Genomic DNA, 122,299 nt, shown 5'->3' with positions numbered 1-122,299 from the left:
CACTCTAGCAATCTGACATTAGACAAAATTAAACACAGGAACCGGTGCTTCAATAGGAGTACGCATGGGTACATGACAAACATATGCATAGTAATAGTGCACTTTAGAGTAATTTGACAAGGTATGCAACTTTCCCATTTTATACCTGCTTTTTGTTGTCCTAGTACCAGTTTAAGTCTGTCACTGGCAAATAACTGTGTAAGCAGCTTATTAAACTAAACTCATGCTTGTTGGGATTTGTTGGGATTTTCTGTATCTCATAAAACAAGACTGATAATGCAGGAAACATAAATCAAGGCAGTCCATTTTTCTGTTACATAAAATGTCTGAATGTTGATGGAAAACTTGTAAAAGTTTCTATTAAGAATGCACAAAGGCCTAATTCATACAAGTTCATTTTTAATGTTACACAGGCTGAGAGTGGGAGTGGTCTAACTGTAGTATAACAGACACAAAGAAGCGCTATCCGGTAGTTAGGTGATGACGTGACGAATACTACTTCCGGGCCTAAAGTAGTCTGTGTTTAATATGGCTTTTGTGTTGTTAACATGTTTAATGTTATGTATTTTCTTCTATTTAATCTCAAAAAGCTCCTAAAACAGTCAGTGATCACTGTTGACCTCCCTCGGCTTTTATTACCGCTAATCATTTATTTAAGCTCAGTTTTTAAAACCTTAGGATGTAACTACAGCCCAGCCCATGCAATGACTAACCTCGTATTGTGGATGGATTATCTCAGTTGTTCTCCTGGCTGAAGTTTGGTCCTTTTACAGCATCCTGCCATGTAATTACATTTGTTCCTGACCACCGAGAACACTCACGTTAACTTTTATCGAGTGGAAAAAAAGTTAGCTTGTTTATATTATGCTAACATAGCTGTGTCACTCACGTAGCACATCATTGTATACCAGCTAGCCAAACTTCAGTAACCCTACAAACGTCACTGCTGTTTAGTTTTCTGTCTTCATTTATGTTGGAAGTGATAACAGAGCTGTACGTTTTAATATTGTTTCCAAAACCCCGCAGTCAGGACATGCTATATTGTATTTAGATAGAAGCTAGCGAGCTAACTTCCTGCTAACTTCTAACTCCGTTAAATGTCATAAACTCCGTTTTCATGGATGCCTGGATGTTAAACTCAATTGTTACACCTGGTAGAGCAGAACACTGATCATTTTATTAAAGATGAAAGACTTTAGACAGTTTTTCAACTCTCAGTAATGCAATAGTGATTGTTTGATATATGGACCTGCAGCGTAGTTTAGGCCCAGACACGGCTAGTGACGTCAGACTTAACGACAGGATAGCCAATATACAGGCAGGATCTACACACTACTGTAAAAGTTAAACAGGCTAGTTTGAACTTCAGTGTTGTATAAATAGACGATCATGAGGTGTTTAAGGACAAAAAAAAAACATACATGAATATTTACTGAAAGGTTTCACTGGTACATACAGTTATTGCATTGGAATCAGTCTGGTAACAAAGACAAGTCATTCTTCTGTTTCCTGGATGAACCAGAGATGCCTCTCTTCAGCTTTTCTCTTCCTGTTATCCCTCTGCTCCCAGACCACCAAAAAAACAAACCAAAAATAAGCAAAAAAACAATTTAAACATATCAAAAAATATTCAAGAAAATACAAATCACAAAAACACAATGTAAATATACAATATAGCATCCTCAGGTTTCCCAAAGAATAAAATAACTAAATGTGTATTATTAAAAATGAGGTCTCTCTCCTCTAAGTCCCTGTTAATCCATTATTTATTATTCGGTTAAATGATTTATTCTGCTTCATAGAATAAATCAATTATTAGAATAAATAGAATAAATCAATTTATTCTTCATAGAATAAATCAATAAGTCAACACCCCCAAGTCATGCAAATTACCAGAATCCTTGAAGCACAGGCGGAGGAGTAACGCACACGAGATAAGGGACTATTAAAATAAAACAGAAAGTAACTAATAGATATAAATTTGACACAAATAACAGGGAAACCAGATAGCGACACTAACAGCAACACCAACAGGACACACAGACACCAGACCGATATTGGGACATGACAGGAGACAGAAATGGTGGAGATAGTGGAGGGAAGACAAGGAAAAACTGATACTCAAGAAAAAAAATTGAGCAATTACTACAACCTCTGAGCTCAAAGGTCTTGATGCACGCTCAATCATCCAGGTAAGAAATCCCAAAAAATTGATTCTGTTCATCTTGGATGTAACGTGGACACTCTTTCAATGATGAGGATGAAGACCCACAACCTCAACAATTAATCAACCATAGACTCAAACAGAGTTTTAATTGATTTGAAAGACTAACTCTTAGTCTTGTCCACCCTAATTGGAAAACTCAAAATCCATCTGATTTCTGATTTCAGATAAAATAATAATTGAAGATGATTTTAACCCATATAGATGCTGAAAGTAACATCCTCATAGCAGCATTTAATCTATTATTGGACTCAATTAACTTTTCTAAAAAAAAAACTCCACCTAAACTTTAATCACACTCTGGATCTTCTTCTGTTATATAGTACAGAAACTGAACATTTAATAGTCTTCCCTAAAAACCATCTGATCATGTCTTAATAACATTTACATTTACAATAATGGATTACAGCAGTGGGGGGATACATTTCAGTAAACTAGATGCCTTTATGAAAGTCCATCCTTGTCAGGGTTGTGGGGGCTAGGCTAGGTGGTGGGATCAACCACAAATTTGATATAGCTGAGTGGTGGGATCAACCTTCTTGCTGTGAGGCAACAGTGCTAATCACCACACAACCATGCTTTCTCAAAATTTTCTTAATGAAAGTGCTTTACATGAATAAAACTGAATTTAGTTGAATTGAAGACCATTTTCTCTAGTTTAGCTTCTTCAGTCTCAAAACATACAGCCCAGTATTAAAACACACCATAGCTCACTATCAGTAACAGCTTGCTAGGCCTTAATGCTCATTTTTCTTATCCTGTATTGCATCTGCTTGGTGGATATTGTTAAATAATACCCAAAATTTTGCCTTTTGAGCACAGAGAATCTGTGTGGGATTTCTGATAGCAGCATGACATTTCTGGACAGTTAGCAGTATCATTCAATGACAGAATAGTGATGGTTACAGTTAGAAATACTTTTTTTTCTTAAATGCGTTATTTAATTGCTTATAGAAGACTGAAGCAAGAAAAAAATTATGCCTATCGTTAAATAGTATACGTGTATGTGTTAGCAACAACTGTGCTTGAAAACAGTCAGCCTGATCATTCTGGCATAGTTAGGATTTCGATAACAAATAACACAGTTCTCAGGGTTACATAAATCTTCACATATGACTGAGTTTGAAAAAGTGAGAGGCAGTCGCTTAAGTCTCCCCAAATATAAAAAGCCAGAAAAAAGAAACACGTCTTCATCCACACCCCAGCAGGTTATAAAGTAATTTAATTTATTTTTCCAAATAATACTCAAACCACAGAAAGATATAGGTAGTCTGCTACTCTCTATTGTCAAGGAGTGTGGCTGTGATCTCAGATGACACAATACTTATGGAATATGAATAAAATTCAGACTGAGAGAGCTGTGTTTTGTTTTGGTGTATTTTGTCTTGTTTGTTTTTTTGTTTTTTGTTTTTTTGAGAATTATAATGTGCCTGAATGCTATTTTAACAAATGGAGAAATCACAGTGGGACTTGAAGTCAGGACTTGAAACTTTGTACAGCTATTGTGGAAGACTGAATTGGAAACTGTCATATACTCAAATTCTCCATCTCACTTCGAATTTCAATCTGAAAATCTCATGAGATGGCCTCTGAATGCCAAGAATATAAAGACCAACTATAAAAAGCTAATTTTTATGATTCCAACCACTGGATTACAAGCAGCTGACGCCATCTCCAAGGCTATAAACCAAAAGCTGATATGAAATTTTGTCCTATAATGTCTTAACAGCATCTTTAACTGCAATTTGGACAGAAAAAAAAACATTTGTATTACAGAATATCAAATCAACAAACTTAATCCATGCACCATTTGCAAAAACAGCAACAAAGAGATGCACTGTAATTAAACGTTTTACTGATCACGCCTTGCTGGTTTTCTAAGCAGCTTCAAACTTCCATCAGTATTAAAAAAAAAAGTTAACCTTGGTTGTGGAGTCCTACTGTCTCGATAAATGATCCATAACCCCGTTTTGCAGTCCATCCTAGAGTAGTTTATCCTCCCCCCTCCCTCCCTATGAACTACATGCAGTCATATATGTGTGTCTATTGATACAGTGCACAACTCCGCCAACTTTTCTGCGTACATCTCTGACGCTGCATCGCAACACTGAAGCGCAAAAACGGGGCGTTTCTCTCATTTGCTCCCTAGTACTAATGTGGCTTTCAGAATATAACGCTAGCGTATTCGAGTAAACTGACAACTTGACATTACCACGTAAAGTAACAACTTAGCTCAACCACTTATAAATAAAATCCACAAGCGACTGTGTCCATTTAGTGAAATAAAGCGCAGTCCGCCAAAAGACACAAGAAGCCTTGTTGTTGTTGTTTTTTTACTTCCTTTGAATAAACGCTTTATTTGTCTACAGCGACATCATGCGGGAATATGCGGAAGCCAACAATTTCCCTTCCATGTATATAATAAACACAAGTACCAAGAAAAGTCTGTAGTCTAAAAGAATCACAATAATAATGATAACTTAAATTAATTTATTAGAATAAAGTAAAACTAAAAGGATTTGAATACCTTAATATCACACTCATCCATGATGAGTATTCCCAAGAACAACAGTCGGCCACCTAGGTTGTGGCCACCATTAAAAATTCTCCCTTAAAGTTTTTTTTTCTTTTTATGACAAAAGTTTGAAAAAACTATATAACCTGATTTTTCACTAAAATGTAAATTCATGTTAATGGAGGGCCCTTCCTCTTCCACCCTACAGTCTGAAATATAAGGCAAAGCACCAATAACCTAGCAGCCAATAAACATATAACAGAAGTGAGGAAAGTGTGTCCGTATACATTAGGAAAACAAAAAAGTTGGGTTTTTTTAAGACATCTAAATATTTGACACATTATTTTCATACAGGTGGTACAGTGCTAGAGGCATTGGCATCTGCACAGTAGAACATCTCCACTCCATGTGAACAGCCTTGTGGGTAGATGCCAGACATGATCAAACCAGTGATCATGATGAACAAGCCGATTATTATTAACACCGCGGGTATCACGTTTTCACCATCGAACCAGCGGCCAGAGGAAAGCTTAAGGAAGCAGGCAGATGGGATGATGAAGATCAGAGGTGTGGCACTCAGAGCACCCTGGATGGAAGAAGATAATATCAGTAAGATAAAGAGAAGAATGAATTAGCATACCTAAATAAATAATTTTATGTCAGTGCAGACTTACATTCAGTTCCAAAACAACTCCTAGACAGTCATAGGCCAAAGATACTGATGTGCAGACTGCAACTATGAGCATGGTTATGGCTGCATGTTTAGTTTTTGAAAGATCTCGGCTGCAAATGACATTAGATACTACCTGAAAAAGACATTTGTGAGAAAATGAATATATTTAAATATATATGCATTTTCTACAGCTGTTAAAAGATTTTTAAAAACTAAAACAAAATTACACTCAGGAAGCTGCTGAAGTATTTAAAAGACGTTGCTGTAGTCTTTTTATTTGAGAAGTTTTGCTGGAGCATTTGAGTGCAAAGTCTAAAACCGTTAGAATATCACTCCCCCACATATGTAATCATTTAACAGTTATTTTTTTCTGATTGGCCTGTCAAATAGTATTACTTACTTCTCGTGTCACAAAGCACTCCAGTGGGAATGTTGTTATTATACTGATGCCAAAACAGAAGCGACCAAATGTTGCCAGGTTATCATTTCTACAGTAGTTCTCAAATATGTCTCCTAAAAAGCATAAATTCTGATATAATTAAACATGTTTTTGTGGCATTTAAATTGCACAGACACCTGCTATACATTATGTACTACATGGTACCTTGTGTGTAGCCAGTGAAAGTTGTGTAGCCAGCAACGGCAAATCCAGCACTGATTATTAGTGCTGAGCCTACGGAGATGTGAGTGACTTGAGACCAGTTAGCAAGAGTGGGCTGCTCCAGTGAGCCATAGATAAGAAAGCTGTTGTGGTGGCATATGAAGGCTAAGGACAAAAACAGAGCAGAATATTGAAGTTCAGCTGACAAAAAACCACGCTGAAGAACAGTTTGAGGTGTTTCACACATGTGGTATTAATGGTAAACTGAGCATATTATTTATGTTACACTTTTACTTGTCCTAGCTTTCCAGCATATTAAAAAAAAAACATCAAAAGAGGCTGACAAGAATGCAGCTTTCCAGTAACAGCATTTTTTTTTCTTTTGTGGCTGAGTGTCTCAAAATAATAGGCTTGATCTTCTTACAGTAAAGCTGGGTTGCAGGTCAGAGCTATGATGGATTTTGAAATTCTGAGCCTTAGCACTTGGATACTGATGAATAATGGCTTAGTTAATACATTTTGGTCCCTTTTGATCAGGAAAACATGGACATACATGAGGATCACTTAGTGTTATTGCCATGTAATGTAATGGTCTAATGACCAACAATTTTACAAAAGGAAAAAAAAATGTTGCAAGAAGATAGTCAGCAATAAGCCATCATGTTTCCGGTTTCATAATTAGTCCATTATCTATAAGCCTTAACTTGTTTGGTCTCTAACACTTCCTGAAAAAAGTCTCAACCACCAATCAAACTCATGTTGGTGTTAAGCAAATGACACACTCTTTCATGAAATTCCTGATGTCATAAGGCTGGTGTGCATGCTGTGCTTTTATTGTACTATTTTCTTTTCTTGTCTTGTGGTAACATACAGTACTACTAAAAGTGTTCTAGAGATGTACAATATCAGTAGAAGCTCAATGCACACAAACTCACCAAAAGACATTACACCTACTGCCTGAATCGCATTCCACTTTGCAAATGCCCATGCATCATCTGTGGGGAGGCTAGAGGGTACATTTATATATTCAGTCATCAAAGAACACAAACATACATCAGTTTGTCTGTAAAATTGATAAATAGGTGATTTTAAAAAGAACCCCATGTTTCACACACAAGTGCAATAAAGCAAAAATCTACGTGGATTAGCAAACTAGAGTATTCATTCATACATTTGGGGTCCAAAGGTAGCTGCTCTGATGATTACAATGATGAGGATGATAACTGTCAGCACCATTGACAGGAAGGACACCTGGTAACACATGTGAATATTTTATAAGCTGCTTTAACATCACCACAATGCGCTGGATGCTATAGAAAAACCAGACTTACCTTCCCAAGTCGCTCTATGTTTCGATAAAGCGAGAGGGGGAACGTGAAAACAACAGTTGATAATATGATCACAAAGTGACGCTCCGCGAGTATGTGATCTGGGCCAACTGTAACATAATAAATGTGAATACAATAAATGTCAGTGTTTATTTATTGCACGTTTTCTTATTTATAGGCAGAGATTTCACGTTTCACTACACCTCCAGGAATTCTTTGAAAGACTTTGGTCAGTGTGTCACCGATTGTGATGTTGTAGCTGATCATCGCTGAAGGAGAAAAGTTCATTTTATTATTGCAATTCATTTTTGTTAACCAAAAGTCAATAGATGAACAGTAACAGGAATACTGCACTAAACAAATACTTTTCAGAGCATTAGCCAGAACATGCTAAAAGGCTTGATTTAATACTGAACTTACCAATGAAAGGATAAAGAAACTGCAGTCCAGATAAAATTACAAATCCAGGGAAACCAAATGTGCTGTGTACAAGTGACTGATAACTGTTTGTCCCTGACAGGTTTCCTCCTTTTATAAGTAGAATGATTGAGTAATCTTCCATGAAAGACAAAGTAAAAAAATATGTTATTTGTATTGGTTGCTTTTGTTTTGACTCATGTTTCGTGTGTTTTTCCCCCATAAAGATAAAAAATAAAATACATCTTTAGTAGGCTTACCTGTGATGAATCCAACAACTATCAAAAGAAGAAGGCCAAAGGGAAGCCCTGCCTGGTTCAATGCGTATGGTAAACCTGGTTAAATAAATAAATAAATAGGAAAATGTACTGCTGCAGCTGATAATGTGTATAATTTAAATTTACAATCTCCAGAAAGCAAAAACTGCAGAGTACAGAAGCAGCACAACATCTGCACTAGTTCTTAACAAACACATTTCAGTCTTTTTATTACTTATTTTAATGGGGTAAGCATAACAAAGAGTTAAATTTATGAAAGAGGGCAACAGGCGCTTGTCATATGATACAGCTGTGGGGCTTGAACAGTATGAAAGCTTCTCCTTGTTACACTGAAATGAGCAAAACTAACTGATTATTCAACAATATTTTTACAGAAATAACAGTTTGAAGTCTTTCAAAGGTTATCATCCAAGTAACTGTTTGCATATAATTTAGTTAGTGTGATAAAAGCTAAAGGCAACCCAATTAAATATTTACCTATTATTCCAGATCCTATAATAGAATTGATAAAATTAAAAGATGCAGATATCATTGAACTTCGCGACTTTCTGGCATCTTTTTGTAGAGGAATTAATGTGGTCCCTTCTTCAGAGTTTAACTGAAATGAATTTTTAAATGAAGAAAAAGAAGAAGAAGAGAAAATCAGTTAATAAGAAAGACTTTAGTCTGCTATTAAAATCCTGCAAGCATCATTTTAGACATACCTGCTGAGCCATTTTTGAACACCTGTTGTTGTCAGTCGTCTCATTCTCGCTTCTGTCTGTTTAGATGTTAACTCTCACATATTTGTGGGTGAAGTTTGTAAAAACGCCCCTCTGTTTCAGTTACTCGATTCAAAGCAAAAACGAAAATAACTCAACAGCGCCCTGGGTCGGTCGTTGGAATACGCTGCAAATTAAGCGTAAATGCAGTGATGCAGAATAGGGGGGGATTCAGTTATATTAATTTTGTCAATGAGCCAAACCTACGGTAACTCAGTTCTTAGGGGAGGAGTAGTTTGCACTTTGACACTTGTGCCGAAATATGTTTGGACGCATGCAAGGAAATTGCGAATTAAAGGATTTATTAAAGGATTAAAGGCTCTGTTAAAGCTCCCGTTGTTGAGAAAAAAAAAAAGATATACTGTACAGTACGTGTTTGTCTCACGTTATGGGTTGTAAATATGAGATCAGGCGCTTTATTTCTCTTATATGCTAAACTACCCCCCCCTCCCCCAAACGATACTGAGGCTACCACAGCAGAATCAGACGTAAAGGAAAATGTGCTAGTAACGATAACTGGTACCCGTATTTATTTATTTATTTATTTAATTACTTATTTCCAAGATTAAACAGGAATAACGAGTTTAATATTGTTGAAAGTCTGATGAAAAAAGCAGGTGTCAAATTTCGAGTAACAATTTTTTGTATTTAAACATTTATTTCTCCTTTGTTTTGTGTAGGTCCACGTTTTAACCACAATTCAGCCATTAGAAACACCCCATACTATACCACTATATGTATCCAGCAGAGGGTATCAGACTGACATACTGACTCTTAAAACTCCTGACTCACTCATCCACCCAACTTTATACAATAGATTCTTACAAGGAAAACGACGATGGTGCATATATAGTCTCCTGCTGTGCTACCATGAAGCGATAAAAACAGCTTTTTTGTGTGTTTTTTCAGCGATTACAGCATTTCGGACAGAACAAACCTGCCACCAATGACATCACGCCTCTTGGGCACAAAGAGAGTTGTAGAACACAATCAGATCTATTACTGTGGCTTAAGTTGTTACTTTCTGACTGAACTCCAGAATCTTATTCTGGACAATTACACGCAGTGATTTTCACCATAATAATATCTGGTGGTCTGCCCTTACTCGGTATTATGGAAGCTCCCCGGAATCGCTTTACTACAGTACTCCCTCCTGCGCGGAGGGGCGGACACGGTCTCGCTCTCTCTCTCTCTCTCTCTCTCTCTCTCTCTCTCTCTCTCAGGGTTTTCCTACCGGAATCGTGGAAATGACCAGGTCTGCGTCGGGAGAAGCGTCAAACACCATAATCGGATTGACAGCCGTATTTTAAATCATTCTAAAAAGTTTCATTTTTTCAAAATATTCTCCAGAGAAATCTCCACCTGGCAAGGATGGAAAACTAATGGTGAGTGGTAAACACAGCAACTTTTTATCCTAAATTTCCTAAAAAAAAAAAAAAAGAAGAAGAAGAAGAAAAAGTGTTTGTTTTTTTTTTTTGTTATTGTTTTTCTTTAAGTGGTCCTAATTATGAGAATTGTTTTAAAAGTTATTTTATTTTGGTTAATCATATAGAGATGGTGGTGATTGAGAAGTCTTACAGTGTTACATTTAAGAGACTATCTATCTATCTATCTATCTATCTATCTATCTATCTATCTATCTATCTATCTATCTATCTATCTATCTATCTATCTATCTATCTATCTATCTATCTATCTATCTTGTTGCCTTTATCTAAATTGAAGGTTATCCATATATCTGCACAATATTTTTCAACCTTGGAAGTATGGCATAGTCTTTGTAGCTACATAAATGTTACTGATATCAGTTTTTATGGAAGCCCTGTGTAGGAAAAACATGATTGAGCTCTCAAGACAAGACAAGACAAGACAACAGATTGCGGTTTACAATATATTACAAACGTTAATGGCCATGGCAGCAATTATTAACCCACACTCCATTTTAGATGACTTCCTGTTTCCCCTACTGTAAACATCTTTATTAGATTGTTGTCAATTAGAGATGAGAGTGTTCTGTTCAGTCCTATCCGCACCGTATGGTAGTCTGACAGGTTGTTCATAAAAGCCTTTATTTCAGAGGTTGTTAACAGCTATTCTGCCAACGCCCTGGATATGCCAGACTGAATCTTGACTCCGTACCCCGTTGGAGACAGCAGCAGGCATTAGTTGTGAGCTAGAAATGTGAGTGTGTCACAAACCACCTCTTATCTCATCTAAGTACTAAGATGCACTTTGAGGTCATACAAATTAAGTTGCAGTAATGTACATAAAATATTAAAGCTTCTGTTTGACACTGTGTTTAATAGGCTAGGTCAGTCATCTATTGAAACTTATTACCACGAGTCAGTCTAATGTTTGGCGACTAATCAACTCCAAATACATTTTTTTGGCATTCTGTTCTGTTAGGGGAACAAATTTCTCTGTCTTAGGTCAGTACGCAAACGCCTGTAATGCAGACTGGTTACTGATAAACTTAAGTGGGCACACTGAAGCTTTGAAGTGGTAGTGGCTCATATCTCAAGTTATGTATAATGAGTTGGGAACAGACTGACACAATGATGCATGCCTCTTTAGAGGTTACTCACTGCAGGCTGAGGTACAGGAAATCAAGGTTTATTTTGTGTTTGCAGATAATCATGAGACTTTTGGAAAGTTTGTCTTACTGTTGCAGCTGTTTTTTAGTTTGTGTCAAATAACTAAAAAATGTATGGTACTGGTACTGAGTGATTTACTTTTATATTGTGAAAGAACATGTCTCAATGCTATAGTCTATGAGCTGTCAAAGGCTTAATAGCTTAATAATAACTTAGGGAGCTAGAATATGGTAGGGCTACATGGATACAATAAACAAAAAAATATCTTTATTTTCATCCCTTTCTTATGTATCTTACTAGTACAGGTTTGAAATCCACTTTGCATTCAGAACTGCCTTAATTTTACATGGCATATATATATATATGCCATGTAAAATTATGAGTTATCTTTCTCGAAATTTGACTTAGTTTTTTTAAATTTCGGCTTATTAACTTGAAATTTTGATTTATTAACTCGAAATTTTGAGAGAAGTAACTCGAAATTTCGATTTAGCTCTGCCAATCCGTAATCTACGTGGAATGCACACTCAAAACCAGATCACAAATTGGTGCTTTTGAGAGTACGTTTGCTGATAGTAACGCCATGTGATTCAGCTAATACCACAAGGATTTCATCATTCGTGAAGCCACGCTGAAAATAATCAGCAATTTGTGCATTCATGAGTGGCTGTAATACCAGTAGCTTAGCTGTAGCATTTGTAGCTGTGGGCTTCAGCTTCTGGGTAACAAGGAAATTATGTCATTCACGAAAGAAAGATGGAAACTTTTTTTCTGTTGTTTTTTAGTGGCGGAAATGGGCTTCCATAGTTTTGACATCATAGTGTCACACAGTTGTTGCAGATTTGTCAGCTGCTCATCCAGGATGCAAATCTCCCATTTCGCCACATCCTAAAGGTTCTCTGTTGGATTGAGAGGTGGTGACTGTGGAGGTCATTTGAGTGCAGTGAACTGATTGTCTTGTTCAAGTGACTAGTTTGAGGTTATTTGAGCTTTCTGACACTGCATTACCCTGCTGAAAGTAGGCAACAGAAGATGGGTCTACTGTGGTCACAAATGGATGGACATGGGTCATCATCAATGGTCAGGTAGCCCGTAGCCTATAAAACCATGCACATTTGGCCCAATATTAAGAAATACCATTGCATCACCATCTGCAGCCATAAACGTTAATACGAAGCAGGATGGATCAATGATTTTGTGTTGTTTATGCCAAAATCAAATGAGTGTCTAATGACTGTAGTTATTTAAGGAATAGTGAGGTTGTTGTTAGATTTCAGCATCACCTATACAGTATTTATAAATATTAGGAAGGTTTAGCTTAGTGTGATGGCCAGAACATAAGAGAAGTGCTCTTTGGGTCTTGTTTTGTGCTAAACATTTCCTCTTCAAGAAGGAACTTATCTTCACCATATAAAAGACAGTAGCAGAGAGTTGCCACTGGCCTGATGGTTTTATTTTGGAAACTCTGGCCTAAATTTCTTTTATGTTGAATTTGGATTTTGAGCTGACAGATGAAAACCACAGATGAACTTTAGTTCAACCTGAATTCTAATTCTGATGAACATCTGTTATTTAGTACAAGAGTAGAGAAAAACACATTTAAAATGTTGTATCTACTCTTGCCCACATACTGTATAGGCAGATGTTACATGAGTTATCTTCTACTCTATGACCTGTCTAGCTGATTTCCTTGAAAGTATAAAGCCAAGGTGGAATTCAGTGAGTGAATCTGATTAGCATCATCATCTTAAATTTAATTTGATGTCTGGTACCCTTGATGTGACCTAACACTGACCATGAACACTACAGCTGCTCTACACCAGTTCAACATAATGCATTACTGTAAAATTAACAACAGAGATGCAAACTAACCAGCATAGCCTGCATTAAATCCCATAGTATATTTTATTCAACCTTTGAATAACAGAAAGTTAATATACACTCAACAAAAATATAAACGCAACACCTTTGTTACTGCTCCCATTCCCCATGGGATGGACGTAGAGACCTAAAATTCAGTCCAGATACACAATATAACCATCCCTCCCAAACAGTGGTCACAAATCAGTCCAAATGTGTGGTAGTGGGCACATCTGCCATATTGAGATAATCCATCCCACCTCACAGGTGTGCCACATCAGGATGCTGATCTGACATCATGAGTAGTGCACAGGTGTACCTCAGACTGCCCACAACAAAAGGCCACCCTGGAATGTGCAGTTTTGTCTCACAGCAAAATGCCACAGATGCCACAAGCAATGAGGGAGCGTGCAATTGGCATGCTGACAGCAGGAATGTCAACCAGATCTGTCGCCCGTGCATTGAATGTTCATTTCTCAACCATAAGCCGTCTCCACAGGCGTTTCAGAGAATATGGCAGCACATCCAACCGGCCTCACAACCGCAGACCTCGTGTAACCACACCAGCCCAGGACCTCCACATCCAGCAGGTTCACCTCCAAGATCGTCTGAGACCAGCCACCCAGACAGCTGCTGGAACAATTGGTTTGCACAACCAAACAATTTCTGCAAAAACTGTCAGAAACCGTCTCAGGGACGCTCAACTGCATGCCCGTCGTCCTCATCGGGGTCTTGACCTGACTCCAGCTTGTCGCCGTAACAGATTTGTGTGGGCAAATGCTCACATTCGATGGCGTCTGGCACGTTGGAGAGGTGTGCGCTTCACGGATGAATCATGGTTCACATTGTTCAGGGCAGATGGCAGCTGAGAATGTCCCAGTTCTTGCATGGCCAGCATACTCACCGGACATGTCACCCATTGAGCATGTTCGGGATGTGCTTGACCGGCGTATACGACAGCGTGTACCAGTTCCCACGAATATCCAACAACCTCGCACAGCCATTGAAGTGGAGTGGACCAACATTCCACAGGCCACAATTGACAATCTGATAGACTCCATGCGACGATGTGTTGCACTGCATGAGGCAAATGGTGGTCACACCAGATACTGACCGGTTCTGGGTCCCCAGACCCCCAATAGCGCAAAAAACTGCACATTCCAGGGTGGCCTTTTGTTGTGGGCAGTCTGAGGTACACCTGTGCACTACTCATGATGTCAGATCAGCATCCTGATGTGGCACACCTGTGAGGTGGGATGGATTATCTCAATATGGCAGATGTGCCCACTACCACACATTTGGACTGATTTGTGACCACTGTTTGGGAGGGATGGTTATATTGTGTATCTGGAATGAATTTTAGGTCTCTACGTCCATCCCATGGGGAATGGGAGCAGTAACAAAGGTGTTGCGTTTATATTTTTGTTGAGTGTACTTTAGTTTCCTTTGCAGGAAGTTTCCCAATGTGGAGAAAACATACTGAAACTTCAGCAACACACTGTGTACAGATCGAGTATTTAAAATGATTGAGGAAATTACAAGTTTTACATTTCCAATTCATCAAATGTCACTGAGCAGTCCTTACCTTTAAAAATAATCACATTTCTTCCTCTCCTGGTCTAGTCATTTTTACAACTTCATTATATCAGACAAGCTACTGCCCCTTGTTCACAAGGGGTTTGCTTGTATGTTTGATTTAGAAGATTTTTACACCAACTTTCCTGTGTCTCCTTCCAGTAATGAAGCAGGAGTCTTTTGCTTGTTTCACAAAGATTTCCTGAGAAATAAAGCAGTGTATCTTTAGCTAGCAGACACACTCTATGACATGCTGCACAGAAACAGCTTGTGTGTTTGTTGATGTTTGCTGCGCTGTTTGAATGTTTCATTTGAAATTTCCTGCCACTTAAAGAAACATTACTCGGTTTTATCTTCTACTGTGACACTAGAGAGATGCTTAAGTAACATGACTGCAACTTATTGGCATTGGCCCCAAAACACTGTTCTGGATCATTCCAGCCAACTTTAACCCTGAACATACTGCAATTGTGATACATTAATTTTTTAACCTTTTTCTTTATGTGCAATAAGCACCGGGAATGGATATACTAATAGGGTTTTCATGTATATTTTACTTTTTCCTCCATTTAGGTTCAAATCAGTTTAATGTTTGAAAGTGTGCAGTGAAGGGAAATAATAATGTTCCTCAAATTTCTCATTTGATTATTTTACGAAGTAGAGACAAGAGACATTTAAAATGTAGGGAGTAAAAGTAAAAAGTTCTCTCTTGATTATTATAATTACATCACACATGTATAACTCGATGATAGGAACAGCTGATTGACCACTGATTTAGGGATTGATTTCTTGCATGTGTTTGATCACTGCACAACATGTCGAAGTTGTCTTTGACACTGTTGCATTTGGATCATTCTGAAACTCTCTGGCAGGGAACCCAGAGAGAGATATGGCACAGTCTATGAGGCATTCATATTTAATAGTGCATAGGTCTTTGTAACACATCACATTAGTCAGGCCTATTAGTAAGATGGATCTTTTCCTCTCACTGCTCTGTCTCAGTGAGGGAAAAGCAGACTTTTTCCATTTTGAGGGATGGAAGAGGAGTTGAGTCTCACCTGGAATTGATCATTGTCATGTAAAATCTTAATTTTATCTACTGACGAGCAGGTAATTAGATCTAATTTTACCATAGCTGAAAGGAATTTATATGTATGACAGCCAACTCTAGGCTCATTATAGCTTCCTTTTTCCTCTGACCTAAGAGCAGAAACAAACACACTGTTCTTTCTTCTCGATTAAAAGTTATTAATGAGAGGCAGGTCATAACAAAATGAATTTTAAGTTGCATTTTTTTAGCCAAATAATGTTGGATGTAAGAAAAATATAACTCTGCTATTTAAACTGCTCCCTATATTGTGTCTTTCTAATGCCAGAGGCCTTTCTGTTGCTCGAGGCTAGCTGCTCACTCTGAAGGTGCAGCATGAAAAGATGGAACAGCTGCTTGTACCACCAGGTCCAGACAGCTTCCGTCCCTTTACCCATGAGTCACTTAAAGCCATCGAAAAACGGATTACTGAAGAGAATGCCAAGAAACCCAAGGGAGAGAAGAAAAAGCGCAAAAATGAAATTAAGCTCAGACCAAACCGTGACCTGGAGGCAGGCAAACCACTCCCCCTTGTATATGGAGACATTCCTCAAGGACTGGTGTCGATACCACTGGAGGACCTGGATCCCACCTACAGTAATCAGAAGGTAGGTTTGCTTAAATTTAAACTTGAACACTAAGCTCCAAGTTTAGATCTTTTCTCTGTAGTGTTCGAGTTTACATTAATTCATTATTTATGAAATTGCACGCAGCTATTAAAATTCCACTGTTGGTTTTAAATCTTAAATGAGAAGTCAATAAAAATGATTCATATGAAATTTGTCAGCAGTATATAAAGTTGTTAGCAAAATTCTCGAACCACCCTTAATTTCTTTATGTTTAAAATGCTTTAAAAATAAAGAAATGAGGAGTTTTGCACAGTGTTGTATGATGTTGTATACTTTTGTAAACTATAATGCAAGACAGTCAAAGAGTATCCACATAAGAGTATAAAGATGTATAAATGTCTGTCTTTTCTCTCCCAGACTTTCATTGTATTAAACAAAGGAAAGGTCATTTTTCGCTTCAATGCCAGTCCAGCCTTGTACCTCCTGAGTGCCTTCAACCCTCTACGAAGGCTATCAATTCAGATTCTGGTACACTCATATCCTTTCATTAAGATATGAATCTGATATGCATGAATAATGTTGATGTTGAGCTGACCTAAGCCCAGGATTACATGTTCACTTTGTTCCTTTATTTACATGAAAAAATTATTTTACTTTCACAACAAAATCTGTTACTTCCTTGACAACTGTGTGTAAATTGTTCAACGTGGTGATCATGTGCACTATTCTCACTAACTGTGCATTTATGACACTGAACCAACCACCTGACTGGGCAAAGAACGTGGAGTAAGTGTTCTACAAACATACATAACATACACACAGTGTAGATACTGTGAAGAGTAACTGGTGTTCCTTTTTCTAACAGGTACACATTTACAGCGATTTACACCTTTGAATCCCTCGTTAAAATTTTAGCTCGGGGGTTCTGTATAGGAAAGTTCACATTTCTAAGAGATCCCTGGAATTGGCTGGATTTCTCTGTCATTGTCATGGCGTAAGTACAGGGCTTTTTCATTATTTTTGTAGTTTTTGTCACACATTTGGAAAAGACTCACCAAAGGAAAAAATAATCAGGCTTTCATAAACAGAGACGTTGCTTGTTGGCGTTAATTTTTTGGTACTGACTGTAGCTTCATTATTGCTGTTTTGCATGACTCTATGTTACACCTATTGTCATCTCTGTAAATAATAATAATAATGGATTGCATTTATATAGCGCTTTTCAAGACCCTCAAAGCGCTTTACAATTCCACTATTCATTCACTCTCACATTCACACACTGGTGGAGGCAAACTACAGTTGTAGCCACAGCTGCCCTGGGGCAGACTGACAGAGGCGAGGCTGCCATATCGTGCCGTCAGCCCCTCTGAATTCTAAAATAATTATAATTTTTCTTGCAGGTATGTAACAGAGTTTGTATCCCTGGGCAATGTTTCAGTCCTTCGGACATTCAGAGTATTAAGAGCTTTCAAAGCAATTTCTGTCATTCCAGGTAAGCAGTTACCATATTTGTTTTGTTCTTTCATAGTTTAACAGTACGCTCATCCAATTGCCCACCCTTGAGCAGCTATGGACCCACCAGTGCCAAATTTATATTATCACACCTATTTCCCAGAGTTGTTTCACCAGTATGAAAATGAACAATTCTTAACAATCCCAACCTATAAAATGTATGTCATCTTATAGGTGGTTCTGTAGATGGTACTGAAAAAAGAGAGAGAGAATCTGCTCTTATTCTAACTTATTTCCAAAAGATCAACAAGATGGATTAAATAGTGGTGGCACTGGGTTTAGACAAACAAACAAACAAAAAAATATACTAAAAAAAACATGGATGCGTTCTAAGTGGATTACCACTAAAGGAAAAGCTCACTGGTATCCCTTTGTATATTTACTGTCTCTCGACTGACTGCAAGTGACTTTGTGTTTACAGGCCTAAAGACCATTGTTGCTGCATTGTTCCAGTCAGTGAAGAAGCTTGCTGATGTGATGATTCTCACAGTTTTCTGCCTGAGTGTCTTTGCCCTAATAGGTTTACAACTGTTTATGGGCAATCTGAAAAATAAGTGCATACTAGAAGAATTTGTACAAAGCTATTGGAATAACACAAATGTGACTGTGGACTTTGAAAATAAAAGTAAGTATTTGATCCCAGAAAAAAAAAAGAAATTTAAAAATTAACACTCAAATCTCAAATTAACACATAACAATTAAAAATTTAAATGAAAAGTGTATATTGCAACACAGAAGTCACAGCTAGTCGAGATAATTTACTCAATCACTGCTGTACATTGCAGAGCTGTACCCCATTTCTACTGTTGATACTTACATCAGTATTTGTGATTGACCTCCAACAAACCACTGCTATTAAATACTACTATTTTCTCTCTGTTCCAAACAGGTCTTTATTATTACCTTCCTTCGAATAGCAAAGATCCACTGCTTTGTGGAAACAGCAGTGGAGCTGGGTAAGCAAGCTTCCTCTCCAGTTACCAGAGTACTGAATAAAGTCCATATTAAACACAACCCCAATGCCAAAAAAGTTGAGACCATGTGTAAAATATAACTAATAACAGAATGTAACAATTTCCTCATATAACCAAATTTTATCAACATGGTTAACAGAAAACACATCTCAGCTTTAAAATGAGAAAATGTGCCATTTTAAGAAAAATTCTGGCTCATTTTGAATATAATGCGTTGTGGTGCCAGTTCCTTTAGAGCTTAACAGAGTCGATTTCTTGCAGGCATTGTCCAGAGGGGTACATATGCTACAAAGCGGGAAAGAACCCAGACTATGGTTACACCAGTTTTGACTCATTTGGTTGGGCCTTCCTGTCACTGTTCAGACTGATGACCCAGGATTATTGGGAAAACCTTTACCAGCAGGTACATTAAAAATGTTATTGTTGTCGGTGATCCTTGTTCTTCTTCACTGGCCAACTAGTCTGATAGCATTTGTTGTAGACAGACTGTTCATACATCAAAAGACAAGCTTGATTGTGCTCTCGGTGCTTCTATTAAGATTTTTGAAATTTTAGACTATTTCAGAAATATTCCAACCTCTTTACTTTCAATTTTTTGGCTGCACCAGAAGCAAACTACAATCAACAATGCCACTGCAGTTTCTCCAGAAATTGCGTTTAGTTAACTTTGTTTCTATGAAAACATCTTTGGTTGTTTTTAAAAACACTTTTAACCTCACGTGGTTCAGATTGTTCCATATTTTCTTCTCTGAGGACATGAAATGGCAGTGCCTGCTGTTTATGGGAAAAGCATTCTCCTACCACAGTATTATAGAGAGTATTCAGAGCTTTCTGTTTAAACAAACATCTAAATGCCGTGCAGGTGCATCTTGGTCAAAGGAAAACAAGAGTCCTACTGAGGCAAACATAGGCAAACATAGTTTCAATGGCTGCAAAAAAACATGTGGGTCTACTGCAAATAGGCTACTGCCTACATTGTACTATCAAGAAAAGCAAACAGTAATACAATAAGACTCCCATAAGCAGGTCTTTTAAGCACTCTGCACTAACTTTGACTAATAATAAGCCATCAAATGATCGCATTTCTTGAATGTGAAATGGAACAGAAACGGTTTTCTTTGTTTGATAGTTATATGTAAAGTCATATTAACATTTATCCATATACACATACAGATTTGACAATCCATCAAATAAAAAAGTACTTAATATATATTACTGAAGAAAAAAAATGTAGGTAATATGCAACTCTATTAAACTTTTGTCATATTCCCCTTCTCTCCATGAGACATGTGACAATAGCATCATGGATGATTTATAACACTAAACACTAGAGTCCAGTGTGTCACTGTAACTAATTTTGCAGTGTATTTATGTCATAACTTTTGTATTTTTTTTTTTTTTTACATGTACTACCAGATAATTTGGCTGATATAGTTTTGGTCTCAGGCAAATGAATATAAGAGCAATTATGTTTTGTTGCTACAGCATAATTACATAGATGGTAGAGTGGCTATTTCAGTTTTAGAGCAAGAAATAACATAAATGCAAAATGTGGAATTCAAAGTTTAAGGTTTTTACACACGCTGAATATGAAAACATGGAGTTTAGAGGAGTTAAATGGACAGGCGGGATTTGTAGTAAATTAGCTGACAAGTTATTAATCTTCGTTTTGTTGTTACTATTACTCTATAACAATGATGAATGAAAGAAAATCAATGTGAAGATCAATGAAAGACATCGACTTTAGATTTTGAAATTTGAAACGGTAATGAAAGTGATTTGTTTGAGGTTTTACCAAGCTCTACTGTGATTTTCTTTCATACCTAGAAAATTCAATTTTATCATCTTTACTTCTGAGTTGAGAAATTCTAGAAATATAAGTTAACATGTGCAATCTTTAGATACACCTCTATTTGAAGGCCCTCTAACTTTTAAAATATCCACTGTATTAGGGTGGATTTTTGCATGTCTCCACACTTTAGCACAGTGTAGTCATGTCAGCCAAAGGCAGGTATATAAAAATATTGTGAAAAATTGTAAAAAGTTAGAATAAAAAAAGAAATACGGGAACCTAGTGTTTTATGTTAAGTATAAATACTTTATTTGAAAAAGTGCAAAATCTTGTTTGTTTTTTCGTTGCAGACTTTGCGTGTATCTGGGAAGCCCTACATGATTTTTTTTTTGCTCATCATATTCCTTGGTTCCTTCTACCTGATCAACCTGATTTTGGCGGTTGTAGCCATGGCCTATGAGGAGCAGAACCAGGCCGCTGCAAAGGAAGCTCAGGAGAAGGAAGAGGAGTTTAAGGCCATGGTTGAGCAGCTGAGACAACAACAAGAGGAAGCTCAGGTACATTGATTGAGTCCTTAAATTTCTCTCAAGATATAATTTTAGTTAAGTCAAAATGCATCTTCTTTGAAGTACTGTAAATTCAATCAGAATAGAATAGAATAGAATAGAATAGAATAGAATAGAATAGAATGGAATAATCATTTAACTGTCACACAAGGGGAAAGAAACATACACAATTTTTTTCATACATATTTATATCCAGGACAAATGTTACTATAAACAGAGTACTGTACAGTTATTAAATAAAATAAAATTAACTACAGATAAGAGGCAAAGCCAGGTTGTAGTGCAAATCGGTTGATTAAATTATTGCAGTTACAGAGCAGATGTAAACATCTATGATTGTTGGGAGCATTTTTGATTGTACAGTCTGACAGCTGCAGGGAGGAAGGACCTGCGGAAACGCTCCTTCTTGCATCTAGGATGTAGCAGTAGCAATCAGTTTTGCAATTTTGTATTTTATATAACTGTATATTGGTTGTGTAGTAATTTTATATAATATCTACACGTTTAAGTGGTAAGTGTGATTTATTACCTATATAGTCATTCGAGGGCTTTTCCCTTTTTTATTTAGGACACTTTTTTTCCTTTCTATGTTTATATTCAGCTAAGGTCTCTGGATTTGGGCTCCTGTTTTATTTAAGACTTGCCTCTCTCTTGGGAGGTCTATGGGGGTTGCAAATCTATCACTATCAACAACACAACTATTTACACCTACAGCACATTTTAAATCTCAACCAATAACATTTGGAGGCAATTGGATTACCTGGAGGAAGCTTGCACAGGCAGACTGGCAGAATGCACACATGCAGAATGGGCCTAACTCTCCAGGAGGTTCACATCAAGAATCAGACATTTATCAGCCTGTTTACCATCAGTGTCTTATCTTCCCTCTTCTAGGCAGCACTAGCTGCTGCAGCAGCAGTGGGTGGGGAGGCCGGTGATAAAGTTGGTGGCACAGAGAGTTCCTCTGATGCCTCTAAGCTGAGCTCCAAAAGTGCAAAGGAGAGACGCAACAGGCGAAAGAAAAAAAAGGAGGAAGAAGGAAAAGAGACCGAGGGAAAACTTCCCAAATCTGAGTCACAGGACAGTATACAGAGGGCTCGCAGTCGCTTCTCTGTGGATGCAAACCTGCTCAAATATGACATGAAATGCTCATCTGCACATCAGGTATTTTTCTATGCCATGAAAGCGATATTATCTTTTCGGTTCTAAAGCTCCTTTCACATCTTCATGGTGTATTATATTTTATTACTATACGGTACTTTATTACTGTAGCTTTACTACACTTATTGTAAATTACTCTAGAATGAAACAATCCTAAACAGTTGGGACCCTATACAAAATGCAAATAAATACAGAATGCAATTTTTACAAATCTCACATTTTATTCACAATAGAACACAGGAAACATATCATCTGTTTAAACTGAGGCATTTTACTATTTAATGAAAATTACTGTCTCATTTTGATGGCAGCAACATGTTTCAAAACTGGAGGCAACAAAAACTTAAACCTGAACCTGTCCTACTTGTTTTTCGATATATTGCTGGCATTGAATTTCCGATTTAGCCATTATATTTCTTAAATGGCGCTTTTCCAGATCAGACTTTTGTTATGTTTTCGATCTTCTACTGTGAATACAATTTGGGTTTATGTGCTTTGCAAATTAGTGTATTCTATTATAAGTTACATTTGTTCCAACTCGGCTTGTACAAATCCTTTTTTTTCATAATTTAAATTAATCTTTTTTTATTTATTTAAATTGCCAAATTATAGTGGCATTTAATGCAGTGTTCAATATGGTGAAATATTCATTGTTGACATTTTTCAATATAACTTTATTTCAAAATCATGTAAAAAGTACTGACAGTACCAGTTTTAAATTCACTCCAGTTTCAGTAATTTATTAAAAGACGACTCAAAATGACAGTCTGTGATCACTCTCTTTAATTTGAATGGCAGATATATATTCAGAAAGCTCTTTGTAAGCCTTGTCAGCGAGAAGATTGACTGACTTTTGTCAAACTCTTGCAGGGCTCAAAATGACTGAAAGGCAGGAGAAGCAAATGGACTGACAATGTGGCTACCAAATTTAAACTTACACATTGCAGCCATTTGATTTTTTAGGTTGTATGTGTATGTATTATAATTTTTTAGGATATTTAATATGGATTTACTAACTTTTCTAAACATTCATGAGCTGCTAACAAATTGTTTTGATTTCTTTTATCTCATGTCATTAATCTAAATGCAACCTTTTCTTTACTGCCATCACACTTTTATTGCCATCGGTTTCATCACTTTCATCATCATCTTCTGTCTTCATCAAATTCTTTAGTTCCTATCATATGCCATCATCAGGATATATTTTTTATGAGCAATTTCCTTCTTGCAACAATTCATCATGATCATCGTCATCACCCCCATAATCATCATGCTTTCCTTCTCCACTATCATGATCATTATCATGATCTTTACTGTTCTCATTAACAGTTTTAATTTTGCATTTTTATTGAAATCATCATCATCGTGAAGTTTTTCTCACCAAAGAAATCGTTCCTTTTTTTCTTCATTTGTACATATGAAGATCGTTGTCTCTCTCTTCTGTCCTCTTTTTGATTGTCATATATCACATCCATCGGAGACTATCTTTCTCTCCTAGTCTTTTCTGAGTTTTCATGGACCCCTCTTCTCACCCAGAAGGAATAGCAAGACCAGCCTTTTCAGTTTCCAAAGTCAAGCCCAGGATGTGGGCTCAGAAAATGAATTTGCTGATGATGAGAACAGCATTTTTGAGGACACCCTGAGTCGGAGGGGCTCTTTTTTTCTTCCCCAAAGGTGTGATCGACGCAGCAGCAGTATGAGCCAGTGCAGCTTCTTTTCACATCGCAGATTTCAGCCCCGTGAGATCAGGCACAGCTCTGTAGACTGCAATGGCGTTGTGTCTCTGGTGGGTAGGAATGCACTCCCTTCATCACCCGGGGGGCTCCTTCCACCTAAAGTGACGTTAGATATGGCCTCCACTGGAGACAATGTAAGAAAGGGTTCTGTAGCCCAGACAGCCCAATAACTTGCTTACTGTATTGCTCTGTTTTTGTTTGTTTATTTTGGCCTTTTCATCTTTCTGGCTCTTATACACACACATTTATTACACACATATGTCACAAACTATGCTTGTCAGTTTTTTGTTTTGTTTATTTCTCAGTTATTTTAGCAAGCTATGCAGCTTAGCATGTCAGAAAATATAAGTCACAACTTTTCTAAACTCAAATGAACCTTAGAATTTTAACTTAAACTTAAACTCTTCCTGAGTCTATCAATGATACAATAATGGACTCTTGGTTATTGAAATGGCTCAAGTGCTTTTGATTTATACTGCTGCTTTGTGCTTTTGGACAATGATAGGCAGAGCTGTAGCTTCTAACTATATGATCAATGTACCAATACTATGTCAGTTATTCCAGAGCTTTACTGTAAGATATTCTTTTTGGATAGTTTAAAGATATGCAGCTTTCAGTGGAACAGTTTCCTCTGCTTTTTTTTTTTTCATTTATTTAGTAAATGTTATGCGATGATAAATATTTATGCTTGTACTGTAAAATGCAACATATTTTTGTATGGTTACATTTTATGTGTAAAAATTGTTTCTATCCCTAGGCTGACACCACTGACACAGAATATAGACAGAGCATTGGAGGAATAAACCAGGGATATATGGACTACCTTCAGAGCCCAGAGGCCAGACAGAGAGCTCATAGTATTGCTAGTGTCATAACCACCACAATGGAGGGTAGGTGTTTTTCACCATGGCATGAATAGCCAATCCTGACTATATCTGTGGTGTTAAAAAAGTTAAATTGTACTTTCACACAAAATATGTTTTGCAATCAGAACTTGAAGAGTCACGGCAGAAGTGTCCTCCTTGCTGGTATGATTTTGCCCACACCTTCCTAATCTGGGAGTGTTGTCCAGGATGGCTGAAATTAAAAAAAATTGTCAAACTAATCGTGATGGACCCATTTATGGATCTATTCATCACCATCTGCATTGCACTAAACACATTGTTTATGGCCATGGAACATTATCCAATGAGTGATGGGTTCCAAAGCATGCTTGCTGTTGGCAATAAGGTTAGTTCAATTTAGAGAATATTTTTTAAATATAAATATCTATTGATTTTATTAATCTTCACTGGGGTTTTTCTTTGTATGCGTCTGTGTGTGTGTGTGTGTGTGTGTGTGTGTGTGTGTGTGTGTGTGTGTGTGTGTGTGTGTGTGTGTGTGTGTGTGTGTGTGTGTGTGTAGATATTCACCGGCATCTTCACGGCTGAAATGGTCTTCAAGGTGATTGCACTGGATCCATACTATTACTTTCAGGAGAGATGGAATATCTTTGATGGGATCATTGTCAGTTTAAGCTTGATAGAGCTTTGTTTGGAAAGTTTGAAGAACATGTCTGTTTTGAGATCATTCCGATTGGTAAGTCTAAATATAATTTAAACTTGCATCAAGAAGCAAGCGAAACCTTTGGAATTATCTGTATCTTTGTATACATTTATTACAGTGTTTGCCTGTGTTCAGTATATTCAAACTTGCAGTCACTTAGCAAATAATACCAAAAGATCTGAGTTGGTTAGGAAATACCAAACCTGAAGAGCAGGTTTACTCTGCTATAATTAAATAAATAATCAAACAATATGTTACAAGATCCACTCATCCACTCAGCACCCTGCTGTTTATTTGGTTAGCTTTGGCTTTGTTACCTAATGCTATAATCAGACTATGAAAATAGTGGTCGGAGACTGTGGCATGATCGAAATTATTGCAAATAAGTGCAATGAACTTACTCATTGCCTTTGAAATGGTTAGTTCTATGCAATTACTGGGCAACCACAGATTTTTTTTCCCACTCTCAGCCAGAGGTTGTCATCCTATTTTTACTCTAGTGTGACTCAGCCATTAGCTTTCACACCCCTGACATGCTGACAGAAAGAACATGCAGCACAGCATACAATGTAAAAATCCCAATGTATACCACTATAAAAACATTTGATAATAAAAATAATTTTAGCTGTGAGGGAGCATTATAATTTGAGGCTGGTTTACTGTCACTATCTCTGGTTAAGCACTTAAAAAAAAAAAAAAAGGAAAGACAAAACTTGGATCTACATAGTTCCTAAGGATTTATATGCTTCTATTTGTAACAAATGCAATAGCATGTATGTTGTGTTGTATTTTGAGTTAGGAAATAACTTCTGTTTCCTCTTGTTTTACAGCTTAGAGTATTCAAGTTGGCTAAATCCTGGCCCACTCTAAATAAACTGATCAAAATAATTGGTAATTCAGTGGGGGCTTTGGGCAACCTGACACTGGTCTTGGCCATTATCGTCTTCATCTTTGCTGTGGTGGGCATGCAGCTATTTGGAAAAAAATACAAGGACTGTGTGTGTAAAATTTCTGAGGACTGCACACTTCCTCGTTGGCACATGAATGACTTCTTCCATTCATTCCTCATTGTTTTCCGGGTGCTTTGTGGAGAGTGGATAGAAACCATGTGGGACTGTATGGAAGTGGCTGGGATTCCCAAGTGTCTCACTCTCTACATGATGGTCATGTTTATAGGAAACCTTGTGGTACATTACATTTTATGGTCAATTCATTAATTCATTAATCTGTTTAAAAATGTAATTCCCAATTTAGTAACCTGTTCATTATTCAGTTTTACAGTAATATGTGCTCTTTTGTTATTATCAGTTACAAATCTTGTCTTGTATATCATTACCTTATAGGTATTGAACCTCTTCTTGGCTCTTTTGCTGAGTTCATTCAGTGCTGACAACCTGGCAAAGCAAGAAGATGACCCTGAGTCAAACAATTTGCAAATTGCCATGGCACGCATACACAAAGGCATTGCCTTCACAAAGTCGGTGCTTCGAAGCACCTGCAGCAGCGCCTGCCTCAGAGATAAGAAACAAAAGAAGGATGAGGAAAAATCTCTGGATGAACTCCACAAACCTTTAGGGTCAAACGGAATCTCCAATCATGGCAATGGAGAGGTGATTGGCGTGGACAAAACTGGGGACAAATACATAGTCAGCAGCAGGAGTGATGATTCCATAATGTCGTTCATCAACAACCCTAGTGTGACTGTCACTGTTCCTATTGCTATCGGAGAGTCTGACTTTGAAAATCTTAACACTGAGGACTTCAGCAGTGCATCATCAGATGCAGTAGGATGCCCTGCGGTAAGGATCCTGTTGGTCAAACTGCTCTCTCTAGATTCCTGATTTCTGTTTTAAAGCACATTTTTTAAATGACATTGCAAGTTAAATGTTTATGACATGTAATGCAATCACATAGGACTTTGGTTTAAAAGAACACTGTTGGTGAGGTAAATTAGATATTCATTACCATACAGCAAAGGACAGAATTGTTAGTCGTCTATAACTTTTCACAAATTTTTCCAAGTCCTGTTTAACAGAGAAAGGAATTTTAACACATCCTAGTGTTCATTTCCAAACATCCTAGTTTTTTTTTATTCTTACATTATTTTACTTTGCACACAGAAACAAAATTATTTCACAAAAACTTAAAAATACCAGGTTCAAAATTCCAGAGTATTTGAAATTCTTCTCTTGCTACACCTGCCAAGCTTGTTCTGTACTGTGTGGCTCTCTTTGAATTTCTTGATGAAATTTCTTCCCTTCCTGACACTTGGAAATGCAGTGATCACTTTGTATATCCATCTCCTGAGCATGAACAATTGCTTTTCTCTAAACTCTTTTGTCTAAACTCATTTATTTTGTTTTTGGTAAGATGCTGTCTCAAGTGATGGCTCAAGCCCTACCTGAGGTTTTCATACTGTGTGTAAATTGGAAGATAACTTTCAGGTTTAATTGAATTTTACAAGCTTTGAACATGAAAAAAGCTCAAGCACCTTATTGCACAGCAGAGGTTTATAGTATGGCTCAATAAAAAAAGGTCAGTTTTTCAGGGCACTCATTATAGTGACACTGGTCATTTGGGGGTTTTTCCATTCTTGTATTGTATGCAAATAGAAGAAGTGAAGTGAAGTGAAGTGAAGGACTTAGCCTACAATCTACAGTCATGGCAATGACATGTATCATGATACTTTCCCTAACTGCACATATACCATAGCCTTCTAACAAGAAGAGACCATATAGACGGGAAAATACCAGTGTGCACATTACATTATGAGCCATTTAAGTCTGAGTGCTAGGGAGCTTAATCCTCCTACTAAGAGGACGGTGTTTTGTGTTGTAGGAAAGGAATATATTGAGTCTCTATAATATTACTGTTGCATTGTTATTGCTGCTGTCCGTGAATGTATTTATTATTTGGATGGGTAACAGAAAAAAAAAATATTTCTTGGCAGTATTTTAAAGGAAGGGTTGTATTGTTTCTGCTTACTTGTTGTTGCTTGATACAGATGCTGTAAGAACTCCTTACAATACATCAGACTCATCAAAGAGTGCCCTGCTTATGAGAAGAATCAAATAACCCTTTAACAGAGATTAAAGGGTTATAATTCTTTGATGACTTTAATTCACTCACTTGATTTGTTTTTTCTAATATGTTTCCCCCTCCCTCGTGTATGTTAATGATTAAACAATTATTTATTTAACAAAAAGTAAGTCAAAATATATATATAGAATTAGCATGTGACATGTACACCCCATGATTCAGTAACTTACTGAACCACTTTTAGCAGCAATAACTTGAAGTAACTGTTTTCTGTATGACTTGAGAAATTTTAGCCCACGTGTTTACAACATTGCTTTGAAGGCCTTCATTTATGAACACATTTTTATAGCCATTATGTTGTAGATCTGTTGATGTGGTTGGGACAATTTTCCTATTTGGGCCACGTTTTAGCTTTTGGACAGATGCACTCACATTTGACTGCAGAATACTTATAAAAAGTAGTTTATGTTGGACTCTATGACTCTTTGGCAGTTGGTATGATGTGTTTGCTTTTCACCAAACGTGGCACTGTGAATTATGAGCAAACATGTAGTTTGTTAAAATTCAGTTTTTCACGAGTTTTTCAAGCCATGCTGGCACGTTATTTTTAAAGACCAGAGGCTTTCTCATGGCAATCCTTCCAAACGCGTCATAATTGTTTAGTCTTTATTTAATTGTACTTTCGTACTGTCAAACCTCTTGAGTTTTTTGTAGTTTCCCTGAGCATTGCATGGCCTGACTTTGGGGTGAATTTGCTGAGATGTCCACTCCTGGCAAGCTCAGCCAGGAGTGGATGGTTTAAAATGATTTCCACTTGTGGTTAAACTTTCTGACTGTAGAATGATGGACTTCATACTTGTTCAAAATGCTCTTATAATCCTTCCCAGATGTATGGGAAGTAAAGAATGCTTCTCTAACTTCACTGCTGATGCCTTTCCTCCTTGGCATTGTGTTAACACATACCTGAGTGCTCAGACCAGCAAACTGCCAAAACGTCTGCTTTTATAGATGTGCTCACACCCGGAAGTGTGTAATATATAACGTTTTGTAGTTCATCTGAGGTTGTATTAATTAATGTGTTATTATGTCCTGATACACATCACCTAAAAGGAGTACTTTCTTTTTACAGTGACTGTACTGATAGACTATAGCCCAGTGTACCACTAAACATAAAGGATATTTTTAATGATAAATATCCTGTAAGGTGTTAATATGGTGCCTATGATTTTTCAGGGTTAGTAAAACACAGTGGTAATTAGCCATTATTTCTGGATTTCAGCACACAATGAGTTAGCTTTGCTATAATACTGTTGATTATTCAAAATAGTTTGTATTTTAAAATCAGCCATATTGTGTTGATTTGTGACTCTTTGTTTTCCATAAATGTAACATTAAGCTCCCCTTTTCAGATTTACAGTTGTAGAATGGATGTACAAAGCATCATTATATTAACAGTAGGGCATACAATGTATCAGAGTAACATGCTTACATTATTCCCTGTTCTGCATTAGCTGGTCCCAGGGCAGCCAAGTGCTTCTGCATTCTCCAGGAAGACATTCAAGCTGTTTTCATACTAGCTATTAGGAGACACGCCCTGCAGATAGCTATACAACAACAGGCTAAAGGAGTGAACTTATGGCTACTGCAAAGCATTGCCAGGCTTTAAATTTACCAGTCTCTCTCACTATCTATCTATCTATCTGTCTATCTATCTATCTATCTGTCTGTCTGTCTGTCTGTCTGTCTGTCTGTCTGTCTGTCTATCTATCTATCTATCTATCTATCTGTGCTCTTCCTCCAGTAATATGGAACTGAGCAGGAAATGCAGACTTCTTGGTGCCTTTGCTCTTGAGAACCACTCAACTGTTCTTTGGAGTCAACGCACTAATAGTTTGTTGTTTTGGCTAAAGTTTTGCATGTGTTTGTGTGTGATCATATATCTGCTTTAATTTAACGATCATATGTTATAACTATTTCTGTGTGAAAATAGTGCTGCTCAATAGCTCTGTTGTATTTGTTCACCCAACACTTCTTTTTCATCCACATTCTCTCATAAACAGATCGTTGAAGATGATGATGATGGACAGTTCAGCTCTTCAGAGGGAAGCACAGTGGATGGTCTTCCAGCTGGAGAGGGAGCAATTTCCGTAGACTTTGAATTAGAAGACACTATGGAGCCCGATCCCTGTTTCCCTGCTGGTGAATTCACCACCTACCTAACCTTAAATGTAATTTGAATCTGCATTTTCTATGACTAAAACCCCATCTGCCCATTGTCTTTTTTCAGCCTGTGTGCAGACATTCCGTTGTTGTCAAGTAAATGTAGATGTGGGCTGGTGGAAAACATGGTGGACACTACGAAAAACCTGTTATCGGATAGTGGAGCACAACTGGTTTGAGAGCTTTATTATCTTCATGATCCTGCTTAGCAGTGGGGCCCTTGTAAGTATTTACATGAAGAAAGCAAATGTTGCATTTGGATGACTAATTTGGTTTCTTTTGTGGATTTATGTGAGATATTTTATCTAGGATCTCTCATCAAGCAATAGATTCTCAAACGGAAATTTCATTATGTGCACGTTTGGCATTACTAAAGGTTGTCTTTTTCCACACATTTAGGCATTTGAGGATATCTACATTGAGCAAAGGAAGACTATTAAAACAGTTTTGGAGTATGCAGACAAAATTTTCACTTACATCTTTATTCTGGAGATGTTACTGAAGTGGGTGGCATATGGATTTGCCAAGTATTTTACAAATGCCTGGTGCTGGTTGGACTTCCTAATTGTTGATGTAGGTTGAAACTCTGCTTACACAGTGCTGAATCTGTTCTTTGTTGTGTTGAGACGTAGAATGAAACTGCACTGTCTTTGATTAATGTGTGTAATATTTCTTCTTTGCTCATGACATGTGTTGCATGTGTTCTAGGTCTCACTGGTCAGTCTGGTAGCCAACGCATTAGGTGCTAATGAACTTGGTGCCATCAAGTCTCTGAGAACTCTAAGAGCTCTGAGGCCACTGAGAGCCCTGTCACGCTTTGAGGGCATGAGGGTAAGAGTTGTTGAAAGTACTTATCCATTCAGAGTCATGCTGTCTAGCACTAGCTCAATATACTAGTGCAGAACACTTCCACTTCATTAGGTACAGCTTGTTAGCTCTAGATGGGCCACCTTTTTGCCATCAGAAATTGCTTAATTATTGTAGCACAGATTCAACAATAAAAAATACAATTTGTTGCATGCAACCATTCCTGTCTTCTCCCAATTCCCTTTCTCCTGCCTTCATTTGTCATCCTGGTAAGCTTAAGTATTTTGTTCTACAAGTTGAAAAAAAATCACTTTTTTCCTCAAATATACACCAGTGATGCAGAATTTTGATAAAAGGAATAGTTTGACATTGCGGGAATTTCTTGCTGAGAATACAACCCCATTATATAGTGCTTTTCATAAGTTAAAAAAAAATGCTGTTTTTAATATTGTAAATTTGTTTTCATTGACTCAAGAAATGTGTTTGTTTTTTACAGAGCTAATACACAACATCTAATAATGAAAATAAATCAATTCAAAATCAAAAGTAATACAACACAAAAAATAAAATCCTGTAACTCGAAGGTACAAAGAACTTAAATAAATAAAAACAACAGCTGTGAAATAAATAAAGTCAAATAAAGTGCTACTCTAACTCTTAAGAAACAAAAAATAAATAAATACCAAAATATCAAATTATTCTTATATCACTTTTCTCTTGTGATATCTAACGGCATTAGAGTTTTTTGCCGTGCTATGCAAGCATGGTCTTATCAGGTTGATAACTTATGTAACTGAAGAGACAGCTTTGTTGGCTGCTGAAATCAATAAGGCAGGTATTGATTAGTTGCCTTCATATTGTGGTGGTCTAGATTTACAGCACTGCTACAGTGATCATCTTTCCTCACGTGGTAGCCAGAGTATTCCCTGATTTGCATGCACAAATTCTCATGTGCGTCAGTAGTGCCATAATAGCTTCCATGCCAGTATCGCTGTTTTGATATTGTTTGTTGCGTATGTAACATGATTTTCTTTATGTTTTATGTATTTTTCTTTTTACAGTAATCAAATTTTGCGGCATCCTCCTTTCTCTACCAGGTGTTCATTTCAATGTTTATCTAAAATTTAAAACTCATCTGCTGACTCCTCTCCTGATTCTGTTTCCACCTTTACCATGTAGTTGTGTTGGATCTTTGGCGTTAGTCATAGCTGTGATGAGGTGTGATGTCAATATGCATGTTGGCACACATTTGTTTTTCCCCATTGCCAGAGTATACAGTGTGGTACATCACTTTAAGATTCTGTGATCCCTGTCAGCTTTACAGATATGTCATGATTTGTGTGTGCAGGTGGTTGTCAATGCCCTATTGGGAGCCATTCCCTCTATCTTCAATGTGCTGCTGGTATGCCTCATCTTCTGGCTCATTTTCAGCATCATGGGGGTCAACTTATTTGCGGGAAAGTTCTACTATTGTGTCAACACAACCACAAATGAGCCGTTTACTGCATCAGAAGTGAAACATATGAAAGACTGTAATTTCACGGATTCTAAGGTGAAGAACGTCAAGGTCAACTTTGATAATGTTGGCATGGGTTACCTTGCACTGTTGCAAGTGGTAAGTAACTCAGTATTGTGTTTCATAATTAGTGTCACATTTTGTGCCAGTTTTGTAATACAACAATATGTGTTTTTAATGCCACTTGCTGTATTCTTTTCTACAGGCTACATTTAAGGGTTGGATGGACATCATGTATGCTGCTGTTGATTCTCAAAGCAAGGTGGTGATTTTTTTAGTATTTCAGTGTTGAAATGCTTGAACTCCTATAAAATATCAATGTTTAATTAAATCATATTACACCTTCTTTTTTGTGGAGATGACACGTTGTTCACGAAAAACATATAACACTGTTAAATTAATTTTAGATTATCCTATTTTGTTTGGCCACGTTAAAGCTGTGGAACACTACACCTGATGCATACCAAACATTTCCTGCTGTTGCTGCTTAATCATGATCAAAATGCTTAAAATGTATTTACAGATCAGAATCTTGGTAAAGATAAAATAGTCCAGTTAGCTGTTAGTTCAAAGTTTGAAGGTGACAAACTGCATCAGGCTTTGAAGTCCTTTTTATTTGAACAAAATTATTTTGGGGGGCGGGCTTTACGGTAATCTAAATGCCACACAAGTAGGGCCACTCCTCATGAGGCACACATGAACTCAACCAGTACAGAAATTCAAAGGATGACTCTGTTTTAATGTCTCGTTTTTTCTGTCATCTATGTAGCCAGAAGAACAACCAGACTATGAGATCAACCTATATATGTACTGTTATTTTGTTGTTTTCATCATATTTGGAGCATTTTTCACACTCAATCTCTTCATTGGTGTCATTATAGACAACTTCAATCAGCAAAAGAAAAAGATAAGTATCAAATCTGCTTTTTAAACAAATTTGTGGTATTTTGGCTTCCAACATGTTGTTGTGATTCAACATGCCTATCATGCTTTCTTTACTTCGGAGGTCAAGACATCTTTATGACTGAAGAACAAAAGAAATACTACAATGCCATGAAAAAACTGGGGTCAAAAAAACCACAAAAACCGATCCCTAGACCATCGGTATGTAACTCAAGCCTTGACTGCATTCAGTATGAATTAAAACCCTCACTTTTATTTAATCCAAAATTTATTGTTGTTTATTTTTCCTATGCATGTCTGTTTTAGAACAAGATTCAAGGATACATCTTCGATTTTACCACCAAGCAATCATTTGATATTGTGATCATGGTTCTAATATCGCTTAATATGATCACTATGATGGTGGAAACTGATGAACAATCAGACTACAAGAAAAACGTCCTCTACTATGTAAATGTGGTATTCATTGTCGTCTTCACTGGAGAGTGCATATTAAAGATGCTCTCACTCCGGCACTACTTTTTCATGAATGGCTGGAATATATTTGATTTCATCGTTGTTATTCTGTCAATCATCGGTATGACTCACCTCCATTTACAGTTTCTCTCTGATACATTTTTAATATTGCAGTAATCTGTCATCCAGTGTTTAATCTTTTCATTTCTTTCTTTAGGTTTGTTTCTCTCCGAAATAATAGAAAAATACTTTCTTTCACCAACCTTGTTCAGAGTCATCCGACTGGCACGGATTGGCCGCGTCCTCCGCCTTATTAAAAGTGCCAAAGGAATACGCACACTCTTGTTTGCCTTGATGATGTCACTTCCCGCCTTGTTCAACATTGGTCTCTTGCTGTTCTTGGTGATGTTCATCTATGCGATCTTTGCCATGTCAAACTTTGCATATGTCAAGAAGGAAAGAGGTATTGACGATCTTTTCAATTTTGAGACTTTTGCAAACAGCATGATCTGTCTGTTCCAAATCACCACCTCGGGTGGATGGGATACCCTACTATATCCCATTCTCAACAAAAATGAAGATGACTGTGACCCTGAGATGGAGAATCCTGGTAGTAATTTTAAAGGAAACTGTGGAAATCCTACACTGGGAATTACTTTCTTTGTGAGCTACATCATCATCTGTTTCCTTATTGTGGTGAATATGTACATTGCAGTCATCCTGGAAAACTTTGGTGTAGCTACTGAAGAGAGCGCTGACCCACTGAGTGAGGATGATTTTGAAACGTTTTATGAGGTCTGGGAAAGGTTTGATCCTCATGCAACACAGTTCATTGAGTATAAAATGCTTTCAGAATTTGCAGATAATCTGGAACCACCATTGCGCATAGCCAAGCCTAACAAGTTTGACCTGATCTCTATGGACTTACCGATGGTGAGTGGTGACCGCATTCACTGCCTAGACATCCTGTTTGCATTCACAAAGCGTGTTCTAGGTGAGGGTGGAGAAATGGACATTCTAAAGGAGCAAATGGAAGAGCGTTTCATGGCCTCAAATCCTTCCAAGTTGTCCTACGAACCCATCACTACCACCCTCCGTCGCAAACAGGAGGAGGTTTCAGCTGCTGTCATCCAGAGAGCATTCAGGCATTATACAAGGAAGTGTCCAGGAAAAGACAGAAGGTCCCATGACACATCCAATATTAACAATCAAAAGGATAAAAAGCTCATTAACAAGGGAAAGCATGACACAGACAAACTTAAAAACACGTCTAGTGCCAATAAAAGCAAACTGACACCTTCTGCTGCCTCTCAACCTTCATGTAACAGTGTGACAACAAATGGAAAAAACAAATATGAAAAAGACAAAAGTGAAAAGGAGGTTGTGAGCAAAGATGTCAAAGAACAAGATATGTAAAGGAAATCTGTGCTACACCAAAGACAATGTAGTGAATGCAAAATGTTTACAACCTTCCACAGTGACTAAGACATCCAGTGGATTCTCTTCTGTAGTATGGATATCTACTATGCCAAACTGACTGTGCTTGCTTGAGTCTAGAGGAGAGTTTCTAAAATAGAAAAGAGCCATTCAGGCTACAGTATGACAGTATGACTGTATGACTCACTTGGATGAATTGAAGAGCAAAGATCCATTATGTCTGCTTGTGAGGTGAGACGACATTACTTAGTGTTCTGAAAGGCATATTAGTTACTGCTTTACTTGTATTGCAGCTAGTTCTGCTACCCAGTGTCTTGAATTGTTGTTATATCACTGATTGGTGTATTACTCAACTTAATTTTTCAAGCAGGAAAAAAGGAGAGTTATATGCTATTGCTGAAAAAAAAATCATAGTTTGGTTAATTGTCTTTTTATACATTTTTTTACTCTTCAGAAAGGGTTGTATCTTCAGGTATAGACTTTACACAGAAATGCACTGCTTTAAGGTTATTTTTGCTTGTCACTAATAGTACTTCAAATCCTAGAGACATTGTCAGTGATTATACATGCTAGAGTGTGCGCCATGATTTGTCCACCAGATGCAAAGAAGCCTTGGTAAGGCTGCTTTTTTATTACAATACAGAAACTTACCCTTCAATCGAAACAAATCACAAAGAAGTTTGCTGATTATATTTGATTATCAGTGTCAGATCAGTAACCCTTGAAAAATACTTTGTACACTGTTAAATCATTTTTCAAATCATTCTCCATATGTTGTTGTATTTGGCCAACAGGGGTTTGATGCATCCAATAGGAGCTATAAGGTGAAAATTGCAATTGTTTATAAAAAACTTAAATATGGTTGGAAATTCTTATTTCTGAGACACATGGATACTGTTGTCATTATATGTCCCTTCTGTTAAGCTGTTTTTACATAATCTTCAATGGACATTTTGTAAATTATAACTGTAAAAGGGGTGGGGTGTTGTTTTATTTTATGTAAAAAGTTTTCTCAGAGTGCACCATTAAATCTTTTTATGTTTTTTGTCTAAGCCAAGTGAAATATGGCTCACAATATTCTGAATGACCTCAAGGATATGGCTTTTCACATCTCACATGTCCTAAGCTATTTCCTACTTCTGTTTACATTTTATATTGTGTTCATTTTTTCAGTTATTCACACATCCAATCACATCCATCCTAAACTGTTTCATAAACTTTTCTCGTTCTGTGTTATAAAAGTATAAATCCATTCATGTAATTACATTCTGCATGTAATTAAAACGTTCAACATAAAGGTATACTGTATGCATAATGCAAGAATGTTTTGATTACAAAGACTTTAACAACTCCCATCATTTATATGCATAATGCTTGTAGTGTATAAATTACCTGCATGCAAGACAATGCTATAACCTATTTCACTGAAAAGCTAAAGGAATAAAGATTACATTTAAGTCAAGTATGCCTACAACATTCATTTATTTTATCACGGAAAGTAAAGTATGAGCGGCATTATTTAATTCATGACTGCTTAAGTGGAGTGTGAGGGTGGAACTGGAAGGGGATTATGGGAAAAGCTATTCAGTGAGACGATTTGATTGCATTAGATTATAACATTTGTCTTCTTATCATTCACAGTATTTCCTGGAATAGCAGTGTACTACTTTCTGCCTTTTGTCCATTCAAATGTGTTTGTTAAGAACTACTTCCATCTTTATTTATTTTTGTTATGTGTAATATGCTTTGTTTACCCATCTACAGCCCTTATATTTTTGAGATTCTAGAATGACTTTTTCGTTGTACTCTAAAATTGGAGGGGGGGGGGACAATATGGCTGAGCCATATATAGCAATTCCTAAATAAAATGACCAGTAAGAACAGCAATGACCACAACAAGATGCATGTTTATCTTATGAGCAGAGAACATACACTTTGTTTGTTTTATGGGGGAATAAAACTGTCAGAATGAAAAAAAAAAAATGACTTAAAAAATATATTAAATTCCTTGTATTATGTAGCAAAAGTAATATTAAAACTATTTGTATGTAATAATTATTTTATATAATGTGATATAAATTGATATTTATCATTTATTTTGGTTCTGTATCCATTTGTGTTCATTCCTCTATTTATTTATTCACTATTCCCCCTAAATTTCTGTGTTCTTATTTTTTGCATCCAGCTATATTTACATTTGTATTATTTTCTGTCTTTATTTTCTTTCTTTGTAATTTAATAGTGCATGTTTCCACAACTCAAAAAACAAAACAAAACAAAAGTTCAGCTTAAAACGCTGACTTTAACTAATTTAATTGCATGTCAATTTTCCATAAATTGACTGGTATACATTAAGTTTATACATTCAGTTTATTTTAGGCACATTTTCTTTCATTATTAATTTCCATGATTAATTATTTGAATAAATAAAATGTCGATTTTGTATATTTCTGTTGCATTTTACTCAGAATTATTGCTTCGTGTTTATTGAGGGTGAGGAATCATTTTTGATTGCATTTATTTATGTACTTCTGTATTCATTTCTTGTCCTTCAATATGCAAATAAGGAGGGGGGCATGCAAGGTTGGTCATGGATTAAACCTTTTACTTGTTGACTGATCGACACATTAATGCATATTAACATGTCTCGTTCAAACGTAACCAGTTCACCAATCTCATGACACAAATGGTTTCCTCTCATTATGAGAGGAAACCATTTGTGCTAGTGAACTGAGGCACTTAAATAATCTAGCTGAAAACAATACTGTCTGTGAGAGGCTTTTTTTTTCATGTCTGGTGGTACAAGGCAGATTAATCATACTATATCTCAAAGAGATCTTGTTTAAATAAGTTTTAAATTTGTATTGTTGGGCTATATTTTATGTAAACATCTGAAAGTTGCAAAGTGAGAAAGTCAAACCACACCTACAGTGAGTGCTTACCTATCAAAATTGAGTTAACAAAATCTTTAATGTTGAAATTTATGAAAGCCAGTTGCCTATTTTGGTTTAATTTTATTTGTATTTATTTACTGTTGTCACTGTCATCAGGCTTGCCAGTTGAATGAAGCTGATGAGTACTTTTCAGTTGCATGAGAGTATTTCATCTTGAAAAACTGCTCTAAAGTGCAATGATGATTCAAAGGCATTAAGCATCAGCTTTTACAGTAACAGGCTGTAGAACATTAACAGTGCTGACAATTACTGAACCACGATCAACATCTATGTTACTTGAGGACCGGTAAAATGGTGAAGCTATCATGATCTCTCGCAAATGCAAGATGTAATAAGAACTCTAACTGTAAATTGGACATCTTAATGTTTTGTATTTATTGGAATATTGAAAGCAATTGTGGATTTATGAATATCAGAAAACAATCTTGAGCGATCGAGTGGCTTGCAAAGCTTTTTTTTTAAAAAGTTTTTTAGCCCGTTGTTGCCAAGAAGTAAGCTTCACAACTTAAAATATGTACACTACAAGTTGATGATATTTTCATTTAAATGCAGTTTCAGAAAACATCAATGAAAGAAACTATAATCTGCTTTTTGAGAGTGCTTTGTGGCTTCTGCCGGAAACTATTAGCATCTTAAGTGTGTGGAACATTTTATTAATTATTAATGACAGTCCAAATATTCATTATAGTCCAACATTGATTTTGCCTACTGTGGCTGCCTAACCCTGTGGGAAGTAAACAAGAGGCTGATGGCAAAGTGCTGATTATTCCTGCCATTCTGTCTAATAATGATTATGTGATTATTACTTTGGGCCACACCCAGTAACTACACTATGGTAAAGATTTGGTTCCTTTTACACTCAAAATAATTGTTTAGTTCTTAATAGCTGTTTATAAATAAATTATTCCTAACGTTGCTCTCAGAACATCACAATTTTTTTAACTGTAAATGGCAAATGTCAAGATTCCTTTTCTTTAAAAAACAAACAAACATTTAACTTAATATGAAATGTATTTTATTAGAAAATGCCAGCTTAATATGAAATGTAGCCAAAGGTTGAAATTGGCATCTTCACTCACAGCAACAAGTGGAGTTAGGCCTTCAGTTTGCCTGTTTTAATGACCAGTAAATCAAGAGTGATTCTGCAGATTCTCCTTGCTGGTTGCCAAGCAACATGACATCAGCCTCCTTTGTTAAACCATATTATGGTGGAAGGTCGGAAGTCGATCTGGTGCCCCCACCCCTGGAGTCTCACAAGATGGGCTATAACACATGGGCATGTTTTACGTGAAAGGATGTATTGGGCTTAATATTTCGCCACTGGTATGCACAGAGGAGAGTAGTAAAAGAAAAAAAATCATTTGCGAGAGAAATTTGAGAATGCTACCCATTACAGCTTTGTAATTGTATTTTCTGTGGATAGATGGGAAGAAAATCCTATTAGATTATATAGTGGTGAGTTCCCCTTCCCCTCCCTCCACCTTCCCACTGCACTAATAGAACGACACACAGACAGGCAACCACACACGGACACTCACTGTTTATCTCAACCTCTAAATCGCACACACCTATATGCACACACAGACACACACTTTGTTTCCAGTGAATCACTCCCAACTCAGAATAACAACTATCACAGTTTACAGACAAAGTGTGCACCATTTCCTCCTTCATTTCCTTTTTAATTATTACAAGAACAAAATTACTGCAAATGTTGACTCACTGGACACTTTATTGGGAAGATGTTGCTAGCACTGGGTTGGACCTCTTTTTGGCTCTAGAACAGCCTTAATTCTTTATGGTGTCGATTCAACAAGGTGATGGCAACACCCCTCTGAGATTTTGGTACATTTATAAGATATTTATAAGATATTTACATTAATTAGTAGTAGAACAGATATACCTAATGTACTGTTTGGTTAATATAGGCCTATATACACACACATGTAAAATAAATGTAAGGCTCCATTTCTATTTATCACCTGTTTCGCCAGTCAGCACTCTACCTGAAGGTGTATACAGGGAGTGCAGAATTATTAGGCAAGTTGTATTTTTGAGGAATAATTTTATTATTGAACAACAACCATGTTCTCAATGAACCCAAAAAACTCATTAATATCAAAGCTGAATGTTTTTGGAAGTAGTTTTTAGTTTGTTTTTAGTTTTAGCTATTTTAGGGGGATATCTGTGTGTGCAGGTGACTATTACTGTGCATAATTATTAGGCAACTTAACAAAAAACAAATATATACCCATTTCAATTATTTATTTTTACCAGTGAAACCAATATAACATCTCCACATTCGCAAATATACATTTCTGACATTCAAAAACAAATCAGCGACCAATATAGCCACCTTTCTTTGCAAGGACACTCAAAAGCCTGCCATCCATGGATTCTGTCAGTGTTTTGATCTGTTCACCATCAACATTGCGTGCAGCAGCAACCACAGCCTCCCAGACACTGTTCAGAGAGGTGTACTGTTTTCCCTCCTTGTAAATCTCACATTTGATGATGGACCACAGGTTCTCAATGGGGTTCAGATCAGGTGAACAAGGAGGCCATGTCATTAGTTTTTCTTCTTTTATACCCTTTCTTGCCAGCCACGCTGTGGAGTACTTGGACGCGTGTGATGGAGCATTGTCCTGCATGAAAATCATATTTTTCTTGAAGGATGCAGACTTCTTCCTGTACCACTGCTTGAAGAAGGTGTCTTCCAGAAACTGGCAGTAGGACTGGGAGTTGAGCTTGACTCCATCCTCAACCCGAAAAGGCCCCACAAGCTCATCTTTGATGATACCAGCCCAAACCAGTACTCCACCTCCACCTTGCTGGCGTCTGAGTCGGACTGGAGCTCTCTGCCCTTTACCAATCCAGCCACGGGCCCATCCATCTGGCCCATCAAGACTCACTCTCATTTCATCAGTCCATAAAACCTTAGAAAAACCAGTCTTGAGATATTTCTTGGCCCAGTCTTGACATTTCAGCTTGTGTGTCTTGTTCAGTGGTGGTCGTCTTTCAGCCTTTCTTACCTTGGCCATGTCTCTGAGTATTGCACACCTTGTGCTTTTGGGCACTCCAGTGATGTTGCAGCTCTGAAATATGGCCAAACTGGTGGCAAGTGGCGATCGTGGCTCAAGAGTTGGGCGTTCGCCTTGTAATCGGAAGGTTGCCGGTTCGAGCCCCGGCTTGGACAGTCTTGGTCGTTGTGTCCTTGGGCAAGACACTTCACCCGTTGCCTACTGGTGGTGGTCAGAGGGCCCGGTGGCGCCAGTGTCCGGCAGCCTCGCCTCTGTCAGTGCGCCCCAGGGTGGCTGTGGCTACAATGTAGCTTGCCATCACCAGTGTGTGAATGTGTGTGTGAATGGGTGGATGACTGGATATGTAAAGCGCTTTGGGGTCCTTAGGGACTAGTAAAGCGCTATATAAATACAGGCCATTTACCATTTACCATCTTGGCAGCTGCACGCTTGACTTTTCTCAGTTCATGGGCAGTTATTTTGCGCCTTGGTTTTTCCACACGCTTCTTGCGACCCTGTTGACTATTTTGAATGAAACGCTTGATTGTTCGATGATCACGCTTCAGAAGCTTTGCAATTTTGAGACTGCTGCATCCCTCTGCAAGATATCTCACTATTTTTGACTTTTCTGAGCCTGTCAAGTCCTTCTTTTGACCCATTTTGCCAAAGGAAAGGACGTTGCCTAATAATTATGCACACCTGATATAGGGTGTTGATGTCATTAGACCACACCCCTTCTCATTACAGAGATGCACATCACCTAATAGAATAGAATAGAATAGAATAGAATAGAATAGAATAGAATAGAATAGAATTCAACTTTATTGTCATTGCACAAGCACAGGTACAGGGCAACGAAATGCAGTTTGCATCCATCCAGAAATGCTTTAGTGATATAGATATATTACAATATATATTAGCAATAATATAGATATGTGAGTATATTACAGAAATGGGTCTATTATGGTATGTTATAATGTACACGGTATGAAGTATGTTGTGAATATTCTATAACTATAAGTATGTACAGGCTGTAGTGAGTACAAGCTATGTACAGGCTATGAACAGGATATAAATATGAAAAACTATACAGAATATGAAATAAATAACTTTACAGAATCTGGGATATACAGCTATACAGAAATGGGAACTGTGCAAGTTGTAAACAGTTGTAGGATTAAAGATTATCGAATGTACAGAATGATTATTTACACAGAGCTATACAGTAGTGCAGTTAAGATAAGTGAGGGTGTAGATAGTTTCTACAGAGGCTATATAAAGTGCTAGTGGTTGTGAGTGGTGGTTCAGTCCATGTTATTATTGTGTGTTTGAGGGTACAGTTGTCCATTGTGGGTGTGTGTATGTTCAGTCCATGAGTTTAACGTGGGTCAGATGTCAGGAGGCAGAGTTCAGGAGTCTGACAGCTGTGGGGAAGAAGCTGTTCCGGTACCTGGTGGTCTTAGTCCGGAGGCTCCTCAGAGGATGCGGGGGAGGGTTTGGTGGTCCTGTAGTCTGTAATGGTCTGGAGTCCTTGCCACATGCGTCAGGGGTTGGAGTTGGAGAAGTGTTCTTCTACCTTCTTTTTGTAATGGTGTTTGGCTTTTTTGATGCCCTTCTTTAATATGCTTAATTGGTAGTAGGCTTTCGAGCCTATACAGCTTGGAGTAAGACAACATGCATGAAGAGGATGATGTGGACAAAATACTCATTTGCCTAATAATTCTGCACTCCCTGTATGTGGTTACATAAACACAGAAATTGGTACAGTTATCCATCCATCCATCCATTCGCTACCGCTTTTCCTTTTCAGGGTCGCGGGGGGCACTGGAGCCAATCCCAGCTGTCGTAGGGCGAGAGGCGGGGTATACCCTGGACAGGTCGCCAGTCTGTCACAGGGCTAACACAAAAGGACAGACAACCATTCATACTCACATTCACTCGCACATTCACACCTAGTGACAATTTGGATTTTCCAATTAACCTATCCCCACAAACTGCATGTCTTTGGACGGTGGGAGGAAGCCGGAGTACCCGGAGGGAACCCACGCAAACACGGGGAGAACATGCAAACTCCACACAGAAAGACCCCGGCCTGATGGTGGAATTGAACTCAGGACCTTCTTGCTGTGCGGCAACAGTGCTAACCACCGTGCCACCGTGCTGCCTACTGGTACAGTTATCAAGCTACTATTAAATATTGGAATACAGTGGTTAATGCAACATTTTCTAAGAACCTCAGCTCACTAATGTCCATGAGAGTCCATGAGATAAGCACAAAACTTGTACGCTTATCTCAAAGGCACCTCACATAATCTTTGCGCTACTGCTATAAGGTATGATCAGCTCTAAGAGATTGTACCAAAGCACCATTTGCTCTACATCCTATGGTCAATGGAAAAGTAAAAGATCAACCCAAATGTTTATTCAGAACTTTCCAACTGGTCCTGTGCAAGCTATTCAGCAGTCTAAAAGTAACCTTCAGGAAATGTTCATTACTCACCCAAGGAACTAGTCCAACTGAAGACAGGAAGACTCTTAGTTTGTCCACCAAGCATCTCACCTTTGCAGGAGTTGGCAGATTTTAAAAGCAATTAGACACATGGAAGCATCTCTAGACACACTATTAAGTCCCTCTTACTTCTGAAACAAAACTTAAAGAAGAGCATGCCAGAACATACTTTTTATGCACCCACTTAAAGTTTTCAAATAACAAAGAACCTTAAGAGTTTCCCAGCCAAAGTTGGGCCAGGCGAAAGATACTTCCAAACATTTTGGCCTGGCTCCTAGACAGAGCAGCGTAATACAAGACAGTGCTTCATACTATAGCTGACAAGATGGTGAATGACAAATTTTGTTCTTTGAACATAATGTCCAAAATCCTGCCACATTTTCTTTATTCATCAAAGAAAGAACAAGCTTGATGTCAAACCCAGGCTGAATCACTTTCGCAATGTCTGTTCACCACATATGGACTCTCTCTCTCTGGGTTTCTCTGGAGTCTTGTCACTACACTTCCTGCTCTACTTTAAGTAAATGCCATACTTCTTCAGTAGTGCCCACACAGGTGAAGATGCCAACTACGACCACGTGTTTACAATATACTTGGATTCTGGGTCTATATTAAGGGTTTTTAAAGCAATATTTATGCTGGATTCTTAAAGATGACATTTTACAAGGTCCCCTGTATTCTTAATGATAGGTTCTGACACCTTAATATACACTACCAGTCAAAAGTTCGGACACACCTTCTCATTTAATGGTTTTTCTTACGTTCCATGACATATTGTAGATTCCATTCTCAGATCTCTTCTGCTTGTTGCTTTGCCTTAGTAGTGGTTTCTTAGCAGCTATTTGATCATGAAGGCCTGATTCAGTCTCCTCTGAATAGTTGATGTAGAGATGTGTCTGCTACTGAAACTCTGTGTGGCGTTTATCTGGGCTCTAATCTGAGGTGCTGTTAATTTGCAATTTCTGAGGCTGGTGACTCAGACAAATTTATCCTCAGCAGCAGAGCTTACTCTTTGTCTTCCTTTTCTGGGGCGGTCCTCATGTGAGTTTCGTCATAGCGCTCGATGGTTTGGTGACTGCACTTGGGGACACATTCAAAGTTTTAGCAATTTTCAAGAGTGACTGACATTCAGTTCTTAAAGTAATGATGGACTGTTGTTTCTTTTTACTTAGCTGATTGGTTCTTGCCATAATATGAATTCTAACAATTGTCAAATAGGGCTGTCAGCTGTGTACCAACCCAACTTCTGCACAACACAACTGATTGTCCCAGCCCCATTGAGAAGGCAAGAAAGTCCACAAATGAACCCTGATAAGGCACACCCATGAAGTGAAAATGATTTCAGATGACTACATCATGAAGCTCATTGACAGAAGGCCAAGGGTTTGCAGCACTGCCAACCAAGCAAAGGGTGGCTATTTTCAGGAATCTCAAATATAAAACATATTTAGAGTTATTTATCATTTTTTCTTTGCTACATAATTCCATATATCTTGCTTCATTTAATGTCTTCAGTATGTATCTAAAATGGAGAAAGTAGTAAAAATGAAAAAAAAAAAAGATATAATGAGAAGGGGTGTCCAAACTTTTGACTGGTCGTGTATATCAATAAGGACGTGTTTGGATGACCATTAGAACAGGTAGCCCTAGTAAGCTGTATAGGCAGAGATCACCCACACTAACCTTTGATGGCCACTCAAAGCAGGCTTCAATATCAATAATTTATTTCGTTTTCTACAATATGTCAACCACAAAACAACTGAGCTATGCCTTCCTGCTCAAATTAGACTGATCTTCAGGATTTTGAAATTTTGACATTTGTGGGATATATGTTAATATTTTCAAAAGCAATTCCTATATTTTTAGTACGCATGATATAGTATCTAAAGTAAAAGGATCAAACAACGCCTTCTGCTAGTTAATGTCTATATAATGAGAATACCAATAACATTTCTCAGACTGTTATTTTTTTAGTATTGTTGAAACATTTTCATATACATTTTCATATACATTTGTACAATGTTGCTCCAAACAACAATTGCATTAAACGTATTCAGGTCTAAAAATATTTTATTGCCTTTAAAATATACTGGGAAGCACCGTGTTGACGTCACCACTACCCTCAATCAGACTGCTACCTCAAGAAACATAACAGAACATAAAATACAATCTGTAGGCCAGAGTTCTATAACTCAAGCGGTGGAAAGAGTGCATGCATATAAGTGCAAAGCAATCATCAAATTTCAGGCAACTTTTTTTCTTAACACTTGTGGAAAAAGAAATAAAGGGCTCATTAGCAAGTGAGCTGCTTGTATTAGTGGGCATGGTGCTTTGATCAATAATGGTCTGTACAAACCACAATGGATACAGCCATTAGAATGCTATAGCAGCATATCCCAGGGGGTCCATATTCCGTCGTCTTTCACTAATAGGTTTTTAGATGCATTCTCTGGATGTGCAACAACACATGCAGTATTTATTGCTCTTTGCTAAGTACAACACCTCAACTTTCTACCATGTAAGTGCAATTACAATATTACTATCAATTCTATATGCTTTGTTTGGATTTATACAATAACAAAAGGTACTATTAATAACAATAGATGCTAAATTCTTGGTAAAATTGTTTAGCATTTGTGTTAAATAATCTCTGTGAATAAAACTGTGTGGTGCACTACACAGACATTTCCCATTGCTGCACATGCACAGAGCTCAATACCAACCTGATTTACTCTACCATTGATGTGTGCTGTAGAGAGTAATGATTATGTGCCAGAGTCAGTGCTAAACAGTATCTGACAAGGCATGGAAAGGTCTCTCTTGGAACAGTTGCACCCATGCTCCTGCCGTGGATTCAACACTGCATACTTACATACAGCTGATGAATAGTGTTGCATAACACTGGGCCACCAATTATCACTGTGTGCATGTGCGTGTTTTTATTGCAGAGAGTAAACTTAGTAAAAATGTGCTAATGGGTGAGAAATTTTAGCATGAGCTGAACAATTATAGTTTATAATACACAAATAATAATAATACAATTGGTAAGACTTTAAGATTAGCCTTAATTGATGTAAAACTGTGAAGGAAAACTGTAAAGATCTAGCAAAAAGAAGGCCAGCCACACACAACACCCGCATTAACCTAAGCTGTAACATCAAAATGTAATTCAATCCATGGAGCTCGCACACATCATTTCCATGTATTCAAAGTAGGTTAAACTTATTTTACATTTCACATGCTCTATTTTTTTTTTCTTCAAACGCACAGCTTCGAAGGTGGGACCAACTAAATAAGTGGTGAAACTGGTATGTGATATTTTTAAAATTGCAGTTCAAAATATTTTGACACTTACTGGAACAAACTCAGCTTATGTTAATTTGCTTATACTAGTGGCAGCAGAATAGATCACTTTTTATAAAAGGGACGATTGCGCCACCTTGAGATACAAAAGGGGAAATACCGAGTCCAAAACGTGAAAATGGCGTAACAGTGTGTTTTCATTACCCTGAGTATTGTCTGTAAGGCTTCATACACGCCCTAGATACCTTTGGTACTTTGCCAGTCGTCGCCCGAAAGACTTTTCTTAAAAATACTTTTTAAATTGCAAAATGGATATGAACAATGTAAGGCTTTTGATCTGTTTCTTACTTTAGAATGCTGAGGAAAAACAAGAAGCTGTGGACTAAAATAATGCCTGGCAGAAATAAAGTAGGGATTAATTACCTTTCATTTCGCCACGCTCCTAAGTTACCAGGCAACAGTAAATGCTTTAGTGCAAGATGGCGAAAACCCAAACTAACAGTACAATAACATCCTTTTTACCCTAAAATAAAGTGTAGTTCCCGATCATTTCCAACTGATATACTGAAGTCTGTTACTGTTGCCACTTGAAGCGAACATGGAGGATGAAGAGACAACCCTGGTAAGCAAATTCGATAAATGCTACACCGTCCAAGGCTTCAAATGAAAGTGAATGGCGTATTTAAGCTAAGATACGAAACATAAGTAACATGTATAACGTGTGGTTGACGTATATCTCTGTCCAAAAAGTTCAACAGTGATAACAGCATTTGCACCGGCTAACGTTTAATGCCGTTGCGCTTACTAGCTAACAGAGGAGCTATCTATTTTAGTTAGCATTTGATATTTGGTCTGCTAGTTGGAAAATGGTTTACAAACCGCTTTTGCTGACACCACGGTGTCCTCCGTATGCTTTTCCACAGGCTCTGATTAAGTACTATTGCTATGAGAAGTATTTCAATCACGCGGTGAACGCTGCAGCGGCTGCTCAAAAGAAGTACAGCAATGATGCTGTCTATACTTTCTTTCACGCATACGGTAACCTCACGCAAGGTAAGCTCGAAAAAAATCTAATTAAACGTTTTCAGGTCGGATTTGTTGCCTCTCATTAGTGCATTTCTGTCATTATTTGTTTACAGATCAAATTCAAGAAGCTAAGGTAGAACTGGACACTATAAGAGATCATCGAGAGCTCTCTCTCTGCACATTAATGGCTCTTGTATATGCAGAGAAAAAAAAGACAAACCCAGGTAAGACAACATTTTCACACCATCCATTTATTTTTCCATGGATTCTTGTGGAAATGGATTGCCAACAAGTGCTTCCAGTCTTATGTGTCTCTTTGTGTTCCCAGACAGAGAAGTTATTCAAGAACTTGATGCTAAGGTAAAAGAGGATCGTAAAAGTGCACCTCCCAAGAGTCTGTACTATGCTGGCACCTTTCTTTGGCTATTAGGGCGAAATGATAAGGCAAGAGAGTACACAGAGAGAATGATCAAACTTTCCAATGGCTCGAAAGAGGTGAGATCGACATATCTATTTATTTAGTTATTGTTTCAGTTTGAGAAATCAGCATTACTCTTCAATTTTTATAAAACATTTAAGCCTGATAAGTGTTTGCACGTTTGTCAAATGTGGACTGATACGTATTCTTTAGGGATTAATCCTCAAAGCCTGGATAGATGTGACATCTGGTAAAGATGCCTACGCCAGAAAGGCTGGGAAATACTTTGATGAGGGACTGAAAGAGAGAGCAGATGTTTTCGCCATGATGGGAAAGGTGACATGGGAAATACAGATCCACATTACATAGTCTTCCTTAACCACAGCTACATATGTTAGCATGTTATTGTTTCTCTAGTTGTTCTTACAGGCCCTGTAAATCTAACATTACTTATTGTATCATTATTTTAGTTATTCATTTGACAGATTGTTGTTTGTGATTACTCATTAGTAATGATTCTAGTGATTTTAACCACTCAGTGATGCTTCATGTATCCCAGGCACAATACTGTGAATATCACCAGATCTACTCTGGAGCATTGGAGATCATTAACCAAGTGATTGTGAGCTTCCCTGTGTTTTTACCTGCTCTCACCAAGAAAATGAAACTGCTGCTGAGCCTACAAGACTGGGACCAAACCATAGATGTAGCACACAGGTGATTAAGCTAGTTCAGAGCTTTCTCCCAAATCAAATGTAGGAATAGTCTTTCATTTTGTTTTGCAAGCTTATTTCTGCTCATTTCTTTTCTTTTTCTTAAAAAAAAATGGTATTATCTCTGTAAGATCAGGAAGTGCAATAAAATTTATAATCACCAGGCATATAAGAAAACACAGTTTGCCTTTACAAATGGCTCAGCATTCAAGTGCAAATGAAACACCAACGTGATGCCTCAAACCAGTGCACACTGACTAAGCCATTGTTTGTGCTTGCCCCCCACTCCCCACCCCCCCTGGACTTTAGCAAGTGGCACATAGTATAAAAAGTCCTTTGAGCCAAAGTGTTGGAAAGACATACAATTCCAAGGAGTTGCGGTTCAGGTTTACAGAACAGGAGGAAGAGTGATTTCTCAGGTTGCACCATGTTCTGAGCCTCTGTGGTGCCTTAACTGTGATGTTATGAAATGGGAGGGGTGCAGGCAGCAAACAGTATTCATTACATCCTTCAAACGCCTTCACAAGTCTTTTTATCTTTAATGTTATTTGCCTGGGAGCTCAACACACTACTGCAGCAGTATCAGATATTCTATTACTACGAATAAAAGAAGTCCAACCTTATTAAGTGTAGGAGATGGACTTTATTCACATCTCCTTGTGTCATGTTTCAGGCTTTTACAGAAAGATAAAAATAACCTGGAGGCACTTCGGATGTTAGCCCTGCATTCTTTATGCCGAGACGGCAATATTATCGAGGTAGAACTTACACATTTTCACACATTCATACTTTCATTTCATATTGCAGAAATTGGACACAAATACAGATAAACTATTTGTTTTCATTAGTTTGTATAAATTGTTTTTATGTCCCCAGTCAGTAAAGCATCTTTCAAACCTCATCAGTAGCTTGGAGATTTTGGAGCCATGCAACCCTGAGCTTTTTTACCAAATGTCTCTGGCCTTCACTCGGGTCGTAAGACAACTTTCAGCGTTCTTTCTAAAATCACAATGGTATAATTTAATTGAATTACAGCACTTTGTTGGCTTGTTCTTTAATTATTATCATTACAGTGTGGACGAAATGAGAAAGTGATTGAGCAGACTTTCAGAATGGTGGAAAGAGCCTTTTCTCTGGCACAAGGGGATTCTGACTTAGCCACAGAGCTGGGCTACCAGATGGTGCTTCAGGGCAGAATCAAGGAGGCAATGAAGTGGTATAAGACTCCTTTTACCAACAGGGATCACAGTAGTGTTTCTGCTTTGACTGGTAATGTGTTCAGATTATTTTTCTGTATGTTAATTTGGATCAGTATGTCACAGATTTCAAAAATATCTTTGGAAATAACTTTTTCCCCCTTAATTAGGTATGATTCATTGCCAGCTGATAGAGGGAAATCTTGAAGATGCAGAACAACAGTTGGAATTTCTGACAGAGTTTCAACAATCTATTGGAAAATCAGCGGTAGGATTTTTTTCTGCAGGAATACGCAAATTCTGGTCAAATGTTTTGGCTTCTGGCAGGATAAGCAATGGCGGCTTCATTGGGTCTTTCAGTGACTTTTCACTGTTTTCCAGAGTGACTGTTTAATTTCACAGTGATGCCTCTTATTCATCTTGTACTCTTGTCAGTTTTTTGCAGTACTTTCTGTTCATTTATATCTATTTCTCTTTCGTTCTTTAAAAAATATATATGTGTTAAAGGAATTATTATACCTACGTGCTGTGCTGGCAATGAAACGCCACCGGTCACAGGAAGAGGTCACCAACTTGCTGAATGATGCAGTGGATGCACACTTCTCCTCCTTACATGGGCTGCCTCTTGGAGTAGAGTACCTAGAGAAACTGAATCCTGACTTCCTGTTGGAGATTGTCAAAGAATATCTTGCCCTCTGCCCTGCCAAGGTACAGCTGGAAGAATCATAAGGGACAGGATGTTTGTGTGTCCTACAAATGTTTATGTGAATTCTTTGCCTCAAGTTTGTGCATTCCCAAAATAGATACATGGGTACAGATATGGATTCTAAGAATATAATAATGAGGCTTAAAAAAAAACAAAAAAACAATACATTTAAAAACAAACTTTTTATTTTTTTGCCAAAGCCTCCTGCTCCAGGCCAACCTGCTGCTCCTCAGCTCCAGCACTGTGCTACTGTGTTGGATAAAGTAGTAAAAATTGTGCCAGGTCTCCTTCAAGCAGTGTTCTTGCTTGCCAAAGTTAAATATCAGTCAGGTGAGTACCGCAGTTAAAATATTTGTGTTTACTTTTCTTAGATAGCTTTTTAAATTACATTGCTTCTGTGTTCATTCAGGGGACATTGATGCTGCTCAGAGTACTTTACAACACTGCCTGGACCAGTGTCCTTCTCATGCAGATGCTCATCTGTTAATGGCACAGATCCATCTACTGCAGGGTAACGTGAGGCTGTGCTCTCAGTCCCTTGAACTCTGCCTCAGCCATAACTTTGAGGTAAAATCACCATCAACACCACAGTTTTATTTGCAGCTAAATCTGTATAATACACTGTTTCAATGGCTTATTTGACCCGCTGCCAGATAATTAATGTTCTATTTTTATAATAACTTATATATTTATGAAGCAAGCCGTTGTCACTAGCAGTCATAGGATATGAAGTGTTGAAGTATTGCCTTGATTTTTTTTATGCATGCATAATGACAGTAAGGAGTCTTGAATTTTTTCCAATTCCAGATTCGAGACCACCCACTGTATCACCTGATCAAAGCTCAGACTAAGAAGAAAACAGGTGAGCTTACTGAGGCTATTCAGACATTGCAGATAGCCATGAATCTTCCAGGTGTCCGCAGAGCTGGATCCTCGTCCAAGTCCAAAAACAAGAAGTCAGAACTGAGCTCTGCGGACTGTGTCTCTGTCTTCTTGGAATTAGCTGAGGCCCTTTGGCTCAATGAAGAACAGGTAAAATAGTGTATTTTGACTGGCTAGTCAAAGCTGGTGCACTTACTTTGGGTTTCAACATACACCAAAAAATGGAAGAATTCAGTATAAGCTCATGAATGGATTTCATATTTCAGCATGAAGCAGCAAAAGTGATGCAGGATGCCATCAATGAGTTTTCAGGAACACCTGAGGAGCTACGAGTCACTATTGCTAATGCGGACCTGGCTTTGCTGCGTGGTGACACAGAACTGGCACTGAGTATGCTCAGAAATATTACCCCGGAGCAGCCCTATTACATCCAAGCTAAGGAGAAAATGGCAGACATATATCTGAACCACAGAAAAGAGAAACGCCTGTATGCAAGCTGTTACAGGTGAGCACTAAATCTGGACTCCAATGAGCAAAATACAGAAATATTAGGCATTAGTTTAATATATGAAGACACATACTATCTGAAACACAATGTGAATTTTTAAAGAGAAATAGTTGAAGTAGTTTAAGTTGATTGATGACATAACCTTGTAATATCTTCCGAAAACAGCTGCTACCTGTCATCAAGTTAAGTCTGTAGTACAATTTATAACATCACAAGATTAAACTAAATGAAATAAAGGCAACCAAAGCCATTCAGCTGAAAGGAAATGAGCAGTTTCCTCAAGTCTTGAAACTGGTCTCAGATGATACTTATTATTGACAGCTGAGACTTAGTAAAGTGTGACTGAATCACAGACCAGCACAGACATCTGTCTGCATAATGAAGCACGCCATATGTGATATGATACCTCTATTTTTTCTCCAGAGAAATGATAGAAAAGCTGCCCAGCTCTCACACGTATGTCTTACTTGGTGATGCCTACATGAAGATTCAAGAAGTAAGTGCAAGATGTGTTTCATCTGTGTCTTTTGGACAATATAACAACCAACTCAAGTTTGGCTTTAAAATGCTTGTTCTTAATGTAATCGAGGTATTCGAGAACAACAAGAATAACAAAAAGGCTGATTGTGCACTTGCTGTGCAGTTTTGAGCATAATGATGAAACATAGTTTTACTAAAGCTTCATTGCTAAAGCTATAAAACCTAAAAGCCTTGCTTGGTAGCCACTTTAAGGTGGTTTAGGAAAGGCCACGTCTCATGAAATGAGCTACTGAACCAAGAGTTTATCCCTTGAACAATATTGTGTACAGTTTGAATAACATTATTAAAATCACAGGACATCACATCTTTAAATACTTAAACAGGGAACTGACTCAGAGGCTGAGGGGGTGTAAATAGTCATCCTAAATAGTCATCCCTGTTGCTGGAAAGGAAATGTAATTCTCATTTTTGTAATGCTCAAATTTCATAATAATTTATCAAGTATTTTCAGACCACATGATTCATGTACATTCACTAGGGATCACTGGCAGCATAGAAAGTCATCTAATCATCTCCCTACTGTTTTTAACGTGAATATGGTGCACCGGATATTTGCAAGCTCACACGCACCTCCATCAAATAGCAGCTGAATTCAGTGTGTTATAATGTCTTCAAGGACATGTTCTCCATTATCACACACTAACCACTGATTAACAACAGCAGCGTAACTCTCACTTATCATTTAAAGTTAAACAACAACAGCTGGTCTCTTCATAAAGTTCTTCATTAAAGGTAGACAAAGGAAAAGAACAGACTATCCTAGTGACAGGTTAATCCTCTGCTCAACTGATTAGTAACCTACATAATTTTATAGGTGGCAGCTTAATCCTGCTATGATTACTTGTGTTACACATATTTTGGTTATGTTGATAAGTGAGATGACATCATTGAAGGTTAAAATGCAGATTCCCAACCTGGCTATCAGAAATTGTTTCTTGATTCAGTTTCCTTTAACAGCTCTTACTCATGCAACAGCTTCTAAAGTGTTTACCACGTGTTTATAGCCGTTTCTAATATTTACAAAAACTTAAAGCAACACTGCTTATCTGCATGTGTGTTTATCCTCAGCCGCAGAAAGCAATTGAGGCTTACGAGCAAGCGCTGAAGAAGAACCCTAAAGATGGTGCTTTAGCCAGCAAGATAGGAAAGGCTCTGGTGAAGACTCATCACTACATCAAGGTTTGTGTCATAAACTTATTTAAAAGATAAAATACAAGTCAAGTGGAGACAGTCTTTTGTTGACTCTAGTCTGCTTTTACACAGGCAATAAATTACTATGAAGAGGCCCTGAAGACTGAGCAACAGAACTTCCTGCGTTATGACCTGGCAGAGCTGCTGATGAAAATGAAGCAATATGAGCGCTGTGAAAGGGTCCTGCATGATGCTCTGGCCCATGAACCAGGTGCTTAAGACGTCACACTATTTTATATACAGTGAAGTCTTGACGTTAACAGTGAAATAAACAAGAGAGCCTAGTCATGATTATATTTTGTCCATAGCCATGACGATACAGGTAGTGTTGATTGTGGAAATTCCACACTGCTTAGATTTTATAGAACAAATCAAAACATTTCTCTGTTGGTTTTTTGAAAATGCTTTTACTAATTGTTGCCATTTTCATTATGCATTTTTTACACACAGTGAATCAACTACCTGTGCTCTCAGACGACTGCCGTTATCTGGTCCTGTTAGCCAAAGTCCAAAACAAAGTTGAGAAAACAGAGGAGTCTATACTTTCACTACAAAGAGTAAGTAGGCCCAGGCATTTGGCTTTCTCTTGGTCCTCTTTACACACAAAAACATCTTAACCATTGTAAGACTTGTCTCTTTTTTTTCGAATAATAATGATGATGCTGATTGATGTTATTTCCATAATGATGATGTTCTGTTCATAGGCTCGGGATGTACAGGCCAAAGTGCTGAAACGCATGCAGTTGGAGCAGCCTGATGCTGTCCCCATGCAGAAGCAACTTGCTGCTGAGATCTGTGCTGAGATCGCCAAACACTACACAAGTCAGAGGGGCTATGAGAGAGCAGTCAAATTCTACAAAGAGGCTCTTGTGTATTGTGAGACAGATCGCAAGGTCAGTGCAGCTGAATCAAAAACGTTCTGTGTACTTACTGCAGCTGTGGGTAACAAGCACTGGTGTCCTTTTGAGTCTTGCCCAAGTGTTTTAAAATTTTAAATTGTGATCTTAGTTGTTGGTAGGTTTATCTAGGCGAAATGACTCATTACAGTATATAGTCATTACTGTACCAGTAAGGTTGGTACATCGACTTCATTATTAGAATGTTTCCCCTGTTCTTAGGTGATGCTGGAGTTGGCATGCTTGTACCTTACTTTAGGTGAGACTGATGCATGCCAGGAGCAGTGCAGCGTCATTTTGAAGAATGACCAATTTAATGAAGATGCGACTCTGGTTTGTTCTGATCGTTTGCCACTACAGTTTTGACCATAACCTTTTTCTGAACCATAAATAACAACCTGTGTCTTAAATATGTTTGTCCTTAGATGTTGGCAGACATTATGCTTAGGAAGGAGAACAAGGAGAAAGCAGTTTTCCATTTTCAGCAACTGCTTGAACGCACACCAGGTATAACAGGGCCATCTTTCTCTTTTCTTTTTTTTTTAATCAAATGTGATTTGGCATTGTCTAAATGGAAGCCATAATATCTTGCATGTGTTGTTTTCAGACAACTACCACATTCTGTCACGTCTTATTGAATTGATGAGAAGGGCTGGGAAGCTGGAAGACGCCTCCAGATTTCTTGATATGGCAGAAAAACATTCTTCAAGGTCTCGATTTGACCCTGGGTTTAACTACTGCAGAGGACTTCATCTTTGGTAAGTTACAACAGTGTCTTCCAGAGATTACAGGAACATTTGTGTCAAACTCAATGACTAAACTTGTGCTTTTTGGTCAGGTACACAGGACAACCTAATGATGCTCTGCGACACTTTAATAAGGCACGAAAAGACAATGATTGGGGCCAAAATGCTGTATATAACATGATTGAAATCTACCTAAACCCTGACAATGACACGGTTGGAGGAGAGCTATTTGAGACATTAGATGGTGAAATTGGGTAAGTGGTCTTAATTAAGAAAATGTAATACATAAGGGAAGAAATACTAGACTATGCAGTGTAAGCTTCTGTTATAACAGATTTGCATTTGCTTGGTGTCGCTCTCCAGGAACTCTACAGAGAAGCAGGAGTCAGAGCAGCTTGCTGTGAGGACAGCTGAGAAGCTGCTGAAGGAGTTAAAGCCTCAGACTCAGAGTGGACACGTACAGCTCCGCATCCTGGAGAACTACTGCCTTATGGCGACTAAACAGAAGGCCAATATAGAGAAAGCCCTCAGTGTTTTCACAGATATTGCCAACAATGAGGTAAGAAAGTTCTAGGTCCAGCATGACTCTCTCGTAGACGTTATAGCCAAAGTAGAAGCTTTTCTTCCTTCTCTTTCTCCAGGCTCTCTTTTGTGCACATACACTGTACATTACACTGTATCCAACTAAGTATTCATTTAATATTTGCATAAAGTTAATGGATTGTCATCCATACATGTCATCTGTTGTATGGAACTATAAATGAAGCCATTGACAATTTGAGTGCAAACAATTAGAAGTGGCATAGTGGTGCAGTGTTGTCAGATTCATCTCGTCTCACCGATATTCCTGGTTTCCATTCAGAAAGATCATGTGCCAGCCTTGTTGGCAATGGCAACAGCTTACATGATGCTAAAGCAAACTCCTCGTGCCAGGAACCAGCTCAAACGTGTAGCTAAGATGAGTTGGAGCATTGCTGATGCAGATGAGTTTGAGAAAAGCTGGCTACTCCTGGCAGACATCTACATCCATTCAGGGAAGTACGAGATGGCCCTGGAACTCCTAAACAAATGCATCTCCCATAACAAGGTGAGCCTGAAAATGTCGTCACTATTGAAATATGAAATGAGGACAGTGCAGTTAACATATATATCTGTTTTTCTGTGTGCTTTTTTTCTTTGTTATGCAGAAACTGACTTAAGTAAATTTATAATTGCACAGTTATTTTATTTTATTTTTTTCTTCCCCAGTCATGCAGTAAAGCATATGAATATAGGGGCTATATAATGGAAAAAGAGCAGTCATTCCGCGATGCTGCATTGAACTATGAAATGGCTTGGAAACATGGAAATCAAACCAACCCAACTATTGGTATGTCAAAGTCGCACGTCTAGCTCTGTTACTAAGGACAAAGATTCAAAGGCTCACATTTCTAACATGTATGTCCATTTTTATTTCAGGGTACAAGCTTGCTTTTAACTACTTGAAAGCGAAGCGATATGTCGATGCCATAGACGTCTGTCATAAGGTGAGACATGTTTGGATGTTAATAGTTTATATCTTCAACATGTTTCTGTCCTGTTAATCTTGTTAATTTTTGTTCACAGGTTCTGGCTGCTCATCCAAATTATCCAAGAATAAGAAAGGACATCCTGGACAAAGCTCGGGCCTCCCTGAGATCTTAGTGTTGGACCTGTATTTTTTGTGATAGAGAAATATTTTCTGTAACTATTTGATTGAATCCACATGTATTGTTTTGAATTTTCTGTCAAGTTTTCTGACCATGTAAATAGTTGGTAGCTGACCATCAAAAGAGAGGGTGGGAAAAAGTGTAAAGATATTCAAGCACAACTTAAGGGATTTTTTTTTCCATAGACAGAAAAAGAAAACTCCTGCAGTTTATAGTCTTTACGAAGTCTGTATGAAAGTATCTTTGAAGTTTATTAAGATGTAAATGTGCTTCTGCATCTGTTACAGTCTATCATAACCGGATAACAATAGTGATTTACTGACTTATTTTCTCAAGCGTAAAACAGAAATGTAGACAACTGTCTTTGTCTTTTTCTCCAAATAAAGTTATTTCAGATATGGTGTTGCTGTGGCCTGGCTTTTAATCCCCCTTCAAACTTTGATTTATTGTTCAGAAAGCATGGATACCTGCCTAATAGAATGAAAACACAATATGACTAGACGGTTTACATCACCGGTGCTGACACAGAAAAACAGTTACAAGCGTGACTAGAATAGGACACACGGTAAGCATTTTAATGGACATAATAAACTGGCTGCCTGCCGTGGGTAGCGAGCTGCGGAGAACACAGTCACTACAGATGGAGTCACTGTGCGAGTCAAAAAGCAGAAAGACTTCAAACTGGGCACCAGAGCAAGCTCCCTGCAGGCGGAATCCACGTCTTTACTCCTGCAAGCATCCAACTCTTTATGAACACAATCCGTTGTGGGAAACGTGGAACATTTCAAGGATTAGACAAGCTGCAGTGTGCGGTGGTGAGTTTCTAAGCTTTTTAGCCAACAACTTTTATTCGGAATACGGAAAGCTTTTAATAATTATTCGCGTCTTCGCTGGGAGGGATGCGTAACTTTTCCAGATTTTTGTGTACCATGTGCGTTGTCCGTTCCTCTTGAGTTCATAAGTTTAAGCTCTATGGCCAATATGCGGCGTTTCTCAGAGACTTGATTGGATGCGGTGGGATATATCGCGTTCCTCCGTTATTTGTAACCCAGCAACTGTCCCAGTGAATGACCACTAGAACAAATCCTATTAATGACACCTTTAAGCAGCTCCGCGCAGAGGAGTCTCAAACATTTCTCGAGGAGCTCCAGACCACTTTAGCGTATTTATATAATAGTTTGTCGCGATAGCCCAAATGTTCCATTCAGCAGTGATTGTCAAATCTTTGATTTATTTAATTATTTATCTCTAAAGGTTTTAGCGAGTTTTCTTCTGTCGTAATGGCCTTTTTTTTGGTTTTTATTTCAGGTGTGGATTGTGTCCTGATGCACTATTTTGATACGCAGAAGTTTTCTCTGCGCAAGCGCACATGTACGTCATAGCCTTTTACCTGAGAGGAGCACACCTGGATCCAACGAGACGGAAGTTCACTGGCAATCTTTGAGCAAATCTTTTGACTTTTTTTTTTTTTGGGCTTCTCCAGGAAGAAAAGTTTTGTTTGACGTGAAAGCGATGGTTTCCAGCTAAAGCGAGATGGCGTTTGTTTAATTTTCAGAGAGCAGTTTAAAGGACGTTGTTAGCCTTAACTTGTTGGTCAGCGATTCATGGTGCGTTGTATTTTTTTGCTGAGGGAATCCAGACCCGAGGTTGTTTGCTGATTTCACCAGCCGGTTTTAAATATGTGATTTTTCAATGGAGTACAGGAAGCTTCACGCCTACCTTTTTATTACCAAAAGGTAAAATATACCTAAAGTATGCAGGCAGCACACACACACAGAGAACATTTCATTATGTTCTCTCTCTCTCTCTCTCTCTGTGTGTGTGTGTGTGTGTGTGTGTGTGTGTGTGTGTGTGTGTGTGTGTGTGTGTGTGTGTGTGTGTGTGTGTGTGTGTGTGTGTGTGTGTGTGTGTGTGTGTGTGTGTGTGTGTGTTGTTTTCTTCAACCCTTTATGTCATAAATCCTGAAGCCACATAAATGCTGTTTACTCATCATTGTTCGGATTATGAATATTATTGTTTGTTACAGCTGAATCTCAATCCAAAGCCAGCCTGCTCTACATTCAAAAAGAATGCCAGTTCTTCGCAGACTACTCCGAAGGCGCCTGCACCCACTGAAACTTCTCATAGTGGCTCTTGTCTTTGTCACATTTGTGTTCTTCATACAATGGGAAGTCGGAAGCCAAAGCCAACAGGAGGACCCGTGGCTGAAGGAAATGGCAGTGAAGCGGGATGCCATGCTGGGAATGGTGATGGGAGCTGTCAATAACTTCAGGGATGCAATGCCAAAGATGCAGATCAGAGCCCCTGTACGTCATCAGGAGAAAGCAGACGGCACGTCTTGTCTGCCAGGTCACTACACTGCTGCTGAGCTCAGGCCAGCTCTGGAGCGGCCACCCCAGAACCCTCTTGCCCCCGGAGCTGCTGGGAAACCTTTCAACACTGACTCGCTGAGCCCCAATGAGCAAAAGGAGAAGGAGAGGGGTGAAGAGAAACACTGCTTTAACTTGTATGCAAGTGACCACATCTCTCTGAGCAGAGACCTGGGTGCAGACACAAGACCACCAGAGTATGTGTACACTCTCCAGGCTTCTGATGAACCTATGTAAAATAACAATTTTAAAAGATAGTGTTATTAAGGGACATATTAGATCAAACGTTGACTTTATTTTTAAAAAATCAAGTATTTATACTATCCTGTGGATATGAATTCAGTATTGATGCTACTCTTTCTGTCTAAAATATAGTTGCACTCTGAAAAATACCCATATAAATTATTTTAAAAGTAGTTTTCTTAATGCAACAGCGACCATCTAACCCCAACAAATTTTTCTCAATTTCTGTTTTTTGTAACTGGGGAAAATGTCAGGCAGAAACCACAGAGATGATTACTGTGAGAGAGACTTTGTTTCAGCATGCCTGGCCAATTATTGTGGTTAAAATTTCAGGAAGAAGCAACGTTTTGCTTGGCTTGTTGCAGTACATCCAAACACATGGAAATCCACATGGGCTTCTCATGTCAGTTTAGTCGATACAAGGCAGACGCATAAAGCCGGTCCATGTTCTGGCAATCTCCCTAGGCTGAATTACAAAGTTTGTCCTACTCTAATATGGCAGGTATTTCAAAGGTTGCCACACATGCAGTGTCACAGCTGAAATGGACTCCCCACAGGGGAGAGCTTGGAGATGTAATAACTATACTGTGCCACTCAGGAACTGTACAGGATAGTCAGATCTTTGTGCTCTTTTCCCTCCTTGTACAGATGCATTGAGCAAACCTTCAAGCGATGCCCCCCCTTGCCGACCACCAGTGTGATAATTGTGTTTCACAATGAGGCCTGGAGCACTCTGCTAAGGACGGTATACAGTGTCCTTCACACCTCCCCCGCCATTCTCCTCAAAGAGATCATCCTGGTGGATGACGCCAGCGTAGATGGTAAAACCTCAATGGGCTCCTTCATGACTGTCCTGCTAACTTTTGGGTTCAATTTCATGCAGCGTGTTGGGTGGGCAACTCACTGTGTGCCATGAAACATGCAGAGGGGAGCTCCCTGCTTCTTCTTTTGTGGCACCTGATGTGGGTTAACAACAGGAAGCAAGGGGCCCCGCGGTGAATACTTTCCTAAGAGGAATTAGCAGTGGTTGAGCTTAGAGATGAGTCAGAGTTAACCATTATAAATGGGTCAGATGTAGGAAGGAAACGTAATCCTGGAAAGGACAGAGGTTTCAAAGAATGAAGTTCAGCTGACACCTAAGCTCAGCTATTTGCTGTGAGCAGGCAGATTGAGTCCTGCAGTGCAGCAGATTTCTTGAAAGCCAGCCCAGTTAAACATGGAAGGAACATAAATTTGTTCTTAATCTGTTTAAGTCTTCTTTTTCGGGCTAGGGTCTGTGAGATTAACTAGTAAGCAGTTAAGCAATTATTGTTATTTGATTTATTTTGGAGTATTTTGTGTTGCTTTTTATCTTGTATTCATCAAATTAAGCATCTCTGTATCTCCAACTCTAACGTCTAATTGATATCCCACGCTTTCAGATGAGTTAAAGGACAAGCTGGATGATTATTTGAAGCAGCTGAACATTGTACGAGTCATGCGCCAGCGAGAGAGAAAAGGACTTATAACTGCTCGGCTCCTGGGTGCCTCCGTGGCGACCGGTGACACACTCACCTTTCTGGATGCTCATTGTTAGTCACCACCACTGACACTACTCACACATTTAAAAACTGGTTTGCACGCCCTTAAACACACACCCGCACAATTTGTAAACACTGCTTACTCCTTTATAAAGCCATTTCTCATGTGGATTTGTGTTCTAAACAAAGTAGTTTAGTGCTTTTTGCAGAGAAAGTAGTAAGTGATGCATTTCCCTATGTGGGTGTATTAACAGGTGAATGCTTTAATGGATGGCTGGAACCTCTGCTAGCTAGGATAGCGGAAAACTACACTGCAGTAGTGAGTCCTGATATTACTACTATTGATCTCAATACTTTTGAGTTCATGAAACCGTCCCCTTATGGCCAGAATCACAATCGGGGGAACTTTGATTGGAGTCTTTCATTTGGTTGGGAGAGCCTACCAGATCATGAGAAGCGAAGGAGGAAGGATGAAACGTATCCAATCAAGTGAGTCAAAGTTGTGCATGTATACTGGATATCGACTTCATCTGAAACCCAATCTTCTTTTGAAGCTTCTAAACATTTAACAAAATGCATCCACAGGACTCCCACGTTTGCTGGTGGGCTCTTCTCCATCTCCAAAGAATATTTCTACCGTATCGGAAGCTATGATGAAGAAATGGAAATCTGGGGTGGGGAGAATATCGAAATGTCCTTTAGGGTAAGGTATTACCAAGCTGTCATTATTTGTGCAAATATCTTTTACCCTTGGAGCCATTCAGTTATTCAAACTGCTGCATGGGCGTGTGCGTCTGTTTTGTCAATCATTAATTTGAAGGTATGGCAGTGTGGAGGACAGTTGGAGATAATTCCTTGTTCCATTGTTGGTCATGTTTTCCGCACCAAAAGTCCACACACCTTTCCTAAGGGCACACAAGTGATTGCTCGCAATCAGGTGAGACTGGCTGAAGTCTGGATGGATGACTACAAAGAGATCTTTTACCGACGTAACCAGCAAGCTGCGCAGATCGCAAAAGATGTACGTATAGCTTCTTACTCCCTTCCCCCCCCCCAGATGTTAGAATTACTTTACTTTTAGTTTAGTAGACACCCAAACCTTAAAACAGACAACTGGTATTTAGAGTTGAATACATTTTAAAATCATGATCTGGAACAGTCTTTAGGATCTCCATGAATGGCATCAACATGCTCATCCAGATGTTTCTGCTCCTGGTGAAAGGCTCGCATTTTCCTCCAGAATTTGATATTTATTTATTTATTTTGCATTTGAAGTCCTATTCTATTCTACTCTGTTATGTGATTCTTTGAATTTTCTTGTTTGTTTGTTTTTTAAAAAATGGCAGCAACTTGCAAATTGGTCTACAGCAGAAATTTTTCCATCTGCTTGTATCTAAGTGTTTTAAGGCCGCTCATTACTGTCCCAAAAACACATAAAGCTCTTGTCCAATGTTTTGCATAGAAGAGGCATTATGTCTGCTTATCAATAACTTCAGATACTCTGCAGAGAAAAACATACCTCTCTTACCAGGGCAACCACTGCAGAGTAAATTGAAATATTCCATAAAAGCTGTGGGTGTGTGGGTGCTATGGGGGATGTGGGGCACGTTTTGGGGGTGAAAACCAACAGAGGAAAAAGAGGCCTAGAAGGAGTCATCTCTGGTAAATGACACTGTCTCTCAGGGTTTCCCAACATGTGGTCCCACAGGTCCTATAAACATTTCCCTCCGGGCGACACCTCACAGAGCAGGCCAGCCCTCACCCACTGGCTTCAGACAGACACGGCTTTGTCAACAGCATCACAGAATCCACTGTAGTTGCTATCAGTAAGCACTAGTGTGAGAAGCATCCTTGTCATTATAGTAAAGCCCTCATTATTTAGGTGAGTTAGGCGCCTGCAAATCCTTTGAAATGAGTCATTACTCTCCACTCGCCACTCCCAGTTTAAAAAGTGCAGTGATCAAATACTTGTCTGTAGTTAATTTATCAAATGAGTAATTATACTACCAAAATATACCTGCTGACTTAAGAAAAACAAGTATGATAACAATCAGCAATATTTTGATTTATTTTAAACAGAGTAATATTACTATGTTTTTGTATAAAGAAGTAATGTGTCTTTTCCTTAATGTAATTTTATAAAAGTATGTAGTGTGAAAATGCAGTATCTATACTATTAGCTGGTGTGAAATTTCAGACAGAGATTCACCCAAGGCTTAGGTTTTAGCATCAGGTCAGATGTTCACTGAATATACTGCTTTTTGATACTGAGGAATGTTTTTGTCAGATATCTAACAGCAGGAATAGAAGCTAAATACAATATAAGAACCCAGTCTGGGGCATTGTTGCGTTGCAGCAAAACCAAGGTAGCATTAAATATGCCAGAAGTGTACTTTGACAGTTTAAAAAAAAGTTTTGCCTCTCTGTTATAACAGGGAGCTTTTGGCGATATCTCCAAACGTGTGGAACTCCGTGAAAAGCTGCAGTGCAAGAGCTTCTCCTGGTATTTGCAGAACGTTTATCCAGAAGTCTTCATGCCTGATCTCAACCCACTTCGCTTTGGCTCAGTAAGATCACACACCAGACCACCAGCTCTCCTTTTCAAACCTCACAGCACACTGTCTAGCCACTGTGGGTTTCCACTTAGGATCTCCAGAGGGTACTGAGCAGTTCCAATTTAACACCACTGAAAGCACTCTAGAGGCTAAAGTTGTTTGAACAGCTTGCACTGGATGTTAGTTTTTCATTTTGTTTCCTCTCATTGCTTTCCCCTTCCCTCCTCTTCTCTGTAGGTGAAAAATGTGGGCAAGGACTCATGTCTGGATGCTGGGGAGAACAATGAGGGTGGGAAACAGCTGATCATGTACCCATGTCATGGTCTAGGAGGAAACCAGGTCAGTGGGAACACGTCTGTTTTATCTCTTTTTGACAAGTTGAGCAGGTTTACTTAAAATACATTATTTGTTTCTATGCCGTAGTATTTCGAGTACTCCACACATCACGAGATTAGACACAACATTCAGAAGGAGCTGTGTTTGCACGGGGCGGAGGGGGCTGTGAAGCTGGAGGACTGCCAGTACAAAGGCAAAAAGACAGTGGTGGGAGCAGAGCAAAAATGGGAACTGAAAGATGTGAGTTTAGTCTTTTTAGTCTACACTAATTTCACAATCCCTGCATTATATTATTGTTAAAGTAATATGTGTGTGTATATATGCATTTTTAAATTTTCATATAGAACCAGTTATTCTACAATCCTGGATGGAACATGTGTCTGAGTGCCCATCACGAGCATCCTTCTCTGGCTCTTTGCAACCCTTCTGACAAATACCAGCATTGGTCCTTCGTCTGAGTGCACAAAATACCACTTTAGAAAAAGCTAATCTGTGTGAGGAACAAGCTAGGACAAAAAATACTATATGCAGTTTCCATGCTGATTTTTTTTTCTTTTTTAATTATTTTTAGATAAATTATCACACTGATTTTTTAATTTATTTTTATACAGAGATGAGCTGAAGGACAGTTTGGGCTGAGTATATGAACAATGAAGATGCACTTTGCTGACAAGTGCCTCTTTTGTGTTTGACATGTTTTCACCACTCCAAGTCTTCACAACCAAAACACACAGTTTTGGGTATTTAAAGCTAACACTAGTAAGTTCCAGAGACAACTATCTATAGGAAAGCAATGGGAAGGAAAAATAACACGTGTTATAGGGTTAAGGTCTTGGGCACAAGATCAATTGGTTCATCAGGTCTCCGCAGCATTGAACTCTGTTCTTCTTAGAGGTAGTCCCTGATTTATCTTGTGATGCAGTGCAGAACAGACATCCAAAGCCTCCTATAGAAGTCGAACTGGATAAAGGGACACCAAAGGCAAAATGTGATTCACATCATTTTAATAGTAATTAAAATAGAAGAAACCTACTAAAAAATATTGTCATAGTGGGCTAAGAGGTGATTACTCATGACAATTTTACATTGCTTTGCAGTGACTCTTTTCTCCAATAGTTTAAGTGGACCCTAATCATGCCCGAAAACAGTCTCTCACTCTATAACTAAGCCAAGGATCCCCTCTATGTAGGGTGAAAAGGGTTTTTCTTTTAATCTGTCAACAAATATATGAATCTAAAATGAAGAAAAAATTGTGTATTGTGTATATCATAAAGATTCAAAATGACAAGTCAAAAACACATTTTAGGACAAGCAGTGAAAACATGACACTGACAAGAATGATGTACATTGTGCCTTTTTAAAAATGTGTTTTTTGGACTGAAAAATCTCCTATTCAGTACCGTCCAGTGCCTTGGATAATTTTTTGTTTGTTTCTGTTTTTTATTTCTCCTTGGACAGGAATGTGTGTCAGTGTTGTCAGCGCGGGTGATGGTTTATTGAGGTTAGGGTCAACAGATTTCTGTCAACAGTGTTTTGGTTCATTTTATTTTTTTTAATCAAAAGGGCCTTCAGAGCAGGACTGAACTTTATACACTTCAGTTGATTCTGAAAGTATCTCTATTATTGTTGTTATTATTGTTATTATTGTTTTTGTTTTTTTTTAGTCTTCCATATTTTTTTTTATTTTTTGAGGGAAAGTAAGTTGGGTCTTAAACATGTATTTCAATCAGTTAATGCATAGGTTTTTGTTTTTTAGCATCATGTATGCAGTAATGAATACTGTCTTCTGAGATATATTATTTTTAACTGCAGCACAGTTTTCCTGTATTATTTAAGTTTGTGCTTTGGTGGGGTCTTTTTAGTTTTTATTTATTTTTTTTATTTTTATTTTTTTAAGGAAACTGTGAATGGAAAATATTGTGCCCAAGGGAGTCCATTTTTACAGCAGGGGTTCTCAAATGAATTTCTGGTGCAGGCACTAGTGTTTAGATGGCTGTGGATTAATGTAAATTTGTTTTAGTGGCGGAAGAATGGATACAAATGTTCTGTGTTAGAGTGCCTTGGTCTAATGATTATATTTTGAACTCAATAAATTCAGTTGGGTCCCGCTTAGAGCTATTGCATTTCAGTTTTTCATTTAGCCTGCAGAGGGCGCTTTGAAACTAGAAATCCAACTTTGCCTCTGTTTCAGTAACCTCCTCACTTTGTGTGCTTGAATATGAAAATATATCAAGTGATTTAGATACAAAAGAAATTTTAATATTTATTTCAAGATCATGTCAAGTGAAGTTGTCTATCTACAGTTTGAAACCAAACACAATGAGAACGAAAAAATTACCATTTTGTGCAAAACATATGCATTTCACAGAATACGAAATCGAATTAAATAAATCAGGCACATGATGTTTTACAACTCACAACCAGCATGAAACAGAAGACTTTTTTTAAGATAGAGAAGCAATTTACTCAATACAGACTTTTAATAAACCACAATAAATACACATTTCATTATATCATTCGTAATAAATACTGGAACATAAAACCAAACACAGGATTCCCACATGGATGTCATCATATTAGCCTTCTCACACTGTATGCTTTGGCACAGTTAATCAGAACTATTGGCTTTGCCGATGCCACCGATTTCCTGAAAGCAGTCCGTATACTTCCTTCGTGGCACGTGGCGTGACAGGTCCCAGCTACTCGAGTGTCGCACAAAACCAGCCAAACTCTTGCGCCGAGTCTTCTGATTATAGTGATGTTGCGGATATTTGCAGCTTGGAAGTGGGACAAATATCAGTATTCATGCAGGAGCAGGGAGCTCAAGGTAACACCAGCATTACAGCAGCGCTGTTTACTGAAGTATTGCAGTCCTCCACTTGTTGAGCAGTCACTTCAATTTCCATCTTGTCTGTGATTTTAAAGGTTATTTATACATTTCTGGTAAATATTCTTTCCGTATCTGGTTGTCATTTTTGATGGCTTACAGGACCCCAGGAGCCCTACTGTGTACTATTTGAAAATAAGTTTTGATTGTCAACCTTGAACATGTTTACCCCTTATAGTTTTAATAACTGTATATTGTTAACCAAACAAACAATGCTTAAAATACAAATATAAAGCACTGTTAAAGTGATGAAATGCCCCATCGGCTGATTTTACTAAGGATTTTCTGTAGAAGAGAAAATCTGTTTAAACCATTAGTCATACAAAACAAAAATTTAAATCTTTATGGGATTTACGTAAATAAACATCTAAGTTGTTAGACAGTATAATGTTGAAATCCCATAAGCATTACTGGCACATTTCTAGAGGACATATTTTGTCCACTAGACCAGTTACTGTTCAAATTAATTCTATTTTACTGATAAATATTTCATAGTTTTTGGACATATGTCAAAGTGTGACTTCATTAATATCCCTGTATTTAAAAAAAAAAAAAAGTCTTCACATTAAAAATCTTCTTTTATAGTGACACATGCTAATTGTGTTATTCTAAGAGTAAACAGCGGGGAGAAAACTGAAGTCATTTCAAACCAACTGCATGCCACTGGACCCCAACACAGCCCCAACAAGGCTGTGAATTGATTTTGACATTTCCATTGATATCATATTCCAAACATACAAATAAGTTTTCAGGCTTTTTCATGCTTTCCAAAACCATAGAAAAGCATATAATTGTGACGAAAACAAGAAGAAAAATGTACATTATGTATACAACACTTTTTTTTTTTTAAATATAAAACAATGGCATTTTTTCCCAAACATCACTGAGATTCCGAAAACGGCATGCGTATTGTTATCAAAACATTTACAATAAGTATACACATACTTCAAAAACAATAAATAAATTGACAATAAGCCTTTTTTTTTTGCACATTTGACACATATAGCAGACATAGAAAAGTTCCATCTACAGTACAATATCTGCTTAAAACTAGAACTTTACATCTGAAATTACAGGATACATTGCACAGCGTGACATAAATTATGCTTTGATGTTTTTTTTGATACGTTCGATTTTGCAGTTAAGCACACGATGTACTGGAGACAGCGAAAAGCACCTCAAAGCCTTTTACATAATGAACTTGTGGCTTTATAGTTACAGCTGAAAATGCATTACGGCGCAGTGAATTGCTTTGAAATTTAAGGTCAGATAATCCAAAAAGGCCATGATCATGTTCCTCTTGAAGACGCAATACTACTTAAAGAATACTTAAAAAGGCGAGGCACACTAAATGGCTGTGACCTCAGGGCAGTGGTCTGGTAAAGGCAGGTTCTTAGTGTTGTTTGCTAGTAAGGTCAGGTCAGAATGTCCGTTGAGACTTGACTCTTGTGGTGGCTGCTCAGTTGTCATACATGAGTTGTGACTGCTGTAGGAACTCTGATTGTTATTGTTCAGGTAGTTTTGAAATGGAGCCTGGTTCTCGTTTTCTGCCTGGTCCTCAAACGCCGCTTTGGACAAAACTTTATTCTTCGGGTCAGGTGTATAACAGGTCAGCGGGGTGGTAGGGGCACCACCGCTCAGAGTAAAATGGTGATTGACTGCGTATTGTTCTTCAGCATGATTAGAGTAGTCTGTGTACTGCTCAGCAGTGACGCTGAAAGGTCTCTGGGCCACGTTCCCGTTGGTCGTACTAACTGGATCTTGGAATGCCAAGTTTTCCCCATAAGGTTCACTAGGCTGGCTGGTTTGGCCGTTGGAGATGGCGCTCGTGCCCCCCAGCTGATAGTACTCAGCCGGAGAGGAGTTCATTAAATAAGTGTTCCCATTAATGTGGTTGTCATGTCCCACAGAGCCATCACTGTAACACAGCACAGAGGATAAGGGCACAACTTCGGTATGAGAAACCGACGGTGTCGTCATGTCGTCTTCAAAATTCTCAGACTTCTCTTCATCATCGTCGTCCCCCTCCTCGTCCTCAGAGTCGCTGTTAGCCAAGCTTTGTGTGCTGGAATCAGACAGCCCGCTGCAAACGCTGCTACTGTCCTCCTCATCGTCCTCATCTTCGTCGTTTTCCTCTTCCTCCTCCTCCTCGTCCTCTTCATCTTCTTCCTCGTCTTCATCATCTAGTGTCTCCTCCATGTCGTCTGCAGCTTGAAGGTGCATGCTGGCCGCCTGTGGAACTGCATCTGACAGAGAGTACTCCAGCCTGTGCTGTGATTGAGCAAAAGGGTTTCCACTTCCCAGGTCGCTTGCTTCGCCGTGGTACCCGTTGGTTGGGGACGGCTGCTGCTGCTCACGACTCTTCTCCAGTTCGAGTTTCATTATAGTGTGCAAGAAATGCGTTCGGACGCGAATGGGATTGAATTCCACTCTTCCAGTTGAATTGCTGCAACCTTCTTTTGTGCAGCCACATGGAAATGACATACGATCCACCTGAAAGCAGAAAAGCAAAAAAAATGTACAGATTTTGTTTTAAAATAACACGTAAGCAAGTTCTTTCATGTAGTCTATAAATTATTCATGTAAGCACATTCTCTTTAAATGGGCCGCATGTTTTTTTTCTGTTTACAAGTCAGAAAATAGAACATGAGGCTATAGCATGTGTGTCATAGGATTTACCTGGCATTTGATCCCTGCAATGCTGCAGGCGCAGGTCTCAGGGTCACAGAAAACCCTGCAATCACAGCCACAGTCCTCTCTGGACATGCGAATAGCCCGAAGTTCATGTTTTTCTTCCACATCAATCTTCTTTACCCCAGAGGAGCGCAGCAGTGCCCGACGCTTTTTAGTGGTAAGAGGCTGCAGGAAGAAGTACTCGTCTACTTCTGTGTTGTCCAGATCAATGTCATCATCAGATATGTCCTCTGCTGTGAGTGTGTTGGCCTCTTCAGACTCCACTGTGCCATTCTTAGTCAGCTTTAAAAACAAAAAGGAAAAAATATTCAAGCACAAATAATAAGCTAAACATCAGCATCAACAATCTGGTTTATTTGAAACGATAAATCATTCAGGAAAAATTCATCACAAACAATGACATCTGCTGAATGTAGGTCATGAAATCCACAGTAAAAAAAAAAAAGATTTACAGGTAGGATTTTGTTCAGAAACGAATAAAAATGCTTTCACCTTAAGTTTGATTGAGTTGAGTTTCTCCTCCTTCAAGTGGTCTCTGAGCATGTCTCTGTGGATCCTCTTCTGCTCTAGGGCAAATTCACCCACGGAGTACTGCCTGATCCAGCTGTGCCTGCTGGACATGCCCAGTGTGCTGCCTCCCTGGCTGGGCACGCTGGTGAAGCCCTGCCGTCGGCTGAAGTAGTACACTGTCACATTCTCAAAATGCACCCTTCTCGTCCGCAAGCGCTTCTCCCTCTTTAATATTGAGTTAGCTGAAAAGGAAAACAGGAAGTCTGAACACAGTACAGTGTATGCATGCAATTCTTGTTTTTGTTGTAAAATGGTTTTGATAATTAACTTACGCCACGTGGAAAGGATTACAGCTCTACTTCAAGAGCTTATAACTGCTGATTTTTTCAAATATATTTTTACCATTTTTTCTGCTAGAGTAGAACTATTTTACATCCATGTAAAATAGCCTCTCTCTTTTATATGTCTACATCTATCTATTATATAGAGAGATATAGCTATAGATGGATATAGACATATAATGTCGTGAATTAGCACAGATTTTCATCATGTCTCTGTGCTTCCACTTGGCATGCAAGTCTTTAGTGTGTCTTTTTAAGGAGTGCTCTACAAGGGGGAGGTGCAGAGAAGAGGGCAACACTGGAGCATAAATAATCCCCTGCCTGGCCCAGAGATGGAGAGAGCTGGTTCACAGGAGCAGTGTTCCCAGTATTCACCCCCCTATCAGACAGACAGGACAAATAGAAACCATCTGGTTCCAACAGCTCTCCACCCCATGCAAAAGCAGACAATGCATTTCATTACACGTGTAGAGCTAAGAGAGCAAGACTGCTGAGAAGAGCAGAAGAAGCGAAGAGTAGCATTACCTATAAAAACAATAGATAAACAATTAAAAGATGTTAAGAGCTATGTAATCAGATTTCATATGATGAATATATTTCATATATGAAATTTGTCCTAACAGGTCTTCTTTTAAATGCCCCAGACTCTGATCTGACTGTTTCGTAGACACTCTAAAAGAAACAGACTACAGATGTTTTTCTTCTTCTCTGCCCAACACCACAGCAAAGGATGTAAAGCAAAGCCACTCAGGACTTAAGTGTTTCATCTGTCTGCCAAGCTACTCAATCACTACATGCATGTTACTTCACAAGAGCGCTGTCTCCCAGTGCGCAGCTCTCTTGTTGCTATTAGCTGACCTTCGAGGCCCCGGTTACCGGCGGCTGCGGTTGACACAGAGGCCAAGAAGAACCTCAAGAGATGCAGTACAAAACTTCTGTCTCTAAACTCCCTTACTGAGGAAACGGCCCCCGTCCCTATGTATGTCATTCATACACGCAAAAAGGCATCATCAAAAACTCTTATTTCACATTGTTTTCTTTCTACCTGGCTTACCTTTTATTTATTTATTTATTTATATAGCACCATAATCCCAACAACACACACATCAAAACGCTGTATATTGGAAGACCCAACAATAATAGTAACACCAAATTAACCAAGTAAGCAAACTGCAGAAACACAGGAACACAAACATGCTGCCCAAATGTGGCTCTTTTCTTTTTTAAGAATCACATTACTGAGATTTTTCAGCCAGCATCTGAATGTTTTCAATATCCCCCGAAGTATTAATGACCTAGTATTGTTTAATCTATTTCATTCACATTCCATCGCATGTCTTTAACCGTAAGATTCACATGTGCACCGTGTTCTTTATTAGAAGTGACTTCAGTATCCTTTGAAACCTGGAGAGGAGACGTGTCTTTTGTGATAGGTTTCTCTGAGACTGATTTCTTTTATTCAAAGTCGTTTTTGAGCCCAGACATACTGTGAGATCTTTTAACAAGGGGGCTCCTCTGAGTCACCTATAAAATCTCAGCTCAAAATTATATTTGCATTTCTTTAGTGGCTTCTTCATTTCACTTGTCTACTTGTATCTCACCCCTATCCTATTAATATTGGACTCTAAACTACAGCTGAGGAAACTCATTACTTGACTTACAGAAAAATAATCTGCAAATGTTTCAATGGATTCATCATAAAGAGGTAAATATTTTAAAGTGCATTTGATAATTTCATCTTTCTGTCTAGAAATGTGCTGGGGGGTTTGTTATTTACATATATTTTGAACTGAATATGTTTTGTTTTTGCTGATTTTATATTTTAAGAAAAGACTAATAAAGAGTTACACTGGGATCTAGAAATTGTTTTATCTATTTTAAAGACTAAACAATTAACTGATCAGTCAGCTGATTTCAAACAATTAATAATGCATAACCCACTATGCATGAGTCTGTTCTCAACGGGGCTGCTCTCATTAAAAACAAACAAACAAAACTAGATTGCAATAAGCAATCATTATTTAAAACAATAATCTTGTTTTTAGATACGTTAGATAGATATTGCATTTACATGTGCAGCACCAGTAATGTTGCACTCATGCAGCTTGATACAAAATCAGCTATTTCCTCTGGCTGGGCCAGTACACTGATGATGTTACTAATGAGGGAGGCTGCTTGTGCATGCTTCCCTTTTATTACAGCACCAGACTCTTTGCCTCCTCTCCTCTCTAATGCACAGCCATGACTGTAAATTCATATTACATTCCGCTATCGACAGACATGCACATTTGTCTTCTTTGAGCAGCATCCTGCAATAACTGTAGGCTGCAAAATAAGGCTGGCTCAGATTTTGCGTAAAAATCCCTTTCAGTCCTTTAGCTTTGTCTATCACGAGGCAAAATGAAAACATTAATCTTACTGTCACTGAATATAATGCACAAATTTAAAAGATGCAGGCACTCACAGGTGAAAGGGCCTGAAGCAGAGGGGTTGACACTGTCGCTGCTATCCCCACTCTCACTGTAGGAGACCTCATCATCAGACTCCCGCACGGAAGAGCACGGGGAGGAGGAGGCTTCCACCTCCTCAAATTTCCTCTTCAGTATTCCGCTCATGGCCCGCCGCATCTGCACCTGAAACCGACAGACAGCAGAGGGGCCACACATTATTTAACATCCAGTTCGGAGCCCTCATAATCTTCAACTCGCTCAATTAGCAACCAGCCAGACTCTCCCACCATCACTTTTACTCAAACATGCACAAAATCTCCACTGCCACTGTCTCAGCTCCCAGGCACTCTCCTGGCAATTGATCACTTGGCACAAAGGGGCAGAAAAAGAAAGACGAAAGCTGCGAATTATATACTATGTCTTCCTTACAGGAAGTTCATTCCACTCTCTTTGATTGAGAGGTTCAAAAAAAAGAGAAAATGGACCAGCTTGTCTAGCGTTTTTACTTCGCAGGTTGAAGTTATGTACAATATGCAAAATCTAAGGTGTCTGCAATTTAATTGCTGCTATAAAACACAGAAGTGATTAAAAATATATGCACTGGTCGAAAATGATGTCTTTCTCTTAAAAGAATACACTAAAATTTTCACTTACATGGGATGTGGAATTTTAATACAAGTGCAAACCCAAAGATGTTCATTTTCATGTACAAGTATGAGAACAATTTCATGTCTAGTTTCCAGTCCCCTCTGTACTATGGGCTAATCGTGCCGCTCTTGTTTTCCTCCATCACTTCTGTTTTCCCACACGTTCAGATTCACCTCATTCAAAAATGTCAACATCGGTACTCTGGTCCAGTAAGCTACCTTCTTCAAACAAAACTTAGTCCTTGGTCTATAAAGTCATTGTAATCTGTCACACTCCCTTTCAAGACGTCAATCGTGCATCACTCTTCCTCTCCTTTTCCACCTCATCTGATTGTCCACCATCAAAATCTAGACCCTGGGACATCCAGTCACTATCTCCAAAAACCCCCTGAAAACAATAAAAAAAAAATTAAAAAAAAAACAACTTCAATTTTGCATGTTCCAATTTCCTGCATAAATTGTTCCTCTCTTCAAAATGCTCTGCCCTTATTTGGAAAAAAAAAGAAGGCTTCCTACAGAGGATAAAGAAAAGGCCTCAGGTGAATGCAGTTAGAGCCATCGCGAATTGGAGTGAAAATCTATACTGTGAAAAGCTAACTGCTGAAACAATGTTGAAAAATGCACTCTGTAATCATGCATCATAAAGCACCGCAAAGATATTAGCAACAATGGAATAATAGACATGATCACTGCAACAAATCTTCCAGAGAAAGCCGCCACAGCGCTGCTATGTAAACATGTTTTAAACATGAGCTCTACAGTAATATTGGACAGCAATGTTGTGCACAGTTTGTTATCTGCGTGTAGGTTCAGCTGGCTGTTTGTGGTTAGCATGTCATGCTGTGTTGTAGTGTTGCAGACCACTTCAATGTCAACTGAGAGGGTCCATTAACTCCCCTGAGTGATGATGCAATTAGACAAATAAACAAGAACAAGCTCATCAGTCAAATAAAATAAAACTAATTATGATTACAGAAACTGGCTCTACGACACTGCAATAACTATCAGTTTCTCCTTTTTCCTTCTTTTTTTTTGATAAATATCCTGCCATTATTCTTTAGTGTGTAATTAATGACCTGCAACATTGTAGGACTTGTTTAGTGGTAATCAGTATTTACATGACATTGATTAGGAACGACATTTTAACATAGTAAATTACTTGTTTTCCCTGCTTTAACAGCAGTAGTTGGAACGTCTTGTCACATTTCAAAATAAGGCCAGTGAAATAGTGCTGCAGTAGCACAGCAAGGATTGCTATGACTGGCAGCTTTTCCCTTGCTGCCTTTCTCTCTGAGAACCTGGAATCAGTAAAGACAGTGTGCATCTTCACCCAGTCCCACTCCGTCTATCTGCCAGAGCAGCTTGTGGGGGAGTTCCATTCACAGACAGCCTCAGTGTTTCATCTGGGCTCTGCTATCAAATCATTACAGATGCAAATGCTGCCTGAGAGACATGCTGCCTGTGAAAGAGGTGCAACCCAGAGAGGACTAGCACTGCCAGCAAGAGGGTCATTGTTCCCGGGAGGATGTGCTTGTTCAGTGCAGTGACATGGCAACACCAGCATTTGGAGAACCTCCAGAGTCAACAGCTCTACCTACAACTAAGGAATGTGAGGCGTCCTCCATCTGGGAGAATGTGAAGAGGAGAGGAGTCAGTCAGGGTAACCTCACTGAAAAGATTTCTCACCAAAGAGAAATATATATTTATTTATTTTAAATAGAAATGGGAGCCTGTATCCTGAGCTTGTAGATTTAAAAAAAAAGAAAAAAAAAGAAAAGTGAATGAATGGCTGACAGGAAACTCAAGATCAAAATACTCACTTTTATTACAAGAATAAGATTAACTGAAGACAGACTAGATTACACGAGCCTGCCCTGTGATATTTTACATTTTCATTAACAGAATCTGCTGGTCTCAAATCAAAAACAGCAAAGAAACTGGTTTATTTCACAATCCACTTAATTTGTCAGCCAACAGGAATGGAAATTTCCACCAGAAATGACCTGTGCAATTTTAGTCCATTTTCTACTGAGGGTCCTAATTAGACACTATTGTTGGAAACCTATTCGTATGCTTAGCCCATAGATAAGGCTGCACTAGGCTTTGATACCAAAAGTGGTTTCCATGGAGATTCTAATGTACTCTCACAACTAGTGCTTTCCCATATGGCAATGTTTCCAGTCTAACATACTGTGTACAATAAAACTCTGACGTTAGAGAATGAAGTTAATATTTAAGCAAATTCTGCTGATGCATTTATACACAGTTTCTCCTTCAGACGAGTGTATAATAGTTCATCTGTATTCAGCTGTGATAGCATGAAAAGTTAAAATCTTAACACTGCATACAAATGACATCATAAACCACAGAGCTGTGGGTAACATGGGGTGAACCTCTCTCATCGTGGCTAAATAAAAACCAGAGATGGTTGCTGCTCTCCAACAGCTCTTTCTTTGTCTTCACTGTTGCCTTACCACTAATCATGGCTGGGCAGCACACACTATGGTACAAGAGAGAAAATCCCAGAGAAAATAATGCAGCAAAAAAGCCAGCTTGGAAAGCCCCTCCCTGTGTTTGCCTCTGTCGGCACACACATCAACTGTGGAACCCAACTCTTATCCTTAATCAGCTGCGCGCACAGCACTGTAGCACACTTGCATTATGAATACAATTATTTACCCATCATCATTCACAAGGTTCCCACAATAACAATAAGCCGATTTGACAACGCAAAGCTCAAAACACTCATCCCAAGTGATGCCAATAAGCCTGTGGCATCTGGAGCAAGTCATGACACATCAATCCTACAGTGGCCACATTTCACTTCTGTGCATGGCCTGCCCCCTCACAGGAACAACTGACCTGTATCCACTGGCTGAGTGTGACTCCGTTCACCTCTTCTCACAGCAGTACAGCAGCACAGTCACAAATGTGGCTATTCAAAAAAAGTGAAACATGATGAATGAAGAGAGTCCCATTTTGTTTCAGTCCACTGACTTGCAACGACCCCTGAGCTCCACAGGCATGAGAAAAAAGGGTGCAGGAGTGTGAGACAGACTGGTAATTTTCCTGTTCTGACTGCACTGTCGGTACCGTATGCTTTATTGTTGCAAGATGACAGTCTATCTCATTTTAACTGCCTCTCTCTCTCTCTCTCTCTCTTCTTCTCTTTCTCTGTCTCTTGCTGTCTTTTTTGGCCACACAAAGGCTCATTAGCTGCAGCCGGCTGAAAGGCAGGAGCCTGACTGGAGAAGAGTGGAGCAGAGCAGAGGCAGTCTGTGAGATCACATGGGTGGGATGTCTGAGAGAGAGAGAGGAGGGGGGAGGGAGGGAGGGGGAGAGAGTCAGGCGTGCCTCTGCTCCTGCTGTCTGCAGATATTTTTACCAACATGAGCTGGAGAGAGGAGGGGGCAGGGAGCAGGGAGTGAGGTGGGAGAAGTATGAGGGGTAAAAAGAGTAAAAAGGAGAATGAAAAAATATGGGAGAAATTTATAAGGGTCGGTGGTGTGGTGGGGGGGGCTATGTGAAAGATGCTGGCCAGTGGGAAAATGGGATGGGGGGGGGGAAATGCAGAGAGCATATCGAGAAGGGAAGGGTGAGGGGGAGAAGGATAACGAGGAAGAGGTGGAGGGAGGGAGAGACGAAAAAGAAACAGAGTGAGGCAACAAAAAGGAAAAGAGGAAGTGTTCAATGCCAAGAACAACACAGCAGAGAAAGATGGGAAAAGAAAGCATTAAGCTACACAATCAAAATGTGCTGATTTGTAAAGACTATCCTGGATAAAGGTAGCAAAAATAGATCGTTATCTGTCTGCAAGTAGCTTGGAGCTATAAAGATGCTGTGTACCTGAAAGAGGCTGACAAGTGAGATCCACAGGAAACAAGATTTGTCAGTGCTGTAGAGAGCGTGCTCCTAACACTTCCTATGCCAGGAAGTTCTGCTGAAGAGTCAGTGAGGCCTCGGCTAGTGCAGTCGAGGAGCCAAAACATCATTCTCGCACTCAAAAGGATCGTATGTCAACATAAAAGTCCTGCACTTCCTCTTACGGGATAGTTTTAAGACAAGAGGCTTTTTTCCCTCCCAGATAATACAGTATCGAGATCGTAAAACAAACAGCTATTTCTGGACACAAACCCCACATACAGTGCAGTGGAAATAATAGTATGTTATAGACTCTGAAAATCTACAACCACAGGACAGACAAATGGTGGAAATATTGAGTTAGCAACATTGTTTGCATCATTGACAATATTAAAGAAATCCTCATACTCCTCAGCTTTTTTAAGCTATGAAGTGGATATTATTTAAATACTGAGTTAGTTTATACAGTTTCAATTAAACTTATTAGTTGATAATATCACGTCAGTGAGTTTCTGCTGTTTCTTTGATGTGAATTCAAGGAAACAGAACTAATCTGCTCCTGCAATTTTTTGTATCGTCATCTGTGTCCTCGCTGAACCTCAGCTTGACAGCACTGTGCTCCTCCTACTCTACAGATCTGTTGTCTCCTCACCTCTTTCTTCCATACTCTGCCACATTATTTTCATGCACATTCAAAGACCACAATTGGTATTTTATGACTTTTATAACTATAAACTCACATACTACTTAATAAGGAACACGTTTTGTTATTGTATAATGTTTTGGTGATGTTTTAAGACCTGATTGATGATTTTTCCCTTACCATATAACATGCTACACTATGGAAAACAGCAGTAGCTGCATTAGTAGTAGTATTAGAGTGATTACACTGAGGATTGATATTGACGGTCAAAATCTTTTTCTAGAATGGAAGTGGTCATTGAATTGGCTCTTTTTGTGTGTATGTGTAATATATATATATATATATATATATATATATATATATAGTTACTTACTGCAGAAAGGAAGCCAGAGGAAGAGTACCAACAGTGCAGACTTCAACAATGCACTCAGAGATTACAGTTCGCCATTATGGTTGAATTAGAAGGACCAATAAACAAGCAAGCATTTTAACAACTGCACCAGTAAAAAGGTACAAGTAACACACAGACACAACAACAGGGTGACCTGTTCAATCTAATAAACCCAGTAAGACCACAGTCTGGTGAAAAAGCAATATTTCTAATTCTTAACTGCCTTCTTCTAAAAGCAGGACAACAATAAGAACGTTCATTCATTTTTAAATCTGTCATTTTATATTTTGCTGCCTTCATTTTCCTTGATTGAGATAAGTTTCTCATTTTTTAAAACATGGATCGCATCCATTGCATGGTTACTGTACTGAACTGGAAAACTGCATCTAACCGTATATGCTCTTCTTTGATATAAATGAGCATACTAATGGAAAGCCTGAACTACTTATCCTCATACTTTGTTAAATATAAAAATGATTGCTCTGCTAACGACTCTGAGAAAATAAATGTCAATGACTTGGCATATATTGTTATATTGATAGGTGGGCACATGAGAAACACTGATTTATGCCTGCTGGCATCGAATTCTGTGTTGCAAAGCAAGTCTTGAAAGCAAAGCTACTAAATGTACCATCTTTTCCATTGTAACTTAAAAAACATCGATATTAATATATTTCTGTAAAAGAGGCAAGTGGTGATATACCTACATCAGGTTTTATCTTATTCAAATCCAACATGAATTTTAAATAAATCACATTTACACCTTCGGTATTTATGTATATATATATATTTTTTTAAATTAAAGTTCTTTTACAATACCAGAGTATACTACTTCTACCAGTGGGTGTAATATCTATTTATTAATAATAAAGCAAGATTCCTCTCTTAAACAAAAGCTTTACAAAACCTTTGACATATTTCATTACAGTGGTTTACTCCATCAATTGATCCATTTTCTTCTGCTTATTCAATTTACGGTTGTGGGGGGTCTGGAGTCTGTCCCAGCTGTCACTGGACGAGCGGCGCAGTACATTCTTTACAGGTTGCCATTCTATCACAGGGCTAACACAGAAAGACAGAGAATCATTCACGCCTACGGCCACTTCAGAATCACCAATTAGCCTAAAAGTCATGTCTCTGGACTGTGGGAGGAAGCAGGAGTTCCCGGAGAGAACCCATGCGCACTCTACACAGAAAGCCTCAGCCACCCAGTCTATTCAAACCCTGAAATTCCTTGCTATGATGGGACCACTAGCCACCTCATTACTCTTCTATCATTGCTAGAATAAGTAACCTGAAAACACTGACACAGCAACTTATAAAAATCAGGACTTCTTCAACCTGGATGCCATGGATGTCTTATCTTTGCAGCATGTTTAGCTATATTTTCTACTTTACCAGCTTCTTTCTGAAAATGGGAACAAAGAAACTAACCAACCTATCCCATTTCCAAATTTTGTTTTTGTTTTGTCAGAACATAACATGTCATAACAAAATACAAGTAATATTTTGGCTGCAACAATAAAAATATGTCCTATTGTTATAATTCATACACATACAATTATTAGTTTTAGCTGTTCTTATTATCACTTTCTAGAGAATGTTTCATGAAATATGCCATTTACAGCCTTATCTATATTCCTTTAATGATTTACCCATGAGCATTATGGATACTGTATATGCTCTTCTATTACATAAAATAAGCCACAGAGTTGGCATTTGTTACACCATTGCACCAGTGGTGGTGACCTATATTTGCTATGACTCCAACAGCCTTTTTCATTTATCTAAATGTAGGAAACTGAAGAATAAAAGAAACTGAAAAAAAAAAAAATAATAATTTTATATATATATATATATATATATATATATATATATATATATATATATATATATATATATATATATATATATATATATATATATATATATATATATATATATATATATATAAGTATATATAAAGTCCTGCTTTAAGTAGGCAAATCACTGTTGCCAGGGCCTTGCAGACAAGACCTGGATATGCATGTTTTCAGTTAACATCCAACATTTAAAACTAACAATTACATAAATTCTTCAGTAATCTTACTAAAACATTTGGCTTTGAACTGTCTGTCTTCATGAAAACATATCAACAATTCATTGGCAACGGTGGCCATGAATCACAACGTTTATTTGAGGAAAATAGAGTGAACCAAGGATGAATTATTGCACCCACCTTGTTCATCACCTTCATCATAGTCATTATCCTTCTTGGCACCCAACAGAACTATTTCACAGTATGTTCAAATACATAAAGACCAGATGGTTGATTCTTCAGCCTGTCGAGATCAACAATGACCAAGTATCTCCCTCAGGTGTACCAGCAGGGCAGATCACAATGTTATCTACTGTCATTCACAACAAGCACTTCAGTGCTTCCATTTTGCTTTTCCAAAGGCAAACAACAATAAAAACAATATGTTGAGTAGATTCAAATTTTCAGTATAGCTTCATATCCAAGTAGTTAGCAGTTTGCCTCCAAAGCTAATACTGACAATTGATGTGAGGGTGCATAAGCAAGCACTACCACTGTTATGTGTTGCAAAAAGAATAAAGAATAAAGAATAGCAAGTCACCCTGTACGCAAGGTGTCCCTCAGGGTTCAATTCTAGGCCCCCTGTTATTTTCACTTTATATAAATGACTTGCCCAATGTGTGCAAAAATATGGACACGATTATGTATGCTGATGATACGGTAATTTTTACACAAGCCAAAACTGCTGATGATGCAGCCCATCAGCTTTCATTGGCATTACATGATTTACAAAAATGGCTGAATGACACATGCCTGTGCCTTAATGTTAAAAAGACCATGTCAGTGTTTTTTAGTAAACCTAAAAGAAAAAAGTTTGCTTGGGTGCACAAGAACTAATTAATGTTGAGGAATTTAAGTATTTGGGAGTGCTACTAGACTCAAAATTATCCTTAAAACACGTTAAAAAAGTGGTAAAAACTATAAATGTTAATATACAGAACTTTAGACATAACCACACATCATTAACAGACACAGCGATTACATTCCTGCACTCTATGATACCGGCTCATATTGAATACTGTATTACAAGTTGGTCTTATACGAGCTTTGCTGCTATTGGGCCAATCAAAGTATGCTACAAAAGAGCATTGAAAATATTAGATTAAAAAAAAAACAAAAAACTTTTTCATATCACCATTGTCAAATTTTAGATAAATACAAGTTTCTAAATTTTACCAATTTCAAATTATTTAAGATTGCCTGTCTAATATACGAAGCTATACGTGGTCTGGCGCCTCCACCAATAAGTGATTTTATTAAACAAAAGTCTAACAGTGTTGCCGGGTCTCGACTGACTCGAGCCACTGTTAGAGGTGATTGTGAATTGACATTTAGACGGACCACCTTTTCACACAATGCTCTGTCATATCAGGGAGTGAGCTTCTGGAATAGTCTTCCACTGTCAGTGAGGGAAAGTACAAGTCACCCCTCTTTAAGAGTCACTTAAAAGGGCGGCTGAGGGACACACAAACATGTGATCATGTTTAATAATCATGCTTTATATTGGACGTGAAAAAGAGTTAGTGTATTACAAAAAGGGAAACAACTATTAGTGTAATGGGTCAGTGCAATATCAGGACAGTCAGGGCATGTGCAATACTGGGGTTTGTGCAATATAATTGATGTGTTTCCGTTATTGTTATCTATATTGTCCTCTGTGTCCACTCTTCTTGTCATTGTTTGTTCTAGTATAATGTGATCACCGCTTTTGTCCTTGTCACATGACCTGTAAATAGTGTCTCTGTATGTTTTTACTAACTTGTGTTTAACACCAACCTGCCAGAGGGTCTGCAGATGGAAATTAGTCCAAGGCTATAATCTGGCATATTTACATTTGTTAAAATGTTCATTAATATGTAGTGCCCCTCTTTCTAAATAAAATAAAATAAATAAATAAAATAAAAAGCGTAGAAAGAAAAGTATTTGCTAAGAAAAGACAAAATGAAAAAACACCAGATAAGGTAGGTACCCCACTCACATCTGCAAAGAATGCAAAGATCAACGCACCACGAAATATGCACATCGGCACTGATGGAATCACTGGAAAAGCACATCTTAATGGAGAATAGTTCATAAAGAAACAATACTGAATGATGGATGACTCCAACAGGCAGCAGCAGACAAGGCAGATCGATGTTACATCACCACCACATCTGCAGTGGAACCCATAGTTTCAACGCAGAATAAGTCTCTCTTAGTTGATTCGTGGAACAATTTGTATTAGCACAATACAGTGTACCACAACCGGTTGATTAAGGTTAGACTGTGATTGTCATTTTGACAGTCTTTTCTAACAACTTGACTTTTCTGCAACTTAACTACTTAACCACTGAGTGACATGCATATGTAAGTTGAAGGAGATAATTACCTCTATATGCAAAGAGCACACACCAAAGATTAATAAAGAAAAACTGAAACCAAGATCCAAAATGGTACACTGTTCATTTCTATGACTGCTCAGTGGGCACATACACTGAAAAGCTTTTTTAAGCATTTTTGAGCTTTTATGTTTTGTGGTATACACAGAAATGTCCCGTGGCTGTTCTACTTACTTACAGTTTTACTGGAATCAAAATGATTACAGAGTGTAATCAGTGCAATAGCCAGTACAGGCCTTTTTTTATAATAGGAGTTGGCAGAAACCAAAAAGACAAGTGCAGATTGGATTGACAATAGTCAAGAAGCCAAAAATGTGATTCTTGTGAAATGGCCAGATAATAAAGTTATATAGGCTAAGGCTAATTTTGACAAAAAGCTGCCTTAATGACACATACACATACAAAGGTTGCCAAATGGGTTAATAGGGGAAAGGTTGGGTGAGTATAGACCGCATATACGCTAGGAAATCTTGCTTTCTTATTCCGTCTGCATCCATAAAATGCCCATGATATTCAATATGGCTGGTAGCATCACAGCCTACTAGAATTTCCGCAGTGATGAAGTCCACATTTATACAGCCCAGATGGCTTGGCAGATCGTTTTATTCATTTTTTTTCCTTTCCATCTTTCTTTCTTGATTATCAGATACATTTATTTTCATTGCAGCAAACTCTGTCTGGGTGACTGAGGGAGCATTCCAGCAGAACCAATTGAGGGGGATCACAAAGCACAGAAAAATCCCGAAACCACAAAAGATCCTCAGCCATGCAGGCAGTCTGACGTTGTGTTCGAAGTCATCTATCACTGGTGTCACACTCAACCATAAACGGCAACCTTGAAACAGAGAAAGAAAGCTTGGCAAAGAAAGAGAGAGGAATAAATAGATAGAGGCAGAAAGAGAGAGAGACCAGGTCTCAGCTGGACTCCCCTGAGGAGAGGCTGTGGCCTGGATGATTATACAGCTACAGATGATGTCAGTGGAGGATCCCTGCCACCGAGTGACACAAACGCAATGCTCACATATTCCTATTTTTTAAAACGTTTTCTAGATTAGAGAATACAGTAGAATATTTTTGTGTGGGGTGAAGTGTCGTTTGTCCTAAATAAACACCCTCAGTAATAAACATACTAATTTCCATTCTGTACTTGGAGACCACACAGTCACGGGGATCACACACCAAACATAATCAATACAGTGGGTGGTTAGAATAAAAAAAATTAAAAAAAAGAACTAAATGTTAACAGAAAAAGAAAACAAGTCATTATAAGTTGTCTTTTTTATATAATGGAACTCTCTTAGATCATGGAGCTGTTTAACATATAAAAAAAATGATGTGCAAACGCTGCAGTCAAGCTTGAGCTTTGTTATATTTGCAGTTGGTCTGCCATGACACAGGTTAGGTGCAGAGCAGTAAGCAAACATCTCATAATTTTTCCATTGCGGTGCAATAAAGGTCAGGTGGACAAATTTTGCAAATAATTGATCCGTTGTCAAATAGAGTCGTTCGCATTCTCAATCATCTTTGAAAGACGTACACAAGAATGCACATGAGGTGGGGAGAAAAAAAAATATCCCCAATTAAACACAAGGGAATTCGTTTAAGGAAATGTTGCGACATCTACAGATTTATGCAAATGAGACTTCGCATGCGCTCTGTACATTTGTTAACTTGCACTTGCCTCGGGCTGCAGACAGATCTGCTTCACACACATGAAAAAAAAAAGGGGGGGGGGGGGGGTGGAGTTAGAAGAAAGAGAGGGGAAAGGCAGGGTAAGGGGAGAGGGAGTGTAGCCCACTGCTCAGCACTCAGCACACGGAGGAGCTACAGCCTGGTGATGCCTGCTGCAGCCTCTGCAGCTACAGTACAACCCGATGTTGGGAATCATTGATCCGTTCTTCCTCCTTGTACAAGAATACAGGAAGCATGGATCCTGATTAAACGCATGGGTCGACAGAAAAGGGTGCTCTAATGTAGCACATTTAAATTGCACCACTGTTCAGTCACAAAGAGGTGGAAATAATTGGCAGTCATACGAATGACTGTAATTATTATTGTTGCAAATTACTGTTGGGAATATTCTAGGTATAGCTTCATGGGAGCTTCACACCAAACAGTATTAACAGTGTTTTAATAAAGCAAAACTACAGGACTGAACTGAAATTGAATCTTTAAGAAAACATCTCACGATAACTCCTTTTGTTGTTGTTGTTGTTTAGTGTTAATGATCAAAACACAGCACAGCAGACAAGTATGAAGACGAAGACGCTCCACATTCAGACTGATGTTTTGATTTGCTGTAATTCAAGTCTCACGCAGTGGAGGCACAATCAGGTACCCTCACCCTCACGTCAATCACAATGATGAGCTAAATTATTCATGCCTCTATATTTTATTTATGACTGTATTTTCCCATGCCTCCTGAAAGTTCGCAAAAGCCGGTTTGTTGGCAGACACAGAGCTGCCGAAGCATTTCATAGAGACAGGGCTGCTTTTATCTTTCACGCAGGCTGGGAAAGCTGTGGGATGTGGAGTTCATATTCTGCAGACAAGCCTTATCATTTATATATAGCCAGTATCATGTTGAGATCTTGAATATTTTTTTATATGCAAAACATTCACTGTTATCTGAGAAAAACGGTTAAGTAGGCCAGCTTTGAATGCGATTACTATATGCGGTGACTTTGAGTAAAAGAAAAAAAAAAATGACACAAAATATCTCTTGATAGAAATATGTATTAATTAGCATCCAGGATACACACCTAATTAAATTATGTTTTAAGGTATTGTTAGTTAGGATTATAAATTCTTATATAACACATTTAATTTATAATATATAGTTCAAATAATATATCCTAGCCTTTACTGAGAGTAACTCCACTACAGACATCCATTCACAGATGCTGTCTTATGTACACCAGTTCAACTGTTATTAAACACAAATATCTAATCAGCCAATCACATGGCAGCAACTCACTGCATCATGCAGCAGAAGACACATCGTTTGCCATTCTTATCAGCTAAAAACAGGGAACTGAAGCTACAATTCAGACCAAAATTGGACAACAGAAGCTTGACTAAATGTTGCCTGGTCTGATGAGTCTCTGAAGAGTTCTGCTGCAATATTCAGATGGTAGTGGTGTAATGTGAGGGATATTTTTTTGGGCATACTTTGGCCCTCTTAGTACCAACTGAGCATTGTTTAAATGCCACAGCCTCTCTGAGTACTGTTGCTGACCATCCATCCCTTTATAACCACAGTGTACCCATCTAATGATAGCTGCTTTCAGCAGGATAAAGCACCATGAAGCTCAAATCATCTTATCACAGTCCCTCCAGCAGAGCATCTTTTGGATGTGATGGAACCATAGATTTGCGTCATGGACACGCAACCAATAAATCTATAGCAGCTCTCTATAGCAATGCTCTCATATCAGTATGGACCAAAATCTCTGAGGAAGTTTTCCAGCACTGTGCTGAACGCCACAAAGAATTCTGAAGAGGGTCCAGCTGGTACTAGCAAAGTGTACTTAACAAAGTGACTAGTGAATGTGTATTGCTAGTCACATGTAGTTCCCACCTTTTGACATAAAAACATTTATATTCTAGATTCTGCCATTCACAATTATAGGAACAGATAATATGCAAATGATTTAAACCAGCTTTATAAGCAAAAATAGCACAAAGACACCATATTGGGTTTTATATGTAAAATACATGCTCATGCAGTATGGTGGTGCAGTGGTTAGCACTAATGCCCTAGAAAAAGAAGATCCTGGGTTTGAATCAAGATGCCAGTTAGGGCATTTCTTCATGTTCTCCCTGTGCCTGTGCGAGTTCCTCAGCCAATCACACCACTCCAAACACATGCTTGTTAGGCTAATTGGTGATTCTGAATTGACCATAGGTGTGCATGCTTGTCGGTCTCTGTGTTAGCCTTACAACAGACTGGCAGCCTGTCCAGAGTGTACCCTGCCTCTTGCGCTGTGACAGGATTCGGTTCTACTGCAATCCTAAATTGTATAAGCAGAAGAAAATATTTGGATGGGTGCTCATTTTAAAATTGAAGCCAGCAACACATTTCTCACAAGTTGAGAAAGAGCCAACAAATCACACAGATACATACCTGATGTAACTATCAGTAAACAAAGCTTGTAACTACATCCTCAAAACACTCCAACAAGCAAAGAAATAAATATAAATATAAGTCATTCATTTAAAAATTATGGAGGCGCTCTCCCCACGAGAGGTTGGCAATATCCCATAGTTTAGAAGTCACTGCTGCTATGTGATGGTGCGTTAGTGCGTATAGGAGGGGCACTTTACTGTACACATATGTGATAGCACCAGGTAATGCTGAATTATATCAAGCACATATGCTGCCATCCAAATGTCTTATACAAGTAAGGCCTTGCTTATTTTAGTATGCGGGACAATACCAAAGCACATTGTGTGTCAAGGTGCTAATCCAGCCTGTCACCTGTCAGCCATTCACAATATTATGAAATGAAAACTGCTCCAAAGGACTGCTGAGCTTTCGAGCAGCTGAAAAGCTATATCAAGCAAAAATAGGGAAACATTTTGCTTTTAAAAGTACAGGAATTGGTTTCTTCAGTTCAGAGAGATGATGCAACACAGACGCAAACATGCCAAAGTCTCAACTTTAAAAAACTTTTTCTTTTTTTCTTTTTTTATTAAACATCACCATTTCTTAATTTCTACATTTGCTACATTTTTCCACCATTTTCATGTAAACGTAGCCTCTTAATGATTTGGAAATGATTGTTTTCTCTTTTCAATTGTCGTTTTACATTAAAAAACAGCATTTATTTTCAATTAAAACTGAAATATATCCTGTAGTAATAAAATGAAATGTAAAGTTAAAGCACATAATTACAGGCTCACTTAATTCACTTAATTCTGTTGAAATGGCTGCGTTCACACTGGATATATAAAAGCATTTATGCAATGGTTTACTTTTCACTAACAAATAAAACTCATTAAGCCAGAAAGATGCGTCTTCTTTTTTTTTTCTTGACATTCGATTAGCTGGCGACAGACAAAAGATTCCAAATAGGTGTCATGGCAACATCTCAAGAGAGCACAATCCTGAACCGTGAAAACTCGGCACAGCGCAGCCAGGAAGGAGCCAAAGACACACACAAAAAAATCACTTCAAAAGCTTCTAAATTGGAACCACAAACCCTGCTGAGGGACACAAAGCTGCTATGTAATCTAAAAGGTTGATATTAGTTCAGACTCCATTCTTTCTATACAAGCTGTCGATGTTATGATTTAAATTCTGTGTTTGTGAAGAAGAGAGGCATCAATTAACACGTGCAATTAATGAAAAACACATTGGGAGGCAGAATTACTGAGTAAGCCAATTGGTTTTTGTTGCCAGAAGGTAAACTGTGTATAACATACAATAAAGACACCAAAAAATGTTACATTTTCTAATTCCTGCAATGTACACACACCTTTTATATCTTCTGTTTGTGTGGCAACTAAGGAAAGGCTGTCTAGTGTGTCCGTATATGGTAAATGAGCTGCATCAAGATGTAGTTTATGTATAAAGTAATGTATTTATTTTGAGAGTGTTATTTTAAATTTAAATTTAGTGTTTAGCCTGATGGGAATGGGAGGGTGAAACAGATATTTTTCAGATATTTCGGAAACCTTGGAAAATAGAAAAAAAAAAGAGAGAAAGAACTGCACATAGTCCAAAAATTACGATGTTAATGAAGAATGAACAGGAATGAGAGGACTGAAAAGCAAAATAATACATTTCGAATTTCAGCATATTCTTTGATTTTTGTTTAACAAATACTTTTTAAAAAACCAACAACCCACAAACTTGTTAATCCTCAATGCAACAGCTTAGAGTTTGACCCTTAACCCAACTCAGAACATCTCGCCTAACCTTAAGGTCAAATTTAAAGCCACAAATTCTTGCTGTTAAAAGGACACAAAATAGATTTAAACGTGCATGTGAACTTTGTGTGCAGACAGCTCACCCACACCAGCCTCCTGCTGAGAGACTCCTCTAAGTGCTGCTAAGCCATCACACCTTTCCTGCGAATCTTCAATGGACTACATTTACTGTTATCGAGCTTTAGCCATCTGTGCTACAGTATGTAATACCAGCATGGCTGAATCAGTTATTCAAATAAGCCAGCTTAATGATACAGCTTTCCACAAGTAAATACATCTACTTAATGTTTCAGTGTCCTTTCACTCTGTGCCACATGTACTAATTAAATTCTGTTCCTCTGAGGACTGGATGCTGATCGTCTGAAACAGATGGATTGAGGAAGAAAAATACACAGACACAAGAAGAGAGGCCCCATTCCCCAAACACACACTCGCACACATGCACACACACACTCACACAAAGCCCACCTCCTCACCTTTCAGATCTCAACCGCAAATATGAAAAATGGTTGCATGTACAGTACATGGCCGCATGCTTGGACACGGCTACAAACTTGGACTTAAGACTAAAAAAATACTGGCAGATGAACAATAAAGAAGGCTGTGCTGGATAATGATGCTGCCATGTTCAAGTCTGGTGTAAAACAAAAAATCTGACAGTTCAAATAAGAATAGATTTGCATTACATACAAATACATTAGAGCTGCATGGTGAGGTCTTTGTTTGCTCTTTTTGATTGGTGATTTATTGAGAAAAAATAAAGACGAAACATGAAAAATAGCATATTCTATAAAGAATATGTCCCCTTTTCATCACAGTGATATCAGAGGCATCTCTCTCTAGTATAAACCAAAGAGAATAGCGCAGCTGTCTGTATTCACTAAACACTGTTGTCTGCATCAACATCACATCATATCTTGTTATTAGAGGGTCTTTTGTGGCAGCATAGCAACAGTTGTGCGAGCTTTGAGCACCGTCTATTTCACAGGCACAGATCCAGTATGTTAATGTGTTGTGAAAACTGGCAATATGATGTTTCAAATAGCATAAGCAAGATTTTCTCTTACCTTTAACTAGAATATCAGACTGCAACGACCCGCTTCTGTTCTGTAAGGAATAAAGACGAGAGATGTGCATAGTATTTGATCCTCTGCAGCAAATCTAATCTGTCTTTAGGACAGCTAGAAAATCTATAGAGACTGTACAAAATGTGCCCTTAAGAAATATGTTTTTATGGAGTTTGCTGTATCATCTGATGTAAAGTGCATCACAATATTTACTATTTTTTTCTCCTTTCTTGTTGTTATCACACCAGCCGTACACAGGCTTCGCCAGGGAAACTTTGCCATATCAGCACTGACATATGAATGATTGACAGAGCTTTATCTAAATCTCTTTGTGAGCTACTCTTTCCTTTTATAGTTGGGAGGCAGAGGGGAGGTGGGGGTATCCCTGGGGAGGAAGGAGGGGAAGAGCCTGGCTGCCTCCCCTGCCTGTTCTGTACAAGGCTCTGCAGGGGACTAGACTCTCTTCCTCTAGCAGTCCACATGAGAGGACAGTTGGCCATATACCAGTCTGCCTGTGTTACCCACATGTGCTCACTCAAAAGTGACGCACAAAAAGGAGCTCATAGTATTTTTTTTTTTTTTATCTAAACACTGAGCTGAACTCTTTGTGCGCAAAACGTTTGAGCAATAAAATGGACACCAGTTTAATTTGAAGAAAAAGTATTAAATCGCTCCTAAATTTTAATGGCTATTTAGTTGTAGCAGATGTCCTAAGCAGAGTGACTGTTGAGCTGTGATGCCCAGTGTAGTTAAACAAATGTACCATCCAGTGCACTGACAAACAGCTGGCAAACGTAAAATCGTCAATTTACCTCAGGAAATAGTAAAAAGACGCGAGCAACAAATATAATCCGTCTGTCCGTAATTTCATCAAATATGCAAGTGTTCAAATATAGGCCTGTTACCTGTGATTGATAATACTCACCATTCATTTCGTTACTATCATCAGTATCCAGTCAGTCAATGACGCCCTTTTCTCAATGGATTTCACAGTTTTGCCCCCAGCACCATGTCACGGCTTTGCCTCTGCGGAAATCACCCACCAGTGTGAGACCGTTAAACCCGGCCCCGGATTCCCGAATGATACTGGAAGTATCGGCACAACTGAGGTGTACAGCGGTGCTTAGACAGGCACTCCTTCCGGCTGCTCGGAGAACAATGGTGCAGCATCAGACTCACAGCTTCGCGGCCAACGTGACTTACTCCGTCCAATCAAGGTTTTATAAACCAGGAATCAGCCGCAGAGCGCTGCTGCTGCCTGCCCACTGGAGCCTCAATGCAAATCGCCGTGTGTCACCAGTGGAAAGACTGTGGCCGTAAAAGGTGTGTTTGATGAGAAAAACATATCAGGAGATATTAGAGTGCTTATAATCCAGGCAGAGTTCCTGAAATGATGCTAAAACTGAAAGAAAATTAAATATAGCCTAAACACTTCTCACACTATTATCACCAATACGTGTACAACCATATAATATTTTACCATAAATGTAGTCTAGAAATATAAATGTACCTTTGCTAGGGTTAGAGTGACTTTTTAGCTTAATACAGCTGCAGCATTTGTGTAACATCCTTCATGTATTGCCTGTGGAATAATTATGGTTTTCAAACATGTCACACGTGGTAATGAAACTGATCGAGTTAAGAGGCTTATAAAAAGAAACAGCTGCCTTGACAAACACCCGTAGCCCAATGCATTTCAAATGTAATTAGTCTGTGCTTGGTTATGTAAGGTAAGACGGTCTAAAAGAAAAGGACGTCAAAAAAACAAAAAGGGGGTCTCTGACAGGTCAGCGCGGGATGCAGTTGAAAAGCTCTGTTAATTTTTATGTTAATTTATTAAAATAAATCAAATATTCATCATAAAGTCCTCATCATAGGCTCTCTTGAGGGTTGGGAGTAATATAAATCAGTCAAGCACACTGCCATCTTGTGGCAAAACTACTGTTTTTCAGTCTCAAGCAAAAAGAAGAAAAAAAAAAAGGGGGGGGGGGGGGAAGAAGTCACGTTCATTTACCAGCTGATCCAAAATGAGGTAGACCGGCCTCCATCAATACCATTACTATTAACCAGCACCCTAATTGTCATACATGAGTATTTGGTCATACATTTTTTTTACATTATACATTTTTGTGCTGCAGATTAATGGTTACCTTTATTTTATAATGTATCAATTTAGTAGAGGTTTCATAAATTATGCTCTACAAAGATTATCAATAGTTAGACATAAAGCTCACCAGTATTTATATGTAAAGCTCAACCTGTCGCTTCTTTATTTATTTATTTTGTTTGTTTGTTTTCCCCAGTATGAATAATCCAGATTAATCACCACGACTGTAGATGTGCCAGCATTGGGCAATGAATAAATGTTTTCCCCTAACCTTATTTTACTGCACCATATATATATAATATGTGAAATGCAAATATAATTTTCCAACTTTGCTCCAGTCTCGTATGTTATTTCATATATTTTGGCTTCTACTTTGCTCTCTTCCAAGAGAGTGCCACTATACTTTCACTAAGCTCTAACATGGCAGTGTACCTGATATGACACCTTTCCAAGGTTTATATCCTGACCCTGTACAACATGTGGCACTGACAATAATGTATGATACCTTTAAACTGCTACAGGCTAAGTGTACCCGGACACTACTGTACCTGATACCTGTTATATAGACTAATATGATTGTATACTACAATGACCATAATTTTCTGGAGTAAACATAATTATATCCTTCCCATACACTAAGTATGTATGGCAAGTATGTTGTATGTATAGGAAGTGCTGGGTTTTGTATAAGGCTGGTTCTCCATCTGCCAAGATTAAGAGGAGAGAAAGTAACATTATTTCAGTGCTTTTGGTTCTGATTTATGCACATCAAGGAAAACTAAATGACAGCTTTTCAGAATTATACTTCAAACCTCCAGTGAAAGGCCTTTTTAAAACCAGACATTATGAGTCATTGTAAAATCACAGGCAGTACTAGAAAATTTACTTTGTTCTGTTGAATATCCCAGTCAGCCATGAAAGCGTGACAGTGAGCATCCATCCATCCATCCATCCATCCATCCATCCATCCATCCATCCATCCATCCATCCATCCATCCACTTTCTTAACTGCTTATCCAACTAGATAATTGGTCAAGAGTGTACTCCCTCTAAATGCAGCTCAGCCATTATTAATCATTTTATGCACATTTGCTTGTCCTGCTGTGACAATACAGAATGTCTTCAGTGAAAAGGGCTATATTGTCAAAACTATTAATACACAAAGCTGGCACTCCCCACCTTTTCCACCCACTCGCTTCCTTAAACCTATCCCGTCAGTCCATTATCCCATTTGCTCTCCTGCTTCCACAGATGTCTGAATAATGCTGACCTGATTTAACAAGATCAGACCAAATCCCTGCTCTCCTCACAGAGAACAGCAGAGGATGCTAAAGAGCTCACTCTGGGATACATTTATGGTGTGCGTTAAATGGAGAAAACACAGGCACAAGGTTAGCAGACACAGTGCAGTGCAGCTGTCCACAGAGGCAGCCACGCTCTGATATCCTCTGATTCACATTATGTTGAAACAGGGACAACCCTGTTTGCTTATTTCAGAGTACACTCAAGTGTTTGCACAGATGCCACTTTTAATAAGGTGGTGTTAAAACACAGCCTATCCTCTCTGTAAGGAGTATTAAATGCACCGGCATTTCACATCGTCTGTCTTTGGTAGCAGCAAGCTGAAAAATATTCACAGGCTTTATATAGAAAACAGCACTACCCACTTAAACATTTATGTATATCACATTATGTTATGTTCATGGCTTTAGATTAATAAAATAGTCCCTGAGGGCCAAGCAGCTTTGATAAAAAATTAACCTATTACTACTTTATTACTACTGTTATGCTCTGGTAGCCAAAATACCCACAGGATTTGGTTAAAACAAGCAGTATGAATATGTCATCTTCTGCTTAAGAACTCTGTTACATGTTTTTTTTCTTCTGTTTTGGATCCATGTTTAGACGCAGTATTCAGTTACAGCCTTCCATATGACTCTCCTTCTTATATGTCAGCTACAAAATTGTGATAATAAACCAAGATGAAAGAGCTTGCGTATTTAAAATGCATCTACACCAAAAACAGCACAATTATTCACCATAAATGAGCCTTAATCACAGCACATTATTTAAAAAAGAAACACTGTCAGTACATTTAATGGGAGATAAAAATGACACTGATCCAACTTGTGTGACTTAAATGGATTCAGATGTGTTTCAAAAGTTTTTAAATTCCCATATATTACTACGAGCCCAGCTCTGTTTCAGCATGCTAATGAGCGTTTTTTGATCCTGTGAAATTAAGATGACTACTATGATTTGGTGCTATATAAATAAAACCGAAATGAACTGAAATTAATATTGCCTGTTGTGTTATCACAAAATACAGTAATGAGAAATGTGAGTAGCATGAAATCACAGTTGAAAGGCAGTGTGTCATTCACCGATCCCCCTCATCAGCAAGGTTTACTCTAAAGGAAAGTGATCAGCTGCCTGTCAAAAGCACCAGTGTAACCTGATGGCTGTGAATGGACAAAGGACCAGGCTGCATGTGACACTCTGCTCTGACCTGTTCTGAATTATGCATTCCGCTCAGGTTAACAGCTGATATCCAGTGTCCTTCATTTAACATAACTCAGAGGATATATTTATCGTGAGTATTTTCCAGAAGGTTTTTTTTAAACATTTTTATTCTATATCAGAAATAAGAAGGTTTTAATGTGCGCATCTACATGCCCATTCATATTTCTGCCTTGTGTTATTCTATTTTGTCTGTGTTACTAGGATGTGATGATGTGCACATGTCTGTGCTTGTTTGGGTGTTTGCATGTGTGTATAAGGATATTTGTAGTACCAGAAACATTAACTGAAGCTTTCTTCAGAAAGCTCTAGAGAGCTTTTGTGCACAGTCTGCCAATTCTCTGCCTTTATAAAGCTGCTGATAGAAGCCCCTAAGGCTGCAAATAAAGTAGAACCCTGTCGAGTGTGGTGACCTGTGTCCACTCCCTCCTGCAGTTTGAGCACCTGGTGATACAATTGCACCACACTGGAAATTCAATCAAGAGATGGACCGGAGTGACTAGCAACCGCTTTCCTGTCTCTTTCTCTTGCTGGCCCGCTAATCGATCAATTATTTTAAAAGGGAACTTTAAACACGTCTGATTTAAAGAGACTTCAGTATTGGAAGGTGGACTGGGGAGAAGAACATCAACTTCACTTTCCCCAACTGTGAGTACAGTTATTGATTTATTTATGTGTGCCTGTGAATGCAGTGAAGCTGATAATGGTGTCAGGTCATTCTATTGGTACTAATTACCACTTGGAATCAAAGGCTGATATAGTAAAACATTGCTAATACCATGCAGTCAGTGTTGGATTTATTGCTACTGCTGTACACCAGTTATTTTCAGTAATGAATGTGATTTAGTGAATGGGTAACCTTGACATACTGTGCTTAGTTGCATTAGATTTGTTTCTAATGTCATAGAAATCCACATGTGGGATCATTTAATTAAAATTATCATTTTAAATCTGAGATTTATGTAGCAGATGGTTAGGCTTGTAGCAAACTCAACTAAAAGGCACCACAGGTGCATTTCTGACAACACACACACACACAAACACACTCACAAACACACACACAAGAGCTGTTTGTGCTTCAGGAATGAATTTTCACTTGTTCCGTTCAGTTCTATGGAACGCCAGGACTGCCATAATGAATTAATTAAATACACCATTAAATAATTAATTAAATGTGTCAATAATTAATTAAAATTGGAATTAATTAATTAAATAAATAGTTATGACACATGTAATTAATTAATTATTGACACATTTAATTAATTATTTATGTATTTCACATTTTAATTAATTATTGACACATTTAATTAATTAATTATTGACACATTTAATTAATTATTTATGTATTTCACATTTTAATTAATTATTGACACATTTAATTAATTATTGACACATTTAATTAATTATTTAATGATATATTTATTTATTTCATTTTGGCAGTCCCGGCGCCTGGCTCTCGTCATGAAATAATTTTATCTGTCAGCCTCACCCATCAAACTCAGGGGGCGGGGTTAACGCTGCCCATGCAGCTTCTCTAACATTTGATTGGTTGCCGTGCAAAGTAAGTCAAAACAGGTCGATCCTAGATAATCGATTGCTTGTGTAGACTTGGGGCAGCCAGTTATCCCAGAATGCAGATCAAATCACAGGCAGCAATGGTGGTGGTGTAGTTTTAAAATACCCCGTTTTTCTGTCACCAGCTACACTTTTAACAGTGTTTTAGCCGCGAATGTCGCGCCGTATGTCTGGTCAGGTTGTCAACATAGAACATGCTTGCAAAAGTGCTCAGATGTTTTCAGAGATTTCACTAGCTCTGCTAACAGTTAGCATGCAGAGCGCACCGAGGGGGTACATTAACCGGTTTGTTTACATATTCCACTCTCCGTGTTCCACATGTTGCATTCGCAGATTCTCATTTTCACCAAACGATCGTCTCTTTCCGCCTGGTCTTGTGTCTCTGTGCTTCTGTAACATAAAGAACGAGCTGACATTTTTCTCACGAAACCAGCGATCAGCTCAGCAGACCCTCAGTTTACCTGCATGCATCCTCCTCCTCATCTGTCAGCTGTTTAACACCTGCTGCTAATTCAAGAAACACGCCTACGTTACCTGGTGATAGTCACAGTTTAACTGGGCAGCCGGTGCTCGATATAAAGCAATGTCAGCGCATTTTTCTGCACAAGATAAGTAAATATAGTGTTTTCCCCGAGCGCAGAGCTGCTGGAGCTCGTTTCCTTACAGAGCACTTTATAGGCGAACAGCTTCATCAGCGGCTGATGTCCAATCACCGGCACACAGCTTTCAAACCTCAGCTGAGTTTTAGCTCTCAGTGGTTAAACGCTGGACTTCATTCACTCAGGTTCTGTCTGTCGGGTCACGTTTACTTCGCTGTTTTATTTACAACTGAGCAAATCGGTTTGGCTGAGGTTAAAGTTACGTTTCATAACTGCATAGTTTCACAGACGTTTAATGGTTCACTGGCACATGTGTTAGACTGAACTATCATCTAAATATCATCTGTTTTTTAATAGTTATTCAACTGTATTCTAAGCACCAGCTGTCTGTTAGAATGTGATTTTTTTTCTCTCTCTGTTGGCAGAGGTATAAAAATGCGCAGGAAAATCTGACGTGCATGGCGAACTTCACCGACGATATTTAAGGAGGAATAAACACACATCAAACATAAATGAACCATTTGCCTGTCTCCATAATTGAGAGAATTTTCTCTTCTTATATCAACACTCTCTCTCTCTCTCTCTTTTTTTTTTTGCTTTTTCGGTCATGTTATGTTTACCTGTCAAAGGCTTGTTACAAACTATGAAACACATTGTGCAGACTTCTGGATGTTAGAAAAAAACGAATACTGCTCATGAATGAGACTAAAGGCAGGAAGGTGTCCTTTAAAACTAAACATGTTAATAGGACCTCCCTGTTTATATCATAGTTTATGATATAGCACGTGTATTTCAGTAATAGCCTGCTGAGGCCACTATACGTGCTGGCCTCATATCAAATGTGAAGGCAGACTGAGTCTATGTTTGACGTTTGTTTATATCTAATCTTCCTTTTCAAACATTTAAACAGCAGCGAGTCTGCAGCTGAGGGAATACAAATTCAAATTGTCGGAACAGGTTTGCTCGTTTCTTGGATTCATTTGGTGATTTATTAAATGTATAACTGTAATTCTAATCTGCTGCTGAGTCTCTTACACTTTTCTTTATGCTGTATATTTTCACGTCTCTGGAATAGTTGGCAGTTAGATAGTCAGCTGGGAAACTCATGGAGCTGAGGATATCGTGGATATGCTGACCTCGCTGCGTGGTGTACAGAGCGAGGTCAGCATGATTAATATTCACAATAAAAATATTAGCCGAACATCATGAAGTCTGTATGTGTTTCATAGTGTCGAACAACCTTTGTACAGTTAAAGCCAGCAGTTACTACATGACGGAAACACCAACGTTATCTCTTTTATGTGTTTATACACAGGTCACGCTGATTACTGAACAAAAACCCAAAGATCAGATGTTAAACAGATTTGCTCTCTCTCCTCCTTAAACATTGTGGCATGAATAAGGCACGGCGGGACCACAGAGCGACGTTCAGAGCCAACTTTATTTGATTCACATCACACCACACCACCACCAACCCCTGAGTCCCCGTGTTTTAACACGGCGGGCGTGATTGCGGATGCCGTGCAGGTGCGTCCGCACGGCCCCGCAGACCACGCCCCACCACATACCCCCATCGCCCGATTGAGGCCGGGGAGTGATCCGGCCAAACCTACTCCCCCCCGCGACCTGGGGCGAGACTCGGCCCCTACACATCGGCGCCCCAGCCCCCGACCAAGCGACGGGGAAGCGTCCGTTCTGGTGGCCGCCCGCGCATCCAGCGGCAACGACGAAGCTGGTCCGGAGGTCGGCCGCGTAGCAAGCGGACACGGCCCCACCGGCATGGCCGTGTGCTCCTGCACACAGGCGGCTGGGCAGACGCCAGGCGCGCAGAATCGACTGGTGGCAGCGAGGCTGGACTAGCCAGCCCGCCGATCCCCGGCCTAGCGGGGCTGTCCCGCTCCTCTGCCTCCAACTCCGGCTGCACAGGCTGCCCTGGAGCAGGGACCTCCGTCTCCCCGCACAGCTGCTCCGCCACCGCCTCCGCCACTCCCGTTTGGAGCGGCTCCCCGCACTGCGCCTCCGCCCCCAGCAGGCACCGCCCCTCGCCCCCCTCCGGGTGGAGCGACTCCTCTGCCTCCGGCAGGTGTAGACCCTCGCCCGCCTCGTCCTCGGCCTCCGATTGGAGCGGCTCCTCCACCGCTCCCGGCAGGAGCAGCCCTTCACCCGGCTGCTGCTCCTCCTCCTCCTCCGGCAGGCTCGGACCCCCGCGTGGCTCGTCCACCACCTCCGGCTGCCGAGGTGACCCACACGGCTCCTCCACTGTCCTCGAGACACACTTGTGGGGGTGGCGCCCAGGCCCAGAGCAGCGCTGCCAGCTCTGCCATCTTCCCCAGGTGGCGTTCGCTCTCCTGCCGCAGCTCCTCCTGTTGGCGACGCACCTCCGCCGCCTGCTTCCGCTGGGTGGCCGCTATTTCGGCCACCATCTCGGCCAGCTCTTTCCTTTCCTGGCTCTGGTAGGTACCCGCCATGCCGCCTCCTGGGTTTCGGCACCAATGTGGCATGAATAAGGCACGGCGGGACCACAGAGCGACGTTCAGAGCCAACTTTATTTGATTCACATCACACCACACCACCACCAACCCCTGAGTCCCCGTGTTTTAACACGGCGGGCGTGATTGCGGATGCCGTGCAGGTGCGTCCGCACGGCCCCGCAGACCACGCCCCACCACAACATGTTTTTAATGTTAGTTATAATTCAGAATTGGCGACTGAAACACGTAGGACACATAAGAACATCAGGAAATAAAACACCGATAAATATAACCTCAGTAAAAGAAGTCAGCGGGGGTTACTACAGCTGTGTACCGGGGCCTGCGCTTTGTCGGTGGGATTGCTTGCGAGGCGAGCGGGTCTATCCCACGCTTTGCCGTGAGACTGGGACGACATCTCCGAAATCATCGAAACACTTTTGCAAAGAGGCTGTATCTTGACAAACCGACCAGACACATGAAGATTAAACCACTACATTCTCGGCTAAAAAAATATTAAAACGGTATTTGGTAACACACAAACAGGGTTTTTCAAAGCTCAGTTCTGTTAGCTTCCACATGCCGGTTGTTGTGTGCTAGAAACAATGGCCACCAGGCCAAAGCAATGGTTTTGACTCGATCAGCGTTAACCCCGCCCCCTGAGTTTGATGGGTGAGGCTGACAGATAAAATTATTTCATGATGAGAGCCAGGCGTCAGGACTGCCAAAATGAAATAAATAAATATATCATTAAATAATTAATTAAATGTGTCAATAATTAATTAAATGTGTCAATAATTAATTAAATGTGTCAATAATTAATTAAAATGTGAAATACATAAATAATTAATTAAATATGTCAATAATTAATTAATTAAATGTGTCAATAATTAATTAAAATGTGAAATACATAAATAATTAATTAAATGTGTCAATAATTAATTAATTACATATATCATAACTATTTATTTAATTAATTAATTCCAATTTTAATTAATTATTGCCACATTTAATTAATTATTTAATGGTGTATTTAATTAATTCATTATGGCAGTCCTGGCGTTCCATACAGTTCCGCCTACAGTTTATAATATTTAAACCTTATATAAAGCTTCTGAATGCTACCTCATACAGAAAACTCCAAATAGCAAAGTGAGCACTAGCCAGGCTAACATAGGAGCAGTTAGATGCTAAGGAGTCAGACATTTTTCTCAGCACTCAGTGGATGTCCAAACAGAACTGTAGAGAAAGTGAAAGTGTGACATTTTTCAGTCGTGGATGCCATTTTTGCAGTTCTGATTATAGCTTTCTTACTGCCTCCATGTGACTAAAACATATCGAATGCTTCATAAACTGTTTGGATGTCATCTAAATGCCCCATGAATCCAAAATGTAACAAGATGCTCAGATGGTCAAAACTATTTAACTTTATAAGGTTTCCTTTGCTTTCAGCATGTGATGTCCTGTGCATGCCAATTAACACTGATGATAATTCAGTGCCACCTGACAGCCCTTATTATGATAGATTCCCAATACAAACATGGGAGCTCAATATCTTAAGAGGGCTGTGGTAAGATCCAACCCTGGATACTTTAGCCTTGTATACATATATCAGGAGTGTGTCTGCACAGTGAGCACAAATGTAGAGTAGTTCATTTTTTAATCTCTTTTAGTTTTGGCAATACCAAACAACGGGTCTGATGAATGTCCTACAGCTAACATGATTTTGTAAAATGTGAGTAATGGCAACTTCTCATTGCATGCTATTGTTCCCGGTAATTTTACACTGTGAGAAGAACAATGAGCATAATCACTCCAACATGAGCGATTCTAATAGATGAAGACAATCTAGCAGAGCACAAAAATGCATGATTAGCAGTGAGTGGGAGCCAGTCATGTCACATTCCAACACTGTGGACTCCTGATGAATTCGAATGACAGCACATCCGTCTATCTTTTACTAATTAATGTCTGCACGGTGCTAAATCCACATTTAGAGAACAGATGTGGGCCATGTCGAGTACTAGCCTCTTGGACTGACATTTTTCACATCTTTCAGGTCATCTAACAGCATGCTGCCAGTTCCTCTTTTATATAAATAACTGAACCAGATTAACACTATACTGTGTGTGGCTTGCTATTGTAGGAAGAAACTGTAGGATCTGAATTATTGCTAAAGCAGATTAGCTGGATTTATATAAATGTGGCTCATCTGTGTTGAGACTGGATGAGAACAGGCATGAGATTCAGTATAATAACTGATATATATGTGCAGACTTCCTGGTCCTGTAATAGAAGTTTGTTTCCAAAATCCTGCATACTTTAGTGGGTCAGTGTTGTATAACCAAAAGGGTGTTTATGGTTAGGGTTCAGTAACTAGCACCTTACAGTTATGAGAACAACATTTTTCCCAAGTTGATCTTATTCTCGCATTAGCTGTGCAGCTGTCTCTTTGTGTTTATTCTTAAGTATGTGGGAAAAGACTCCCAAGGCCACATGACCCTGAAAATGTCACGTGAATCAAATGTTGTAGTAACAGTGATTTACCACAAGATGGCTGGCAAGACCACACATGGATGGCAGAGATCTGTTATCATAGGTTTTTCCTGTTCTCCTCCACTGGATGATGCAATTTGGCCAAGTGTTTTTCCCCACAATAATTTTTAAAACATTGCAAAGCAATTACACCCACCCCGCCACACATGCACACAAACCCGCGGAGGCTTTGTTTTAACTGGTCGCCCCACTTTAACACAGCATGATGAATGAAAAAATAAATGACTGAAATGTATTAAATCCAAATAAAGATGATGTGCTTCTCAAGCAACATGAATAAAACATTGACTATGACTCGGCTGCAAATCTTCTGACTCTATTATTAAACTCCCTTGAGCTTGTTTTTTTTTCTACTTTTAAGTTCAAGCTGATGTGTGTTTTGATTAAATAACTCTCGCTGCAGCAAAGATTAATTAAGCGTGATATATTTTTGCATAATGGACATTTGTGTTTTGTAAACATTTTCAGTTAATATAAATCACTGTGGAAAGTCAGGTAATTGATGCTGGGGAAGAAGCTGCCTCTTGACTTTCCCCCAAAACACTGCAGAGCAGAACTAAAGCTTGATACAGTCTGCTGGATATGGATTCACTGCCAACATGTTTATACTGCTCACTTGCCATCAGTTTAAAAAAAAATTAGATTATCTCATAACTATATTGCATTATATTGTATGATATCATTTAGGATCTTGACTAGGCAGCACCACATTGCAGCAGTGCTGAAAAATCTAACTTCATTTCCAGTTCTTCCCATAAATACACACACACACACATATATCTATATACATATATATAGATATATGTGTATGTATATATATCTCTATCTATCTATCTATCTATCTATCTATCTATCTATCTATCTATCTATCTATCTATCTATCTATATATATATGGATATGTGTGTGTGTGTATATATATATATACACACACACATATTGTAGCCAATAGAAAATATTTTTTTCCATTAAATTGTCAGATTGTTAAGTTTTGTAGGTCATCATTAGGTCTCAAAGGAAAATGCCTTTTAGGATTTTGTTAATGGGGAAAAAGTCAAACATGCTCAACAATATGACATATAGTATATTCGTGTGTAGCAAATTGGGATACATAATAATATCTCAATTTGTACAAAAAAATACTCATTCCGTGTTAAAAGAACCATGTTGAATCAAGGAAACGGTGTCGAAATCAGAGTATTTTCAGAGAAACCCTGCTGAAGAGACATAAGAAAGCCTTTTGGACCTCTTGTAGAAATGTCATCATTAACATTTAGATAAGAGCATCACTGCCCTCTGTAGCTATTTTACTCCCCAAGAGTCACTTCTTCACTCGGCAAACAAGTTTTGGAGAAATGCTGGGAACATTTTGGAATCAGCTCAGTTTTGGAGTGCCCAAGACTGTTGCTTCTTTAATGTGAGTGTAGCACATCATACTAAGTAAGAGCATGACTAACTAAGCAGGCTTCATCCAAGTGCTGGAGAGCTGCTGAATATATAGCCTACACGAATGGAAAGAGGGATTTTAAGCTGCTTGGCCTCGAAACAGCTTGCAGGAGAGAAATGTGACCAGTATGAGATGGAAAAATGGTGTGCAAATAGATTTCTGACTGATGAGTGTGGAAGGGTTGACAAGTGGAAAAGGGACAGAAGTCACAGAAGATGAATACCATTGTCAAAAAATGCCAACTTTTACATCTATTATCTGCGTGAGGAGACAGTGAATTATGTTTAGCCATATTCACTGATAAATGTGTAACCCGGTGGGGGAACTGTTTTTTTTTTTTAAACAAGACTTTCATTATGAAAGTAAACGTAAAAGCCAAGCAGTCTATTACTTTGTTTACTTCACACTGATTGCCACAGAATCTCTTCTCTCGATTCAGACCTATAGAGATTTGAACAAATTTGCAATATGAAGAAAATTGAATGCACTGAATATTTTATTGACAGCAATGTAGGTCACCCTTTTTTGAGTCATGGCGGTTAGTCTTTTGTCACTTGAGACAGTTATTTTTAGGTCTTTTTGAGTTTCTGTGGTGGCTATTGGTGCCGAGATTGGGTGTCAGGCATGACTATGTCATAGGACAAGCAGGGGCTAAATATATGTCCTGTTGCTATGAATGTTGCTTATGCATTTTCGCAAATTTAAATGTGTCATTGTCATCTTATTTCACACTTTTCATTCGTGAAAAGCATTTGGACATTTGCAGGTGAATCAGCCGGAATAAAATATCATGGTTTCCCTGAACAATTTTCAGCTCTGTTATCGAAACATGTCAACATTTGTCCGCCTGGATTGTTGTTTCCTTCAGGCAGGATTTGTCAAAATAGCATGTGAAGATCTTTACCACTGGATTTTTCTACTTCTGTTTTTCAGCTGTTCATCTGTGTTGGTTGCACCGAGCTTCAAAGGTTAAGGAACAAAGTCTTGTCAGATATGGGGAAAAGGTTGACAGAAACCTGATACCCTAATTGATGGACAGCAGTGAGTGGAGGCATTTAGGAACCATGTGCACCATTTGCCACAGTCCCACATTGTAGGAAACACATACTTGCTATTTGATTTTAATGATGTGTCTTCTCTGCAAAAAATGTCCCAGATCCAAAAAAGTTTGCCTCTGGTGTTGTAGTGTTTTTGTTTTTTTCAGGTTCTTCGACTTAAAAGTTAAGGGTCTCAGAGTGTGTGTGAAGCAAAATAGCACAGTCACGGTAATATTTTAAAACATTCTAAAGAGTAACCCTCAAAAGAAACCAGGTCACTTAATTGGTAATGCCTTATAATCCTCCTTTGGATACCACAGATCTAATTATGGGAAGAATTAGTATGTACTTCTCTTAGTCCTCTCTCTTTTGTTTGCTGTAATCTGCTGTCAGTCATAAACAAAGAGTTGTTACATTGCTGGTGCGTTTCTTAATAAAAGGTCGGGATTTATCAAAAATGTCTTTTAATTTGTGCCTCAATATTATCTTCCTTTTTTAAAACAATTGTAAAACTGCATTAAAGGGAAACTGGTGAGTCCTACTAGAGGTTATTGAAAGCTTTCTCCAGTTCATGGATGGTGGTGATCATGCCCCAAACATGTTGAAATATTTGTAATGCATTCCAGCCAGATATTAAGCCTCTGCATAGGGGAAGGCACAATAGAAAAGCTTTGTGCTGCAGTGTGTTTTTCTTCTGTTAATGTATTTATTTTTATTATCTAATTGGAGGAAAAGGTTTTGTAAATGGTAAATGGCCTGTATTTTTATAGCGCTTTACTAGTCCCTAAGGACCCCAAAGCGCTTTACACATCCAGTCATCCACCCATTCACACACACATTCACAACATGATCAAGACAGAGGCAGTTTTATAAAAATGGACCAAAAAAGAAAGAGAAAATATGTAGTAAGTGGCAGTTGTCTTGGTGAAATTGTCTTTCTGATGCCAGCTGTTAGAGGAGAATAACCAATAAAGTGCCTGGGTGTTGAAAGGAAGGCAGCGGTGACTCAAATAACCACTCATTAGGGCCAAGGTATGGAGAAGAGCATCTCTAAATGCGTTGACCCTTGAAGCAGCAAGAACAAGAAACTGAAGCTACAATTTGTACAGGCTCATCAAAATGAAGCAGTAGAAGATTGGAAAAATGCTGCCTGAATTTGGTTTAAACACTTAAATCCACCCTGGTTTCTATCAGTTGTTTGTAGTTAATAGTGTAATGGTGAGGATGATATTTTTTGTCATGCTTTGGGTCCCTTACTACCAACTGAGAATAATTTAAATGCCACATACATGTGCATCCCTTCATGTCCATCTTATGCTGGCTGCTTCCAGCAAGATAACATCTCATGTCCAAAATACAATTAATGTCAAACTAGTTTCTTGAACTTAACAGTGAGTTCACTGTATTCAAATGGCCTCCTCAGCCACCGGATCTCAATCCAATAGAGCCCCATAGGGATATAGTAGAACAGGTGACTGGCATCATGCATGTGCAGCTGACAAATCTGCAGCAACTGTGTGAACATGGACCAAAACCTCAGAGGAATGCTTTCAGCACTTTGTTGAATCTATGGCACAAAAAGCAAGGCAGTTCTGAGGGCTAAAAAGAGAGCCCACCTGGTACTAGTTTGTTTACCTAATAAAGTGACCATGTAATGGACATTGAATGAATGTCTTCTCAGATACAATTTTTCTCAATGTTAGCCCACTGAATTAATTTAACCTGTAAACATTTTAGTTTAGTCAACATCAGTTAAGTCAGTGACAGACTGATTGGTAGACCCAGTGCTGAAAGTCCCAAGACATCACAGCGAGCGCATGCACTGACATATCTGTGTGCCCATGAGCATGTGCGTGCATGTGCGCCTGCAAGTGTGTGTGTCTGCGCTTTTACTGGAGCGTGAACAACTCAAAGCTTTCCCTGTGCCATTTGCTCATGAGGAAACATCAGCCATGCTGCTTTATTAACATACATCCAATTATTATCACACACAAACACATATGGATGCACGGTGCACACACGTACACACACACACACACACGTACACACACACACCTACACGTACACACACACACACACACACACACACACACACACACACACTGTCCTTTGAAACATTATTCTTTGTTCTCAATGGCTGGCGCTCTGAAAGCTGGCTGCAGGGAAGACACTTGCCTCTGTGTATCACAGACCTCGGCCTTATGTAAAGTGTCTGTTTATTTTGCAGACATCCCAGCGTTTTCATTGTTTTTTAATGAGCGTGCGAACTCCCTCGGTGTCAACATGTAAGAAAGAAGGAATCCTTGGACATGTTTGGACAAACTAACATGACAGCATTTGGAGAGTCTGAAAGATGCTGCACGCAGTTTGATGTGCATTTTTCCTTAGCAGCTGCCTAAAGTTGTCCTTTGTTACTGTGAGACAACCAAATACAAAGCAGTTTAAATGTATCCATTCACTGTATTTTAGAAAGCAATATTTCTGCTCAGTAAGCTGAATGCAACTAATTTTAAAGCAAATTTAAAATTAGGTGTAGACAGTTATGCTTCGATTGTGCATGAAATGATGAGAACATGAATGAGGACAGAAAGCTGAAGCATAAATCATGCTTTCCTCTCTAAGAGATTCACACATGAGCTGCTTCTATTCCACCCATCAATATCCTCCAATGAGGCTTTTCCTAAAGGCCAGCTTTGGACAGCTGGGAATGAGAGATTGGAGCTTTCACAGAAATCCCTCTGTCTTCAGTGTCTTATGAGGCACAAACTCTAACAGCTCAGCCTGCTTCTGTGATGTACAGAAAACAATAACAGCTGTAAGACTGGAGGCACAAATCTGCAAACTCTTGGAGCATTGTGCACCTTTTAACAATACAATGTGTCTAAATCTGGAATTTTAAAACATTTTTTTTGTTTAAATGTTTTGTTTGAAAGGCAGGTTGGACCTTAAGCTGAGACACTAAAGACGGATACAGTAACATCTTTAACGGAGATCCCCGTACTTTCTCGGATAATTACTTATTTGAAGAGATTTGTATATTTTTATATTACAAAGTTGGAAAGGGAGCTGTTACATATCAAAATTTGCATTGGATATAGCCAGGCTTCATTTTGGTGGCACAAAGGGGATTTTTCTATATCTTTTTACCACTCCATAAATCCAAAAATACTGTCAACAGCCACTAAAAACTCAATTTTCTCCATGTTTTCAAGAATAAAACATTCTATAAATCAGACCAGACTAAGTGGCATATGGACAAGCCAGACTGTAAAAAAGTTCAGGACATAGAAAGCTGGAAAAAAAAAAGTTTGATAAAATAAACGCCTAGAAAAAAGCCCAAAAATGTTATTTTTCAAAAGACCTTTTTCTATATAAATGTATCTTTTTTTCAATTTCTGAGAATGGTCTCTATTTTATTTTCATTTATTTCTTAGCTGCTTATTGGATGTGTCATATAACATTTAAGGGTTTCTCTGTTTATAGCTGATGGCTGTAAATAAGTGTTTTATTTTGAGTGTTAACCAAAGGCTATCAATCCCTGCAACACATTATTGACATTACCAAGCTGCTTCTAGTTTAGATGATGCAACATGAAATTACTTGATTTAAATACTGCAATTAAGCTACTGCGATATTGCGCTTACAGTGAAAGTTAATGATATGTCTAGCCGATCCACAGCATTCAGTTTACGTTATATTTCACACTTTTTTTTGACTATGTGTGTGTTGCTGGTATTTAGCGATGTTGGAAACCACCTTTCTACAGCACCCAGTGACCCAACACCAAACTAAATATATCAGGGACAAACATAGAGTCTTGGAAGCTTTGCCTGCCCAATACTATAAACTACTTCAAGGTCCAAAATGAACATCTAATCTGTGCAGAGCAGCACTAAAATGTCAAAAAATAGACATGTTGGCATGGCAGGTAGAAAAGATGATCTTTATTTATGCACCGAGCAGAAGCTTTTGCATTATTTCATGAGAGTGGTAGCTGGAGAGATATGAGATCACAGTGTCAGCCTGAAAGTAAGCATAGAAATGTTGAAGACATTTAGGAAAGATTCATTTTGATCTGATGGAAGAAGCCTCACAAGGATCTCTGCTTTCTGTTTCTTCTGTCCATGACGCAGTAGCATGTTTGGTATTTCTTTACAAAAATTACAAAAATTCTACTTCAGCTTTTAAACTTTTTTGATGTGAGGTGGAGTTTTGTGTGAGAAGGTTTACTTGCTGTAGGTTTGAAGCAAAAGGATGGCAATGACTCGATTTCAGACTTGTTCTGCCCCATTTTCCAAAAAAGTAGCAGCTCCAGGGTCTTATTCAATTTGCAAAGTGTTTAAAAACCAAAGGAGAGGTATTTCTGAACCCTCTGGTGCCGTTTAACAGTTAACCACTATACCCTATCCTCCCTGCTGTAATTCTGTTGTCCCCCTTAAGAGCATATACATAAAGATAAAGAAGTATGCATATTCTTATCTGAAAGATAAAGATAAGATGAAAGATTGTTGTGTCCATTATAATTATCTACTCCTGTAGAGTGTTTCATCTGCTTTTTTGAAAAAGTAAAATTACAAATCTATGAATATCTTGTATGTGCTGTGTGTAAGTCTATGCAGGTCTGAGAATTAGAACTTGCCTTGTTTCCTAGAAAAAGCTCTTCAACCTCTGATTCATTGCTTCTCATTAACAATTCATGTATCACTCCTCATTACAGCCATTAATGTGTCTGTTTTTAAAAAGCATTCGTGGGTTATCCAGGCATTTTATAGCCGTACCAGCACAGCACCATGAAAAAGTTCACTTCACATAATAATAATAATAAATTAAAGCTGCAAGCAGCGTTATGAGGGCCCTCGCACCCCCGGCGCGTCGAGCCACGCCCAACACCTACAACCAGCACGTCCGATCTGATGTCACATTGATGGAATTCATGCATTTAACCACCAGCTAACATTTCAACTCATTCATTCATGATTAGCTAGTCGTTCCACTAGGTGGCACTCTAACCATTATGTACAAATGGCATAACAAACACTTCTGAACTCGAGTCTCATTATGCCTGCGACCTTTGGGTGAGATTGGACATTGTGTTTTTGAGTAACAGCAGATTACTGCGTTTTGGCGAGTGATTGAGAGCCTACGTGCCGCCATAACCACCCCGTTTCCCTGAACGTAAAAAGCCTCGCAATTTAACAACACAAAGGTCTTTGGATTCCACACACTGAAGAATAGTGCAATCTGATGAAATCCCTTGGAGGAGTTCGTCAAAGAACGATGCCTGAAAAGAGGGGAAAATGTTGCCAAAATTGCACATTAATTTTAAAATGGCTGACTTCCTGTTGGATTTGGGATATTGCTCCAAGAGACTTTTTTGTACATCTTGATATCTCCTATAAGCTTACCAGGTTTCAGACTCATACATAAAACACAGAGCAGGGGCTGTGATTTTGAAATTTTGTAGGGGGCGCTGTGGAGCCATTTTGGGATATTCAATGAAAATGATCACATAACAACAAAGCCTTAACCACATTGGAGGTGTGCGCCAAATTTCAAGCCTCTATAAACTTGCCAAGACCCTCAAAAGCCACTTCATCTTTCATGGTGAACAGCGTTGCCACCAGGGTGCGCCGTTCAGTTTAAAGTCACAATTTTTGCACTGAAGCATCACGAGGGACTGATGGTGATATTCACCGCTTTTGAGGTGGCCACGATGAACCTGTGAAAATCAGTACAACAAAATTAAAGCCATGACATTTCCTGTTGCCACTAGGTGGCGCTGTCCGTATTTCCGACAATGGGCACATCAATCTGTTCAGGGCGCGTCTGACATCATGCCTGTAAAGTCTGGTACTGATCAGACTGGATTTCATTGAGTTATACTAATTTGTTTCTTCATGGCGTGACATCAAAGTTCGCCATGCTGCTGGGGTCACACCCTTTCGCGAAAACTCACAGTTTTCACTGTAACCCAAGACCAACTCCTTAAGGCTTTCCTGGAGAAATTTGAGGCTGCAGATGTCACCCATCACTATACTGTACCCCAAAGTGTAAAACATGACATTTCCTGTTCCCACTAGGTGGCGCTGTCCTTGATGTCAAATATGGCAGTTGAAATATGTTCAGGGGTGGAGCCTTATCATATGTGTGCTCTTTGGTCCAGATTGGAACATGTATGACAGAATGAGAGGCAATAAGATTTTCATGGCGAGTCATCGAAATTCGCCATGGCGCCACGGCCTCATAGTATTGTGAAAACTCAAAAGCTCCGCAATTTAACATGGCACAAGGGTGTAGTTGACACTGTCCAAATTTGGAGCTTATAGGAACAAATGCCAAGGAGGAGTTCGTTAAAGTTCGAGGCATGGAAATGGCAAAATTAGAGACAAAATGTCACCTTCTCTTCCAAATGGCGGACTTCCTGTTGGGTTTGCGTCAATGGGCCCACTGACTTTTTTGTTCGTCTTGGCATGATACACATGTGTGCCAAATTTCATACATGTAGCTCAAACGATGTGGTCGTAGGGCTGCATTTAACAAGGCATAGGTGGCGCCGTAGAGCCATTTCCCAGTGCTCATATGTAAAACCATTAAAATACAAAATTTTTCACCAGACCTGGCATGTGTGCAAAATTTCATGAGTTTTTGAGCATGTTTAGGCCCTCAAAAAGGCCCTTGTTTGGGGTGAATAATAATAATAATAATAATTAAAGCTGCAAGCAGCGTTATGAGGGCCCTCGCACCCCCGGCGCGTCGAGCCACACCCAACACCTAAAACCAGCACGTCCGATCGATGTCACATTGATGGAATTCATGCATTTAACCACCAGCTAACATTTCAACTCATTCATTCATGATTAGCTAGTCGTTCCACTAGGTGGCACTCTAACCATTATGTACAAATGGCATAACAAACATTTCCGAACTCGAGTCTCATTATGCCTGCGACCTTTGGGTGAGATTGGACATTGTGTTTTTGAGTGACAGCATATTACTGCGTTTTGGCGAGTGATTGAGAGTCTACGTGCCGCCATAACCACCCCGTTTCCCTGAACGTAAAAAGCTTCGCAATTTAACAACACAAAGGTCTTTGGATTCCACACACTGAAGAATAGTGCAATATGATGAAATCCCTTGGAGGAGTTCGTCAAAGAACGATGCCTGGAAAGAGGGGAAAATGTTGCCAAAATTGCACATTAATTTTAAAATGGCTGACTTCCTGTTGGATTTGGGATATTGCTCCAAGAGACTTTTTTGTACATCTTGGTATCACCTATAAGCTTACCAGGTTTCAGACTCATACATAAAACACAGAGCAGGGGCTGTGATTTTGAAATTTTGTAGGGGGCGCTGTGGAGCCATTTTGGGATATTCAATGAAAATGATCACATAACAACAAAGCCTTAACCACATTGGAGGTGTGCGCCAAATTTCAAGACTTTTTAAACTTTCCAAGCCCCTCAAAAGCCACTTCATCTTTCATGGTGAACCGCGTTGCCACCAGGGTGCGCCGTTCAGTTTAAAGTCACAATTTTTGCACTGAAGCATCACAAGGGACTGATGGTGATATTCACCGCTTTTGAGGTGGCCACGATCAACCTGTGAAAATCAGTACAACAAAGTTAAAGCCATGACATTTCCTGTTCCCACTAGGTGGCGCTGTCCGTATTTCCGACAATGGGCATATCAATCTGTTCAGGGCGGGTCTGACATCATGCCTGTAAAGTCTGGTACTGATCAGACTGGATTTCATTGAGTTATACTAATTTGTTTCTTCATGGCGTGACATCAAAGTTCGCCATGCTGCTGGGGTCACACCCTTTCGCGAAAACTCACAGTTTTCACTGTAACCCAAGACCAACTCCTTAAGGCTTTCCTGGAGAAATTTGAGGCTGCAGATGTCACCCATCACTATACTGTACCCCAAAGTGTAAAACATGACATTTCCTGTTCCCACTAGGTGGCGCTGTCCTTGAGGTCAAATATGGCAGTTGAAATATGTTCAGGGGTGGAGCCTTATCATATGTGTTCACTTTGGTCAAGGTCAGAAAATGTATGACAAAATGAGAGGCAATAAGATTTTCATGGCGAGTCATCGAAATTCGCCATGGCGCCACGGCCTCATAGTATTGTGAAAACTCAAAAGCTCCGCAATTTAACATGGCACAAGGGTGTAGTTGACACTGTCCAAATTTGAAGGTTAAGAAATGAAACCCCAAGGAGGAGTTCGCAAAAGTTCGAGGCATGGAAATGGCAAAATTAGAGCCAAAATGTCACCTTCTCTTCCAAATGGCGGACTTCCTGTTGGGTTTGCGTCAATGGGCCCCCAGACTTTTTTGTTCGTCTTGGCATGATACACATGTGTGCCAAATTTCATACATGTAGCTCAAACGATGTGGTCGTAGGGCTGCATTTAACAAGGCATAGGTGGCGCTGTAGAGCCATTTCCGAGTGCTCATATGTAAAACCATTAAAATACAAAATTTTTCACCAGACCTGGCATGTGTGCAAAATTTCATGAGTTTTTGAGCATGTTTAGGCCCTCAAAAAGGCCCTTGTTTGGGGTGAATAATAATAATAATAATTAAAGCTGCAAGCAGCGTTATGAGGGCCCTCGCACCCCATCGCGTCGAGCTACGCCCAACACCTACAACCAGCACCTCCGATCTCATGTCACATTGATGGAATTCATGCATTCAACCACCAGCTAACATTTCATCTCATTCAATCATGATTATAGTCGTTCCACTAGGTGGCACTCTAACCATTACTGACAAATGGCATAACAAACATTTCCGAGCTCGAGTCTCATCACGCCTGCGACCTTTGGGACATATTGGACATTTTGATTTTGAGTGACAGCAGATTACTGCTTTTTGGCGAGTGATTGAAACTCCACGTGCCACCATGACAACCCCGTTTCCCTGAACGGGGGGGGGGGGGGGGGGGGCAAGTGACACTGTTGAAAAGGTTAGACTGAGACAAAAGATCATTTGAAGTTTTTTGAATGTCCCTCATGATTTCAATAAATACCTGTGCCACTGGTTTGTAAGCCACTTTGCTTTTAGCAAACGAGAAGAGGAGAGCTTTGGATTTTAACATTCTGAGGATTCGAGGACATTATTTTAGACCACTATAACAAACATCACAAGAGATTATTTTTGAAAAACCCTGCCCTTGTGCAATTCTTGGTAAGTTTTATTTGTTGTAAATTGAATTTTATTTTTGGTGTAAAACCACATTTTAAATTTCAGTAACAGAATTTACTTTGTATTTAAGTTATTTTTTTATTGTTTGTGGGAGGGGTACCGGTGAAAAGTCTTTGGTTTGGTTTTCTGTTTTAGTGAATTTGGGCCATTAAGCCATTTTGTGGTCTTTTTTGAAAGACTGAAATCTGTGAAAGCTAGGCCGGGTAATTAGCCACTGATTTCTTATTACAAGTAAAGCACAACATGAATATAATGAAATACATGAAGTGTGGAACATTTTTGGCTGGTTTATGTGTGTTTAGCAGATTTTAAGCAGTTTAGTAACTGCTATTTCAATCATGCTTGTTTCTGCTGTCTTTGGTAGTTTTAGAAATGGTTTATATGACCATTTAGCTAAAATTATAAGGCTTCTGTGGATACTACGTGATATTTGCATGGAGGTTTTTGCATAACTCTTGAGCCACAGTACTGGTGGCTATAGAGCGTAAGAGGATAATTGTAATTTTTCACATAGCTGTGATTTGTTGTGCGTTCAATCCTTTTCTTTAAGCAAATTTGAGCAGCAGACAGCAAGAGTTGGTGAGCATTATCTTAATGTCATACATTGACTAATTTACACCTTCATTCTGGATGTGTAAAGCGCTTTGGGGTCCTTAGGGACTAGTAAAGCGATATAGAAATACAGGCCATTTACCATTTATATATATGTTTTGTGTTTTTTGAATGAATGTAATTGCATTACTGATCATTATTGTGAACTAACTACATGTTTATGTGTAAGTAAAGTCTCTTTGATGCTCTCATGTTTGTATATTGTTTGAATGTTGTGTAAAATGTAACTAATTAACCTCATACTTTATCATAAATAGAGAATGGCATATGCTTCCCCAACGAAGTTTGCTGGGATTAATGATCCTGAAGTTGAATCATTGCGTCAAGAATTTCAACTATCAACTGTAAGTAACAAATATTTCTTAAATTTTATTTATAGTGTAGAAAAATTTGTTTTTACGCTACATTACCTGTTACAGAGCTGGGCAGGATGCTGTGTTTAGTGTTTCTTGTGTTTGTTTGTTTGTTTGTTTGCTCTTTCATATAAGTCACTGTTAACCCTTGTGCCATACTGGGGCCTTTTTGGGTCCCCAGGGTGATCAACGTAAGTTTTTTAAAGGATGGCACAAGGTTAAGCTGAGACTTTTATACAGCTGTTGTTGTGATCTGGCACTACAAACATTACATTGTAGCGGCAGCATAGATTGAAGCGAATAACTGTTTTCTAATTTTGTTATGATCCAAAATATTTTGTAATTTCAGTATGCCTGCTTGGACCCAGGGGTCAGCAGAGAGGATCTATATACAAGGTGCTTGCAACTTCATGCCAAGGCAATGGACCTCTTGGTTCGGCAGGTGCGGCTCAGGCGTGCAGCCGAAAGAAAGATTTCTGTTTTAAAAGAACAGCTGGATGCTGAAAAAGAAATGCTGAATAACACTGCCCAGGAGCTGGATGCATTGCAAGCTTCGATTACATTCGCACGTGATGGTAAGTCTTAATGTATTGTTTGGATGGTATAAACAGTGAATGTTGGCTTCAGTGTCTTATTTTAAGAAATGGGACTTAGAAAAAATACTCTATGAATTACTATTGAACGACTGTCTACATACAAATAAACATGAATGCGAATTATTTATTTTAGTTTATGATAAATCATTTGGAGAAAATATTAAATCCATGATTAGTATCATGTTTTGTTTTCTTCATTTGTGATTTTATAAGGATTAGATATATGCAAATGTCTGTTTTACCCATGTATATTTGTTAAAGTTGTTTATAAATACTAACTGTCAAAAAATATTATTTGTTTTTGTTTTGTTCAGATGTGACAGAGGCCACCACTCAGACAGACGAAGACTTGTGACAGATGTTTTATAATAATGCTAAGTTTTCTTAGATTAATATATTTTTTCACATTTGACCCAAAGTGGCATGTTTTAGGTCACTTTGGGTAATTTTTAATTCAGAAATAGGTGTGGTGAGACAGTTAGTGGTAAAGACTATCAATGGCTGTCTTTTGTTTTCATGTGTGAAGGGGAAGCAAGGGGGGGGGGGGGGCAAACTTGAGGTCACACTGTTGAAATGAATAAGTTGTAAGGCTGTGAAACCAAGGTGAGACTGAGTCTCACCTTGGTTTCTTTTGGCAAGGCCATCTTTTGGCAAGGCCAAGGGTGTGGACAACAGCTATGGAAATTAGTGTACTGCTGAATAAAGATTTTAACTACTCAATTCTTTTACAATTGCTTTATAAATACTGTGAATACTCAACTGTGAAAAATATTGTTTTGGTTTGTTTTGTACATATGTGACAGAGGACTCCAGTCAGACAGACAAAGAGTTGTGACAGATGTGTAAATATTTTATAATAAATGTTCCTGTTTTAAATTTTGGTTTTCTTTGACTGTTTATTCATCCTTATGGTATATGTGTTATTAGTTTAAATTCTACAACTCTACAAGTTTAAAAAAAAGAGATGTATGAAGACTAAGAGGAGGATGAAACTTTTTCACATTAAATGTTTAATAATAACAAGTATTGTGAATAGGAAATAAGTTTCTAACATAATTGTTTATGAATCAAGATTTATAAAACACTAGTGGTGTCACTGGTGTCATTTTGGCTTTAAAATAAAAAAAAGCGAACTTATGTTTTATGAACAATTTGATGTTTTGATAATAACTAATAACTCCTTTCAATGTCACTGATAGTTTTAAAGACATTACTATTAAAATGTATAAATTACACTTGAAAGCTGTACACTAGTTGATTGTCAGTGTTTGTAAGTTTTTCAAGCTTTCTCTTTCTTGAAAGCTACTTCCTTTTCCATGTCGAATGGCTATGTTGCAACACAACAGAGAGGAGAAGCTGAAATATATTTTTTCATATTTATGTATTCTTCTCATTCTCTAGTTGTTCTATTAAGATTCCTGTATTTTGTTGATATAAACCTAAACACTATGCTATTGCACTGCCAATGTATTAAACAGAAGCTCAATATGAACAGTAAGGAACAAGACTTGCCGTTAATCCTTAGAGCTATGGAAGATTTGTGTAGATAACTCGTGCTGGTTTTTCACCAGAATGAACTATTCTTCTTTGTTTGTCATTGACATCAATGAAGATGCTAAATAACAGTCTTTTGCTACCAAATTGATTTAACCTTCGTTGTGTCTATTCGTTGTGGGCCTTTCAATGATCTAGCAGTTTGGCAGATTCAGCCTGATTAACTGACAGAAAAACACAGAGACCACACGATAAAATCCACTGCCAATTATTCCAACAGTCTTTCACCATTCTCTGATACTGTACTTCTGAAGGAACTTTGGCTTATGCTGCTTTTTCATTTGACTGTTTTGGTTTTACGATATTTCTGCTAATTTCTTATGATTTGACAGCATCAGGTACTTGCTAAGCTTTCTTACTTTTATATGCTGTCACCCACTGGGACTGTGACCTAAAGTGACCCAAAAGTTTTAGGTCACTTTGAGTAATTGTTAATTCAGAATTAGGTGTGGTGAGACAGTTGGTGGCAGAGACTATCAATGGCTGTCTTTTGTTTTCATGTGTGAAGGGCAAGCAAGGGGGGGGGGGGCAAGTGACACTGTTGAAAAGGTTAGACTGAGACAAAAGATCATTTGAAGTTTTTTGAATGTCCCTCATGATTTCAATAAATACCTGTGCCACTGGTTTGTAAGCCACTTTGCTTTTAGCAAACGAGAAGAGGAGAGCTTTGGATTTTAACATTCTGAGGATTCGAGGACATTATTTTAGACCACTATAACAAACATCACAAGAGATTATTTTTGAAAAACCCTGCCCTTGTGCAATTCTTGGTAAGTTTTATTTGTTGTAAATTGAATTTTATTTTTGGTGTAAAACCACATTTTAAATTTCAGTAACAGAATTTACTTTGTATTTAAGTTATTTTTTTATTGTTTGTGGGAGGGGTACCGGTGAAAAGTCTTTGGTTTGGTTTTCTGTTTTAGTGAATTTGGGCCATTAAGCCATTTTGTGGTCTTTTTTGAAAGACTGAAATCTGTGAAAGCTAGGCCGGGTAATTAGCCACTGATTTCTTATTACAAGTAAAGCACAACATGAATATAATGAAATACATGAAGTGTGGAACATTTTTGGCTGGTTTATGTGTGTTTAGCAGATTTTAAGCAGTTTAGTAACTGCTATTTCAATCATGCTTGTTTCTGCTGTCTTTGGTAGTTTTAGAAATGGTTTATATGACCATTTAGCTAAAATTATAAGGCTTCTGTGGATACTACGTGATATTTGCATGGAGGTTTTTGCATAACTCTTGAGCCACAGTACTGGTGGCTATAGAGCGTAAGAGGATAATTGTAATTTTTCACATAGCTGTGATTTGTTGTGCGTTCAATCCTTTTCTTTAAGCAAATTTGAGCAGCAGACAGCAAGAGTTGGTGAGCATTATCTTAATGTCATACATTGACTAATTTACACCTTCATTCTGGATGTGTAAAGCGCTTTGGGGTCCTTAGGGACTAGTAAAGCGATATAGAAATACAGGCCATTTACCATTTATATATATGTTTTGTGTTTTTTGAATGAATGTAATTGCATTACTGATCATTATTGTGAACTAACTACATGTTTATGTGTAAGTAAAGTCTCTTTGATGCTCTCATGTTTGTATATTGTTTGAATGTTGTGTAAAATGTAACTAATTAACCTCATACTTTATCATAAATAGAGAATGGCATATGCTTCCCCAACGAAGTTTGCTGGGATTAATGATCCTGAAGTTGAATCATTGCGTCAAGAATTTCAACTATCAACTGTAAGTAACAAATATTTCTTAAATTTTATTTATAGTGTAGAAAAATTTGTTTTTACGCTACATTACCTGTTACAGAGCTGGGCAGGATGCTGTGTTTAGTGTTTCTTGTGTTTGTTTGTTTGTTTGTTTGCTCTTTCATATAAGTCACTGTTAACCCTTGTGCCATACTGGGGCCTTTTTGGGTCCCCAGGGTGATCAACGTAAGTTTTTTAAAGGATGGCACAAGGTTAAGCTGAGACTTTTATACAGCTGTTGTTGTGATCTGGCACTACAAACATTACATTGTAGCGGCAGCATAGATTGAAGCGAATAACTGTTTTCTAATTTTGTTATGATCCAAAATATTTTGTAATTTCAGTATGCCTGCTTGGACCCAGGGGTCAGCAGAGAGGATCTATATACAAGGTGCTTGCAACTTCATGCCAAGGCAATGGACCTCTTGGTTCGGCAGGTGCGGCTCAGGCGTGCAGCCGAAAGAAAGATTTCTGTTTTAAAAGAACAGCTGGATGCTGAAAAAGAAATGCTGAATAACACTGCCCAGGAGCTGGATGCATTGCAAGCTTCGATTACATTCGCACGTGATGGTAAGTCTTAATGTATTGTTTGGATGGTATAAACAGTGAATGTTGGCTTCAGTGTCTTATTTTAAGAAATGGGACTTAGAAAAAATACTCTATGAATTACTATTGAACGACTGTCTACATACAAATAAACATGAATGCGAATTATTTATTTTAGTTTATGATAAATCATTTGGAGAAAATATTAAATCCATGATTAGTATCATGTTTTGTTTTCTTCATTTGTGATTTTATAAGGATTAGATATATGCAAATGTCTGTTTTACCCATGTATATTTGTTAAAGTTGTTTATAAATACTAACTGTCAAAAAATATTATTTGTTTTTGTTTTGTTCAGATGTGACAGAGGCCACCACTCAGACAGACGAAGACTTGTGACAGATGTTTTATAATAATGCTAAGTTTTCTTAGATTAATATATTTTTTCACATTTGACCCAAAGTGGCATGTTTTAGGTCACTTTGGGTAATTTTTAATTCAGAAATAGGTGTGGTGAGACAGTTAGTGGTAAAGACTATCAATGGCTGTCTTTTGTTTTCATGTGTGAAGGGGAAGCAAGGGGGGGGGGGGGGGGCAAACTTGAGGTCACACTGTTGAAATGAATAAGTTGTAAGGCTGTGAAACCAAGGTGAGACTGAGTCTCACCTTGGTTTCTTTTGGCAAGGCCATCTTTTGGCAAGGCCAAGGGTGTGGACAACAGCTATGGAAATTAGTGTACTGCTGAATAAAGATTTTAACTACTCAATTCTTTTACAATTGCTTTATAAATACTGTGAATACTCAACTGTGAAAAATATTGTTTTGGTTTGTTTTGTACATATGTGACAGAGGACTCCAGTCAGACAGACAAAGAGTTGTGACAGATGTGTAAATATTTTATAATAAATGTTCCTGTTTTAAATTTTGGTTTTCTTTGACTGTTTATTCATCCTTATGGTATATGTGTTATTAGTTTAAATTCTACAACTCTACAAGTTTAAAAAAAAGAGATGTATGAAGACTAAGAGGAGGATGAAACTTTTTCACATTAAATGTTTAATAATAACAAGTATTGTGAATAGGAAATAAGTTTCTAACATAATTGTTTATGAATCAAGATTTATAAAACACTAGTGGTGTCACTGGTGTCATTTTGGCTTTAAAATAAAAAAAAGCGAACTTATGTTTTATGAACAATTTGATGTTTTGATAATAACTAATAACTCCTTTCAATGTCACTGATAGTTTTAAAGACATTACTATTAAAATGTATAAATTACACTTGAAAGCTGTACACTAGTTGATTGTCAGTGTTTGTAAGTTTTTCAAGCTTTCTCTTTCTTGAAAGCTACTTCCTTTTCCATGTCGAATGGCTATGTTGCAACACAACAGAGAGGAGAAGCTGAAATATATTTTTTCATATTTATGTATTCTTCTCATTCTCTAGTTGTTCTATTAAGATTCCTGTATTTTGTTGATATAAACCTAAACACTATGCTATTGCACTGCCAATGTATTAAACAGAAGCTCAATATGAACAGTAAGGAACAAGACTTGCCGTTAATCCTTAGAGCTATGGAAGATTTGTGTAGATAACTCGTGCTGGTTTTTCACCAGAATGAACTATTCTTCTTTGTTTGTCATTGACATCAATGAAGATGCTAAATAACAGTCTTTTGCTACCAAATTGATTTAACCTTCGTTGTGTCTATTCGTTGTGGGCCTTTCAATGATCTAGCAGTTTGGCAGATTCAGCCTGATTAACTGACAGAAAAACACAGAGACCACACGATAAAATCCACTGCCAATTATTCCAACAGTCTTTCACCATTCTCTGATACTGTACTTCTGAAGGAACTTTGGCTTATGCTGCTTTTTCATTTGACTGTTTTGGTTTTACGATATTTCTGCTAATTTCTTATGATTTGACAGCATCAGGTACTTGCTAAGCTTTCTTACTTTTATATGCTGTCACCCACTGGGACTGTGACCTAAAGTGACCCAAAAGTTTTAGGTCA

The 122,299-nt window shown here is 38.5% G+C and overlaps 4 protein-coding genes and 1 pseudogene across 8 annotated transcripts; 3 read left to right on the top strand and 2 right to left on the bottom strand.

Annotated features, from left to right (window-relative positions):
* Nucleotides 1–3,428: 3,428 nt before the first annotated feature.
* On the bottom strand, nt 3,429–9,239 carry slc38a11 (solute carrier family 38 member 11). 2 transcript variants are annotated; one of them, XM_026144994.2, is made up of 12 exons: nt 8,741–9,239; nt 8,514–8,634; nt 8,019–8,093; nt 7,762–7,896; nt 7,545–7,610; nt 7,345–7,451; nt 7,185–7,264; nt 6,949–7,019; nt 6,017–6,178; nt 5,813–5,925; nt 5,414–5,545; nt 3,429–5,325 (listed from the first exon to the last, which is right to left on the bottom strand). In XM_026144994.2, the coding sequence occupies exons 1-12, from the start codon at nt 8,750–8,752 to the stop codon at nt 5,086–5,088; spliced, it is 1,314 nt and encodes a 437-aa protein (XP_026000779.1). In that variant the 5' UTR covers nt 8,753–9,239; the 3' UTR covers nt 3,429–5,085. The 2 variants fall into 2 exon arrangements, with proteins under 2 accessions (XP_026000779.1, XP_080146992.1); XM_080290866.1 differs by lacking the exon at nt 7,762–7,896.
* Nucleotides 9,240–16,235: 6,996 nt separating this feature from the next.
* LOC113007619 (sodium channel protein type 2 subunit alpha-like) lies at nt 16,236–38,242 on the top strand (annotated as a pseudogene). The gene is made up of 26 exons (XR_013902508.1): nt 16,236–16,521; nt 16,900–17,018; nt 17,179–17,268; nt 17,348–17,476; nt 17,883–17,974; nt 18,416–18,668; nt 18,888–18,950; nt 19,230–19,371; nt 21,111–21,317; nt 22,221–22,490; nt 23,986–24,357; nt 24,981–25,113; nt 25,215–25,453; nt 25,628–25,801; nt 26,599–26,955; nt 27,112–27,567; nt 30,868–31,006; nt 31,095–31,249; nt 31,427–31,600; nt 31,736–31,858; nt 33,183–33,449; nt 33,556–33,612; nt 34,120–34,257; nt 34,350–34,454; nt 34,560–34,830; nt 34,927–38,242. The product of XR_013902508.1 is annotated as a sodium channel protein type 2 subunit alpha-like (transcript).
* Nucleotides 38,243–48,372: 10,130 nt separating this feature from the next.
* Nucleotides 48,373–58,843, top strand: ttc21b (tetratricopeptide repeat domain 21B). The gene is made up of 29 exons (XM_026144154.2): nt 48,373–48,554; nt 48,856–48,985; nt 49,072–49,182; nt 49,287–49,453; nt 49,590–49,712; nt 49,936–50,093; nt 50,763–50,847; nt 50,966–51,064; nt 51,163–51,358; nt 51,456–51,553; nt 51,793–51,993; nt 52,192–52,321; nt 52,401–52,558; nt 52,799–53,023; nt 53,140–53,378; nt 53,805–53,877; nt 54,990–55,100; nt 55,185–55,323; nt 55,563–55,669; nt 55,817–56,005; nt 56,231–56,341; nt 56,434–56,515; nt 56,616–56,766; nt 56,847–57,008; nt 57,118–57,313; nt 57,617–57,841; nt 58,003–58,123; nt 58,213–58,280; nt 58,360–58,843. Exons 1-29 carry the CDS (start codon nt 48,531–48,533, stop codon nt 58,435–58,437), a joined length of 3,957 nt encoding a protein of 1,318 aa, XP_025999939.2. The 5' UTR covers nt 48,373–48,530; the 3' UTR covers nt 58,438–58,843.
* A 510-nt stretch (nt 58,844–59,353) lies between these two features.
* On the top strand, nt 59,354–67,579 carry galnt3 (UDP-N-acetyl-alpha-D-galactosamine:polypeptide N-acetylgalactosaminyltransferase 3 (GalNAc-T3)). Its single transcript, XM_026144155.2, has 11 exons — nt 59,354–60,178; nt 60,469–61,008; nt 61,703–61,875; nt 62,476–62,625; nt 62,829–63,063; nt 63,160–63,277; nt 63,395–63,595; nt 65,010–65,141; nt 65,367–65,468; nt 65,553–65,705; nt 65,810–67,579. Exons 2-11 carry the CDS (start codon nt 60,512–60,514, stop codon nt 65,921–65,923), a joined length of 1,875 nt encoding a protein of 624 aa, XP_025999940.1. The 5' UTR covers nt 59,354–60,178; nt 60,469–60,511; the 3' UTR covers nt 65,924–67,579.
* Nucleotides 67,580–67,702: 123 nt separating this feature from the next.
* On the bottom strand, nt 67,703–92,554 carry csrnp3 (cysteine-serine-rich nuclear protein 3). Of its 3 annotated transcripts, XM_026144157.2 has the most exons (6): nt 92,271–92,554; nt 91,346–91,385; nt 74,362–74,530; nt 71,539–71,798; nt 71,032–71,328; nt 67,703–70,845 (listed from the first exon to the last, which is right to left on the bottom strand). In XM_026144157.2, the coding sequence occupies exons 3-6, from the start codon at nt 74,522–74,524 to the stop codon at nt 69,700–69,702; spliced, it is 1,866 nt and encodes a 621-aa protein (XP_025999942.1). In that variant the 5' UTR covers nt 74,525–74,530; nt 91,346–91,385; nt 92,271–92,554; the 3' UTR covers nt 67,703–69,699. The 3 variants fall into 3 exon arrangements, with proteins under 3 accessions (XP_025999942.1, XP_025999941.1, XP_025999943.1); XM_026144156.2 differs by lacking the exon at nt 91,346–91,385; XM_026144158.2 differs by lacking the exons at nt 91,346–91,385; nt 92,271–92,554 and adding an exon at nt 77,857–78,236.
* Between the last annotated feature and the right edge of the window lie 29,745 nt (nt 92,555–122,299).

The sequence above is a fragment of the Astatotilapia calliptera genome, chromosome 16 (assembly GCF_964374335.1).
Source record: "Astatotilapia calliptera chromosome 16, fAstCal68.1, whole genome shotgun sequence".
NCBI lineage: Eukaryota > Metazoa > Chordata > Actinopteri > Cichliformes > Cichlidae > Astatotilapia > Astatotilapia calliptera.
The sequence above is the reverse complement of the archived record's forward strand: the minus strand, read 5'-3'. Positions and strand labels throughout refer to the sequence as shown.

Bases quoted from the DNA above. Each gene is read 5' to 3' on its own strand.
- slc38a11 (XM_026144994.2), bottom strand. The intron at 7,897-8,018 runs GTAAGCCTACTA...CTTTCATGGAAG, and splicing joins AGTTGTTGGATTCATCACAG to ATTACTCAATCATTCTACTT. The intron at 5,326-5,413 runs GTAAGTCTGCAC...TCTTCCATCCAG, and splicing joins GAGTTGTTTTGGAACTGAAT to GGTGCTCTGAGTGCCACACC.
- csrnp3 (XM_026144156.2), bottom strand. The intron at 71,799-74,361 runs GTGAGTGCCTGC...TTTCCTTTTCAG, and splicing joins TGCTTCAGGCCCTTTCACCT to CTAACTCAATATTAAAGAGG. The intron at 71,329-71,538 runs GTGAAAGCATTT...TTGTTTTTAAAG, and splicing joins TCAACTCAATCAAACTTAAG to CTGACTAAGAATGGCACAGT.
- galnt3 (XM_026144155.2), top strand. From the start codon at position 60,512: ATGCCAGTTCTTCGCAGACTACTCCGAAGGCGCCTGCACCCACTGAAA. The intron at 65,142-65,366 runs GTAAGATCACAC...TCTTCTCTGTAG, and splicing joins ACCCACTTCGCTTTGGCTCA to GTGAAAAATGTGGGCAAGGA. The intron at 65,706-65,809 runs GTGAGTTTAGTC...ATTTTCATATAG, and splicing joins AAAAATGGGAACTGAAAGAT to AACCAGTTATTCTACAATCC.
- ttc21b (XM_026144154.2), top strand. From the start codon at position 48,531: ATGGAGGATGAAGAGACAACCCTG. The intron at 50,848-50,965 runs GTAGAACTTACA...TTATGTCCCCAG, and splicing joins GAGACGGCAATATTATCGAG to TCAGTAAAGCATCTTTCAAA. The intron at 51,359-51,455 runs GTAATGTGTTCA...CCCCTTAATTAG, and splicing joins TAGTGTTTCTGCTTTGACTG to GTATGATTCATTGCCAGCTG.